This window comes from Phyllobates terribilis, unplaced genomic scaffold (genome assembly GCF_046119375.1).
Source record: "Phyllobates terribilis strain yellow unplaced genomic scaffold, ASM4611937v1 Scaffold_4__5_contigs__length_816908805, whole genome shotgun sequence".
NCBI classification, from domain to species: Eukaryota; Metazoa; Chordata; class Amphibia; order Anura; family Dendrobatidae; genus Phyllobates; species Phyllobates terribilis.
Window position 1 is genome coordinate 474,814,491 of NW_027362764.1, and position 144,179 is coordinate 474,958,669.

Sequence of the window (144,179 nt, forward strand, 5' to 3'; positions counted from 1 at the left end):
GCAGAAACGCCGGGCCCGACGAAACCCCCGTACGGCCCATGGTCCCCGTGCCACCGGGACCGTAATAAAGTTCCAGCTGGAGCATGGCTGGGGCTTTATCCGGGATCACCGAACCCCCGGCGACGTCTTTGTCACCCGCAGGGATGTCGAGAGCCACCTGCCGGAGGGACACCGCGGACGTGACCTCTACCCGGGTGATGTGGTCACCTTCACCCGGCATCAGTGTGCCAAAGGACCGTACGCCCTTCACGTACACCGGCTGACTGAGGAAGAGATACAGTATGAGGAAAGCCAAGAGGACCCGGACGGGTCTGAAAACTACCCTCAGGAAGGAGCACGAACAGGACACCATTATTAGAGAGTAGTAAAGAAGGACTGTATATAGTTACCCGTCGGGGTACAAGAACTGTCGTAAAATTGGTGTTTGTGTGAACTGTTACTTGTGTGCCCCTTCCTAAATTACCAGGCTGAGGACTGTGAGCAGCCACTCCCTTATCCCCACTGGCCGAGGACTGAGAGCGGCCACCCTGTAAATAGTTGCGCTTCCTAAGGCGCCCCCTACTGGTTTTATAGAAGAACTGCGTTTCTACTTTAGAACTAGAGACTGTTGCACTTTACCTGGTCACAAGTTGCACGGTGACCAGAGATCAAGAATGTGTTGGTCAAGAATGTTTTATATGAAAAAGTTTTTGCTAAAAAAAAAGTTGATGGTATTTTATAAGTGTGTGCAGAAAGGCTAATAATGTTTCCGTAATGTTTTATACCTGTAACGTTAAAAGAAGAAAAGTACCTCCCATAAAGGGATGATTGAAAGTTAATATATCTTACATGCAAGTGTACACTTTAAAATTTTTTGTATGTCTAAATTGTTTTACTCTTTTCCAGCCCGAGGACGTGCTGTGATTTACCAGGGGGGAATGTAGCACCCCGAGGACTCGGCTGCTACAGGGGTATTGCACCTCGAACCAGAGGTGTGGTATTCCACTCCCGGGTAAGGATGGAGAATGGAACAGAGCTCAGTTAGCTGCATGCACTACACGCACCCCATTTCCGGGGGACAGAACAACGGTACTCCCACCAGATAGTTGTGCAGGTACGACAGCGTCTGTCCCTGGCTGGAGTGGGGGGGGGGGGACATCCCAGTGGTGTAGGAGCAGACAGGGGAGGGACTCTGGGCATAGGTAGGAGCCCACTGGTTGCATTGTCACCAGGGCTCGGGTGTCAGAGGGAGTATAAAGGTGGGCACCATCTAGGAACAGGAGAGTTCGGTCTGAGGAGAAGCTGAGAGAGAGTTCAGCCAGAGAGGGCTGACAGGGAGCTGTGGCTCCGTCTGGGCCCAGCTCCAGAGCTAGGCCTGAAGCAGAGAGGAGAGAGAAGGAAGAGGAGAAACACAAAGAAAGGCCCAGAGACGCAAGCATAGAGGGAACCCTGAGATCCCACAAGAGAACGAAAACGGGTGAAGGGTTGGCAGAGAAGGGTGCCGGATCCCAAACTGGTGGAGGCCAATTATCCTTAGCCAGGAACCGGAGGTCGTGGTCAAGTTTTGGCACGACCCCTCGCCACATCCACCAGGAAGGCAAACCACGTATAGGGTCAGGGAAGCCGGGAAAGGTTTCACCACCAGAAGGCCCGAGGGAGCCGGACAAAGGTGGATCCCTGGTGGGGACGGCCAGTAGGAAGGAAGAGAGGGGAGCTCTGGACCACGCTCTGGAATTGCCTGGGAGTTGGCCGAGTCCCTGACCTGGTGAACGCAGCATGACTCGGGTGGTCCTACTGTGCACAAGCGACCTGATAAAGAACCGTGAGTAAAGCTTTTGAAACTGCACTACCAGACTCCGTGTTTCATCGTCGTACCTGCACCACCAGTACTGGGACATCCGCACCATCACCCCCATCATCAACTCTACAATAGCTGCCCTGAGGCAATACTCCTCCCGTGGGGAGTCGTTCCATTCTCAGCTGCACCAACAACACCAGCCTCGGCGGTCTGCCCTGCAGCGGCGGTCTCATGACCGCAATCCACGGGTGGCGTAGTCGAACATTCTAACATCTACTGCTACATACCGCCACTCAGTTTGACTCCCTGGGCACGGACCGGGTCACCGCCACGAGACTACTACCCCTATCTGATCCGGCTCCGGGTAAGCCCCCCCGTGCGCGCGATGCCGCACGACTCAGGCCCAGGGGCGCGTCACATGCATAGATTTTTACTATCTAGGTGGCTAAAAAAAATTCTGATCATTGTAAAAAAAAAAGAAAAACAATTTGATTTGTTTTGCCATTTTCTAAAACTTGTACGCTTGTTATTGTTCCATTGATGGATCTATGTGAGGAATGTTTTTTTGTACACTGAGTGGCAGGTTTTGTTTGTACAATTTTGGATTACATACACATTTTGATAATTTTTATTGTTTTTTTGTGGTTAGTGTGGGGACTAAAAACTCAAATTTTTTTTCTTTACGACCTTTTGCTTACAGGTTAAACTACTTTATAGAATTTAATTGATCAGATTTTTTTACAGACTCGGCAATACCAAATACGTATGTATTTTTTTTATTTTTTAAATGTCTTAATTTGTTTATCAACTATCTGCATTCATGTCCTAGCTCAGACAGAAAGGAAGAGAACTAGAACTCTAGTGCCACCTATTGGAAGTAGCAATCCTAAAAGTCAATATTGACCCTTTAAAGAGCATTGTCACATGACTTAGGATAAAAGCCAAGACCAGAAACTCAATTTGCAGGCAGTGTGTTTCGGGGTACTACCCCTCATCAGTGCAAAGAGTGAGATCTGGGTGAGAGGTGTCAGACCGGTATCTAAGAAGTAACGTTTCTCCTTGTGGAGAGCGACATGCTAAGCACGTCAAGGTGAGGAGACTTTTCAAGCCACAATGTTCCTCTGTGAAATATGCAAATTGTCTCTTCAGAGAGGAAGAGAACTAGAACTCTAGTGCCACCTATTGGAAGTAGCAATCCTAAAAGTCAATATTGACTCTTTAACTAGCCTCGTCACAAACCAGAATCTCGACTGATTGAGATTCTGGCTTAGCTTGTATCCTAAGTCATGTAGCAAGGCTCGTTAAAGGGTCGATATTGACTTTTAAGAATGCTACTTCCAATATGTGGCACTAGAGTTCTAGTTCTCTTCCTCTCTGAAGAGACAATTTGCATATTTCACAGAGGAGCATTACGGCTTGAAAAGTCTCCTCACCTTGACGTACTTAGCATGTCGCTTTCCGCAAGGAGAAACGTTATATCTTAGATACCTAGCTCAGATATAAAACTCTTCTCTACTAATACTTTTTCTGTTCACACAATTCCGATGCAACAGTGTATAATCTTTAAATTCTTAAAGGGATGGCCCATAAAAGTGTGAAACCGGCTACCAGCTGATTTTACCACAAGAAGCAGCATCCAGGCTGATATTTCCCCAGCAACATCCGCTCCAGTGCTACTATAGTATTATATATTTCTTTTACTTTCTATGAAGTGGAAGTCTGGGTTTGCTGCATGTTCCTTGTCTCTGTCTTCATGAATATTATCTTCTTGTATGAGTTGCAATAAATAAGAATATTATTACACCCATTTTTTTCTCTAATCACAATCTCAAAAATCTAGCAGATTAGCTTTTTCCAGTTGAAGTAAAAAAAAATTAAGAATAGTACATGACCCATTTAAAAGCATGCCATTTTCAATTATATCACAATTCACTTGATTTTTTAAGTTATTCTAAGTATATTTTCTCATCTGAAATTAAAAAAATCCAGTGACAGGTCCTCTTTATATTATTATTATTATTATTATTATTATTATTATTATTTTTAACCTGTTCATCCCTTTTCTAGATCATGAACTACAGTGAACAAGGCAAAGAAATATTATGTGTGATTCTGCCAGCTCCTATTCACTTGAATGGGAGCTGATCTGTAGTACCTGAGAATACTTCTCAGTGAACAGAGCTGTGCTGTTCTGGTTTTGTTCACTGTTTGCATCTGGCCTCCACTTGAGTTGAAACCAGATGTTGATCTGCAGAAGCGGCAAATGACGGACCTCCACCGATATGATATTGATAACATATCTATTTATCTATATCCACTTTTTATTTATTAAAGGAAATCTGTGAGTAGGATCACCCCTAATAAATCAGTGTATATGGGCATGTAGGTTGTAAATAGATGAATAAAATAATACCATGATATCTGTGATCTGATGTCTTATTCCACATTAATCCATATTTTTCTTATATGTACATGAGATGTTCAGGACTATGGGCTGGACACTAATCTGAATGCAAACCTGCCTTCAGAGTTTATTATAAATGAAATCTGGTGTTACCATTGTGAGACATGTAATGACTGACAGCCTGCTCTCCTAATCTACATGTCTTCCACAGCTAACTACCCGCTTTCATTCAAAATAAGCTCTAGAAACAGAATCTTGGGGAGATCTATGCCCAGCCCATAGATCTTAACAACTCATTTACATATGAAGAAAAATGTGGATTTCTCTGGAAAAAGAGATCACATTGCAGATATCAAGATAACATTTTATTCAGCTTCCTCTGGCCTACATGCCCATATAGATGGCTTAGGAGGGTTGATCGTACAGACAGATTCCCTTTAATATTACAATTGATTAGTTGCATTTATAGTTAGGTTAGCCTCATGCATTAAAACATTTACAGACACCTCTAAGATTGCCAACTAGCACTTCAGAGGTCTGTACTGATAAGTAACTGTGACTTAACAGTGAATAATTGATAAAATCATTTCATAAGTAATACATTATTTAGTGATGATAAGTGTGTTACACAGGAATATGTATTTTTTTTTAAATCTATGTCGACAGTATGCTGCTCAATAAATTGAATGAACACTTGTTCTCTGTCACAAACCTATCAGTTTTTCTTTTATCATTCCTCATAATGGATAACTATGTTGTAGTTTCGTATGCATACATAAAACACATACAACATCAAAAGTTTTTTAGATATTGTCAGCAGCAAGAGAACAAGGTATTTCTTTATGAAAATGTATATTGTTTTTTTTTTTAAACAAAGTTTAGAACCACTTCTATAATTTAACAGTAAAAATTATTTAACCCTGCCTCAATACTACATATTCTGGATGAAAAACATTCTGTGTTCCCAGACTATTAATGAAAGGAATAACAAAACTCCTGAAAAGGTGGTTTTACACCAATGGTATTTGCACTTTTTATGCAGTTTTTTGAGCCAAAGCAAGAAGTGGATTCAAAAGCAATACAGTAGAAGAAATTAATGAACGACTTACAATGGTGCTTGAAAGTTTGTGAACTCATTCAGAATTTTCCATATTTCTGCATAAATTTGATCTAAAACTATATCATACTTTCATATTAGTCGTAAAAATAGAAGAGGACCAAATAAGCCAAAAATATTAGAATGTAATTTTCTATTGAAGAAAATGAATCAATATCACGTTTCTAAGTGGCAAAAGTATGTGAACCTTTGTTCTCAGTGTCTTGTGCAGCAATAACTGCATCTAAATGTTTCTGGTAATTGTTAACTTTCTCACGACAAAACAGCTTCAGATCTGTTAAGTTGGTGGGTTTTCTCCCATGAGCTGCTTACTTCAGGTCCTTTCACAATATTTCAATAGGATTTAGGTCAGGACTTAGCCTTGGCCATTCAAAAACTTTAACATTATTCCTCTTTAACCATTCTTTTGTAGAACGACCTGTGTGCATGGGGAGGTCGCAGAAGTGAAGCCACCTGGGGGAATAGGGTGCGGTTGTCCTGGACCACGCACTCAGCAGGGCCCATTCGGAGCTACGTTACCCTTAACTATATCGGTGTATGCGTATATGTAAAGCAGGGAGACACAATCTCCCCGCACTAACGCTCTCCGTTCTGTAGACCACAAGTCGCTTTAAGCCTGCAGTCTACAGAACAGCCTAGGCGCCGATGCACGCACAGGACGTCAGAGTCCCGCGCCAGGACTCTGACATTCTGTACGTGCGTTGGTCTGCCCGGGCATTGCCGGTGGCCTTGTCAGGATCCCGGATTAGGTGCGTCTTTATGATTTTTTTATTTCAATTAATACTTGTGGGGGGGTATCAAAATAATGGGGGACCCTGAAAATTACAAAAATTGAATTGTCTTTTGTGAGTCCCTCCGAGACTTGAACCCACAACCTCTACCATTGCAGGCAGGAGCTAAAGCTATTGGACCACAGTCTCCGGTGATGTCACTAGGAGAATTTTGTATTGATCTGTATTGCAGCCACTAACCCCAAGAGCAGCTCATACTGATACGTAGAGATACATGGTATATAATAGTTTATTTCTATGTCCCCATATTCTAGAGGGAGAATAAAAGAAAAATTTTTTTTTTAGTTTAGAAAAGCTTTGATTCTGCGCTTAAAAATACAACAGTATTTTTTTTCCTTGCATTTTTTTCAAGCTTAGAGAAAAAAAAGCACCAAAACCGCAAAGTTCAACAGCATCTTTACATGCACCGAGGGCGAAGATTTCATGAAATCACATCCACTTTCCTTCGACATTTAGACTATGTTCACATGTAGAATAAATGCTGGATTTTTTCTGCTGCTTTTTTTGCATAGAAATTCTGCTGTGGATGGGATTTCATGAAAACCGCGCCCACTATGCGTTCAAAGACGCTGCTGAACTGTGCAGTTTTGGTGCTTTTTTTCTCTAGAAGCTTCTATGTGGAACCTAAAAGAAACGCATGTACAAAACCGCAGTTACTTTTTTAAGTGCAGAAGCAAAACTTTTCTATACTATAAAAAAAACACATTAGAAACACAGCTTCACATGTGCACCAGAAACGCATCAAATAAGGGGGAAAAGGCCTAAAGAAAATTAAGTAAGTATGCAATAACCACAGAAGATTGTTGTTGCGGACACCTGCAGAAAACAAAAAACACAGTGTAAATATTATGTGTGAACACGGCCTTACAGACACAAAAAAGCCAGATGTCATATAGTGAAGCTACATAAAGATGATAAAGTTCTGGTTGCTCCTACTGTGAATGAAGGAACAAAAAATAAATCCACAGATCCCAATTAGATATGAGAAATAGATATGAGCAGGATGCACAGATGACGTCACGCTGCTCTAGGTGATCAAAAGCCGAGCCGGGGATGCTGGAAGGTAAGAGATTCGGAGCCTCCCCTCCAACTGCTAGGTACCACTGACCTGCACGCTGAACCGGAGTCCCGTGAATCGATCTGCACATCTCAAGTCCAAACCATCCCGAATACAGTGGGACAGTCCCAGATTTGGGTCTACGTCCTGCAGTCTTGGGCTTCAGCTGAATGTCCCGCACTGCCACCGCCCCTCTGACATCTCCTCCTACCAGGGTAGAAATAAATAGTAAATGGGCATTAAGTGGGGTGTGGCCAGGGGCATAGCTAAAATTCTCTGCAGTGTGCTGCGTGCCTCATAATTTGTCCCTCTTTCTGTTTTTCAAAAGTTGGGAGGTATGTCTAACAATACCCATTTATGTGAAGAAACTAGGGAGCAAATTAGGTGATACCTGTCAAAAAAGGATATAAAACAGGGGGTGTTTGCTCACCTTGTTTTGCTGCAATTGCAACAATGGAAACACATGAACAGCTGCTGCAAACCGGGGGTCATGGACCAAAAGGAAAAGGATAGTGGAAGAAGATGGACGGTTTTCCTGCTCTACTCTTAATATCCCACAAAGGATTGCGGAGAATCAATAGGATAAAAACATTATTTACTCTGTAGTGTGGATCTACTGAATCCACAGAATGTGGTTGTATCCTGAAGAAGAGCTTGGAGAACCTCGAAACGCGTAGATCCACACCACGGAATAAATAATGTTTTTGTCCTATTGATTCTACAATCCTTTGTGGGATATTGACAGCATCGCAGGAAAGCCGCCTACGTCCTTCCACAATAACCATTTATGAAGACCAGAAGAACCCTTTAATAGCCAGGAAAGAGAGAGAAGGTGATTTCCTCTAGGCTGTATCTTCATCGCCATGGTGCAATATTGAATCAGTTAATGGCTTTTATTTTTAATGCCTGGGGTTTTGTCACTAAGAAACATGACACTTGGTGATAGTTGGAGCTTATTATTGAGCATAATATTAAGCACATCAAGAAAGTCGGCCCCAGTGTTATTTTACTGGCAGACAGGTAAACCAGAATTCATTTAAATATGGTTTCTTTTACCCTGTGTCTTTCCTTTAATGTATGACAAACTGTCTTTCTCAGTCAGGCTTATTTTCTCTAATTCTTTGTAGAAGTTCTTACCCTAAAATACAGCTTTGCTTGCCCATTAATGTTAGAACCTTGCTCTTAGTTTTTTTTTCCTTTGCTGGTCACATGACCTTGTTGGCCTATTTAATCCTGCTCCGCCCTTCTGGCTTTGCTGGACTTCATTGCATATCTACTTTCTAGCTAGCCTGTGCTCTGTGTCTTGCTCTCTTAGTTTGCTTGGTCTACTGACCTCTATGTTCTATATATTTTGTTTGTTCGTCTGTCTGCTACTATTTCTGTTAGGAGGTGTCCCATATTCCTCCCAGTCCTTAGTACTTGTAGGGATTCCTTCCCCACATCTATAGGTCTCCGTACAGACTAGCTTAGGACTTTAGCAGGTCTGATCGCAGGATCAGGTTCCCTGTTACATCGTAGGGATTAAGCTGAGTTCTATTGTAGGGACAGATCTCCTCTCTTTCCTTAGCTCTGGTAGCAGAACATAACAGTAAGTCCAGCCAGCAAATTCTCTAAGGAAAGATTTTTCTGTTCCATCATGGTGTCGGTTCAGGATTTGGTTCATCGCCTGCAGGGACTCTCTCTGGAGGTGGCCGAGCTCCGTCAGCACGTGAGTAACTGTCCTGGAGCACATTTCTTGGAGCCTAAGGTATGTTTGCCGGATTTATTTTTTGGTGAACACAGAGAATTTTTTTCATTCAAAAATGCTTGCTTATTGTATTTTCGTTTGAGACCTAAGTCCTCTGGGGATGAATCCCAGCGCGTAGGGTTCATAATGTCACTTTTGCGCAAAGAGCCTCAGGAGTGGGCCTTTTCTTTGCAACCTAGTGATACATGCTTCAGATCAGTGGATAGTTTTTTTTCTGCTTTGGGACTATTATATGATGATCCTGACCGTGTCGCATCAGCTGAGACTGAGTTGAGACGTTTAAAACAAGGATCAGGTAATGTGGAAAAATATTGTACTCATTTCCGTCGTTGGTCTACTCAAACAGGGTGGAACGATTCTGCTCTGAAAAGTCTATTTCTTGCTGGGCTCAGTGAAAGGGTTAAAGACCTGCTAATTGCTTATCCTACACCTGAAGATTTGCAACAGGCTATGCAATTAGCTATACGGGTGGATAGAAGACTGCGTGCAAGGGTTAATGAGAGCAAATCCTCTGCTATGTCAGTTTCTGGTTATGAGAATGTATGTACTAACAGTGGTGAACCGATGGAGATTGGATCGGTGGCACCTCGCTCTCAAGAAAAAGACCGTCGATTTTTTGAAGGCTTGTGTTTCTGTTGCGGAAAATCTGGTCATTTGATTAAAGGCTGTGAGCTTCGTATGAAGAAAGAAAAAAAAATGGTCAGTCATGCCCGTATTGCCTGTTTAAATTCCAAGGGTGTATTTTTAGCTGCTTTCACGATTGCTCAGGAAAAATTAATGGAATTTCGGGTGTTTGTCGATTGTGGGTCTACTCTGAATGTTATTGATGGGGGATTCGTGGAAAGACTCAATTTAAAACCTGAACCTTTATCATCCCCCATTGCTGTGGTTTCTGTGGATGGTTCCCCTTTGAAGAATATGACTCTCAAGGTCTGTGAATTTCCTCTCACTATTAATGGTGTTCACCATGAGAAATTGGATTTGGTAGTGTTGAATAACTTGCCTTCTCCAGTAATATTGGGATTGCCCTGGTTAAAATTTCACAATCCTGTACTGGATTGGTCTACCAGTGAAATTAAATCTTGGAGCCATAAATGTTATGACAAGTGTTGTAACGGGCGTATTGCAGCTTTGGATAGGGGAGAATTGCCTGTTCCTATTCAGGATTTTTGGAGAGTTTTTTCTGAGAAGGAATCGCAGGTTTTGCCTCCCCATAGAGACTATGATTGTTCTATTGAATTTGTCCCTGGAGCGACTCTTCCTAAAAGTCGTTTATTTAACCTTACTATTCCTGAGAGGAAGGCTTTGGAGGAATACATACAGACAAGTTTGGCCGCCGCTCACATTAGGCCCTCTAAGTCTCCTGTGGCGGTTGGATTTTTTTTTGTAAAAAAAAAGGACGGCGGTTTACGTCCTTGTCTGGATTTTCGTGAGATTAACAAAATTACTGTACACAATCCTTACCCACTGCCATTGATTCCTGATCTGTTTAACCAGTTAATGGGGGCCAAGTGGTTCTCTAAAATTGACCTTAAGGGGGCATACAATCTGTTGCGCATGAAGGAGGGTGACGAATGGAAGACTGCTTTTAACACTCCTGTGGGTCATTTTGAGAATCTGGTTATGCCTTTTGGTCTTACTAATGCTCCTGCATTTTTTCAGAATCTGATTAATGACATCCTTAGACCTTTGATCGGTAAAAATGTGGTTGTGTATTTGGATGACATTTTGATTTATTCGCCGGATCTGGAGTCTCATTGGCGGAGCGTGCGTGAGGTATTACAGTTATTAATGGACAATTCGCTTTTTGCTAAGCTGGAGAAATGTGAGTTCACTGTACAGAGAATTAGTTTTTTGGGCTACATTATCTCCAGCAAAGGTTTTGAGATGGATCCGGTTAAGGTTCAGGCTGTGCAGGAATGGCCTAGGCCTATTGGTTTGAAATCGATACAGAGGTTTTTGGGTTTCGCCAATTACTATAGAAAATTCATAAAAAAATTTTCTAGTATTGTCAAACCTCTGACTGATCTCACCAGGAAAGGTGCTGATGCGGTTCAGTGGTCTTCTGAGGCCATTGAAGCTTTTGTGTATCTCAAGGAGAAGTTCACCTCTGCTCCCATCCTTATGCAGCCTGATGTTACTAGGCCGTTTTTGGTTGAGGTTGATGCTTCCTCTGTGGGGGTTGGCGCAGTATTGTCTCAGGATAACGGGGATGGATTACATCCCTGTGCCTTTTTTTCAAAAAATTTTTCGGAGACTGAACTGAATTACGATATTGGTAATCGGGAATTATTGGCTATTAAACTCGCATTTGAACACTGGCGCCACTTCTTGGAAGGTGCGGAATTTCCCGTTCAGGTTCTTACGGATCATAAAAATCTGATATATCTTGATGCTGCCAAGCGCCTGAATGCCCGTCAGGCTAGGTGGGCACTGTTTTTCTCGCGGTTTAATTTCTCCGTTACTTACATCCCTGGTACTAAGAATGTTAAGACGGATGCCTTGTCTCGCAGTTTTTCTCCCATAGTCGGTGCTGAGAAAGAGGAGAACATTTTACAAGAAGGTGTTGTGATAGCTGCTTTGGACTCCGTTTTGGAAAATGAGATTCTTAAAGCACAGGAGAATGCCCCTTCTAATACTCCTCATGGGAGGTTGTTTGTGCCTGGGACCTTTAGGAGAGATTTGTTTGTTGAGTGTCACGAATCTCGGTTGGCAGGTCATCCCGGAATCTCTGAGACCAAGAGACTGGTGGGTTGCAGTTTTTGGTGGCCTGGATGGCAGAAGGAAGTCATTAAGTGGGTGCGTCAATGTACTATATGTGCTAGATCTAAGTCCTCACATACTCCTGCTGCGGGGTTGCTTTGTCCTTTGGAGGTTCCCAGTGCTCCTTGGACACATTTGGCTATGGACTTTATAACTGACCTTCCCCCCTCTGAGGGTTTTACTGTCATCTGGGTGGTCGTGGACCGTTTTAGCAAGATGTGTCACTTGGTTCCTTTCGTCAAACTGCCCTGCGCTAAAACTCTCGCTAAGGCCTTTGTCAAGGAAATTGTCAGACTTCATGGCGTTCCTACTGACATTGTTTCTGATAGGGGTCCTCAGTTCGTGGCTCGTTTTTGGCGTGCCTTTTGTGATAGGTTGGGAGTTCATTTGTCGTTCTCGTCCGGATATCATCCCGAATCTAATGGCCAGACAGAAAGGAAAAACCAGGATGTTGAGCAGTTCTTGCGTTGTTTTGTGGCAGACAATCAAGAGGGGTGGTCTGAGTTTCTGCCACTTGCTGAATTTGCTCTGAACAATCATACATCTTCTTCTGCTGGTTGTTCGCCTTTTTTTTGTTGTTCTGGGAGACATCCGTCGTTTGGGTCGTTCTCCAAGTTGGGATCTGCCGTGCCTGAGGAGGAGAATTTTTCCGGTGATTTGGAGAGAGTTTGGACGGATGTGCGTGGTAATCTTCAGGAGGCCAACAGAAAATCTAAAGACTACTTTGATAGGAAACGACAGGAGGTTTTGTTCGCTGTTGGTGACATGGTTTGGTTGTCCTCTAGGAATCTGCGGTTGAGGATTCCTTCAAAGAAATTGGGTCCCAAGTTTGTAGGGCCCTTTAAGGTGCTTCAGGTTGTCAACCAATCTGCTGTTAGGTTGGAGGTTCCTACCTCCTGGAGAATTAATCCGGTATTTCATGTCTCTCTGTTGAAAAAAGCTGTTGTATCGGATTGTGACGCCTCTGCCTCTGTTCCTCCGGTGGTGGAGGACGGGGAATATGAAATTTCTCGCATCCTTAACTCTAGACGGTATAGAGGTAGTTTGCAGTATCTTGTGGCCTGGAAAGGTTTCGGTCCCGAGGATAACTCTTGGGTGAGGTCGGATGATGTTTCCGCGTCCAGACTTATCAGAGCGTTTCACAGGAGATTTCCTGATAAGCCTGGTCCTAGGGGATCCGGAGGATCCTCTTAGAAGGGGGGGTACTGTTAGAACCTTGCTCTTAGTTTTTTTTTTCCTTTGCTGGTCACATGACCTTGTTGGCCTATTTAATCCTGCTCCGCCCTTCTGGCTTTGCTGGACTTCATTGTATATCTACTTTCTAGCTAGCCTGTGCTCTGTGTCTTGCTCTGTTAGTTTGCTTGGTCTACTGACCTCTATGTTCTATATATTTTGTTTGTTCGTCTGTCTGCTACTATTTCTGTTAGGAGGTGTCCCATATTCCTCCCAGTCCTTAGTACTTGTAGGGATTCCTTCCCCACATCTATAGGTCTCCGTACAGACTAGCTTAGGACTTTAGCAGGTCTGATCGCAGGATCAGGTTCCCTGTTACATCGTAGGGATTAAGCTGAGTTCTATTGTAGGGACAGATCTCCTCTCTTTCCTTAGCTCTGGTAGCAGAACATAACAATTAAAGCTTTAAAACTGCATTATGCTCCTGTTCTCACTACGTCTGACACAGGTCTGTATTTCATACTGCAAATGACGCCTATTCGTGTGTCCTAGAGGTGACTTCATTACATCTCAATGGTGACTAGAGCTGGGAGAGAAATTTCAAGGGAATGAAGAACAATGGTGCAAATTGGGAAACACTGAACTGTGTAATGCTCTATGAACCGATGTCGGAAAGAATACTGTTGAGATTCTTCTTTACATTGCGCTGAGTACCTAACCTCTAAAGGACGAGTTTTGTTACTTTTTTTTATAGTTCCCAATAACAGTAAACCGATTTTCAATTTCAGCGGAGAAAATCCTGACATATTCTCTGTGTTGTCAAGGCTACGTGCTAGCAATGCAATTCAAAGCAACTAAAGCATTTTTTTGTAGTTTTCTATTTTAGGTGCCGCGTCATCGGCAAACTCCTACTCACACAATTTTAGAGGTCAGCGCTCAGCACAGCTCAGCTGCTCATAAATTGAATATCTGATGGAGGCATCCTAACCTTTGTTAGACTAATTAAACATTATTTTCAAGGAATGGAAATGCAAACTATAGTGGGATAGAGGTGAGAAAATAAATTAAGGTTCCTACCAAAAGGTTCTTGACCTTGAAAATAATTAAAATGTGCTATCTGTCCAATCATATTATTCACAAAAATCATCAAGGATCATTCATTATCCTTCATATTTATATATAATTCACAATCAAAGAGATAAACAGCATCAGCCGACCTAAGAAAATGAATACAAATCTGCAGACGACTCTATAGAGGCTGCACACCTTAACCCCTTAGTGATAAAGCCAATTATGTCCTTAAAGCCAAATTTTACAATTCTGACCACTGTCACTTTATTAGGTAATTACTCTGGAACGCTTCAATGGATCCCACTGATTCTGAAACAGTTTTATCGTGATATATTGTATGTACTTCGTAATAGAGGTAAAATTTCTTCAATATGACTTGCGTTTATTTGTGAAAAAAATGGAAATTTGGCAAAAATTTAGCAGTTTTCAAACTTTGAATTTTTATGCCCTTAAACCAGAGAGATTTGTCACACAAAATAGTTAATAAATAACATTTCCAACATGTCTACTTTAAATCAGCACAATTTTTGCAACACATTTTTTTTTGTTAGGAAGTTGTAAGGACTAAAAGTTGACCAGCGATTTCTAATTTTTCCAACAAAATATACAAAACATTTTTTTTAGGGACCACATCACATTTGAAGTGACTTTGAGGGGTCTATATGACAGAAAATCCCCCAAAATGACGCTATTCTAAAAACTGAACCCCTTGAGGTGCTCAAAATCACATTCGAGAAGTTTATTAACTGAAGCAACGTGGAAGAAAAAAATGAACATTTAACTTTTTTCACACAAATTTTACTTCAGACCCCAATTTTTTTATTTTTGCAAAGGTAAAAAGAGAAAATGGACCACAAAATTTGTTGTGCAATTTCTTCTGAGTACGCCGATACCCCATATGTGGGGGAAAACCACTGTTTGGGTGCACGGCAGGGCTCCGAAGGGATGGAGCAACATTTGACGTTTTGAACGCAAAATTGGCTGGAATCTAGAGCGGACGACATGCTGCATTTATAGAGACCCTGATGTGCCCTTGAACTTATCTAGTTGTGAGGTACCTTGAACCCCCAGGTGCTTCACAGAAGTTTATAATGTAGAGCTGTGAAAATAAAAAATCAAACCTTTTCCACAAAAATTATCTTTTAGCCCCAAATTTTTTATTTTCACAAGGGTAATAGGAGAAAATGGACCCCAAGAATTGTTGTGTAATCTCTCCTAAGTACGCTGATACCCCATATATGTGGAAAAAAAATCACTGTTTGGGTGCACAGCAGGGCTTGGAAGGGAAGGAGCACTGTTTGACTTTTTGAATGTAAAATTTGCTGGACTAATTAGCGGACACCATGTCACGTTTAGAGAGCCCTTGATGTGCCTTAACAGTGAAAACCCTCCACAAATGACCCCATTTAAGAAACTACACCCCTCAAAGATTTTATCAAGATGTATAACGAACATTTTGAACCCAGAGGTGCGACACAGAATTTGAAAACATTAGGTTGTCATATTGAATATCTTGTCATTAGTGTTAAGCGCAAGTGCTCGCTACTTGAGTTTGCATCGGGTGATGGGTATGCACCGAGTATCATGGGTGCTCAAGTGAGATGCTCGAGTCCCCATCCCACATATTTTGTAGCTGTTAGACACCCAAAAAAAGATGCAGGGAGTGCCGTGTATGGCAGGCAATCCCTGCGTGTTTGTTTTTTTTGCTGTATAACATCCACGAAACATGTGGGGCGGGGACTCCAGCATGTCACTCGAGCACCCGCGATACTCAGTGCATACCCGAGCACCCGATGCAAACTCAAGTAGCAAGCACATGTGCTCAACACTAGTCATCATATCGTCATCATTTTTTTTCTTTACTTTTGAAAAATCCCAACCCCAACACAACTCTGTGACACAACCCTACTCCTAACCCCAACACAAACCTAACACCAACACAACCCTAATCCTAACCCCAACACTGTTAGAACCTTGCTCTTAGGTTTTTTCCTTTGCTGGTCACATGACCTTGTTGGCCTATTTAATCCTGCTCCGCCCTTCTGGCTTTGCTGGACTTCATTGTATATCTACTTTCTAGCTAGCCTGTGCTCTGTGTCTTGCTCTGTTAGTTTGCTTGGTTTACTGACCTCTATGTTCTTTATATTTTGTTTGTTCGTCTGTCTGCTACTATTTCTGTTAGGAGGTGTCCCATATTCCTCCCAGTCCTTAGTACTTGTAGGGATTCCTCCCCCACATCTATAGGTCTTCGTACAGACTAGCTTAGGACTTTAGCAGGTCTGATCGCAGGATCAGGTTCCCTGTTACATCGTAGGGATTCAGCTGAGTTCTATCGTAGGGACAGATCTCCTCTCTTTCCTTAGCTCTGGTAGCAGAACATAACAGTAAGTCCAGCCAGCAAATTCTCTAAGGAAAGATTTTTCTGTTCCATCATGGTGTCGGTTCAGGATTTGGCTCATCGCCTGCAGGGACTCTCTCTGGAAGTGGCCGAGCTCCGTCAGCACGTGAGTAACTGTTCTGGAGCACATTTCTTGGAGCCTAAGGTATGTTTGCCGGATTTATTTTTTGGTGAACATCGAGAATTTTTTTCATTTAAAAATGCTTGCTTATTGTATTTTCGTTTGAGACCCAAGTCCTCTGGGGATGAATCCCAGCGCGTAGGGTTCATAATGTCACTTTTGCGCAAAGAGCCTCAGGAGTGGGCCTTTTCTTTGCAACCTAGTGATACATGCTTCAGATCAGTGGATAGTTTTTTTTCTGCTTTAGGACTATTATATGATGATCCTGACCGTGTCGCATCAGCTGAAACTGAGTTGAGACGTTTAAAACAAGGATCAGGTAATGTCGAAAAATATTGTACACATTTTCGTCGTTGGTCCACTCAAACAGGGTGGAACGATTCTGCTCTGAAAAGTCTATTTCTTGCTGGGCTCAGTGAAAGGGTTAAAGACCTGCTAATTGCTTATCCTACACCTGAAGATTTGCAACAGGCTATGCAATTAGCTATACGGGTGGATAGAAGACTGCGTGCTAGGGTTAATGAGAGCAAATCCTCTGCTATGTCAGTTTCTGGTTATGATAATGTGTGTACTAACAGTGGTGAACCGATGGAGATTGGATCGGTGGCACCTCGCTCTCAAGAAAAAGACCGTCGTTTTTCGAAAGGCTTGTGTTTCTATTGCGGAAAATCTGGTCATTTGATTAAAGGCTGTGAGCTTCGTATGAAGAAAGAAAAAAAAATGGTCAGTCATGCCCGTACTGCCTGTTTAAATTCCAAGGGTGTATTTTTAGCTGCTTCCACGATTGCTCAGGAAAAATTAATGGAATTTCGGGTGTTTGTTGATTGCGGGTCTACACTGAATGTAATTGATGGGGGATTCGTGGAAAAACTCAATTTAAAACCTGAACCTTTATCATTCCCCATTGCTGTGGTTTCTGTGGATGGCTCCCCTTTGAAGAATATTACTCTCAAGGTCTGTGAATTTCCTCTCACTATTAATGGTGTTCACTATGAGAAATTGGATTTGGTAGTGTTGAATAACTTGCCTTCTCCAGTAATATTGGGATTGCCCTGGTTAAAATGTCACAATCCTGTACTGGATTGGTCTACCAGTGAAATTAAATCCTGGAGCCATAAATGTTATGACAAGTGTTGTAACGGGCGTATTGCAGCTTTGGATAGGGGAGAATTGCCTGTTCCTATTCAGGATTTTTGGAGAGTTTTTTCTGAGAAGGAATCGCAGGTTTTGCCTCCCCATAGAGACTATGATTGTTCTATTGAATTTGTCCCTGGAGCGACTCTTCCTAAAAGTCGTTTATTTAACCTTACTATTCCTGAGAGGAAGGCTTTGGAGGAATACATACAGACAAGTTTGGCCGCCGGTCACATTAGGCCCTCTAAGTCTCCTGTGGCGGTTGGATTTTTTTTTGTAAAAAAAAAAGGACGGCGGTTTACGTCCTTGTCTGGATTTTCGTGAGATTAACAAAATTACGGTACACAATCCTTACCCACTGCCATTGATTCCTGATCTGTTTAACCAGTTATTGGGGGCCAAGTGGTTCTCTAAAATTGACCTTAAGGGGGCATACAATCTGTTGCGCATGAAGGAGGGTGATGAATGGAAGACTGCTTTTAACACTCCTGTGGGTCATTTTGAGAATCTGGTTATGCCTTTTGGTCTTACTAATGCTCCTGCATTTTTTCAGAATCTGATTAATGACATCCTTAGACCTTTGATCGGTAAAAATGTGGTTGTGTATTTGGATGACATTTTGATTTATTCGCCAGATCTGGAGTCTCATTGGCGGAGCGTGCGTGAGGTATTACAGTTATTAATGGACAATTCGCTTTTTGCTAAGCTGGAGAAATGTGAGTTCGCTGTACAGAGAATTAGTTTTTTGGGCTACATTATCTCCAGCAAAGGTTTTGAGATGGATCCGGTTAAGGTTCAGGCTGTGCAGGAATGGCCTAGGCCTATTGGTTTGAAATCGATACAGAGGTTTTTGGGTTTCGCCAATTACTATAGAAAATTCATAAAAAATTTTTCTAGTATTGTCAAACCTCTGACTGATCTCACCAGGAAAGGTGCTGATGCGGTTCAGTGGTCTTCTGAGGCCATTGAAGCTTTTGTGTATCTCAAGGAGAGGTTCACCTCTGCTCCCATCCTTATGCAGCCTGATGTTACTAGGCCGTTTTTGGTTGAGGTTGATGCTTCCTCTGTGGGGGTTGGAGCAGTATTGTCTCAGGATAACGGGGATGGATTACATCCCTGTGCCTTTTTTTCAAAAAAATTTTCGGAGACTGAATTGAATTACGATATTGGTAATCGGGAATTATTGGCTATTAAACTCGCATTTGAACACTGGCGCCACTTCTTGGAAGGTGCGGAATTTCCCGTTCAGGTTCTTACAGATCATAAAAATCTGATATATCTTGACGCTGCCAAGCGCCTGAATGCCCGTCAGGCTAGGTGGGCACTGTTTTTCTCGCGGTTTAATTTCTCCGTTACTTACATCCCTGGTACTAAGAATGTTAAGGCGGATGCCTTGTCTCGCAGTTTTTCTCCCATAGTCGGTGCTGAGAAAGAGGAAAACATTTTACAAGAAGGTGTTGTGATAGCTGCTTTAGACTCCGTTTTGGAAGATGAGATTCTTAAAGCTCAGGAGAATGCCCCATCTAACACTCCTCATGGGAGGTTGTTTGTGCCTGGGACCTTTAGGAGAGATTTGTTTGTTGAGTGTCAAGAATCTCGGTTGGCAGGTCATCCCGGAATCTCTGAGACCAAGAGACTGGTGGGTCGCAGTTTTTGGTGGCCTGGATGGCAGAAGGAAGTCATTAAGTGGGTACGCCAATGTACTGTATGTGCTAGATCTAAGTCCTCACATACTCCTGCTGCGGGGTTGCTTTGTCCTTTGGAGGTCCCCAGTGCTCCTTGGACACATTTGGCTATGGACTTTATAACTGACCTTCCCCCCTCTGAGGGTTTTACTGTCATCTGGGTGGTCGTGGACCGTTTTAGTAAGATGTGTCACTTGGTTCCCTTCATCAAACTGCCCTGCGCTAAAACTCTCGCTAAGGCCTTTGTCAAGGAAATTGTCAGACTTCATGGCGTTCCTACTGACATTGTTTCTGATAGGGGTCCTCAGTTCGTGGCTCGTTTTTGGCGTGCCTTTTGTGACAGGTTGGGAATTCATTTGTCGTTTTCGTCCGGATATCATCCTGAATCTAATGGCCAGACAGAAAGGAAAAACCAGGATGTTGAGCAGTTCTTGCGTTGTTTTGTGGCAGACAATCAAGAGGGGTGGTCTGAGTTTCTGCCACTTGCCGAATTTGCTCTGAACAATCATACATCTTCTTCTGCTGGTTGTTCGCCTTTTTTTTGTTGTTCTGGGAGACATCCGTCGTTTGGGTCGTTCTCCAAGTTGGGATCTGCCGTGCCTGAGGAGGAGAATTTTTCCGGTGATTTGGAAAGAGTTTGGACGGATGTGCGTGGTAATCTTCAGGAGGCCAACAGAAAATCTAAAGACTACTTTGATAGGAAACGACAGGAGGTTTTGTTCGCTGTTGGTGACATGGTTTGGTTGTCCTCTAGGAATCTGCGGTTGAGGATTCCTTCAAAGAAATTGGGTCCCAAGTTTGTAGGGCCCTTTAAGGTGCTTCAGGTTGTCAACCAATCTGCTGTTAGGTTGGAGGTTCCTACCTCCTGGAGAATTAATCCGGTCTTTCATGTCTCTCTGTTAAAAAAAGCTGTTGTGTCGGATGGTGACGCCTCTGCCTCTGTTCCTCCGGTGGTGGAGGACGGGGAATATGAAATTTCTCGCATCCTTGACTCTAGACGGTATAGAGGTAGTTTGCAGTATCTTGTGGCCTGGAAAGGTTTCGGACCCGAGGATAACTCTTGGGTGAGGTCAGATGATGTCTCCACGTCCAGACTTATCAGAGCGTTTCACAGGAGATTTCCTGATAAGCCTGGTCCTAGGGGATCCGGAGGATCCTCTTAGAAGGGGGGGTACTGTTAGAACCTTGCTCTTAGGTTTTTTCCTTTGCTGGTCACATGACCTTGTTGGCCTATTTAATCCTGCTCCGCCCTTCTGGCTTTGCTGGACTTCATTGTATATCTACTTTCTAGCTAGCCTGTGCTCTGTGTCTTGCTCTGTTAGTTTGCTTGGTTTACTGACCTCTATGTTCTTTATATTTTGTTTGTTCGTCTGTCTGCTACTATTTCTGTTAGGAGGTGTCCCATATTCCTCCCAGTCCTTAGTACTTGTAGGGATTCCTCCCCCACATCTATTGGTCTTCGTACAGACTAGCTTAGGACTTTAGCAGGTCTGATCGCAGGATCAGGTTCCCTGTTACATCGTAGGGATTCAGCTGAGTTCTATCGTAGGGACAGATCTCCTCTCTTTCCTTAGCTCTGGTAGCAGAACATAACAAACACAACCATAATCCTAACCCTAATCCTGCCCCTAATCCTTCCCCTAACCCAAATTCTAACTCTAACCCTAATCCTACCTCTAACCCTTCCCCTAATCATAACTCTAACCCTACCCCTAATCATAACACAACCCTAATCCTAACCCTAATCTTAACCCTAATCCTAACACAACCCTAACCTTAATCCTAACCCCAACCCTACCCCTAATCCTAACCCTAATCTTAACCCTAATTCTAACCCTAAACCCTAACCCTAACTGCAAAGAATGGAAAAACATTTTTTATTTTATTTTATAATTTTATCTAACTAAGGGGGTGACAAAGGGGGATTTGATTTTTTTTTCTTGTTATCACTGTGATAGGGTTTATCATAGTGATCAAAAGGAGCCAATATGGAAAATTCCCTATTGTTGCCGGGCACCGGCCGGCAGATCTCGGTGGGCGCACTGCGCATGTGCCTGTCATCTTTTTGTCAGAAAAATGATGGAGGGTCGGCTGATGGTAGAGGTACCGGGAGGGCTTGGGGGGCTTCATTTCTCTCCCTTCTGAGGAGGAGAAAGAAATCATCGTAACCACGGGCACATTTTTTTTCCCTGATTGAGGCTATTCACTGAATAACGGTGATCACATGATCGGGGAACGGAAAAACCTGATCCGGATCCCGGAGATTTTTCGATACTGGGGGGCGCTAAACTGTTATTCCTCAGCACTGTGAAATAGCGTCGCTGAGGAATAAGTACCCATAACTGTGAAAATACGTTACGGCGGTCATTAAGGGGTTAAAGAGGATCATCACCAGGTCAAAACCTATTCTTCTGATAGGTCATCAGTGTCTGATTGGTGGGGGTGCGACCTCCGGAACCCTCGCCAATCAGCTGTTCTCAGTGTCAGCCGGAACTGACCAGTTATGGAACTGTACAGCGCAGCTCCATCTACTGTATAGATGGCCGCTGCCGGGTACTGAGCTGTGCAGCTCCATAACTTGTCAGTTCCGGCTGCCAGCCGACACAGAGAACAGCTGATCGGCAAGGATGCCAGGTAGTAGTGAACAATTTCTTTAAGATGTCCAAATTTTAGTATTTGGCTTTTTAAAATCTGCCATACGGTTCCTTCTTATTTAGTGATATGAAACAGGATCCACTCAAACGGAGTAAAATTCCAAGCTTTGTTCACATGCACCTAAAATCATGATGGCATAAGAAAAACCTCAGCATGTAGCACCTACGCGTTTCTGGACCCTTAGTCATGGTAAACAGGGTTAAGGATTAAGGCACCAGAAAGGCGTATGTTCTGCATGTTGATTTTTTTCTGATGTTATCGTGATTTTAAACTTGAATTAAATTTGTAATTTTACTCCATTTGAACTGGATCATACTTCAGATTTCTATTCGTTGGATGTCCATGACAGTGGCTACATTCCTGTCTCCAGTGGACTTTTTGCTGCCCATATCTGTAGAACTGTATGGCGGATTTTAAAAAAGACAGAAAGTGGAATACTCAGGGGAGCAGTTGTTGGAAACTAAGAGAAAAAACTGGACATTTTTGACCTGGTAACAGGTTCTCTTTAAATCTGCTCGCCGGCAGGAATTTTATACACAGATAGTTCAAAGTTATTCCCACAATGGCAATATTTTTTTACAAAAAAAATTGGCAAAAAATAGGCATGAATATTGTTAATATACAGAACAAGTCTTGATTCACTAAAAGTCTTGATTCACTAAGAGTGGTGTTTTTTTACACGTCAGGGTCTCCAGTATGTGTGGTGACAGTTTTCACAAGTACTGGAGACATTTACACACGTAGACCCTTTCAAGTGAATGGGTCTGCGGCGCACATGTCAGTGGGTCTCCACGGAATATGTGATCGCGTGCAAAACACGCTGACATGTCCGTTTTTTGCTGGCACCACGGGCTGCAAAACATCCTGCATACTGATGAACTTTGCGGTTTTGGTGCTTTTTTCCTCTACAAGCTTATATGTGGAACCTGAAAAAAATGCAAGAGAAAAAAAACGCAGTTGCATTTTTTAAGTACAGAATCAAAGCTTTTCTGTGGTATTAAAAACACGTATTCACATCTGCACCAAAACGCATCAAATATAGGTGAAAATGCATAAAAGAAACACAGCAAACATGCAATAATCAGAGAAGATTGTTATTCCGTCGTGTGGTGTGGACACCTGCAGAAAACGTGCAGAAAAAAAAGCAGTAGAAAAAACATAGCAATTTAAGCTATGTGGGAACACGGCCTGAGCATTACAATTTTATGGGTTTAATAGAGAAAAAATATCAAGGACGCCATGTTTTTATGCCATTTACCGATCCCTGTAAATAATCTGATTACTGTGTTGTGCGGGTCATTACGATTACAGGGACACCAAATAATGTTGTGTGATTTGCTGATTTGTGATGTTTATTATTTCTTAAAAAAAGCCAATTAAAAATGAAATTATTGTGTTTTTTATTCTTTTTTTAGTCATTTTATGGGAAGAAAAAAAATATATTTTATTCCCCCTCTAGAATATGGGGACATATCAGTATGATCTGCTTGTGGGTCACTGCCTGCAATATAGCTCAAGTATACAACATTCTCCTAGTGACATCACTGCAGCCTGTGGCTCAATAGCTTTAACTATTGTCTGCAATTATAGAGGTTATGGGTTAAAGTCTCAGGGAGATTCACAAAAAAAGAGAAAATTAAATTTTTGTTGTTTTTTATTATTTTTAGTAGTTTTATAGGAACAAAAAATGTTTTATTTTTTTCTTCACCTCTAGAATACAGGGACATGGAAATACACTGCTATGTACAGATGCACAGGTGTTTCTCACAAAATTAGAATATCATCAAAAAGTTAATTTATTTCAGTTCTTCAATACAAAAAGTGAAACTCATATTATATAGAGTCATTACAAACAGAGTGATCTATTACAAGTGTTTATTTCTGTTAATGTTGATGATTATGACTTGCAGCCAATGAAAACACGAAAGTCATTATCTCAGTAAATTAGAATAATTAACAAAAAACACCTGCAAAGGCTTCCTAATCGTTTATAAAGGTCCCTTAGTCTGTTTAAGTAGGCTCCACAATCATGGGGAAGACTGCTGACTTGACAGATGTCCAGAAGGCAGTCACTGACACACTCCACAAGGAGGGTAAGGCACAAAAGGTCATTGCTAAAGAAGCAGGCAGTTCACAGAGTGCTGTATCTAAGCATATTAATGGAAAGTTGAGTGGAAGGAAAAAGTGTGGTAGGAAAAGGTGCACAAGCAACCAGGATAACCGCAGCCTTGAAAGGATTGTTAAGAAAAGGCCATTCAAAAATTTGGGGGAGATTCACAAGGAGTGGACTGCTGCTGGAGTCATTGCTTCAAGAGCCACCACACACAGACGTATCCAGGACATGGGCTACAAGTGTTGCATTCCTTGTGTCAAGCCACTCATGTCAAGATTACCAAATTCTCCTATGTTTATTATTTTGGGCTGTGTCTAATAGCTAGAGCAGCTGCCTGCCAGCATGCGATCGTGGGTTTGAGTCTCGGGGAGACCAGAGTAGAAAATCTTTGCTTAATTTATGTCAGAGCAGAGAGATGTGGCCCAGCCCCCCGAGAAGGGGGAGCCATGTAGAGATGAGGACATTGGAGAGAAGTATTAGAAGTCGGGACAAAGCCCTGACATGCCGGGACAGTTCTGCTGAATCCGGAATGGTTGGGAGCTATGACTCCTGTACTATCTCCTCCCTGACTGGTTTCATCTTCTGTCATCCACATCAGTATAGCTACTTATGTGGTTTTACATAATTGTTAACAGATTTCTCTTAGAGCTCAACTTTCCAGCACTCCCCCACAATGGTGCATCTAATACCTAACTATCCTATAATGTCTATTTCCTAACTTGTGATCAGGGGCGGGTTGGACCAGTGGGGCAGGGGGACAAATGCCCGTCTCCCGAGATCTCAATCTGCGCATGCTCCAGCGGACATTTTCCCTAAGCCCACCGCAGGGCTATGTACGGGACAGGGAACCTCCACTCACCGCCGACTTCTTCTGAGGATGGGGCCCGCAACATCACCCCACTCCCGCCGCCATCACCACCGCCCAGGTCATCCTGAATCAGCGACCCTTCTTCTGAGGACGGGGCCCGCAGCATCACCCGACTCCTGCTGCAGCCGCCTCCGCCACCAATCTCCTGTAGCTTTGACCCCGCTCCACCACCGCCGCCCCCCAGGTAACATACCGTACCTTCACATTATAAGATGCACCCCCTTTTTCCTCCCAAATTTGGGGGGAAAAAAGTGAGTCTTATAATCCGACAAATACGGCAAGTACATTTACAATGTACAACTTAAATTCTCAATCAGCAGTTAAATCCATCAAAACTTCACGATTATCGAACAATATGTTTCAGATGTTTGCCATTTTAGCTGTCTGTTGGTGATGATATTTATGGAGAGGTAGTGAGTTTTGCAGCCCCTTACTTACAATCAACACATTACACTTCAGATATTAAATATATTTATTGTGAGTAATACTTCATTTCAATAAAATAGATTTTAAATGTACTGTAGAAAAGAATTAGCATTTTCAATAATTTACTAATATTTACATTACAATGTGCTCGCTGTTGGTACACAGAGCTGATAATAATATGTTTGCTTATGCAGCAAATGCATCTACACCCATCACAGGTAACTTCATACCAGCAAAGCCCTATACCAAAAAATGAATCCAAACATTGGAATGTAGACGCTAAGTGTGACACCACCGGCTGATGCCTGCTCCCATCTCACATACATTTAGCATAGTCTCAACATACTGATGTCTGCGGTATCACAATATACATAATGAACAAAGTGGTCTTCATTTTGACTCCCCACAGTACACATAAAAATATACCCCAAACAATCTAGCACATTTTCAGCTGTCAAGGAACATTTCTTCATCTTGATGTTCTAAGCAGTCATCACATTGTAATATTTGTGCTTTGGAGACCTCAATGTACTTCAAGGGCTGTGATACAAATGACACAATACAAATGAACTGCTGCTGGTGTCTAGATTCTTGCACCAAAGTGAATAGGCCCTAAATGATGAACATGCACTATACGTGTAGATCCTACGTTCATGCGGCAATAGGCTAGGTGAGTACTGTTACGTCGATATTAAGAACAAGCAACGTCCTTCTGCCTCCTGCTCCCATTAAGGCATCTTGTAAAGCTGCAGTAGTTCCATTTGCTGAGATCTGTGTGCTAGTAGCTTAAGAGCATTGCATTTAAGAGTTTGTAAAGGCCACAGGAATAGCAGCACTCAAGAGATATCACCATCATGGCAAATAAATCTTTGCAGGTTCTTGATAGCTTCAGTCTAAAATGTCTGTTTCAAATGGAACCAGATGGTAGTAGGACAAATTCGTAACATAAGCTGTAGGGTCATCAGTATCCTCGTCCTCTGGAGGAAAATCTGTTCCATTTCCAAATCTATAAGAAAGGACAAATGGAGAAGAGAATCAGACTGGAAAACTTCAATCAAACTTATGGATCTGTTACAGATGGAGCTTGGATGTTCTGACGTCACGATTTTCCGAGTACACTGCTGTACTTTGCTGTACTTCAGTATGGATCTCAGTAATGCCTGTTACATGTCTGTGTGGATAACATCATTTATCCATGATTTTATCTTTTTTTTCCCTAGATTATTTTGTTTATTGATTTTCATAACAATAAATTTAATAACTGTAAATGCTGAATTTAATACAGGGGTGTCAATAGAGCAATGTCAGAGACGCCTACCATGGTGGCAATAGGAGCTACAGACCCTCTTGTGGCACTGTAAATGTGGTGTAGTGGTGGTTAAATAAGCTTGAGAAAACCCCACAAGGCTAAAATATTATCTTGCCCATAAGGTTCAATAGAGAGTGGCATTATAAACCTGGGACCTGCACATTATATTCTTCCTTGTTTTCAGGTATTGATGGGGTATGGACTTGGTGGTGGAACATAAGTCCATAAAGTACAATCTGTACTCTGGACAAAAGTACTCAGGATCCATCGGTCTTCTGCTAAAAGTAAAATAATTTATAATGGTATTGAAAGGGGAACATTCATGAGGTATCAATAGAATAACTCATATATTTCTTTAAAATGTGGATCCTGCTTTCATCAAGATTAGGCACAGCCTTGCGAACCTCTTTCCATTTACTTTTATGGAAATTTGGAAATAGCCAAGCGAGCATAGAAATGGCATGAATGTCCAGAATGAAAATGCCCTTTTAATCTAGAACTCTGAGAATATAATCATTCAGCAGGTTATAATAATCAATCAGCAGACTAACAGCTACTATAAGATAGTTCTTTCTTTAACCTATTAGCGTAAATGGACGTACCTGTACATCTGCTCTGGGGTCTTCAATTTTGAAGGGCATTCAGGAGTTGAGTCTACTCCACATACAGCAGATGCTGGCTGTGCAATAAGGCCGACATCTGTCTTTAAGAGCAGCGACCATTGCTGCTTTTTTAAGGAGAACCTGTCAGCAGGTTTTTGCTATGTAATCTGAGGGCAGCATGAAGTAGGGGCCGAGACACTGATTTCAAGGATGTGTCACTTATTAGACTGTGTGCTGTTGTTTCAATACAAAGAGTATTTTATCAACAGAAGATTATCACTACAGTCACTGTCCCCGCATTCGGACAAATCGAACATGAAGAGGAAGTCCGGACTGCGGCTGCTCTCTCACTTCCTCTTCATGTTCAATTTGACAGGAGGCGGGGACAGTAACGCTGACACCAGCGCTGAATGGGCGCTGGTGTCAGGTGTCACAACAACAGCACGGGAGAATGGGAGGTGAGCATAAGCTTTTTTATTTTATCGGGGCCCAGCTTGAGGGATGACAAGGAGTTGTCCAAGTAGTGGACAACTTCTTTAAGCAATCGCCAGTGCAATCACAGGGTACCAATATATTACCACGGCAGTAGAGAGCCAGCAGAAGGCCCTCTTGGCTGCCATCTTGGTAAAAATGTGATTCATAGGAGACCATCATTTACATCAGTTGCAATACTGTGGTACTACTGTACAAAGAGCAAGCGATCAAAGGAGCACAGGTTCGGACCCCCACTGATCTGATATTGATGTCCTATCCTTTGGATGGATCATCAACATCTAAGTATTCCTACCTGTAATAGCTAAAGAAACAAGGCTTACCTGTTGAATACTAGGTGTGGATAGTGGCATCCATCATCTGAACCAGTAAATACCATAACTCACAAACTTTGTTGTCAGTAAAGTTTTATTTAATCACACACTTTACTGACATTAGATGTCTTTGTTTATAAAAAAAAAAATCATTAAAAAGTTCATTGCTGTTATACGTATCAAAGAAATAAGCCACTGACAAAGAGATGGAATTGTTTAGGTGATACATGTTTAGCAGAGGGAATCTGAATAAATGCTTAGTATATAAGTGCGGTGAATTAGCCATGGTAATCAAGGCATGATATCATGATGATGACTTGGACCTACACACTATAAATGAAGGATTTCTTTTGCATTCCCCTTATCCGCAGTGCATTATATTTGCATATTTTGCAATATTTCCATAAATTCATCATGCAGATACAAATAGCAGTGAAAATTCCTGGCTGACTTGGAAATACAAAGTTGGTTGTTAAGGGAAAACCCTATTTTCATCATTTAACTAAGACAGGGAATAAATATAGAACTATGTATACTAATCAGAAGAGAATCCATGTGGGCTGTGTTACAAAAAAAATTACATGTCTACACTGATAATAGGAGTTGTTATCAGCACGATCTGGAGAAGAATCAATGTGGCCTACCTGTCAGCCTGAAATTTAGATGGGATTACGTATAAGAAAGCTATGAAGGATACTCTGGTGCTAGATTTTTATCTAAAATGTGTCTCACATAAGAGGTAAATGATATAAAGCGGTATTATTTATGAACAAAATGGGCCACATTTATCAGCATACTGTATTTACACCAAATTTTAGTGTAAACTTTGAAAACAATTCTTACAAATTATCATGTGCCAAAATGTATTTTTTACACTAAAAGGGAAAACTGTGGGTATGGTCACAATGGAATGACAGTGGTCTTCATTTTGAAGATAAATGCAAATAGGACCAGTTTGATCATGTTAATCTATCTGCCTCCAACATGGAGTAGTGGCTGTGGAGATGAATAAAACATCATTTTTAATTTCTCCTCTCCATTGCAGAGATATTAGCTTGTAAAGTTAAGGTTATAATTTATGATAAGCACAAGGGGCCATTACTAGAGAATTTTACTTCGGTGCTTGTACTTCTTTCCGTGTATGACGTTGACCAATCAAAAGCAGCCAGCAACAGACTGGGATAAAAGAACACGCTCCTACAATAGCTTAAAACAGGTTTCTTAGTGTTAGACATGTAATGACAGACAGTTTGCTCTACACACTACAGAGCTGTGTGTGATTACAAAGTGCCGGGAGTAGAGCAGAGATGATTGTGATTACATACACCTTCAGCTTTTATCTCATAGCAGCTAGTATTGGGGGGTAGGTCAGTAAAGCATAGCTGAGCTTTGTCTAAGTACAAACATCTCTGCAGCTCTACTCTAAAGCCCCCGTCTCACATAGCGAGATCGCTGGCGAGATCGCTGCTGAGTCATGGTTTTGGTGACGCAACAGCGACCTCACCAGCGATGTCGCTATATGTGATACTTTGCAACGATCAGGCCCCTGCCGTGAGGTCGCTGATCGCTGCAAAATGTCCTGGACCATTTTTTTGTCTTTGCCCTCCCGCTGGTCAGCACACATCGCTGTGTGTGACCAGCGATCAGGCTGGTAACCATGATAAACAGCGGGTTACTAGGGGCACACGCGCCCTTAGTAACCCGCTGTTTAACATGGTTACCACTCTGCTACAGTGAGCGGTAACCTTCCGCTCACCGTAGCAGAGTGGTAACCATGATAAACAGCGGGTTACTAGGTGCGCGTGTGCCCCTAGTAACCCACTGTTTATCATGGTTACCAGCCTGCTCCTGCTTCAGCAGCAGGCTGGTAACCAGGAGCAGGACATCGTGGAAAGATTCTTTCCACGATGTCGCTGCTCCCCTGATCGTTGGTGAGCCTGCCTGTCTGACAGCTCACCAGCGACCCCATAGCGACGCAGCAACGATCCCTGACAGGTCGTATCATTGTCGGGATCGCTGCAGCGTCGCTAAGTGTGACGGGGCCTTAACTGTGCTGTCAGCTCAGCTGTATCCCCCTTCTGACAGCCAAGAGATGAAAGGTGTTAGTAATCACACATACTGTATGAAGAAAACAAAAGAGAAACAGAAACATCAGCTCATCAGGTAGGAAAATATCTCAAAGTAGGGTGCGGTGCATGGCAGCCTCAGGCCAGTTACTGAGTGTATGAAACATGAGAAAGAAGAAAAAATGCCAGCAACTGCAAAAATAAGTAAATTAAAACATTATAATTATTATAGTATGTAAAAATCCAAAGGTGAGATTAAAAATACTTACAAAAGATGATACAGCGGGTCTATGCATTTCAAGATATCTCTTAGTCCTGACAGTCAAGATTAACAGTCATCTTGAACATTACTGGTCTTCACAGTCGCCGGGTCTCACAGAGCGAAGCATGAGCTGGCGACTCTGATGAGTGGTGATGTTAGTAACGTTACTGCTCTTCACAGTCGCCGGGTCTCACAGAGCGAAGCATGAGCCGGCAACTCTGATGAGTGGTTATGTTAGTAAAGTTATTGCTCTTCACAGTCGCCGGGTCTCGCTGAGCGCAGCGTGAGCTGGATTTGGGGAACGTCGTGGGAAGCGTTGGACTACGTCAGACCAGCGTGAGAACTTTTTTTAAAATAAATTGGTGAACAAGGAATAGTGTCTCTTTTTATGTTTTTCAGGTTTCCATTTGTGGACTACGTCGAATTTCCTGGACTACATTGGACCTGCGCGGGATTTTTTTTTTAAAAGAAATTGGTGAAGGAAAAGGTTGGGGGGAGTTTTTTTAAAATAGAGTATTTTGTGTGAGTTTTTTTTCTTTTTATTTGGCGAATCTAATGTGATGTGCCACTTCTGGGGTGGCTGTGAGCTGGTATTTTTAGGCTGGGAAGGGCTCAATAACCATGGACCTTCCCAGCCTGATAATATAAGTCTGCAGCTGTCTGCTTTACCTTTACTAGTTACCAAAAATGGAGGAGGGACCCACGTCATATTTTTTTCATTTATTTATTAGGTTAATCCTTGTACAGTAGGCTTACACACGCAAGGCATTAATTATAAATCTCACAGATATCTATTTATCTATCTACCTCATATCTATCTATCTATCTACCTCTATCTTTGCAAATCTCTAACAAATAAAAATCTTTCATTTCTATTCTGCATTCTGGTATGTCTCACACGGATGTCACACCTATGTCATCTGTGTGCACGTGTTTGGTACGTGTTGTCATCCATGCTACCGGAAAAAAATGGACATGTCTACATGTGGGTCACACGAACACATGGTCCATGTGAAAGCATGGACATGTCCGCAGCTCAAAAGATTATATTGGGTGTTCGTGTGTACATGTCTGCGGTACGTGTGAAAATGGACGCCACAGGTACCAGAAACACTGCATGTAAAGGGGGCCTAAAAGTGATCATGGAAGGGACCTTCTCAAGCAAAATGTGCCATACCATAACAGTGCAACCTCTATTGTTTTTGACTAAATCTGACCCTTCTCTAGTCTTGATACATTAATAAGTCCCTAAACTGTCAATGTCCCTCTTCTTTACAATGATAATAAAATAAACCTATCCGCATTCCTTACAATTTTTGGGCAGAGCAGTAATCAATTCTCGGCAATCTGTTGCAAACCACTTTGACATTTACAGATGAAGCTTGCTAAGATATTTCTAAGCACGTCCGCAGATGATGCGCTTGGGATCAAAGCAGGAATCTGAACAAAGCTGAGGTTGCATGGTGCTGATAAGATTAGATTCTAATATTCCACCATGTCAAATTGTGTAGATCTCCTCTCTGGTACTTCAGAAAGCTTTGTATGGGTTTATTTCATTATGCTGAATTCTAGTTGCCCTCTAATAGGTCTGCTGTCAGCTATTCTGTATCGGAGCTATATACACATATGAGCCACAGAGTAAGATCTAAAATGACTGCTTACCCAGGGGAAAACATGCTTACGCATATTTATGAGTGAAGTGCATCATCTTTTCACACCTCTATAGACTAATATTTCAGTTCTTTGTGTTGTAGATGGATTTATTTTCTGCATGTAAAGCACGAGTAATGTTTTGAGATGTAGTATCTAAAGCTGGCCATACTCAGCCATTCCTCCAACCCCAGCTATTCACATGCAAGCTAAGCTCGCTCGCCCAACATTCAGCTACAGTGTATAGGTGTCTTTATGCTAAGGGCAGTTCCTTTGGTCACTACTTAACCAATGTGCATTCAATCAATTTAATTCTAAGATTGCATAGCAGCTGCAATGGGTCATATAGATGTCAAACGTTGGATGACAACACTTCAAAATCACAGAAGATGCCTTTTCTCCACTTTGCTATGACACAAAGTGTGTCCTGAATCCATAAAATTGTCTGTATGCTGATATATACCAGTGACATACTGTTGCCTATTGTCCAACTGTAAGAAAAACATAAACCCCGCAAGATACCCTTATGCATTGGCTTTTGATAGGACAATGAAGTCTGCAAAGTCTTCGTATAAAGTATAAATGTATATGCTGAAGGATACTTCTCCCAATGGAGAAGATAAAAAGAATACTGTTGGTCTCCATCTGATGAATGGAGATATACTGAAATATGTATGACGTATAAGCAACAAGCACCTCCTGGTCTATTGGAAAACATTAGTGCTTGAATGCAGTCTGCACAGAGCCTCATGGACACCATGTCCCAATATTGATAATATTGTGACATATAATGCAAATAAGCCACAACATTTAACCATGAGAATACCTCTTTTAAATGGAACCTGTCATCAAGTTTTCCCTATGTAAACTCATGCCACCAATACAGTTTGAATTGTCCCACACGGCATGATAATGTGCACCAGGTGGTCTGAAGGGTGTAGCTGGTACTTTGCTCAGAACACCATTTTTGCCTACTAATGCAGCTGTACGCCTCTGACAGATCCATCCAAATTTCACACTTGTGCCACTGATCAGAAGATCCATGCAAATGCAAAGGATTACTTTCCAGTGAACAAAAAGGAGATCCCATCAGCTCACCAGATCCGCTAATTGGATTATTCTTATAGGGCGGGGTGCACGGAGAAGACCATGGGCTGGTTCTAAGGCAGGAACAATTGTATAGAAGAGCAGAAGATTTCCAGCAACTGTAAGGAAATACATTTATAAAACCATCATTTATTACTTTGCTCTTAAAATTATAAAGATATGGAATAAAAAATAGAATCACTGGGTCTACGCGTTTTGAGCACTAATGGTTTTAGTTTTAGTCATAGCCACAGGTTATGACTGAGAGCCTTAGTGATCGAAACGTGTAGACCGACTGTTTCTATTTTTTATTCCATATCTTTATAATTTTAAGAGCAAAGCAATAAATGAAGGTTTTATACATTAATTTCCTTGTGGTTGCTGGAAATCTTCTACTCTTCTATACAATTACTTTCCAATGTCCTTAACAGGACTGAAACAAATTGCGTTGATCTTCTGCTCAAGCGTGATAGGTGCAGGTTTGACTGACACTGTGGTTGAAAGTGGAGACATCATCCATGTCAATGAGAGGCAGACGGGTTAGAGGGCAAAGACCATGGTCCGAAGACGCCCATTAGAGACAATTTCAAAGTGTTTTACAAGGTTTGTGAGGCATGTAAAAAAAAAAGGAACAAGGTTCTCCTTGTGTGAATCGGTAGGGTGGACTTCACAAACAATGGTAAGTGTCGCTCACCTCAGACAGTTGTGCTTGACAGGCACAACACTGGAAACAATGTAAAGAAGGGATCCCATTCAATCGCTGCCGCACCGACCACCGGCTCCACGAGCCTCCTGGGCAGGAGCTGGAAACATGAACTGGAAAGAGAAAAAAAGGGGCGGATATCGTCCACGCACTGCGAGATAAGATTCACAAAGGTGAAGAAGATGGATGACGTTTATCGGCACTACGTGCTTTCTATTTTTTATGTTTAAACCTACGTCACAGCTGATCTTTTTAAAATGCTATGAGTGGTTTCTATCTGTATGCACCTGAGGAAAGGGACGGACCGTGCCTAAAACGCGTGATGCCAATAAACATCATTTATCTCCTTCACCTGGCTGAATCAAATCTCGCAGTGTCCGGATGACATTCGCCCTTTTTTCTCCTTTGCAGTTTAAGGTATGTGGGGCGGCAGAGGTACAATAGTGGTTGTAGAGAAGTATAAAGAAGAGGTTAATAACATGATGGCTCTGTGAAATCCTGATGACAGGTTCCAGTTGCTACATAGAAGAACCTTTTAAAAAAAAAAAGGTATGCAGTACCTAAATCCCACAAATATTTTTCAATATGGGAGCTGCAACATTAGTGAGGTGTATTAGACATGTTGCCATGTTGACATCTCCTCTAGTTGAAAGATCAAATGTTTCCATTTTGCACATTGGCCAAGTAAACGAATTCAGTCCAATTTTTTTTCTCAATGCTGGAAACACAGCTCAAGTTCCCTCAGAGCAGAAATGCTGAGTATCAGGTTAAGGAGTTGCATAACATTCAAGGAATGTCCTGAGAGCATCAAAGAGGTGACCTGTTGTTGATCCAGTGCCACTGGCACATCGTGCGGCCATGTCTCATGCTGAGAGCGGCACATAACCCTGCTCTGTAGTAGCTCTACCCTGCACAGCGCAGAACGTAATTACTCCAATCAATCTGATACATTGTAATCAGACAGCCAGCAGGTGTAAGGAATAATATTACGCTAGTAATGTTGTATTTCACAGCTTGGAATGATGAGAGATCTTAGACACAAATCACTCGTACAGCGAAAGTGTCTGGCTTATATGATAATCTTCCCCTGTCTGCCACATAATGTTGGGTTCTGAACCAGAACATCTTGGGATCTGATCCCTGTCATACTTCTGTCCTATACTATGCAGCAGAAGACATAAGGTTATTCATGACGTACACTGTGAACACTGCTATGTATCCCAAGAGCAAGGACATGTATCTACTGTTAGAACCCTCCTGTTTGTTTTTTCCAGCTTGTGTTTTGCGGTCACGTGACCATCTGCCTTTATATTCCAGCTCCGCCCTTGTGGCTGTGCTGGACTTCAGTGTTTGACTGCTTCTCTAGCCGGGTGCTTCTGTGCCTTTCTCTGTCAAGTTCGCTTGGTCCTCTGGGACCTCTAGTACATTTTTGTCAGTTTGTCTTTTTTTGTTCTGCAACATCTCTGTTTAGGAGGTGTCCCATTTTTGTCCCAGTCCTTAGTTCTTTTAGGGACCCCTCCCTTAATTCTATAGGTCTTCGTTCAGACTAGCCGAGGACTAAGGCGGGTCTGTTCACTAGGAATAGGCAGCCCGCTACATCGCAGGGATTCAGCTTAGTCTTACTGTAGGAACAGCTTTCCCTAGTACATGTTGCAGGACATAAAAGTAAGTCCAGCCCAAAAAACTAAAAGGAAAGAAATTCGGGGATCAGTATGGTTTCCGTCCAGGATTTGGCTCAACGCCTGCATGGATTGTCTCTGGAGGTGGCCGAGCTTCAGCAACACGTCAGTATTATGTCACTTTTGCACAATGAACCACAGGGGTGGGCCTTTTCTCTCCAGCCTAATGATCCGTGTTTAAGGTGTGTTGAAGAATTTTTTTCTGCTATGGGGCTATTATATGACGATCCTGATCAAATCTCATCTGCTGAATTAGAACTCAGGCGTTTGAATCAGGGGTCAGGTGATGTTGAAAATTATTGCACACACTTTAGAAGATGGGCTTCAGAAGTGAAGTGGAATGATCCTGCGCTGAGATGTTTATTTCTTGCTGGTCTGAGTGAAAGGGTTAAGGATTTGCTAATTGCATTCCCTGCACCTGAGACTCTGCAGGATGCCATGCAGTTAGCTGTTCATATAGACAGGAGACTGAGGTGCAGGCTCAATGAGGTAAAGACTCCTGTAATGCCAGGTCCTTGTCCCCAGAAAATCTGCTCTGACGGCAGAGAGCCGATGGAGGTTGGGGCGATGTCACTCCGCTCTCAGGAAAGAGACCGGAGGTTTACCGAGGGATTGTGTCTTTATTGTGGTAAAGCTGACCATTTGATTAAGTATTGTGAGCGTCGTTTAAGTAAAGAAAAAAAAAAGGTCAGTTACGCCCGTATAGCTTGTTTACGCTCTGCAGGAGTATTTCTTTCTGGGAGTACTACTTTGCAGGGAGATTTGATTGAATTTCAAGTATTTGTGGATTGTGGTTCAACACTTAATGTGATTGATGAAGGGTTTTTGGAAAACCTTAAATTGAAATCCAAACCTTTGTTATCACTTATTTCTGTGATTGCAATTGATAACACTCCTTTAAAATGTATCAATGGTGTTCACCAAGAAATTTTGGACTTGGTTGTTTTAGATAATTTACCCTCTCCAGTTGTTCTAGGATTGCCTTGGTTAAAACTGCACAATCCTTTATTGGACTGGCCTACTAATGTGATTAAGTCTTGGAGTCCGAAGTGCTATGATAAATGTTGTAATGGTCGCATTGCGGCTGTGGAAAAAGGGGAATTACCGGTACCTATTGAAGATTTTTGGAGGTTTTTTTCGGAGGAGGAGTCGCAAGTTTTACCTCCTCATAGGGATTATGATTGCGCCATTGAGTTTGTTCCGGGAGCTACTTTTCCCAAGAGTCGCTTGTTTAATCTGACTATCCCTGAAAGAAAGGCCTTGGAGGAGTACATACAGACTAGCCTGGCTGCTGGTCACATTAGACCTTCTAAGTCGCCTGTGGCAGTTGGATTTTTCTTTGTTAAAAAAAAGGACGGTGGTTTTCGTCCATGTCTGGACTTTCGTGAAATTAATAAGATTACCGTACGCAATTCCTACCCATTGCCGTTAATTCCTGACTTGTTTAACCAGTTAGTGGGGGCCAAGTGGTTCTCCAAAATTGATCTCAGGGGGGCATACAATTTGTTACGAGTGAAGGAGGGTGATGAATGGAAAACTGCTTTTAACACTCCGGTAGGTCATTTTGAGAATCTGGTGATGCCTTTTGGTCTTACCAATGCACCTGCATTTTTTCAGAACCTTATTAATGACATCCTGAGACCTTTGATTGGTAAGAATGTGGTTGTGTATTTGGATGACATTTTGATTTTACTCACCAGATCTAGAGTCCCATTGGCAGAGTGTAGGTGAAGTTTTGCAGTCATTGAGTGATAATTCACTCTTTGCTAAGCTGGAGAAATGTGCAGAAAATTAGTTTTTTGGGCTACATTGTCTCCAGCGAGGGCTTTGAGATGGACCCTGTGAAGGTTCAGGCTGTGCAGGAATGGCCTAGGCCTATTGGTTTGAAATCTATACAGAGATTTTGGGGTTTTGCCAATTATTACAAGAAATTCATTAAGAATTTTTCTGTAATTGTTAAAACTCTCAAACTGATCTCACCAGGAAAGGTGCGAATACGGCCCAGTGGACTACTGAGGCCACTGAAGCGTTTGAGTATCTCAAAGAGAGGTTCAGTTCTGCCCCTATCCTTATGCAGCCTGATGAGACCAAGCCTTTTTAGGTCGAGGTCGATGCTTCATCGGTGGGGGTCGGAGCAGTTTTGTCTCAGGAGAACAAGGGTGGAGTACATCCTTGTGCCTTCTTTTTGAAAAAAATTTCGTAAACCGAACTGGATTATGATGTTGGAAATCGGGAGTTGCTGGCTATTAAACTTGCGTTTGAACATTGGCGTCATTTTTTGGAAGGCGCTAGATTTCCTATTCAGGTTTTCACAGATCATAAGAATTTGATCTATCTGGATGCTGTCAAGCGCTTGAATGCCCGTCAAGCTAGGTGGGCACTTTTTTTTCTCGGTTTCATTTTTCTGTTACCTATATCCCTGATACTAAGAATGTTAAAGCCGATGCTTTATCTCGCAGCTTCTCTCCTACGGTCGGTGCCGAGGAGGAGGAGAGCATTTTACAGAAAGGAGTTGTGGTGGCGGCATTGGGCTCCGTTTTGGAGAATGGGATTCTGAAAGCTCAAGATGATGCTCCATCTAATACTCCCCATGGGAGGTTGTTCGAGCCTAGAACCTTTAGGAGAGATTTGTTTGTGGAGTGTCATGAGTCTCGGTTAGCAGGTCATCCAGGAATTTCGCAGACTAAGAGACTTATCAGTCGCAGTTTTTGGTGGCCTGGATGGCAGAAGGAAGTCATCAAGTGGGTGCGTCAGTGTACTGTGTGTGCTAGGTCAAAGGCTTCACATACTCCTGCTGCGGAGTTGCTTTGCCCTCTGGAGGTTCCTAGTGCGCCTTGGACGCATCTCACAATGGATTTTATTACTGATCTTCCTGTGTCCGAGGGTTTTACTGTCATCTGGGTGGTCGTGGACCGTTTTAGTAAGATGTGTCATTTGGTTCCATTCATTAAGTTGCCCTGCGCCAAGACACTCGCTAAGGCGTTTGTTAAGGAGATTGTCAAGCTCCATGGCGTTCCCACGGATATTGTTTCTGATAGAGGACCTCAGTTTGTGGTTCGCTTTTGGCGTGCTTTTTGTGACAGGTTGGGAGTCCATTTGTCATTTTCGTCTGGTTATCATCCTGAGTCTAATGGACAGACTGAAAGAAAGAACCAGGATGTTGAACAGTTTTTGCGCTGTTTTGTGGTGGACAATCAAGAGGTGTGGTCTGAGTTTCTGCCTCTTGCAGAATTTGCTCTTAACAATCATACATCCTCCTCTGCTGGGTGTTCTCCTTTTTTGTTGTTGTACTGGGAGACATCATTCTTTTGGTTTGTTCTCCAAATTGGGATCGGCGGTGCCGGAGGGGGGAGAATTTTTCCGGTGATTTGGAGAAAATTTGGACTAATGTACATTGCAACCTTCAAGAGGCTAACAAAAAGTCCAAGAAGTATTTTGACAGGAAACGTAAGGAGGTTTTGTTTACTGTGGGTGACATGGTTTGGTTGTCCTCGAAGAACCTGCGGTTGAGGATTCCTTCTAAAAAAACTGGGTCCTAAGTTTGTGGGTCCATTTAAAGTGCTTCAGGTTGTTAACCCGTCTGCTGTTAGGTTGGATGTCCCTACTTCCTGGAAGATTAATCCTGTGTTTCATGTTTCCTTGTTGAAAAAGGCTGATGTATCTGATAGAGACGCCACTGTCACAGTCACTGTCACAGTTCCTCCTGTTGTGGAAGACGGCGAATATGAAATTTCTCATATCTTGAATTCTAAATGGCATAGAGGGAGAGTACAGTATCTTGTCTTCTGGAAGGGTTTCGGTCCCGAAGACAACTCCTGGGTAAGGACGGATGATGTCTCTGCTCCTAGGCTTGTTAAAGCTTTCCACAGGAGGTTTCCGGATAGGCCCGGGCCTGGAGGATCTGGAGGATCCTCATAAAAGAGGGGGTACTGTTAGAACCCTCCTGTTTGTTTTTTCCATCTTGTGTTTTGCGGTCATGTGACCATCTGCCTTTATATTCCAGCTCCGCCCTTCTGGCTGTGCTGTACTTCAGTGTTTGACTGTTTCTCTAGCCTGGTGCTTCGGTGGCTTCCTCTGTCAAGTTCGCTTGGTCCTCTGGGACCTCTAGTACATTTTTGTCAGTTTGTCTTTTTGTGTTCTGCAACATCTTCTCTGTTTAGGAGGTGTTCCATTTTTGTCCCAGTCCTTCTTTCTTTTAGGGACCCCTCCCTTAATTCTATAGGTCTTCGTTCAGACTAGCTGAGGACTAAGGCGGGTCTGTTCACTAGGAACAGGCAGCCTGCTACATCGTAGGGACTCAGCTTAGTCTTACTGTAGGGACAGTTTTCCCCTATCTTTCCTTAGTACATGTTGCAGATCATCACATCTACACAATGGTACAACGATGATTTTGGGGCTTCCTATGGAATAATCTAATTATGATACATATGGGTGACCTTCTATTGCTACCTATGATATGAAGATAAAGTAGGCTGTTATCAGACAGGCTCGTTACAGCGTCATTAGGATCCACCAATCAAAATAAGTGATTTCACACCTCCCGCTGCTCTCCCTCTCTTCACAATAACTATTGCATACACTCTTTAGAAGCTTCAATACAAAAAGATAGGCTCAGAGTCTGTTCATTGCTGTTAATGTACATGTATTGTTTCGTGAAACAGCAGGAAGTTAGTCCTCAATTCATCAAAGTGATTACTCTAGATTTGTAAAATGCTTTGGAGTGTTAAAAAACTTTTGTGCAAAACGTTTGTGACTTTTGGTGTTTTCATGCTAGTCCAGACCAGATCCGCCAAAGCTGGTGGAGCATTGGTGGGATGGGGTGTGATGAAGTTACCCCGACAAATTCTTCAAAAGTTTTGCCACTTTAGAGGCATAAATTATGGAGTAACATTTCTGGTAACATGCACGCCGGTGATAACATGCCCCAAATTTGTTAAATGGTTTGTGCCACCATAAAGAATACAGTTAACCAACCAGAAAAGGTGGAAATAAATAGTTTTGTAATTTATAGTGATTCAAAATTATGCTTCATTCAAAAGATACCAAGCATTTATTTTTTGAATTATGCTCTCTGGCGCCTCCAGGCGTTATGCCATTACGTCCTGGTAGTGGGTAATCAGCTTGTCGAGTTTGCGCAGTTCCTTTCATAAGATCTCCCCACCCGCAGCGTTCACAAGGTATTCTCTGTCACAAGGCTCCCTGCTGTAAGCATAGAGTGTCTGTGATTCACCCCCTCCCCCTGCACTCACAGCTGATCTCCGGGTGAGATACCCCCTCCACATGCGCTCACAGCTGATCTCCGGGTGAGATACCCCCTCCTGCGCTCACAGATGATCTCCAGGTGAGATACCCCCTCCCCATGTGCTCACAGCTAACCTCCGGGTGAGATCATCTGCTTCACAGACTTGTAAGCACGATAGCAGAGAGACGCTTCCCGCTTAGTCTGTGAAGCAGATGATCTCACCAGGAGGTGAGTTGCGAGCGCAGGAGGAGGGGGTATCTCACCTGGAGTTCAGCTGTGAGCTCAGGGGGAGGGGGTATTTCACCAGGAGATCAGCTGTGAGCTCAGGGGGAGGGGGTATCTCACCCGAAGATCAGCTGTGAGCGCAGAGGGAGGGGGTACTTCACCAGGAGATCACCTGTGAGAGCATGGGGAGAGGGTATCTCACCTGGAGATCAGCTGTGAGCTCAGGGAGAGGGGGTATCTCACCCGAAAATCAGCTGTGAGCGCAGGGGGAGGGGGTATTTCACCAGTAGATCAGCTGTGAGCGCAGGGGTAGGGGGTATCTCACCTGGAGATCAGTTGTGAGCTCAGGGGGAGGGGGTATCTCACCTGAAGATCAGCTGTGAGCACAGGGAGAGGGGGTATCTCACCAGGAGATCAGCTGTGAGCGCAGGGGGAGGGGGTATTTCACCAGCAGATCAGCTGTGAGCGCAGGGAGAGGGGGTATCTCGCCTGGAGATCAGCTGTGAGCGCAGGGAGAGGGGGTATCTCACCTGGAGATCAGCTGTGAGCGCAGAGGGAGGGGGTATTTCACCAGGAGATCAGCTGTGAGTGCAGGGGGAGGGGGTATCTCACCCAGAGATCAGCTGTGAGCATGGGGGGGGGGGGTGTGAATCACAGACAATCTGTGCTTACAGCAGGGAGCCTTGAGACAGAGAATACATTGTGCACACTGCGGGTGGGGAACACTTATGACAGGAACTGCGCAAACTCGAACAGCTAATCACCCACTACCAGGACGTAATGGAATAACGCCAGGGGGCGCTAGAGAGCATAATTCAAAAAATAAAAGCTTGGTATCTTTTGAATGAAGCATAATTTTGATTCACTATAAATTACAAAGGGATAGATTAGAAAAACTCCAGCACCTTCTCCATATCCATCACAAGAGATGTAAAGTTAAAATGTCCATTTTATTAGTTCCATTGAAAAAGCGCCATATATAAGGCAGACCTTTGAACCAAACAGAGGTTCTTAATCATAGGTTACATTGCTGTAGTTTTTCCCCATTAGCTAATTTATACGTAGCTTGGTGGGAATTATTTCATATTCACATCTTTGATAATCCTTTTTTGCCTTACATCAGGTGGTACGCCAGATACATTGATGATGTCATCAAGATCTGGCGTACCCCTGATGATGGGGCACTTTATATGCTATCCACGTTTCTACAGTTTTTAAATGACAATACATTTGATTTATAATTTACCATTAACATCTGTCAAAATGAGACCGCCTTTTTGGATGTATATTTAACTGGAGACAGCAGCAATAACTGCATTCACACATGTCTGTACAGAAAACCAACCAGCTGTCATCCAGCACATACTATTAAAAACTTACCACTATGTGAACACATTAGAGCCAGACGTCTATGCTCTACGGATGAGAGCTATATTCATGAATGTGACATACTGAAGTGCAGGTTTAAACATAGAGGTTATTCAAATACACATATTTGGAGAGCCTTTCACAAAACACAAGCATCTTTACTGGAGAATAACACAGTATGTAAGAGAAATAAACAACAAGTTACTTTCTCCACAGCTTATAGTACAGACTATCAGGCTATCACAGATTTAATTCAGAAATATGCTTGTATATTAAATCAGGACAAAGCACTTCAGATCATCCTTAAAGAAGGAATTAATTTTGTTGCCCACAAAATCCCCCAATATAGGAAATTTATTATCTCCAAGTTATTTGTCCACCAAAAGCCCAAGGTCAGACACATGGCTTCATATTGATGGATCCTATAAGTGTGGAGGCACCAAGTATATTTGCAAATTTATGTTTAAGACCCAGACATTTACTGACAGTGCAGGCAAAATATATAATATCAAGCACTTTATTAATTGCTCTAGTACATATGTCATTTAACAAGCACTGTGCAGATCCTGCAAAAATTTTTTATGTGGGTTGCACTAGCCGCATGCTCAAAAGACGCATCGCAGAGCATGTTGCTGGAGGACTCCGAATCCTAATGCACCTGCGGTGACGTCATTTAGTCAGTTGATGGTCACGCGACCATCACCTGACCGCTGACGTCAGCGGTCGCTTGACCATCAGCTGACTAAATGACGTCACCGCAGGTCCTGCAAGTACACCGTGGGACGCCGAGGAGAGAGGACGCAGCCGGACGGAGCAGACCGGGGGCCGCCGGAGAGGTGAATATACAGGTTTTTTTTTATTTTTAACTTTTTTATTTCTTTTTTTCACCGCGTGGTAGTCTCCTCTTCATCCCGGGTACCACACGCACTGTGATTACGCTGCAAATTCGCGGCCATTGAATTTAATTGAAACGCAGCAAATCCACATATACCTGCGGGTTTGCTACGTTTCAATGTTCCTCAATGGCCGCGAATTTGCAGCGTAATCGCGGTAGAAATGGTCATTCTGCGTTTTGCAACGCAATGTGAATTCGGCGCGCTAATTAGCGCATCATGTGCACAGTACATCCAAATTCACATTGCTTTGCATGGCAAACGGTTTTACAAGCGTTTTCGCGGCCGTAAAAATGCTGCAAAAACGCTACAAAAACGCTACGTGGGCACATAGCCTTAAGGTTATTGGTATAGACAAGGTGCAAAGACAAATATGTGGAGGAGATAGAGGCAAGCTGCTCTTAGCCAGAGAAGCCTCATGGATTCTTAAACTTAACTCTCGCATTCCCAATGGTCTCAATTTCACAATGATCTAATGTAAATTTTTTGATACTTTTTTCTATCGGTGTACTTAATTTGCCAGCATACCATGCACATAAGTTTAATTTATGCATATTACTGAGCAATTATCCTCAGGAGGATTTTCATTCACTAATGAACTTCCTGTTCTTTGTTGTCTCCACCCTATTTTCTCTTTTGTTTTCAGTCCATATGTATATATAATGTCTTTTAACTATAGCAATGTAACCTATGATTAAGAACCCCTGTTTGGTTCGAAACGCGTAAGGTCTGCCTTACATATGGCGCTTTTTTAATGGAACTAATAAAATGGACGTTTTAACTTTACATCTCTTGTGATGGATACGGAGAAGGTGCTGGAGTTTTTCTAATCTACTTCCTACTGCTTCTCATCCCTGGATTTGCCACCATGGATTTCCGTGCACCAGTGGACCCTTAGGGCATATGTATGGTAGGCTGAAATTTTCCTTTTTTTTTCCTTATACACCTATAAATTACAAAACTATTTATTTCCACCTTTTCTGGTTGGTTAACTGTATTCTTTATGGTGACACAACCCCTTTAACTGGCGTGCATCGCTTAATGCAGTAGGCGCATCTTAGTCCTATACGCCCATCAACGCTGCATTACAAAACGCCAGTCTAAAAAGCCCCAGTGGCTAGTGTGAAAATTGAAAAAAAAACATTGTTAAAATTAAAAGAAATAAAACATGCATTTGACACAAAAATGTAATTAAAACAATAGATCATTTTCTGATGACACATTCCTTTCAAGCCAGTGCTGCAGATACATGGAGAACAAATAGCCTCATATGCAAGGACATTGCAAGAAACACCACATATCTCATCTTCTTGCAACCCTGTGAGTATGACCGGAGAGAAAACCTCTTCCTTTTCCTATAAATTACTGACAGCAGGAAACTTTTCATGTTGGATTTTAATGCTAGGTAGTAAATAGACACTTTTCCTATGCTGTGAAATGAGTGGGCATGTCAAGGTAAGGTCACTGCTTATTGCTTGTAAAAGACACCCTGGCCAGGAGACAATGATAAGAATAGGTTTTATTGCTAAAACCAGTATGCAGCATACTCACAAATGATCTGTTGAGTCTACATCCAAGTCGGGATCCTTCACATGTGGAAGGTTGTGGTCAATGACTATTGTTTCTGTGTTTGCTAAGCAAAATCCATTGGAACGCATGATTTCTGAAACACAATAAAAAGAAACTTAATATGGATAAAAATGTTTGTTTTTCAAAAATTTTTCTTTACATTGTATTAGGTCGCATTCACATTCGGGTTTTATGTCTGCAAAAAAACAGATTCATGAAAAATGTATAGCACAGAGTTGGCTTCTGTAGTAGATCTTAGGTACTTCAGTGTGGATACACAATCTATGAGATACAGTGTAAGGTCCAGCCATCTTTGTAATAAATAAGGAGTTTCATGTAAAGCTGCATGAACCGGTCACCAGCCAGTATCTGTATATGTCCACATACAAAGTGCTACTAAGGGCATGAAACTGATGATTGTCCTGCACAAAATGGTATTTTTAGGACAGATTTAAAACTGTGGACACTGGAAATTTACCTGATTTGTTTGTGGTATTACACTGAAGAGAATAGGTGCAATACTCAAAATGTCTTGGAGATGGGAATGGGAGGTTCGGATTTTGGAGGACGTACATTTTTTTATCATTAGCTGAATGGAGATCATATGCAGAATGGTAAACAGAGATGTGGGAGGAGATGTAGGGTGGTGCGGAAGTTTAGAACTTTGCGGTTCAGAATCAGAAGTTTATGTTGTATTCTATAGTGGATGGGCAACCAGTGCAAAGACTGACACAGAGTGTAGGTATCAGTGTAGCAGCTGGACAGAAATATGTGCCTGGCTGCTGCTTCAGGACAGATTGGAGACGGGAAAGTTTAGTGAGAGGAGAACTGACTAGTAGGGAGGTCCAGTAGTCCAGAAGAGGAGGAATAAGAGAAACAATAAGAGTTTTTGCAGTATCACTGGAACGAAAAAATTAATTATGGAGATTTTTTGAAGTGCAGACGATAATGAGTCAGTGATTGGATATAGGGAATGAAGGAAACAAATGAGTCAAATACAATCCCCCAAAAATGGGTGTGCTGCTTGGGACATGTGGTTTTACCATTTTGTATTACTATGACTTGCTAAGGGTTACTTAATTTAAGACTGAATCCTCATCTAATCCACAAGACATCAAATTACTGTACACTTATAGTCTATTAGACCACTACAGGAACCAGTGTGCTTTTTGTAGCCAGGTATTAAAAGGATTGTTTTGTTAGCATACATTGATTACGTTTCATTGGCATAGATCGTCAATTTCAAATTGGTGAGGGTCAGACACCCGGTACCCCAACAGATTGGCTGTTACAAGCTGTGGTGGTGGCTGGATGTGAAGACATTATGGAGGTTGTCCACTACTTTTACATTAATGGCCTATCATTAGGATAAGTCATCAATGTCTGATCGGCCGGGGTCCAACACTCGGCACCCTCGTCGATCAGCTGTTATCGATGTCGGTGGCCGGAAGTACTTGCAGAGCTGGCCGTCTACTTGTAGTGGATGCCACAGGGTACTACACTTCCGCTTCCTATTGATTTAAATAGGAGGCAGATGTGTAGTACTCACTTCCCTGCCACTACAAGTAGCCAGCCAAGTAGCCGGCCAGCTCCGCAAGTAAGTACTTCCGGCCAGGGGCCGCTGAGACCGACAGCAGCTGATTGGCGGGGGTGCCAGATGTCGGACCCAGGCCGATCAGACATTGATGACCTATTCTAAGGATAGGCCATCAATGTAAAAGTAGTGGACAACCTCTTTAAATACACTGCAAACCTCCATTCAATGTGTAGTGGACATTGCCATTTACTGCAGAACAGGTGCTTTTCAAAACTATATGATCCGGTCAAAACAATAAGAGCTCTTATTCAGTACTTGGCAAACACCAGTACACATTGAATGGAGCTGCACAGTGTAGCTCTATTGAATATATTTACATCTCGCTGCGGCCGGAGCTTGTAACAGCTGATGGGCCATGTGTCGAATCCCCAACAATCTGATATAGATGACCTATCCTAAGGCACTAAGGATAGATCTGACGTCATCAATATATTGTGGTTGGACATCCTCTTTAAGAATGTCTATAACCAATAAGGCCCCAGCAGCAAAATTCTAGGTACATTGGCTACCTGGATTTTGTGCAGCCCTAAAGTAAATATATATAGAACAAATGGCAAACAGTGCACATTAAATGCTATGAAAGAATGCCTATGAGAAGGGCAGAAACACAAAAGATACAAGTGTTCTTTTTCCAGTATGATTACTATCTATAACCAACCTTCCTCATATTACCTCTGTTTTGAAAAATAGGAGTCATTTTCCTGTACTCGGGCGCAAAGCAATTTGTACATAAGTATTTCTACAAGATTGCTAGATCGTCAGAATGAAGGAAAATAGCTATGCTGAAAGAGCTCAGGCAGGTTTATTAAAGGTTGCCAATATGCATCCATTTCTAAATCAAGCGGGCGATACAGAAAGTTCTGGTCAGTGATAAGACTGAATGCTAACGCCACCCCATTTTAGGGGACAAAAGCACGTTTCTGTTACTGTATGACCAAACTAGTATTGTGCTTGAATTACAACTAGTAAGAGTATGTTCACACATGGCTGATTTGTTCCAAAAGATTTGACAAATGTTCTGTACATCTATATCTAGGAGTAATATTTCTCCTTGCAGAGAGTGACATGTTAAGCACGTCAGGTGAGGAGACTTTTAAAGTCTAGATACCGGTCTGACGCCTCTCATCCAGCCAAACCAGAACTCACAGTTTGCACTGACGAGGAGCAGTACCCCGAAACACAGTGTCTGCAAATTGAGTTTCTTGTCTTGGCTTTTCATCCTAAGTCATGTGATAAGGCTCATTAAAGGGTCACTATTGATTTTTAGAATTGCTATTTCCTATAGGTGGCACTAGAGTTCTAGTCCTCTTCCTCTCTGAAAAGACAATCTGTACACCTATAAAATCCATGAACTTGCTGCAGAAACAAACCCGAATGAGATGTACAGTACTACTAATATCAACTGCTAAAACTTATTTCTCATTCGTTCACAGCTTGAAATAAGGAATACAACTAATAGCATCATTTATCTGTTTTGAAAAGAACTGCTCATAATGGACAGAAGAGTTACTAAGGATATATTGTCTAACAATCCCAAGTTTTTTCAATGGGGTTATTATACATTATCATCATGCCCCTAGCAGCCATTCTTTACACCACCCAACTTCCAATGTCCACAGAATGAACACTAATAGATCGATCTGTGTGTATAGGCTGTGATTGTTCTCTGCAGCACATGTCCTGTTTGCACAGGAGGATGTGCTGTCGAGAACGATGATCTTTAAGTGAACTAAAAAATTTCACCAGACAAACAAACGTCTTTGTGTGATTGACAACTTGTTCACATTGCCCGATTATTGGGAAATGATAATCGTTCAGTGTAAATCCAGTTTGATTAAAATCAGTTTTTCAGCTTAAAGAATTACCCCAGAACAAAAGGTAGAGAAGTGGCCAAGAGGCTTGACAAGACTTAAAGAGTAACCGTTGACTTAATTTTTTTTTATATAACAATAGTTAATCAATTTTTTAAATAAATGAATTACGGTAATTAGAATACAGATTTTACCTGTGAATTAACAATATTAAGACTGACAGATCAGTCCAGGAGGAGAAAGAAGATTTCTCTAATAAAGACATATTATAAGTTTTCTTATTTTCATATGTATTATTCATTTACAAAATAAAAATTAAAACGATGGTTACTCTCTAAAGAGTATCTGTCAGTAGGATCAACCCTTCTAAGACGTCTATATGGGCATGAGGTCATAGGAAGCTTAATAAAATGAGACCTCGAAGTCTTATTCCAGAGAAATCCATTTTTTTCTTATATGTAAATGAGCTGTTAAGATCTATGGGCTGGGCATAGATCTCCCAAGAATTCGCCTGCAGAGCTTATTTAAAAGAAAGAGGCTGTTCCCAGTGTGATATGTAATGAGCGTCAGTCCGCTTTCCCGGTCTCACACTGATAACTCCTCCCTTTCATGTATAATAATCTCTGGATGCAGAGTCTCATACAGATCAGTGTCCGGCCCATAGTCCTGAACAGCTCATTTACATATAAGAAAAATATGGATTTCTCTGGAATAAGTCATCAGATCACAGATATCAAGCTATCATTTTATTCAGCCTCCAATGACCTACATGTCCATATAGACGGCTCAGGAGGGTTGATCCTACTGACAGATTCCCTTCAAAGAGAACCTGACTCATTGAACAAGCATTCCTAACCATGGGCAGGCTGTTGTAGAGAAGAAGCTGAACAGATTGATATGAAATGTTGTAGAAAGCTAAACTGTATAACTTGTTATTTTTTTAAGTCCCTTCTCTAATAGATCAGCGGGCTATCTCTGTATGCACTGTTATCAAAGGAAGTCTGAAAATCACAGATAAGACCTCATCCTGCTCTGGCATAAGCTGCCCACAGACGTGAAAGCCTGTGTAATAATAATAGTAATTTTATTTCTATAGCGCCAACATATTCCAACCAGAGGCAGCGAAGGGGCTGGGGAATCACAGACAGGGAGGAGAAGACCCCGTTTACAGTCCGGCCCCTGTGCACCCAAATCGAATTAACATAAAAACGTTAAATGGTGATTAAAGAAGAACCACAAAGTGGATTTCTTCACCAAAGGTATCAATGCAATCAGTATTACAGCGCCATTACAGCCAAGTCTTTACTGTACATTATAAAATTGTGCCGACAGGTTCTCTGTAATATATAATGCCCAATGTATATGTATCATAGAAGACATACTATAACATAAGAGTGCATTTACACAAGACTTTTTCTTTGCAGTTTTGTCACTTTGTCTATCAAGCTTGCATAAATATGTAAGGGAACCCACATCTATCTCCAGAATGAGAGAGATAGCGATCACTAGAGAGGTGGCCACATGTTTGCGGCTTCCTCAATTCACTTTTAGGCTATGTGCACACGTAGCGTTTTTGATTCGTTTTCGTGGAGGTTTTTCGCAGCGAAAACGCTATGTAATCCGTCTGCCAGGTATTGCAATGGTAATCCTGATGTGCTGTGCACATGATGCGGAAATTTCCGCTCAGGATTACCATTGCGGAAAAAAACGCAGAATGTCCATTGTGTGCGCTTCCACGGCGAATTCGCGCTAATTGACTTGAATTGAACCGCAGCAAATCCGCAGGTATAATATCTATTCCTGTGGATTTGCTGCGTTTCAATTAAAGCCAATGGGCGCGAATTCGCAGCAGAAAAGCGCTGCGGGTGGTAACCAGGTCAGCAGAGGAGGAGTACTACTCCCCTTATCCGACCGCCGCTCCCGCTGATAACAGCGAGAGCAGGGCGGCTAGGGGGAGCAGTAGTCTCCTCAGCCAACCCCGGAACCACGCAGTTAAAAAAAGAAAAAAAGAAGTAAAAAAAAAAACAAAACACTATACTCACTCCTCCTGGTCCACAGTCCCCGGCGATGTCTTCAGCCCGGCGGTACACTGCTGGGCGCGCTCACTCCCAGCAGTGTACTGCGCTGCCAGGACCTGAGGTCATGTGAGCGATCAGCTGATCGCTCACATGACCTCACCATGGGAACATTCTCAAGAATGTTCCCACCAGTACTGGTGGTGAGCTAACTGGGGCTGAGCAGCTGATCTTCATTGATTGTTGATGTCACTGCTGTAGAAGTGACCCAGATTGCCGAGAGACAATCATTGGCCGTAATCGTGGACTATGTTGTGGCGGCGGACAGGTGAGGGATATGGTTGTTTGTTATTTTACTTTTTTTTCAGAAGAGCGAAGGCTTCGGGAACTGACAGCGCAATAATAATTTTTTTTAAAACCGTGTGTTTTTTATTTCATTAAAATACTTTATTCTGGTCATATATTTATTGAAAAGGCGGCAATAACTTTACTACGCAGTTAGTAATGGAGGAGTCTTATAGATTACTAACCCCAACCCCATTACCCCACTCGCCATCGCTACAGGGCAGTGGTAAGAGCGGAGGCTAAGCGCCAGATTTGGCACATCTTATGGATGCGCCATTTCTGGGACTGCTGAGGGGTGATATTATTAGCTGTGGAGGGGGCTATTATCCATGGCCCCTTCCCTGGCTATTAATATCAGCCCACAGCTGTCTAGTTTAGCCTTTTCTGGTTAGATTTTATAGGAGGATCCACGTCAATTTTTTTCTGGTGTCCCCCTGTAAACTAGCCAGTAAAGTCTAAACAAACAGCTGTGGTCTGATATTAATAGCCAGGGAACATTGTTGGCTAATGGCCCCTTCCCCAGCTACTAATATCATCCCCCAGCGGTCGGCTTTCCCTCTGCTGGTTATAAAAATGACGCGCCATTTTTTTTTTTAATTTTAGGCTCTGTGACCACGATCTGGGCGTAGCAGAGCTTTGGACACATATTTTTTGCTGCGTCCAAAACGCTGCATTCTGTTGAATGCAGGTAAATCCACATGTGTTCACTGAACCATGCGTACTTACTGCATTCAATACATTCTAGTGGTCAAACTTCTGTTGCGGAGACTAGCGACTCCGCAAGAGAATTTGACATGTTGCGGTCCTGAAAGACGCGCCGCATGTCAGTGTCACGGGTGATCCACAGTCTCTGATGCATGCATAGTGGACATGGGATTTCTAGAGATCCCATCCACTATGCTGTAACATCTGGACGCTGCGGGTTTGACACTGTATAAACATGCAGCGTCAAACCTGCAGCGGCACCTGACCGTGGCCACGTATCCAAACTCACGCACAACATGACAATTTCGGTAGCGGACACGCTAGTCTCCACTGCAGATTTTGAACGATTGAAGTGTCATTATATGCGGTGGATTCACATGCACCGGCAACAAAAGTGCGGCATTAGAACACCGCGTTTTGGACGCAGTAAAAATATGCTGTGCCCAAAGCGCTGCTTGTTTGTGTTTGTGGGGACGTAGCGGCGAAACAATGTAACGAAACAGCTGTGAGCTGTTAATAATGGCCAGGGATCATGTTTGCCTAATGGCACCTTACTAGGCTAAAAATAGCAGATCACAGCTGCCCCAGAAATTACATGAATGGAAATGCTAATGACATTGGGCCAATGGGATTAGCTGACACCTAGCTCTTTTGTTGGTGATGACAAGGTGTCAATCAGACCCATTCATTACGAAACCTAATTAAAGTAAAGTAAAGAGTTAAATAAACACACAGACACAGAGCAAACACTTTATTTGAAATACAACAGACACATTATTTAATCATTTAAATTAACCAATATACTCACCCCAGTTCTGACGGTAGTCCAAGGGTTTAAGCAATGTCCCACCAAATAACTTTAGTTAGCTCAAAAAGCATTCATTGATGTACAAAAACACATCAAAAACCGCATTAAAAACCCCGTCAAAAACACACGGTTTTCCCACAGTGTTTTCCTGCCAAGGAGATGCAGAATCGCTCAGGAAATTTCTGCTTCAACGCAACATGACAATTATTTCAGCATTTTTTCTTCAGTTTTCCCCACCGAAATGAAAATTGTATCAAAAACGCATAAAAACACACACATAGTTTTAATTTTTCATGCAAAGAAAGTTACCTGTTCTCATGGAGTGGCCATGGCATTACCACAATTTTGCGAAAAACTGCAATGTTAGCAAATTCGAGCACAGATGTATTCACGTTATACAAATTCATGAAATGTGGATCGTGCTCAGATCTCAATCCCTGACCCAATCCAAGAGTCTTCTGCCTATGAACTTAGGTTTTACTGTAAATCAGGATGGTTTCCCCATTCACTGTAAATATCCATGCAGATTTGCAGTTATAACCCAACCTCAGCCGAAAAAAGATTTCCACCTTACAAAAATTTCCAGCCACCATCATGTTTTTAATAATGTATCAAATCATTTCTTAGTTGTATCTGTTTCTACTTTTGAAAATGTGATAATAGGAAATGGACGTCACTACAGGATCTTTTGCAGGTGTCAGGAAACATTTTAAGATCCTATTAAATTCCGGCAGTTATGCAGGTATATATGGACTACAGATGCCATAGAGCTATAGAGATTTATGTTGGAGGATCTGAGAAATCCAGATAACAATCCAGTCACCAAACATTCCCAGAAGTAGCTGAAAACTATTTTACTAACTTGAATTCATTATGAAATGATTTTAGGTAGAAAAACTAATTAAAGGGGTTGTCCAGAGAAAACAAGTTATCACCTATCCGCACGATAGATGATAATTTACTAATCGGTGGGGCACTCGCACCAATGGGCAGAATGGGGAATTTTCATCTCTGATACAAATTCCTTCTCTATGGAGCTGCCGGGAAGAAAAGAAACACAGCACTTGATAGCCCCATAGGGAAAGAATGTAACGGGTTGAGCATGCACACTGCATAGGGTTAAAAGAGGCCCATTCTGCCTAACAGTGCGATTCCCAGCAGTCAGACCCTCATGATCCCATGGATAGGTGATAAATTGTTTTCACCGGGACAACCCCTTTAACGCATAGTAATGATATATCTGCCAGCAGTTCTCTGAACATGTGCCTCTGTAGATGGCCTTAAAGGGGTATTCCCATCTCCAATATCCTATCCCAATATGTAGTAGCTGTAATAATAATATTAGCAAATAGCACCAATTAGAAATGTAGTATAGTTCTTCTGATTTGCTATATTGCTTATCTCATGTGCAGGCATTGCAGGACCATAGGTAACCATGCTTACGACTACTAATATAGTGACAGTTAGTTAGCTAGCTGTTAGTGGTAATAACCATAGATATCTAAACTATTGCAATGCCAATGCCCCGCACATGGGGTAAGCAATATAGTCAATCAGAAGAACTACACTACATTCCTAATTGGAGGTATTTGCTAATATTATTATTATTATTATTATTATTATTATTATTATTATTATTGCTACTACATACTGGGATAGGTTCTTGGAGATGGGAATACCCCTTTAAGGTTTTTTTTTCTTTATCACATAGTCTTGGGCCCAGAGTAAAATAGCAAACAAAGCTGAAGAGCTCAAGTTGCATTTTCTACATTTTAATTATTTCCAAACATATATTTTATTAAAACGTTGGCTGAATATTTGAGATGGAGCAGTGACAGCAGGATTTCAAGACAGATCTTTGTTTAATATTGACCTATTCCCTTGATGAAGTAAAGCTTTAATGACTCTGTAGTGCCATCTAGTGGTGAAGTTGAAAGCTACAGACATTCACATAGAAATTTGTAGTGACTAGATAGGCAACCAGTAGATTGGGGGTCTGCTAGTAGATTACAAAGCATCAAAGTCACTCTATGGTTCCCAACAAAAATGGCATAATGAATAGTATAATGCCCCCACACAGTATGATACCTCTACAGCCCCCACATTGTCTACAGCCCACAACACACTATAATGCCTTCACAGCCCCTCTCCCCAAAGCATGACGTCCACACAGCCACCCCACCCACACAGCGTAATGCCCCCACAGCCCAACACACAGTATGATGCCCCTATTCCACATACAGTATAAACTCTCCACAGCCCACTACACAGTATAATGCTCACTGCCCCCACACAGTATAATTCAGCCACAGCTTCCCACAGTACGATGCCCCCTCACTCCCCCACACATTGTCTGCAAATTGAGATTCTGGTTTGGCTTTTATCCTAAGTCACGTGAAAGGGTCGTTAAAGGCTCGATATGAACTTTTGGATTTCTACTTTCACTAGATGTCACTATAGGTCAAGTCCTCTTCCTCTCTGAAGAGGCAATTTGCATATTTAATAATCCAGAGCAGTATTGCATGGCCTATAAGTCTCCTTACATTGGCATGTCCGGCATGTCACTCTCCACAAGGAGAAACGTTACCCCTGAGATCGAAATATATGCTGAAAACCAAGACATATCACATGTTTTCCAAACCTCAGGATGCCTAATATGGAATAGTCACAGATTTCTGCTGCAAAATCCACCTGTAATGTTACGACCAGTGAGACTGAACTCATTCCTGTATTACTGGTTTTACTTCTAATTAATGACAACATAGGTTCAGCGTGTAATCTATAATAGACAACATTAATATTTTTCGCCTCTAGATGGCAGTACTTTACAACCTTTGCCTCAATTGTATAGAAAAGTGTGGTCCACTACGTTTTCCAATGGAATTCGTCACCAGAGGTACGCACCTCTATAGGAGTACATATCAGGGGAACATGTTCAGCAGACAGATATAAAGTCTCAGTGAAAGTAGAGGATAAGCATAAAAACCTACACTATGGCCCCCATTCATCACTTGTCTGGACTAATTTCCTCCTTTTTAGTAGTTTTAGCATTGCGCCTTATTCTCTATACAATTTCCATCACTTTTTCAGTCTTTTTTTATTTTCTTCCACAAGTTTGCTTATCTAGATGTTGTAGACAGATTCATGAAATGCATCTTTTACCCAATGCTGCATTTTTTTGGTGCATTTTGCCCTAACCCCTGCCTGTAGTAAGGATTCTGGCGTTCTGGAGTTTTCATTATGGTGCAGTTGAGTAACGTGCAGCATTTTAAAGGTGTATGCAACCTTTGCTCTAAAAAGTTGCAAAAACAGTTAACGAGAAATAAAGAGCATTTTGTGACATGTTCATTTTGATTTATTTGGCGCCAAAAAAATAAAACTTGTCAGCAAATACCACAAGACAAAAAAAAAGTGACTACCAAAAATTGCAAATGATGAACTGGACCCCACAAGTGTAACATAGTAAGGCTGTGTGCCCACGATGCGTTTTTTAAGTGTTTCCGCAGCGGCAAAAACGCTGCAGAAACGCTTAAAAAATGCATGGTAGAAGGCCTGCCATGTCCCCCAATGATAATCCGCATGTGCTGTGCACATGCTGCGGAAATTTCCGCTGCGGATTATCATTGCGAAAAAAAACGCAGCACTACCAATTATTTTGCGGAAGAGCTGTGTTTTCGCTGCCATTGACTTGCATTAGAACGCGCCAATTCCGCAAGACTGCATCTGTACTTGCGCAATTGGTGCGTTCTAATGTGCGGATGGTACCCGAGTGTAGAGGAGAGGAGAGTCTCATCCACACCCAGGTACCATTAAAAAATCTGTAAAAAAAGAATAAAATAAAAAATAAATGTATACTTACCTTCTGGCGGCCCGCGCTGCGCTCCTCCTTGCTTCCCGGCACTTCGCGATGGACTGGAGGACCTGCGCTGACGTCAGAGTCATGTGACGGGTCACACGACGCTGATGTCGGCAGGTCCTTCACTTTACCTCTGCCGGCAGCCGGGACCGAGCGAAGCAAGACACCGGGGGCCATCGGAGGGTAAGTATATATTTTTTTTTACATTCTCTCGGGTCACACTATATAAATCCATGCCGTTTGCATGGATTTATATAGTGTGACCTAGTTGTCACAAGCACTTTCCAAGTGATGCTAAAATCGCCTGGAAAGCGCTTGATAACCCACATGCGGAAATGCATGTGAAGAACGCTTCACATCCGCATGTCCCTGGCAGGAAAAACGCATGTACAATCCGCATGTACAATCCGCATGTACAATCCGCATGTACAATCCGCATGCGTTTTTTTCTGCCAGGGAGATGCAGAAATGCTCAGGAAAAAAACCTGAGCATTTCTGCATTGTGGGCACATAGCCTAACATAGTTTTTTTAGGTTGAAGGAAGACTAAGTCCATCTAGTTCAACCCATAGCCTAACATGTTGATCCAGAGGAAGGCAAAAAAAAACCCATGTAGCAAACACTAAGCTCCACATTGGGGAAAAAAATTCCTTCCTGACTCCACATACAACAATCAGACTAGTTCCCTGGATCAACGCCCTATGAAGGAATCTAGTATAAATAGTTTACAGTACACTCCTACCAATTCTGTCCTATGCCGTAGCTTTACAGGATGATACCTACACACAGCTTCCCCGAGGACACAATCAGACAGCGCACAAGTGATGAAGTGTTCTCTATGAGATATAAACAAAATTATATTTTATGTGTCCCCCATATAAATATGACTATACATTACAGCAGGCTTGGACTGGCCCACAGGAGAACAGGAGAATCCTCCGGTGGGCCACCACCCTCTTATACAGTACAGACCAAAAGTTTGGACACACCTTCTCATTGAAAGATTTTTCTGTATTTTCATGACTATGAAAATTGTACATTCACACTGAAGGCATCAAAACTATGAATTAACACATGTGGAATTATATACTTAACAAAAAAGTGTGAAACAACTGAAAATATGTCTTATATTCTAGGTTCTTCAAAGTAGCCACCTTTTGCTTTGATGACTGCTTTGCACACTCTTGACATTCTCTTGATGAGCTTCAAGAGGTAGTCACCGGAAATGGTCTTCCAACAATCTTGAAGGAGTTCCCAGAGACGCTTAGCACTTGTTGGCCCTTTTGCCTTCACTCTGCGGTCCAGCTCACCCCAAACCATCTCGATTGGGTTCAGGTCTGGTGACTGTGGAGGCCAGGTCATCTGGCATAGCACCCCATCACTCTCCTTCTTGGTCAAATAGCCCTTACACAGCCTGGAGGTGTGTTTGGGGTCATTGTCCTGTTGAAAAATAAATGATGGTCCAACTAAACGCAAACCGGATGGAATAGCATGCCGCTGCAAGATGCTGTGGTAGCCATGCTGGTTCAGTATGCCTTCAATTTTGAATAAATCCCCAACAGTGTCACCAGCAAAGCACCCCCACACCATCACACCTCCATGCTTCACGGTGGAGACCAGGCATGTAGAGTCCATCCGTTCACCTTTTCTGCGTCGCACAAAGACACGGTGGTTGGAACCAAAGATCTCAAATTTGGACTCATCAGACCAAAGCACAGATTTCCACTGGTCTAATGTCCATTCCTTGTGTTCTTTAGCCCAAACAAGTCTCTTCTGCTTGTTGCCTGTCCTTAGCAGTGGTTTCCTAGCAGCTATTTTACCATGAAGGCCTGCTGCACAAAGTCTCCTCTTAACAGTTGTTGAAGAGATGTGTCTGCTGCTAGAACTCTGTGTGGCATTGACCTGGTCTCTAATCTGAGCATCTGTTAACCTGTGATTTCTGAGGCTGGTGACTTGCATAAACTTATCCTCAGAAGCAGAGGTGACTCTTGGTCTTCCTTTCCTGGGGGGTCCTCATGTGAGCCAGTTTCTTTGTAGCGCTTGATGGTTTTTGCAACTGCACTTGGGTACACTTTCAAAGTTTGACCAATTTTTCGCACTGAGTGACCTTCATTTCTTAAAGTAATGATAGCCACTCGTTTTTCTTTACTTAGCTGCTTTTTTCTTGCCATAATACAAATTCTAACAGTCTATTCAGTAGAACTATCTGCTGCGTATCCGCCAGACTTCTGTACAACACAACTGATGGTCCCAACCCCATTTATAAGGCAAGAAATCCCACTTATTAAACCTGACAGGGCACACCTGTGAAGTGAAAACCATTTCCGGTGACTACCTCTTGAAGCTCATCAAGAGAATGCCAAGAGTGTGCAAAGCAGTCATCAAAGCAAAAGGTGGCTACTTTGAAGAACCTAGAATATAAGACATATTTTCAGTTGTTTCACACTTTTTTGTTAAGTATATAATTCCACATGTGTTAATTCATAGTTTTGATGCCTTCAGTGTGAATGTACAATTTTCAACGTCATGAAAATACAGAAAAATCTTTAAATGAGAAGGTGTGTCCAAACTTTTGGTCTGTACTGTATGAGCAGTGTTTGGCACTATATACTTGAATCACTATGTACAGACAAAGGCAGCATCTTATTCATTTACCAATCTGCCCAGCTCATTGTTATATCAATTTATGATTGAGGATAATGTCACATTTGCATGTAGCTGAAAAGTAGGCCCTAGCATTTGTTACTGGTGGGTCCTTGGCACCTCAGTCCGACACTATGAATAGAGTAATGTCACCATACCTACTATCTCTCTGGTCTGTCAGGTCTGTGCCGCTTTTATGCAACTCAGAAAATGGGGTGTAATGAGGAAAGTCACAACCACGACTCCCCTGCTTTTCTGTTGGTTTGAGAGGTGTGGTTCAGACTTTCCTCATGCCTTTGTAGCAACAATTTTTGAGATGAAAAAAATGGGGCACCAGTCTGACAAGCTGAATCAGGAGGCGTGATGACTATACGTTACAAATGGATAGTCACATTTAATATCTGGAGTGGAGGGTCACTTTAAGGAGAATGCTGACAATCCGATAAAATAAGACATCGATATTGTTTTCATCTTATCAAGCACACAGTGGTTTCTGATAGTTTCTCTGTATTTTAAGGTTTCACTGGTACATAGATAAGTACAGTTTTGTGCATGTGTTGGTGAACTGCTTGAAAAATTTTAGGGGACACTTAAAGAGGTTGTCCACTACTTTAGTACTGATGACCTACCCTTAGGATAGGTCATTAATGTCTGATCTGTCAGGGTCCGACACCCCTGCTGATCAGCTGTCACCGGTGGCGGCCGCAGGCCGGAAGTACTCCATCTTCTGATAGTGCCCAAGGCTTGGTACTGCACATAAGCCTGCTATTCAAATGAATAGGAAGCAGATGTGAAGTACTCTGCGGCCAGCCAGCTCCGCAAGTGAGTATTTCTGGCCAGCGGCTGCTGACGAAGACACCGATAGCGGCTAGTTGGCGGGGGGGCGCCGGGTGTCAGACCCTGACCAATTACACATTGATGACCTATCATAAGGATAGGTCATCAATGCTAAAGTAGTAGACAACCTCTTTAAAAGAGTTCCTGCCAATCTGGGGCCACCCTTTTTATTTAGTAAAAGAATGGGCAACCTCAGAAAGATGATTTTGTTAAATATTATATATTAAAAAAAAACACTCAGTAGGGTCCCTAACGTCGCCCTGAAAGGCCTGACTTTCTAGCAAAAATTGAACCCCAAATTCCTGGCTTTGGAATCCTGGGATGCAGAGCAGGATCCCACACCCCTCCAAGACGTCTCCCATAATGAAAGAGAGATTCAATTTTTACACTGACTGCTGCCGCGTACTTTACTACGCTGTTACCAAATGCTAACATTATTACAATGGTTACCGTTCAGTAACAGTGAAATAAAGTATGTGGGAACAATCAGTGTAAAAAGTGAATCTCGCTCTTTCATTATGAGAGCAGTCGTGGTGGGTTGTGGTGTCCTGTTTTGCATCCCAGGATACCAAAACCTGGCAGTTATGAAGGCTCTTGCTAACAAATTATATTTTAAAAATCACCAATCTTGTGCTGCCCACTCTTATTAAATAAAAAGGGCAACCTCAGACAGAAGATAGTACCTTTTAAATCACACATCTGATCTCGATGAATGAACGATTCCAGGTGGAAATCTTTACCCATATAATTTATTGAACACAAAATGTATCAAAGGTCAATGGAAACCAAACTCATCACCAATTGCAGGCTAGGTTACAAATCACACCACAAATCAAAGTAAGCAACTGAAATCACAAGAGAATCCGATTTGTGTAACAGCATACAGTGAATCAGTAGTGTTTATGGCTCCCATGTGCCCATATGCATCCTGACAATGTCTGGGCATGTTACTGATGACACGGTGGATGATGTCTTTTGGGTTCTCCTCTGAAAACTAGATCAGGGAATCAGTGAGCTCCTGGACAGTCTATGGCGCTACTTGGGAATGTCGGATGTACGGATCATAATGTCCTAGAAGATCTCAACTGGATTCAGGTCTGGGGAACATGAGGTCCAGTCAGTGATATCAATGACTTCATCATCCAGGAACTGCCTAGACTAGGGATGTCAAACTCAAACTTGCAGAGGGCCAAAATGGAAAAACTTGGACAAAGTCGAGGGCTTACCAGTATACAGTATAATGGGCCCCACAAAGTCCTCCATACAGAATAATGGCCCCACATAGGGGTGGTGGTTTTCGTGTCGCGGGCCAAATATAATCGCCCTGCGGGCCAGACTTTGCCCATGGGCCAGACTTTGCCCATGGGCCAGAGTTTGACATGTATGGCCTATACGCTCTGGCCACATGAGGCCAGGAATTGTCCTGCAGCAGGAGAAAATCAGGCCCATTGCATCAGCTTAAGGTCTGACATGGGTCTGAAGATTTCATCCCAGTTGTCAAGGTGCTGTTGACTATAATACATATGTCCCTGAAGTTTAATTGACTTGGGGTTATACTTCATTCATACATCTATGGGTCAGGTCAGTATACAGACCGTGATTCACAGACCAGCCAAGGGTCTCTTGGCAACTTCAGGGTGTGTTATGGAGTTGACTGAGATAGACATGACAGGAGGACTCACTATACTGCCAGTGACACGGCACATAAATCCTCTCAGCCCCTCTATATACAGTCCTATCCTGCAGTACATCCCTCCACTCATTTGCTCTATATACAGTTCCTTCCTCCAGGACATCCCTCCCCTCAGCCCCTCTATATACAGTCCTATCCTGCAGTACTTCCCTCCACTCATTCGCTCTATATAAAGTTCCTTCCTCCAGGATATCCCTTCTCTCAGCCCCTCTATATACAGTCTTATCCTGCAGTACATCCCTCCACTCATTCCCTCTATATACAGTTCCTTCCTCCAGGACATCCCTCCTCTCAGCCCCTCTATATACAGTCCTGTCCTGCAGTACATTCCTCCACTCTTTCCCTCTATATACAGTTCCTTCCTCCAGGACATCCCTCCTCTCAGGCCCTCTACATACAGTCCTATCCTCCAGTACAACTATACACAGTGGCTTGTCAGTTAATCAATATACAACTTCCTGCAGCACATTTTTCCTCAGCCTCATCTATATAGATCCAATCTGCAGCACATTTCTCCTCAGTCCTTCCATATACAGCCTCCTACAGAACATGACTCCTCTGGCCCTCTATATACAGCCTCTTGAAGCACATTGATCCTCAGCCCTTTTTATATACAGCCTCCTGCAGCACATCACTCGGTATCCCTTTCTATATACTGCCTCCTTACTTCTGAGCCCTCTCTATACACAGCCTCCTGGAGCACATCTCTCCTCAGCCATCTCTATACACAGCCTCCTGCAGCACATCTCTCCTCAGCCATCTCTATACACAGCCTCCTGCAGCACATTGTTCCTCAATCTTTCCTATATACAGCCTCCTGCAGCACACTCTCCTCAGCCATCTCTATATACAGCCACCTGCAGCACATTGCTTTTCACTCATCTCTATATACAGCCACCTGCAGCACATTGCTCCTCAGCCCTCTATACACAGCCTCCTGCAGCACATTGCTCCTCAGCCCTCACTATGCAGCCTCCTGCAGCACATTGCTCCTCAGCCCTCAATACACAGCCTCCTGCAGCACATTGCTCCTCAGCCCTCTCTATACACAGCCTCTTGCAGCACATTGCTCCTCAGCCCTCACTATACAGCCTCCTGCAGCACATTGCTCCTCAGCCCTCTCTATACACAGCCTCCTGCGGCACATTGCTCCTCAGCACTCTCTATACACTGCCTCCTGCAGCACATTGCTCCTCAGCCCTCACTATACAGCCTCCTGCAGCACATTGCTCCTCAGCCCTCTCTATACACAGCCTCCTGCAGCACATTGCTCCTCAGCCCTCAATACACAGCCTCCTGCAGCACATTGCTCCTCAGCCCTCTCTATACACAGCCTCTTGCAGCACATTGCTCCTCAGCCCTCACTATACAGCCTCCTGCAGCACATTGCTCCTCAGCCCTCTCTATACACTGCCTCCTGCAGCACATTGCTCCTCAGCCCTCTCTATACACTGCCTCCTGCAGCACATTGCTCCTCAGCCCTCACTATACAGCCTCCTGCAGCACATTGCTCCTCAGCCCTCTCTATACACTGCCTCCTGCAGCACATTGCTCCTCAGCCCTCACTATACAGCCTCCTGCAGCACATTGCTCCTCAGCCCTCTCTATACTCAGCCTCCTACAGCACATTGCTCCTCAGCCCTCTCTATACACTGCCTCCTGCAGCACATTGCTCCTCAGCCCTCTCTATACACTGCCTCCTGCAGCACATTGCTCCTCAGCCCTCTCTATACACTGCCTCCTGCAGCACATTGCTCCTCAGCCCTCTCTATACACTGCCTCCTGCAGCACATTGCTCCTCAGCCCTCTCTATACTCAGCCTCCTACAGCACATTGCTCCTCAAACTTGGCAAAAAAAGGCAGAGGGGAGACAGCGGGTCATTTGCGATCCTAGATCTTCAGCAATGCCCACACGCTAACGTCAGCATCAGGAACATTACATATACCGGACAGCCATGGGAGCTGTATACAGAATGTGATTAGAGTCACGTCACAGCCCACATGACATCCACTATTAAGGTACTTTTCTTTTTCCCTAGACAACGTTCTGCGTATGTACCAGGAGTGCGGCTGGGACCCCAGTCCTCAGCTGTAATCTGGGGAACCTGGCAGCAAGTATTCAGCTCCCCTACAGCGCCTATGTAGATTAAAGAAAGCATTATACTGTGCCCATTAAAATCCACAGGCTGTCACTGTAATGCAATGATGTGCTGAAAATCCTCGTAGACACCGTACACTTTAGAAAATTGATGTCGCTATTAAGTAGGGTATCAAAATGGTTTATAAAAAAAAGTTATTGTCTGGCATAGACAAAATAGGATGACTGCTGATTACTAAAGTCCATATGACAGCAATAAGACCTACCAGTCTGGTATAATTACTTACCGGAGATTTTGATGGGGCTTTGGAAGCTGGGCTGTATCTTGTGAACGTTATCATTTTTCAACACCTGGTCCAGTGGTGATCTCTCAAAGAAAGTGAGGACAACCTCCGACCTGGAATACTGGAAGATGATTAGGACAAGAGCTTAATAATATGTGGGAGACGACCATGTATAAGCATAGTATTGGTGGAATGTGTGCGCACTCTATGCGGCCAGAAACGCGTCAGAGTAAAATGACTACTTTCTTTTAATGTATGGATAGCCTTACCTGGTTTTTAAGAAAATGGAATAAAATCTAATTTTTTATTGATTCCACGCTACACGGATCCTTTCTTCATTTTTTGTGCGTACATCTGCTATGTATTACTACCTACTGCACAATAAGGCACGATCATTGCCAAGCTGTAAATACATACATTATACGAGGACGAGAACAGCTCAGGACAACCGTTAGAAGTAATCATTTCTAGGTCCATTAGCGGTCAGCCAAATATTAGGTGTAGGAATATCAGCAGCTTATCAATGGTGATTACCATGGCCATAGAGGAACACACTGGTGGAAAGAGTCAGGAGAGGGCTTCTGTGCAAGAACAGTGTATGGGCCCTTTGTAGCCCAATAGCTCATCATAATGCATAGTTCCAAGTTTTGGAGGTGGAAATGGGCCCCCTGACCTCTTGGGCCCCTGGTTGCACCAATGATATGTCCGCCCCTAGAGGAATGTATATATGTCTGCAGATGGAGTCAATGGGCTTTATTTCTCCAACCCTTCTGACAGCAAAGAGTCTTGTTGCTCACAGCTTTTATAACATCAGACAGCAACGACATGGAGTAGTAAAGGAACTACCTATAAATAACTAAATGTACTTTTATTCAACTATAATTCAAAATCCAGTTTAAAATGATGAGAGGTCAATAAGAAAAATACAAGGAAAAAGTGGGGGGGCAATTCTCATGGCAATGACATGATTAAGGTCCAATAAATCTCAAATAAACAAGACAGAAGTTCATAAAAAGTGATGTAACAGCGCCATGATTTATAATGAGCACATGATTAAACTTCATACCAGGACCAACATTATTAACGTGATCCTATAATCAGATTAAATAATAAATATTAATCAATAGCTTGATCCACTCAGAGAAAAAAAAGTAATGCTATATTAAAGTAATGTTAAGCTTTATTTCTGAGCCTGATTTAAAAAAAAATTGTAATTGTTTTTAGTAGTTGCTGTGTTCCATTTCTTGAAAATTTTTTTATGTAAAGAGACAATCCGTAGTACACCAAACCCTCAGGCCACGGCCCCACTATCAGTATTTGGTCAGTATTCGGTCAGTATTTTTTCTCAGGAGTTGGAGCCAAAACCAGGAGTGGGTGATAAATGCAGAATTGGTGACTTGTTTCTATTATACCTTTTCTCTGATTGTTCCTCACCTGGTTTTGGCTCCCACTCCTGAAAAAAAATACTGACCGAATACTGATAGTGGGGCCGTGGCCTAAGTCAATGCATTTGGAACTAGTTGCGCCTGTGTTTGCAACATGTCTTGGAGTCTGGATCTTATATCGGAGGTATTTATGGCAAAAGAAAATGTTTAGAATTGCCAAACAAAGATTAAGAATATTTCATCTGTATATGGTAACAGACGAAATATGAAATTGCTATTGAAATGGTCACCATGTGATCACATGACCATGAGTAGAAGTATGTCATGAATTTCCAGATAGGAAGGAACAACTAAATAAGATATTACTAGATAAATTATCAATAGTGAGTGACTAATGATACAATTAATTAAAAAAACAAAACTGGAATGCTATTTTAATTTTCAAGACTAGTGAGGCTCTACAGATCTACAGATCCACCTGAATCTGATCTTTGAATGGCGGGTCATTGCTTTGTCAGTGACCTGTCTCCCCTATTGTAATCTCAGCAGTGACCTGTCATTCACAGACCAGACACAAGCGAAGGGGCTGGGGAATCACAGACAGGGAGGAGAAGACCCCGTGTACAGTCCGGCCCCTGTGCACCGAAATCTAATTAGCAGAAAACTTCAAATGGCGATTAAAGGAGAAATAAGTGGATTTCTTCACCAAAGGTATCAATTTAATCAGTATTACAGTAGTGTCTTTATTTTACATTACAAAATCATGTCGACAGGTCCTCTTTAAAACCTGAACCCAGAAAGTAAATCGTATTGTATAAAACCCATGCAACTTTACCCAAACACAGCTCAAAAGACATCCCAAGACATCTAGAAATTTCCTGTGGGCATTTAACGTTTTATATTATTTTCTATTACTATCTAAGGAAGTACTTACTGGCTATTAAAAAATGAAGTCTGGACAATATACTTTACAGTTCCCTTACATATTCCAGTAGTTATCATTAATGCTATAGGATGAGCTATTTTTTCCACCTTATCCTTTTATGTCATGTTAGTTATTCTTTCATAACAAGTATTCCTAAAGTGGTGCCATACGTACTTTACAAGGCATGTTGATCACAGTCTTCAATAGTTTCTCCACTTCATTGAGTCTTGCTTCTATTTCATGCGAATCCTTAATTGTAATAAGCCCTAAAAGATAATATTGATACAATAATTAAGATATGGGTGCACCTTATGCAAAAACGTAATTTGTTAGGAAAGTATGAAATCATCTTTAACGTCTTACATATTTAAATTACCAAAATTTCTTCTAGAATGAAAAATACTAGAGTTCCTTTTCAGGGTATAAAATATATCTTATATGATAAGAATAGTGTAATAAAGGTTAGCTTAAAAGTATTATTTGTTTATGACAATTTTTCACCTTTTAGAATAGAAACTCTAATGTGCGCCACACACTAGGTTCAGCTGACAGGGTTTTAGTAAGTAATCCCAATTTTGTCCTTTTAAAGAAGATTACACAATTGTAGATCAGAACCCTTTTATTGCTTTTTGAAGCAGATATAAACTTTCAGCAGTTTGGAATCTGTATATATCTTTCAATCTGCCTTATTTTTTAGAAGAAAATTACATATTTAAAAATAATACAAGAATTTAGGGACATTCATCCACCCAATAGCAGAGTTACTGATTTTATACTTTTTACAATTAAAAGTGATTGAAAAGAAGAGTATGTAAAAGGTTTTGTGAACAAAGACTTCAGATTATAGCCATCATATTCTGAACATTTTTAATAATGTCCTTGAATATTGTTGACCTATCCATGCAAAAGATAATCCATATTAGATCAGTGGGGGTCCGACACCCAGCACCCCCATCAATCAGCTGAAATCTGCTTTGACATTCAAGTACATGGGAAATAAAGTGGTGTACTCGGCAGTGGCCATTAAACAATATACGGGGCTGTGGGGTTCTGCTCTGTATATTGATTATATCCGTCGGCCAGAACAGATGACCGGTGGAGGTGCCGTGTGTAGGACCCCAAACCAATCTAATATTGATGATCTGTCCTACAGATAAGACAATTCCTAAGTCTTGGACGTCCCTTTAACCTAGAAGTACATGAGAAAACATGAAAGTTTGTAATATATATTAGGGGAAAATACCAAGTTTTCCACTTTCCAATAACCTGATCTGCCATTTTTCTACCCATAAATATTCAAATTCAATGGTTCTCAACTTGTGGTCCCCTAGCTGTTGCAAAACTACAAAAAAATGACATCTGGCTGTGCATGCTGGGATTTGTAGTTTTTAAACAGCTGGAATGCAATAGGTTGGGGAACAAGGCTAGAGTAATACACTAAATAGATAACAGGTAGTCAAAGGCGAATAAAGGTACAATCTCTGAGATAAAAGTCAGCCAAACCTGACCGGATCTCATGTATATGGTTGTTTTCTGAGGCAGATGTTGGAGTAAAGAAGGATTGGACATTTTGAATTTCAACATGCCCATCCTACCTTTGGTTTCTAGCTGGAGGCTTCATGATCATGGTTGATCAAGTGCTTGACTGACAGCTATGTCAAGTGTATTACTGGCTTTGGCCTCTGTGAGACTCATGCTGGGACACAGGAGGAGATCTCAGAGACATTATGTTGGTCACAACACACAAGATTCTCCATCTTCTAATCAGAAATTTTCAGGAAGTTTCAGAAATGTAAAGATCCAAAATAGGCAAGTAACAGCAAACTGCTAGTGGTTCTAATGTAATCCACATTATCAGGAGCCTACCAGCCTGTCTATATTAGAGCCCCTATTCCCTAGTGAATTAAACATTACACGGCCCCCAAAAGATTTTTCATTGAAAGTCACAAATCAATCTTATTAAAAGCTAGGTTTCCTCCCTATTCATTTTCCTTGGCTTAGAAATATAAAACTGCTGATAAGTTGACTTTTAGTGAAAACATCCCACTCTCCTTTGTGTAAGAGTAGATTACTCCATGTAAATTATTCAGTAGCTTGGAAGTAAGTTATAAAGCAGGTTTAATTATCATACATTTGGCAATAGCCAAGACCTGCGGCTCTGTAAATCATGCATGGGCCTGCTGAAAGGAATACAAAAACAACCGCGCTGACACTAAATATACTATTTCTACATTTCCACTGACAGAAAGGACATCATGCTTCCAAAAATGGCATTGCATAACGTGTCATGGCTACATGGGGAGACTGAAGAAAGAAAATACCTAGTCTGTGATGCCAAGTAGGATCCAGATCTGCACAGATGTAAAAGGAATTTGTATAAATGCAGGATTGAGAGGGGAGACAAGAGACCCCAGCATCACAAACACCAGAACCTTGTCAGCAATATGTTCTAGAAGTGCTCCATGAGGCGTTCATGTGGTTTTAGGAGCCCACACACCCTCTTAGGGCTCTTTCACACGTCAGTGTCTCCAGTATGTGGGGTGACAGTTTCCACAAGTCCTGTAGACACTTACACACGCAGACCCATTCAAATCTATGGGTCTGCTCACATGTCAGTGTGTTTCCACGGACCGTGTGTCCGCGTGCTCTACACAGAGACAAGTGCGTTTTTTTTGCGGATTCACGGTCTGCAAAACGTACCACACAGTTGACATCTGTGTGACACGTACCGGCGCCTGGGAATCAGCGCTACAGTTAATGCTGTTCCCAAGCGCCAGTACTAAACGCTGCCCTCATCATGGTTCCCTGCCGGCGCTGTGATCAACACCAGCAGGGACATTGATGAGGGTAGTAGTAGTCTGCTCCCGCAGTGTCTCCACCTGTAAAAATAAGAATAAAATAATAAAATCCTTATACTCACCTGTCCTAGGTGTCCCCCACTGTAATCCATGCAACCACTGCTGCCGAGGAGCCGGGGAGAATGAGCCGCTCCGAAGCTGCACTCAGTGAGTTACAGGATACCGCTCCTGAGCGGCTCATTCTTCCCCGGCTCCCCGGCAGAAGTAGTCGCATGGATACAGCGGGGGACACCTAGGAGAGGTGAGTACATGAATTTTATTATTTTATACCTTTTTATACATGTGGGGACACCAGGAGCAGACACTACTACCCTCATCACTGTCCCTGCTGATGGTGATCACAGCATCGGCAGGGAACCATGATGAGGGCAGTGTTCAGCACCCGGCGCTTGGGAACAGCGCTGATTCCCAGGCGCCGTCCATGTGATCCTGATGCAGCACACAGATGCCGCACGTGTGACACACGGATATCCCCAGTACCGGTTTTTCCGGTACCGGAGATATGCGGACGTGTGAAACTGGCCTTAGGCCTCCTTCCCATGTCCGTGTTTGCAGTACGTGAGGCATCCATTTTTTTTCACTGATGCCACACGTACCCATTACAACCTATGCTGCTGTGCACATGTCCGTACTTTTACATGGACCGGGTGTGACTCACAAGGAGTCATGTCCGGTTTGCAGCACAGATAACAAGGATCAATACAAGTCAATGGGTCTGTGTAAAGCACGCACAGCACACTTATGACATACTGATGGCACACTGATGGCACATTGATGGCATACTGATGACACTGATGGCACACTGATGACACATTGATGGTACACTGATGGAACACTGATGGCATATTGATCGCACACTGATGGCACACTGATGGCACACAGATGGCACACTGATGACACATTGATGGCACACTGATGACACACTGATGGCATATTGATCGCACACTGATGACACACTGATGGCACATTGATGGCACACTGATGGCACACTGATGGCACATTGATGGTACACTGATGGCATATTGATGGCACACAGATGGCACACTGATGGCACACTTATGACACATTGATGGCACACTGATGACACACTGATGGCATATTGATCGCACACTGATGACACACTGATGGCACATTGATGGCACACTGATGACACACTGATGGCATATTGATCGCACATTGATGACACACTGATCCAAAACACTGATGACACCGGTACTGTTTTTTTCCGATCTCGCTTTTATACAGACGCATGAAGGGGGCTTTCGTGGCTGGTGGTCAAGCACACCACCGGTCAAAAAGTATTCCTCTTGCCCCTATGTACATTAGCTTAACCAAGAGTGAATGTGTTTTTAACGGGAGAGTGCTGCCAGATAGCTCTGAAGGCAGCTTGTCTCCTATGAGATCCTATGAGAACAGTGGATCAGGCATGCTGAGAGCCAACATGCACAAATCCTTTGTTCTCCCAAAACCTGCTCTTGGGAGAGGTTATCTTCATCTACTGGGTATGGGAACCTTTATCAACTGTAATGTATAACTGTGTCATCAATATCAAAGTCCTAAAAAATGGAAGGGATGCTGCAAACATCGTACCAAAACAATTATATATAGTAGAAAAGAAAAATGCCACATTAAATGCAGTCTGAGCACACCCAGAATATGACAATCAATAATAATGTTATTGAAATATATAGTGATATAAATAGGATCATAACCTCCTAATATGATAAGGAAATCCCTGCAGCCCATCCATATAATAATGAGAGCAATTTTCCTCCTAGCCTGTATAGCAATATCACTATGCACTAAATTAAATGTGAAAGGTATAAGAAAGAGTTGTAAATCAGTTAAAAAAAGAGAAAAGACTAAACATGATAAATGGCAAACACTTAAGTGCAAGTGGAGGCAATCAGAGGGCTGCTGGGAGAGAAGATCCGAAGCTTTGCGTTGCCACCAAGTGCCACTAGTATTTTTATTTGTACAAATAAAACTTTTCCCCCGTCTGTAAAAAAAAAATGTAGTGTGGCAAAGAGTTTCTTTTAAACTGGAGAAACTTGTACTATTATGACCGTAATTATCATAATTTTAGAGATGACAGTGAATGCAGTTAATGTGCTCATATCAGAATTATGGGCTGTAGACATATGTCACTTAAAATCTTAATATTTCATTATGGATTTCAAAGTGTCCATACAATATGTTGGCTGCCTGCAAATTTTTAATAAACTGTCCATAAAACATCAACTTAGCACCCCTCGTCATCTCCACTTCTGAATTAGTTATGACACCGGAGAAAACTTCATACTCCTCCCAATATCAATAATCTGCTTTCACATGGCTCTCTGTCTGCCTCATTTCAATAACTAAGCCAGCCCCCTTCTCCAGAACCCACCATAGTCTGTGCTGATATTTTGACATTGGGGCATCTTTCTTAAAAAGAACTTGTCACCAGGTGAAAAGTGGTCACATTTTGCTCTTATTTTATTTTTGCTACTCCCCTGAATATTTTTTTCTTTTTTATGATTCCTCCATATGGTTCTAGAGATATGGGCCTTTTCATTTAGTGCACCCAATGTGCTAACTTTATGGTATTTACCAGTACATGAATACAGCACCAGAAGCACCATCAGTAAATGAATGCAGCACAAGAACCACCACCAATACATGAATAATGCATCAGAACCTTCATCAGTATATGAATACATCACCAGAGACTCTATCACTACATGAATACATCACCAGAACCACCATCAATATATGTATAGATCAGAAAAAAACATATATACATCACCAGAACTACCATCAGCACATTAATACAGCACCAAAAGAATCTTCTGAACTTTATGGCCACATGATCCTCTAGGAGTGTGTCTTTAGTCTGCTCTGCATAATCACCCTGTAAGCAATGCCCTCTTGGTAAAAAAATAAATAAAAATTAGCATAGGAGCTAACACTGGCCACTTTGACCTGGTGATGGGTCCTATTTAATTCTAGGATACTAATTTTCTATCTTATCAACTCCTTTACATTTTCCTATTTTGGAAACAATCACTTCATCTACTTTACTAGATTTTGTTGCTCCAGATAGTGTCCGGGAGGTTATGGGATGCTGCATTATATGATGTCTTATTTGTTGCCTATGTCCATATTAGAGTCCATATACAGCCACTAGTGATGCGCGAATGTGCTCGGATAAGGTGTTATCCGAGCACGCTCAGGTCCTAACCGGGTAGCTTTGGCGTGCTCGAATGCTATGCTCGAGTCAGCGTGGCTGCATGTCTCGTGGCTGTTATTGTCTAACAAACAGGCAATCCCTGCATGTGTTGCGGCATGTCGAACAGCTGCGAGACTTGTAGCCGCGACATCTTGAACATAGCATTAGAGCATGTAGTAGACACTCAGTTAGGACCCGAGCATGTTCGGATAACATCTTATCTGATCACGTTCGCGCATCACTAAGCCACATGTTACCTCAGTAGTTGAAGTGCTAGCTCCTTAAAGGGATTATACCGCACCCCTCGCTTCCACATCTGGAGGCACTGCATGGCATCTGTCAGCTGCTTGATAAGTAACAAAAGACACTGTGCATTATACCTGCCCGTCATGTAAGACAGCTGTCAAATGCTCGATGGACTTCATTAAGCCACAACTCTCACCTCCTTAAGGAAAAGTGAAAGCTGCTGGCTAACCCCTTCCAAGCTTCATATCAGCATTTGGAACGTGCCTTGAAATGTGCCACTTTCTATTTGAGCTGATCCTCATGAATTCTAGGCAAGAATAACCCCCGTGTCATATTGTATGACAATGGAGCATACACAGAGATATCATTTCTTGCACATACTGAGACATTAACCCTAAATATGTCCCCCAAATATACCTAGCTTAGTGGAGAGGGATGAATAGATTTCAGCTCTGAAAAGACTTAGGAGCCAAAGTTGAAGTTAGGAGTAAAGAGCGCCCCCAGGCAAGCTGCAGGGTGCACACAGAGGTCCTCTGTCAGTAGCTGGCAACTTAGTGCCACTTCTGTGCCAAGTATACAATATCTCTTCCAAGGCGACAGAAAAGGGACAACACAAATTAGTAATGTGAGGCTAAAAAGAAACTGAGACAATCCAAAGTCCACAACAGAGGAAAAAAGTGAGAGAAGGGTTTTTTGGGCATATAAAGAAGTGAGCTGCATGTCATTACTACTTACGAGCATTATTTGCATGTATTTTCCCATCATAGGATATGGCCACCCCTTTATAAGACCACTTTTAGTGCCATGTTGCTCCATCACCTATGCAGACTTTGTGCCCTTGTGCAGGGACTGAGATAGTTCAGTAGCTAGGTCAATCCTATTCACAGGGCCAGTGTCACCAGCTGGCGCACCCAGGCAAGTGTCAGGGCCCTGAGCAAGTAGGGGGGCCCACTTGCCGTCGGGGACACCCGTGAGTCGGGGGGGCCAAGTGCCAGCATGGGCTCTGGCACTGGGCCCCCCCTCCGTGCTTTAAACTGTTTCAAATACTTACCTCTCCTCGTTCCCCGCTGCTCCAGTCTCTTCCGCGTGGGGCATATTCTGTATGGAGCATTATATGGGGCCCATTCTGTATGTAGCAATATATGGGGCCCATTCTGTATGTAGCAATATATGGGGCCCATTCAGTATGGAGCATTATAGGCGGTCCATTCTATATGGAGAATTATATGGGGCCCATTCTATAAGAGCATTATATGGGGCCCATTCGGTATGGAGCATTATATGTGGTCCATTCTGTATGGAGCATTATATGGGGCCCATTCTGTATGGAGCATTATATGGGGCCCATTCTGTATGGAGCACTATATGGGGCCCATTCTGTATGGAGCACTATATGGGGCCCATTATTCTGTATGGAGCAATATATGGTGCCCATTATTCGGTATGGAGAATTAAATGGGGCCCATTATTCTGTATGAAGCTATATTGGTCCCATTATTCTGTATACAGCATTATATGGGGCCCATTCTGTATGGAACACTATATGGGGCCCATTCTGTATGTAGCAATATATGGGGCCCATAATACTGTATGGAGGACTATGTGGTACCCAAAATACTGAATGTAGGACTATGTGGTGCCCATCATATTGTATGGAGAACTATGTGGTGCCCATAATACTGTATGGAGAACTATGTAGTGCCCATAATACTGTATGAAGAACTATGTGGTGCCCATAATACTGTATGGAGGACTATGTGGTGCCCATAATACTGAATGTAGGACTATGTGGTGCCCATAATAATGTATGAAGGACTATGTGGGGCCCATTATACTGTATGGAGCACTATATGGGGCCCATAATACTGTATGGAAGACTATGTGGTGCCCATAATACTGTATGGAGGACTATGTGGCGCCCATAATACTGTATGGAGGACTATGTGGTGCCCATAATACTGTATGGAGAACTATGTGGTGCCCATAACACTGTATGGGGGACTATGTGGGGCCCATTATACTGTATGGAGGACTATATGGGGCCCATAATACTGTATGGAAGACTATGTGGTGCCCATAATACTGTATGGAGGACTATGTGGTGCCCATAACACTGTATGGGGGACTATGTGGGGCCCATTATACTGTATGGAGGACTATATTGTCCGGTCTGCACTGTGCGCTGCGGGGATTCGCCGGTTTCTGAGATGTTGTAGAATTTACAATAGATTTCGCTCATGTAATGTAAGAAGTAAGTGAAATCTTTGACATTGTACTGTACCTATATTTCTTATCTGTGCATCATGAATCATGGTATGTGTTAAAGGGGCCCACTGAGACTCTTTCGACCGGGCCCCACAAAAACCTGGAGCCGGCCCTGCCTGTTCAGCAACGCCACATAACCATGGGTCCAAACATAGAAAGGGGGTGGAATGTCACACTGCTAGATGTTGCTTCTCTTTAAACAGGATCTGTCACCAGATTTTTTGCCAACCCATCTGAGAGAAACATGATGTAGGGGCAGAGACCCTGATTTCCGTGATGTGTCACTTACTGAGCTGCTTGCTGCCGTTTTGGTAAAATCCCTGTTTAATTTACTGCAGATCTACCAATTCTCTAAATACTGAGCTCTGTATAACTCCATCCACACCACTGATTAATCGCTTTCCGTGTAAACTGTGCATAGGCAAAAAGCAGTCAATCAATGGTGTGAGCAGGGATATACAGAGATCATGAATATGGAGGACAACATGGAAGCAGGATTACTAGTCCTCTAGTGATAATCTCCTGCTGATAAACCAGTAATTTTATCAAAACTACTGCAAGCAGCCCAGTAAGTGACATCACTGGAATCAGGTTCTCTGTCTCTACATTATGCTGCTCTCAGATTAGGTGACAGATTTCCTTTAAGGACTTTTGTACAATGTAAATTGGCTGCATTTTAGGGGTACATCTTTTTTTGAGTATGGACATATGCGGTGCACAGGTACTATACTACTTTTCACTGTGAATATTTGATTCTGGGCAGATTACGTCAATTGTGTTCAATTCTTATTTCCTTTTATTTTGTTTTTCAACATTTTGGAAAACAGGAAGCCATAAACTACAAGTCAGACCTAGAAATAGGAAGGGCAAGAACACGTGTGAACTATCCTTCCATTGCCTAGAGTATCTAGAGTGCTTGTAGTTATAGCTACATTACTACTACTAAGCATACAACTTCAGATCGGTCCCAAGGGGGCAGCCTTGGCATTAGTTATAGGGGGTGCCAAGGACTGGTGACATCACGGGCTGCATATGTAGTAAATATGGGAACGCACCATGAGAACATAGCCATTACCAGTATATATCTTAATGCCAAGGGGAAGTATTTTCACAGAAATATGGTCCTTCCTGTAATTTCCTATCTCCAGTATATGAAGAGGGGGTAGCATTTAATGAAAAGGCTTGAGACCATCCCAAGTAAAGATGTCAAGCAGTGGAAAATTGGGCAGCTTTTATCATTAAATGTGTAGTCCAAAAACAGGGATACCTTACCAACAGTAGGAAATGTGCTAATATTAAAAAATCAACCCCCATGACTCCCCTGTTACATTCCCTTCTCCTATAGCACCAATGCTCTGGTGATCCTCGCTGGTCCTATATCACTTTGTGCAGTCCATCAATCAATGGCTGCGGCAGACACATGGCATACATTACCTGCATGAACAGGGACCACCAAGCCATTGTCTTTGGAGCATGGAAAGTTATGCATATTTTTTATTTTAGAACATTTCCAATAGTTCAATTATTTCACAGATGTAACTACACGTCCGCTATAGTCTTTGTTAGCTGTTATTAGCGAAATGGCACAGTATTTTTCTGTGCTGTTTAGCCAGATGGTAAAATCAATATGTCCCTGGATGTATTAAAAGGAATCTGTCACCAGGTTTTTGTCACCTAATGTGAGAGTGGTATAAATTAGAGACAGAGACCCTGATTCCAGCGATGTGTCACTTACTGAACTGCTTACTTAGCAGGAGATTATCACTAGAGGGCTAGTAAACCTGCTGCCATGTAGTCCTCCATATTCATGAGCCCTGAATAACCCCACCACTGATTGGCAGCTTTCTGTCTATGGACAGTGTTCGCTGAAAGCTGTCAATCAGTGGTGTGGGTGAAGTTACAGAATTCAGAGAACTGCTAGATCTGAAGTAAATAAACAGAAATGTTATCAAAACTGCCAGCAGCTCAGTAAGTGACACATCACTGGAATCAGTGTCTCCGCTCCAATATACCTGGTGACAGATTCCCTTTAAAGAGCTCTCAGCTAAGGCTAATAGCTGGTGTCCTTCTATTATTATTATACCGAAAAGGATTATGCGCACACACAACCCTTTTAAACCCAATTCCAAACCCCAAAATGATTTCAGAACACTTTTCGTCAAAAATTGCACAAATCTCAGCTGCTGGCCGTGAAAATACAGGTGTAGCAATGTACAAGAACAGTATTGCCAACTGAGGAAGAAATGTCCAAATGTTTCCAAATATCTGTGCAGGTATGCTAATTTCCAGAGGAAAGTACAGATGTTACTGGGGAGACGTCAAATTAAATTCCAAGGGGGCATGGCTTATAAGAAATCATCCTATATCAGATGGATCTTTGCAAGGAGCGGTACCGCCTGTGGGAAAGCATTCATTAGAAAGATGTGACTGCAGATTTCTGAACCCTTGCAGTGCGTGCACCGCACACTGTCAGCATTCTCCAGTGTTGCCAGCAAGAGTGAGCGGTCGCGTAAGTATACAATTTGCATACTTCTGGCCACATTCTGACTAGACGTGGTCGGGCCTCGCTCAATAAAAGTGAAGTGAGAAAGGCCGAGAAGGACTAGTCGACATGTGACTGTAAGTATGCACATCGCATACTTACAGTCACGTGACCGCCGTTCTCACTGGCAACACCGGAGAATCCTGACAGCATTCAGTGCACACACTGCAAGGATTCAGAAGTCTGCAGTCACATAAAGTGACTCCAGACTTTCAGAAGATCGGAAAACCTCTTTAAGGCCCCCTTCACGTTTGATAACTGACGGCCGAACAATTGTTTAGGAGACAAATATGTCCGTCCCCCCCAACTCCCTCATACACACACGAAAACTCTGAGCAGCCGAGTGCTACTGTGCTCTCTATTACAGAGGCGCTGCCAAACTAATCTGGTGGCGTTTTATCTCTCGTAGAATAAAAAGAATCGGCAGTTGGAGATCTAACAGGCTGGATCCTTCTCTCCCCTGACATCATCTGTTGGGGGCTGAGCTGGGAGGTCTCCATACACATTAGACTATTGGACAATCCTGTCAATATTATCGTTTTTAGGCCAACTTTAGTCTAACGTGTATGGGGGCCTTTACTGTCTATGGCCACCTAACAAGATGATTGTTCTGCACAACCCAGAAAATCATGCTTTACTTTTTAACTCTTCATTGCCTTTGCTGTTTCAGAAACGGAAATAAATCCACTGATGATTACCATTGTATTCTCCATGTCAGTTCAGCAGGGACAGCTAAAATAAAGGGGTTTTCTGGGACTCTGATAATAACAACCGACCTTTAGGATTAGGTCATCAATATCAGATTGCTGGGAGTCTGACACATGGCACTCCCGCCGATCACAGCTATCACCTCCGGACATATCATAGTGGTGGAAAAACCTTTTAATATCTCACAACAAATGATTTCGGGGATATTGCTTTACAAATTCTGATCCATTTGGGCAACTGGATTTCCTCCGATTACTCCGGTTTCCTCCCACACTCCAAAGACATACTGATAGATTATGCAGATTGTGAGCCCCAATGACAGTGATGATGATTTGTGTAAAGCGCTGTGGACATATAAGTGAGTAAAATAAATAAAATGTGTTTCCCCTGGAGAAAGAGGTGACTGGCAGCATTTTATCCGCTCTCCCAAGTCTCATCTGAATTGAGCACGCAGACATATGGGGGAACTGAAAAAGACAGCTGTCAGCCAATAGCTATCTAAGCAGTAGGGCCACTTTTAGGGAAGAAAGCTCTGCTTATAGTCCTATATGTGAATTTTACAACTAGGGGATCCACTAAAACGAAACTTTATATAACATATAAAGAAGTCCATAATAAGACAGAACACATTCTTCACTATTTGGGACTATGCCGCTTTTCAGTGTAGAAACTTCTCCCACCATGAGCACATCATCCACCCCCAGCTCTGATGACTGTTTCCTCCTCATCGGTATATGGGGGAAGGGTAGTGACAGCTTTAGCACTGTTAACTTAGGCTCTTGAGTAATTCCAGTGTCCTTTACCTATGTACCCTGCAAGTTAGATCACGTAGTATTTAACGATACGTGGAAACATCCAACCTATGGTCAACAGGAAAAATAGCCTACTTCAAATCACTACTATAAAAGCCTGGGTTCACACAAAGATTGTGGCCCTAAATCAGACGGGGAAAGAAATATCACCATTTCATCCAGCCCTTTGCATGCACAGCAACATGGATTCCTGATTTCCTTAACCCTTTCTAGCTCATCCTGTCCAGTGAGTAGACCTTTACAGTGGCATTACCATTACCTACCTTTACTGAGTAATGTAATTATGATAATTCTCATGCTTCCCAGATATACAAGCAACACTGACTATAGGATCAGATCCCACAGATGTGTGACACCCCAGGGGTCTGGTTGCCACAGTGATAGAGATGTTATGTCTGAGAGAAGGTGGGAGGTCCTTTGGTCAGGGATCCTGTGCATGCCACACCTCCTGCCCAGTCTTGGGAGGGGAAGAACTTCCCCTGTATAAACCCGGGGCTGAAGCAGGGTTAGGAGTCAAGGAGAGTAGAGACAAGAAACAGTCATAGGAAGAAACAGCAGAAGCTCAGTGGGAGCAATACTACTACGAGTCAGGGGCTGGCAGCTGCAGAGCTCGCCCTGACTGAGAAGCTTTCTTACCGGACCCGGCGTCCGAGGCTGTGGGGACTAACTCTTACCCAGCAGCAGAAGCCGACCGGCAGGGGATTTCAGGTCCTCAGGCCCAGAAACCCGAAGGCACGGTCACACGTGTGGGACCAGCACCGCCATCGTGGAGCGGAAGCCATTAGAAGGCCCCGAGTCACCGGCCATACGGGTGAGCACCACACGGTACACTCAGGGACGTGGGCTACTTATACCCGCTTCTAGCAAGGTAGCCAGAAGAGTACAGTCAGTTTGGGAGGCCTACAACTCCGCCTGGCCAGGGGAGATCCCATCTGCTCAAGGACTGACCAGGCCCCGTTCGCTAGCAAGTACTCCGGTAGGGTCTATCGTTGTTACCAGTAAAGACCCTGAATTACACCACACCGTCTCTGAGTGGTTCCTGCTACCCCCATCTTCCATGTTGGCTGCCCTGAGGCCATACCCCTCCCGTTGGGGGTTATACTATCACGCTGCACAATTCTACACCGGCCTCAGCGGTCTGCCCTGCAGCGGCAGCTCCATAGCTGCAAATCAACGGGTGGCGTAGTCGACACTCAAATAACATCTATCAAGACTGCCACACACTGAGTTTGACTCCCTGGGCACGGACCGGGTCCCCGCCACTCGGAGACTACAACCCTCATCTGATCCGGTTCCGGTAAGCCCTCGTGCGCGAGACGCTGCGCGACACAGCAGGCCCAGGGGCGCGTCAACTTTGGCGTAGTCGGCAGGATTTCGTGCCCGCAACCACCGGGTACTGCGTGCCTGAAAAAGAGACTTTTAAAACTTACCATCCGTGAAGTTTTCCCGCCATCGGTGAAGATTCCCGCCATCCGGCGCGATCTTCAGCCTTCTTCCCGCCATCCGTGAAGATTCCCGCCATCCGGCGCCATCTTCGGCCTTCTTCCCGCCATCCGTGGAGTTTTCCCGCCATTGGACGCCATCTTGAGGACGCCGCGCGGGAAGAAGAGGGGCGTGGACTTCGAAAGCGCGCGAGAACTGAAGCCCCGCCTCACGTCCGGACGTTGCGTAAGGTCCTGGAAGGAGCCCAGCAGACGCCGACATCACCGGAGCGCGACGGAAGGTCCTCAACCCTGACGATCTACTGCGGAGCCGCGGCCTACGGAACAGGATCATCGCAAGGTAGGCCACGGTCCACTAGGGGGGAGGAAGATGTCGGATACGGAGGAGAGCTTCACTGCCTCAACCCCCGCCAGCGCCACCGCTGCTGCAGTTATGCCCTTCACCATGCCCTATATCCCGGGAGCAGCTTGGCTACCCCAGTACTCAGGGGAGTCACATACCCTGCATGACTTTAGAGAAAAGCTGGATAGCCTCTTCCAGGTGTACCCCCTCACAGAAGAGCAAAAAGTGAGCATCCTGGTGGCCCAACTAACCGGGGCAGCTAAAAGGGAAGTAAAATCCTGGCCACCTGGGAGGAAGACTGTCGCAGGGATACTAACCCGGCTGAAGGATACCTTTGATACCCGCACCTCAGCCGAGATTAAGCTTAGATTCTACGGGCGCAAGCAGCGAGCGCATGAGAGTATAAGGGACTATGCACTAAACCTACAAGAGGCCCTGAGGGCCATTAAGCAGACCGACCCTGATGGAGTGGGAAACGAGGACAGGCTGTTGACTGAACAATTTATAGAGGAACTGTATTGTAATGCCCACCGAACCCAGTTGCGGGCGATGGCCTTACAGGATCCCCATCTGGGCTTTGCACAGTTCAAGGACAGAGCCATCCGGGTGCTCCGAGAACCGGCACCGGGTGGCGTTATGACCCACAGGCGCCCAGCTATTACTTACCACCAGGAGGCGGCGCCCTTGTCGGCAGGGCCTGTGGGAGCTGATGCGCAGGCTTTGGACAATGACCCGGCTCCAGACCTACACCATCAGGTCCAAGAGCTAGCTAAGAGCGTTGCTGCGATAACCCGAACTGTGCAGTCTTTACAGGTTTCCACCCCAGGGAAGATCCAGCTGGCATCCGGACCGGAGGACATCCCGTGGCGTCGACCAAGGAGGACCCCACCGGCCAGAGGAAGACCCAGTGACCGATACAGCGAGGACGGACGACCCATCTGCCGCCGCTGCAATCAACCCGGACATATGGCAAGGTACTGTTCTTTAAACGGGCACAACCTGGGGTAGAGGGCCAACCCCCAGGAAAAAGATCACCAGGCCCATCGAACTGGCGCGACAGATATGTGGGAGGACGTCCAGTCTTGCCTGTGGTACTGGATGGCATTCCCATGAGTGCCCTACTGGACACCGGGTCACAGGTCACCACCATCCCGTACGTGCTCTTTAAGCAGTACTGGAATGACTCGGATATTACCCGCTACCCTGACGACGACTTGAGTATCATCGCCAGCAATGGCCAGCCCGTGCCACAGATCGGATTTAAAGAGGTGACCATCAAAATCGGTAGAGTCGAACTGGCAGCACAGGGACTGATCATTGTAGATATTGACAAACATGAGAGTCACCCAAAAATAACTCTAGGAACTAATGTAATTGAAAATTGTCTTGCAGAGGTGATTTTCCTTTTACAGCAGGTTGCCAAGAACGCCAGCTCTGGCGAGCAGTGGGTGCTCCAGAAAGAGATCCGGGCACTGATGCGACGGCAACAGGTGGAACTCTCCGGCGGTGAGATTGGTAGCGTAAGAATGTGTGACCCTTTTCCTATTGCCATGCCCCCAAAAAGTGAAATGATGATTTGGTGCCGGGCAGCTATTGGTCTGAGAGGTAGGGATTACCAGGCAATGGTAGAACCAGTTTACTCAGACAGTAGGCCCACCATTTTGACAGCACGGGGGGTGGTTGATGTACGCCATGGGAGGGTGCCCGTTCGCATAATAAATATCGGGGAGAGGGAAGTGTACCTGCCCCGGTATGCCACGCTAGCCAAATTATATACCATTAACCAAAATTCTATACAATCTGTGGAACCCTTGCCTCCATCTCACCCGGAGGAAGGTAACGGCTCTAAGAAAAACATGGAGGACTGGTGTCAGCAACTACATCTGGGTACTGACTCCACTCCCTCACACCAGAAACAAGGAGTCTATCGGGTGGTTCAGGAGTACGAGAGAGTGTTCAGTAAACACCCGTTAGACTTCGGGCGAGTCAAGGGGGTAGAACACCACATCCCCACGGGAGACCATCCTCCTATAAAAGAGAGGTATCGACCCGTACCCCCTGCCCACTACCAACACGCCAAGGGGATGCTTAGAGACATGAAGGAGGCTGGGGTGATCAGGGATAGCTGTAGCCCCTGGGCAGCTCCACTAGTCTTAGTCAGAAAAAAAGACAACACCATGAGGATGTGTGTAGATTACCGGAAAATCAACCGTATCACACACAAGGATGCGTACCCCTTACCAAGGATAGAGGAGTCATTGGCTGCTTTAAGATCTGCTAACTTCTTCTCTACCTTGGATCTCACTAGCGGGTACTGGCAGGTTCCTGTAGCAGAGGCGGACCGGGAGAAGACCGCATTCACCACCCCGATGGGACTTAGCGAGTTCACCTGCATGCCGTTCGGACTCTGCAACGCACCAGGAACCTTCCAACGACTAATGGAGTGTTGTCTGGGCCACAGAAACTTCGAGACGGTCCTGTTGTACCTGGACGATGTCATCGTATATTCCAAGACGTATGAGGACCACCTGAAACACCTGGCGGAAGTGTTCGAAGCTCTGGCGAGTTACGGCCTAAAGGTGAAACCCTCCAAGTGTCACCTCCTGAAACCAAAGGTGCAGTACCTGGGACACGTGGTGAGCGCTGACGGAGTGGCTCCCGACCCTGATAAGATCACCGCAATTAAGGAATGGCCAAGCCCCTCCAGCGTAAAAGAAGTGCGGCAGTTCCTCGGGTTGGTAGGCTACTACCGAAGGTTTATTCCCGGTTTCACCAAAAAGGCAGCACCTATGCAGGACCTCCTGATAGGCCAGTCCCGGAAGGCCAAGAACCAGAAGCCGCCCTTCAAATGGAAGGAGCTGGAAGAAGAGTCCTTCCGCCAGCTGAAGATGGCCCTCACGGGGGACGAAATCCTGGCGTACCCGGATTATAGCCAGCCCTTTATCCTCTACACCGACGCCAGTAACATCGGGCTAGGAGCCGTACTGTCCCAGATCCAGCAGGGGAAGGAACGAGTAATCGCCTACGCCAGCCGAAAACTGTGACCCACCGAAAGGAACCCCGAGAATTACAGCTCATTTAAGCTAGAGTTCCTGGCCGTAGTATGGGCAGTCACCGAGCGCTTTAAGCATTACCTCGCTTCTTCCCGGTTCACCGTGTACACGGATAACAACCCGTTGACACACCTGGACACGGCAAGACTCGGTGCTCTGGAGCAGAGGTGGATGGCCCGTCTGTCCAACTACGAGTTCACAATCAAATACCGGGCCGGACGCTCCAATACCAACGCGGATGCCCTGTCCAGGATGCCCAACCTGCCGGACGAAGGAGAAGATCCGGAGGGACTGGAAGAAGTTGAACTCCCTGCGTTCCACCGTCATGGGACTATCCAGTATTCCCACCGGGTAAGGAGTAAGCAGGCTGCTACGTTGAACCCCTTACCTCACTACAACTGGGCGGAAACGCAAGACAGCGACCCTGCCGTCCGACTGGTGAAGGAGATGCTGACTCGCCCGGAGGCTTGCCTTGAACCAGACGCTCCGGAGGAAGCCAAACAACTATGGGCAGAGAAGAGTCGACTGTTCCTTTACAAGGGGAAGTTGTGCCGCAGAATGGTTAACTCCCGGACGCATGAACTACTCTGGCAAGTAGTGGTGCCACGAAGAGACGCAGCCATGGTGATGGAGGCATACCACGACAGAGCTGGACACTTCGGGTGGAAGAAGCTGGAGTTCCTGCTGCGCGAGCGATTCCACTGGGTAGGCATGAGGGGAACCATTGAGAAGTGGTGCAGAGACTGTGGCCCGTGCAACCTGAGGAGGAAGGACCGTGCCAGCCAGAAGACTCCCCTGCAGTCCATCGTCACCCGGCAACCGTTGGAACTGGTAGCCTTGGATCATGTAAAACTGACCCCAAGCAGAAGTGGCTACGTCTACGCGTTAACCATCGTGGATCATTACTCCCGGTTCTTGGTTGTCGTCCCCGTCAAGGACTTAACGGCTCAAACAGCAGCTAGAGCCTTCCAGCAGCACTTTTGCCGTCCACACGGGTACCCGGACCAAGTGCTGACGGACCAGGGACCTGCCTTTGAAGCGGAGGTCTTCCAGGAATTCTGCAATCTGTATGGCTGCCGGAAGATAAGGACGACACCCTACCATCCGCAAACTAATGGACTTTGTGAGAAAATGAACCAGGTGGTAATGGATCTTTTAAAAACGTTGCCCCTGGAAGAACGCAGTCTGTGGCCTGAGAAGTTGCCCGATCTGGTGGACCTATACAACCACATCCCGGTAGGTTCCACCAACTGTACCCCGGCTTACCTAATGAGGGCAAGACCTAGTAAGTTACCTGTTGACCTGGAAATGGGAGTCCTGACACCCGAGGACACTTCACCAGAAACAGACTGGGACACAGAGAGGCAGCAGCTGTACCGGAGAGTACAGGAGAGCGTGGAGCGAAGTCTCTGTCAGGCTAGGGAAAGACAAGAGAAAACTTACAACCAGTATGCTCCCGCTGTTCCCCTGGTACCCGGAGAGCAGGTCTTGAAGAGGAAGAGACGGCTCCACAAGTTGGACGACCAGTGGGAAAAGGACCCGTACACCGTACTGCCCTCAAGCCACGAGAACCCGAAGGTTTGTACCATCAGTAAAAACGGAGGGGAAACCACAGCTATTGTATCCCGGGACCACCTGAAGAAGTGTCCCGAACAACTGAGGAACCCTGAAGAGGAACAAGAAGACCATCGACCCGTAGAGGAAAGGGAAGATATGGTTAGTACTGTGCTCGGGGACTTCCCTCGGTCTTGGACTCAAGTCAATGGTGCAGTTGTGGTACCCGTACTCACCTTCCTCCAACCAGCATCCCAAGCACCTACGGAGCAACAGGTAGAGCTGGAAGAACAGCCGGTCCAGGAGGCAGAAGACCCCACACCCGCAGACCAGGAGGATCAACCCTCTGCTTGCAGTGAGCCTGCCATATCCCTAGTGAGCCAAAGAGCCGGTAGACAGCTGCCCAGTTTACCCTTGACAGCTCCTACACCCTGTAGTTCAGGGCTAGGCAGTCAGCTCCGTAGGTCCACTAGGGCCACTAGAGGCCAGTTACCCGCACGGTGGAGGATTTGAAGTGTATAAATTGTTTTATTTATGTTTACCTGTGTATTGTTGCTTGTGTATAATTTTGTGTTTCTAGTTATTTGTAGGAGTCCTTGGCGGATTTACCGGGAATCCTTGTACATAGTTGGAGCGTAACCCAGGACGGACTAAAGACTGTTAAGGACTCGGGGTAGGACAAACCCCTACCTGGTTACGTCTCCCTGTTTTGGTGAAATGGACACCTTGCTTTTCTTCAAAGACTGCACCCGGTTACGGACATGCCGTAACCATCTTTATATGTTTTTCTTATTGTATTATTATTGTTTTTATCTTGTTATGTTTTTCTAAAATATGTTTAGTCCCGGAGTACTAAATTTCACTAGGGGGGAATGTGACACCCCAGGGGTCTGGTTGCCACAGTGATAGAGATGTTATGTCTGAGAGAAGGTGGGAGGTCCTTTGGTCAGGGATCCTGTGCATGCCACACCTCCTGCCCAGTCTTGGGAGGGGAAGAACTTCCCCTATATAAACCCGGGGCTGAAGCAGGGTTAGGAGTCAAGGAGAGTAGAGACAAGAAACAGTCATAGGAAGAAACAGCAGAAGCTCAGTGGGAGCAATACTACTACGAGTCAGGGGCTGGCAGCTGCAGAGCTCGCCCTGACTGAGAAGCTTTCTTACCGGACCCGGCGTCCGAGGCTGTGGGGACTAACTCTTACCCAGCAGCAGAAGCCGACCGGCAGGGGATTTCAGGTCCTCAGGCCCAGAAACCCGAAGGCACGGTCACACGTGTGGGACCAGCACCGCCATCGTGGAGCGGAAGCCATTAGAAGGCCCCGAGTCACCGGCCATACGGGTGAGCACCACACGGTACACTCAGGGACGTGGGCTACTTATACCCGCTTCTAGCAAGGTAGCCAGAAGAGTACAGTCAGTTTGGGAGGCCTACAACTCCGCCTGGCCAGGGGAGATCCCATCTGCTCAAGGACTGACCAGGCCCCGTTCGCTAGCAAGTACTCCGGGAGGGTCTATCGTTGTTACCAGTAAAGACCCTGAATTACACCGCACCGTCTCTGAGTGGTTCCTGCTACCCCCATCTTCCACGTTGGCTGCCCTGAGGCCATACCCCTCCCGTTGGGGGTTATACTATCACGCTGCACAATTCTACACCGGCCTCAGCGGTCTGCCCTGCAGCGGCAGCTCCATAGCTGCAAATCAACGGGTGGCGTAGTCGACACTCAAATAACATCTATCAAGACTGCCACACACTGAGTTTGACTCCCTGGGCACGGACCGGGTCCCCGCCACTCGGAGACTACAACCCTCATCTGATCCGGTTCCGGTAAGCCCTCGTGCGCGAGACGCTGCGCGACACAGCAGGCCCAGGGGCGCGTCAGATGCATCAGGGAGAACATAGGGTAGGAGCGTAAAAGGAGTAGTCTGGAATCTCAAATAAGGCTGGGGCTTTATGGTGATTTGTGACTGCGCAACATAACACTGCCAAGTCACAGGTAATGATCCTAAATGGGGTTACACAGCAACCCACAAGTGACTGCGACACACAAGTGACTGTGACACACAAGTAACCGTGACCCACAAGTGACTGTGATACACAAGTGACTGTGATACACAAGTGACTGTGACCCTCAAGTGACTGTGACCCTCAAGTGATTGTGATACACAAGTGACTGTGATACACAAGTGACTGTGACCCTCAAGTGATTGTGACACACAAGTAACCGTGACCCACAAGTGATTGTGATACACAAGTGACTATGATACACAAGTGACTGTGATACACAAGTGACTGTGACCCTCAAGTGACTGTGACCCTCAAGTGATTGTGATACACAAGTGACTGTGATACCCACGTAACTGTGATCCTCAAGTGATTGTGACACACAAGTAACCGTGACCCACAAGTGACTGTGATTGCAACCCACAAGTGACTATGACACACAAGTGACTATGATACACAAGTGACTGATCCACAAGTGACTGTAAGCCACAAATAACTATGACCCACAAGTGACTTCAACCCACAAGTGACTGTGCCTGAAACCCACAAGTGACTGTGACACAAAGCAACTGTGACTACAACCCACAAGTGACTGCGACACGCAAGTGACTGTGACACATAAGTGACTGTGACTGCAACCCACAAGTGATTGTGACACAAAGCAACTGTTACTACAACCCACAAGTGACTGTGACACAAAGCAACTGTGACTACAACACACAAGTGACTGTGACACACAAGTGACTGTGACTGCAACCCACAAGTGACTGTGACACAAAGCAACTGTGATTACAACCCACAAGTGACTGTGCCTGCAACCCACAAGTGACTGTGACACAAAGCAACTGTGACTACAACCCACAAGTGACTGCGACACGCAAGTGACTGTGACACATAAGTGACTGTGACTGCAACCCACAAGTGACTGTGACACAAAGCAACTGTTACTACAACCCACAAGTGACTGTGACACAAAGCAACTGTGACTGTGACACACAAGTGACTGTGACTGCATCCCACAAGTGACTGTGACACAAAGCAACTGTGATTACAACCCACAAGTGACTGCAACACACAAGTGACTGTGACTCACAAGTGACTGTGACAAACAAGTGACTGTGACTGCAACCCACAAGTGACTGTGACACAAAGCAACTGTGACTACAACCTTCAAGTGACTGTAACCCAAAAGTGAATGTGACTGCAACCCACAAGTAACTGTTACCCACATGTAACTGTGACTACAACCCCCAAGTGACTGTGACCCCCAAGTGACTGTGACCCCCAAGTGACTGTGACCCACAAGCGACTGTGACCCACAAGTGTCTGCGACCGGAACCCACAAGTGTCTGTGACTGGAACCCACAAATGTCTGCGACCGTGACCCACAAGTGTCTGCGACTGGAACCCACAAGTGTCTGTGACCGGCACCCACAAGTGTCTGCGACCGTGACCCACAAGTGTCTGCGACTGGAACCCACTAGTGTCTGCGACCGGAACCAACAAGTGTCTGCGACTGGAACCCTCAAATGTCTGAGACTCATGTTAGCGCTCACCTTTTCTTCTATGGATAATTATCCTTACAGATGATCTGAAAAGTCTGGAGGAGGTTCAGAAGAGAAAATACCTTTACCCCAGCCCTCTGCAGTCCAATCCCAGTACTCCTTGTAAAGCTATTTTCTCTGATGAAGCCCCCTTTAGACTGGGACTCTGGAAAAATGATTGTCCGGAAAGGAAATGATGAGCACTACCATGGGTCCTGTGTCATGCCAGCAGTAAAGTGTCACATGTAGGGTTGTTTTTCATCTAAGGCATTGGTGCCCAGTTTTGCCTAAGAACATCATCATCCAAGAGAAATCATCCAGGAGCAAGTTGGTGATGAACATTGCTTCTTCCAGCGTTAGGTCACAAGCAAAAGTGATAAATAAGTGATAACTAAGTGGCTCAGTGAACAAAACATTGACATTTTGGGTCCATGACCAGGAAACTCCTCAGATCTCAATGCCATTGAGAACCTGTGGTCAATCCTCATAAAGAGGGTGGACGAATAAAAACACAGAAATTGTGATAAGCACCAAGCACTGATTAGACCAGAAGGTGTTGTCATCAGTGAGGATTTGGCCCAGAAGCTGATATCCAGCTGTCAGGGCGGATTGTGGAAGTCTTTAAAAATAAGGGTCAACGCTGTAAATATTGAGCTGCTGTATAAACGTGATGCATTTGTCAACAAAAGTGTAAAAACATATGAATTCTTATAATTGTATTCAGAGACCATATAAACATCAGACTAAAAGATCTAAAAGCACTGAAGCAGCAAACTTTGTGAAAACCAAAATTTGTGTCAGTTTCAAAACTTTTGGCCACAACAGTAAGTAGATTGAATTCTAGACAGTGCAAATTGGTTCGCATGGTCCGATCCATCAGTGGCATCAGTGATCTCAGGCTGCTATATGGGAGCCCTAACACCGATCCCACCTTACGTCATTCGCGACTCTTCTTCAGGTTGGCAGGTCCTGGTGCAACATTAAATGTGCGTCATGTCACAACGATGAGGTTGCACCAGACAGGCTCATGAAAAGAGTTGTGGATGACGGGAGGTAAGAGGCGGTTCCCAGGCCTCCTGTCCGATGGCCACTCACTAGGCTGAGGGAGCCGGCCCAGTGAATCGATTCGCACCATCTCTACTGGATGCCATTGTAGCAAACACTCAGCTGCGATCAGTTAGTTCAATACCGTCTATGTAAACAAGGATGGACAAGGATGAGCCCCTCATTTGCATGCAATGCACAATACATTAAATCAGGTTTTTGACACATGTCACCCTATTCATGCTTAGTAATGGAACCAGGTGAAATGTTCCGCAATGTGTGAACATGGCCCTGAGGTCCATCACTCTGCCCAGCCACTGCCCACACATCCTAGGTATACATGGCCATGAGGTCCATCACTCTGCCCAGCTGGTGCCCACACATCCTAGGTATACATGGCCATGAGGTCCATCACTCTGCCCAGCTGGTGCCCACACATCCTAGGTATACATGGCCCTGAGGTCCATCACTCTGACAAGCCAATGCCCTCACATCCTGGGTATACATGGCCCTGAGGTCCATCACTCTGCCCAGCCAATGCCCACACATCCTGGGTATACATGGCCCTCAGGTCCATCACTCTGCGCAGCCAATGCCCACACATCCTGGGTATACATGGCCCTGAGGTCCATCACTCTGCGCAGCCGATGCCCACACATCATAGGTATACATGGCCCTGAGGTCCATCACTCTGCCCAGCCAATGCCCACACATCCTGGGTATACATGGCCCTGAGGTCCATCACTCTGCCCAGCCAATGCCCACACATCCTGGGTATACATGGCCCTGAGGTCCATCACTCTGCCCAGCCAATGCCCACACATCCTGGGTCTACATGGCCCTGAGGTCCATCACGCTGCGCAGCCGATGACCACACATCATAGGTATACATGGCCCTGAGGTCCATCACTCTGCCCAGCCAATGCCCACACATCCTAGGTATACATGGCCATGAGGTCCATCACTCTGCCCAGCCAATGCCCACACATCCTGGGTATACATGGCTCTGAGGTCCATCACTCTGCCCAGTCAATGCCCACACATCCTGGATATACATGGCCCTGAGATCCATCACTCTGCGCAGCCGATGCCCACACATCATAGGTATACATGGCCCTGAGATCCATCACTCTGCCCAGCCAATGCCCACACATCCTGGGTATACATGGCCCTGAGGTCCATCACTCTGCCCAGCCAATGCCCACACATCCTGGGTATACATGGCCCTGAGGTCCATCACTCTGCCCACCCAATGCCCACACATCCTGGGTATACATGGCCCTGAGGTCCATCACTCTGCGCAGCCGATGCCCACACATCATAGGTATACATGGCCCTGAGGTCCATCACTCTGCCCAGCTGGTACCCACAGATCATAGGTATACATGGCCCTGAGGTCCATCACTCTGCCCAGCTGGTGCCCACTCATCCTAGGTATACATGGCCCTGAGGTCCATCACTCTGCCCAGCCAGTGCCCACACATCATAGGTATACATGGCCCTTAGGGCCATCACTCTGCCCAGCTGGTGCCCACACATCCTAGGTATACATGGCCCTGAGGTCCATCACTCTGCCCAGCCAGTACCCACAGATCATAGGAATACATGACCCTGAGGTCCAGCATTCTGCCCAGTCGGTGCCCACTATTCCTAGGTATACATGGCCCTGAGGTCCATCACTCTGTCCAGCCGCTGCCCACACATCATAGGCATACATGGCCCTGAGGTACATCACTCTGTACAGCCGATGCCCACACATCCTAGGTATACATGGCCCTGAGGTCCAGCACTCTGCCCAGCCAATGCCCAGACATCCTGGGTATACAGGGCCATGAGGTCCATCACTCTGACCAGCCAATGCCCACAGATCCTGGGTATACATGGCCCTGAGGTCCATCACTCTGCCCAGCCAATGCCCACACATCATAGGTATACATGGCCCTGAGGTCCATCAATCTGCCCAGCCGGTGCCCACTCATCATAGGTATACATGGCCCTGAGGTCCATCACTCTGCCCAGCCGGTGCCCAATCATCCTAGGCATACATGGCTCTGAGGTCCATCACTCTGCCCAGCCGGTGTCCACACATCATAGGTATACATGGCCCTGAGGTCCATCACTCTGCCCAGCCGATGCCCACTCATCCTAGGTATACATGGCCCTGGGGTCAACACTCTGCCCAGCCGGTGCCCACACATCATAGGTATTCACGGCTCTGAGGTCCATCACTCTGCCCAGCCGATGCCCACACATCCTAGGTATACATGGCCCTGAGGTCCATCACTCTGCCCAGCCAATGCCCACACATCCTGGGTATACATGGACCTGAGGTCCATCACTCTGCCCAGCCGATGCCAACACATCCTAGGTATACATGGCTCTGAGGTCCATCACTCTGCCCAGCCGGTGCCTACACATCCTAGGTATACATGGCCCTGAGGTCCATCACTCTGCCCAGCCAATGCCCACACATCCTGGCTATACATGGCCCCGAGGTCCATCACTCTGCCCAGCCGATGCCCACACATCCTAGGTATACATGGCCCTCAGGTCCATCACTCTGCCCAGTCGGTGCCCACACATCCTAGGTATACATGGGCCTGAGGTCCTTCACTCTGCCCAGCCGGTGCCCACACATCCTAGGTATACATGGCCCCGAGGTCCATCACTCTGCCCAGCTGGTACCTACAGATCATAGGTATACATGGCCCTGAGGTCCATCACTCTGCCCAGCTGGTGCCCACTCATCCTAGGTATACATGGCCCTGAGGTCCATCACTCTGCCCAGCCGGTGCCCACACATCCTAGGTATACATGGCCCTGAGGTTCATCACTCGGCCCAGCCGGTGCCCACACATCTTAGGTATACATGGCCCTGAGGTCCATCACTCTGCCCAGCCGGTGCTCACACATCCTAGGTATACATGGGCCTGAGGTCCATCACTCTGCCCAGCCAATGCCCACACATCCTGGGTATACATGGCCCTGAGGTCCATCACTCTGCCCAGCCAGTACCCACAGATCATAGGTATACATGGCCCTGAGGTCCATCACTCTGCCCAGCCGGTGCTCACACATCCTAGGTATACATGGGCCTGAGGTCCATCACTCTGCCCAGCCAATGCCCACACATCCTGGGTATACATGGCCCTGAGGTCCATCACTCTTCCCAGCCAGTACCCACAGATCATAGGTATACATGGCCCTGAGGTCCATCACTCTGCCCAGCTGGTGCCCACTCATCCTAGGTATACATGGCCCTGAGGTCCATCACTCTGCCCAGCCAGTGTCCAAACATCATAGGTATACATGGCCCTTAGGGCCATCACTCTGACCAGCTGGTGCCCACACATCCTAGGTATACATGGCCCTGAGGTCCATCACTCTGCCCAGCCGGTACCCACAGATCATAGGTATACATGACCCTGAGGTCCAGAATTCTGCCCAGTCGGTGCCCACTATTCCTAGGTATACATGGCCCTGAGGTCCATCACTCTGTCCAGCCGCTGCCCACACATCATAGGCATACATGGCCCTGAGGTCCATCACTCTGTACAGCCGATGCCCACACATCCTAGGTATACATGGCCCTGAGGTCCAGCACTCTGCCCAGCCAATGCCCAGACATCCTGGGTATACAGGGCCATGAGGTCCATCACTCTGACCAGCCAATTCCCACACATCCTGGGTATACATGGCCCTGAGGTCCATCACTCTGCCCAGCCAATGCCCACACATCATAGGTATACATGGCCCTGAGGTCCATCAATCTGCCCAGCCGGTGCCCACTCATCATAGGTATACATGGCCCTGAGGTCCATCACTCTGCCCAACCGGTGCCCAATCATCCTAGGCATACATGGCTCTGAGGTCCATCACTCTGCCCAGCCGGTGTCCACACATCATAGGTATACATGGTCCTGAGGTCCATCACTCTGCCCAGCCGATGCCCACTCATCCTAGGTATACATGGCCCTGGGGTCAACACTCTGCCCAGCCGGTGCCCACACATCATAGGTATTCACGGCTCTGAGGTCCATCACTCTGCCCAGCCGGTGCCCACACATCCTAGGTACACATGGCCCTGAGGTCCATCACTCTGCCCAGCCGATGCCCACACATCCTAGGTATACATGGCCCTGAGGTCCATCACTCTGCCCAGCCAATGCCCACACATCCTGGGTATACATGGCCCTGAGGTCCATCACTCTGCCCAGCCGATGCCAACACATCCTAGGTATACATGGCCCTGAGGTCCATCACTCTGCCCAGCCGGTGCCCACACATCCTAGGTATACATGGCCCTGAGGTCCATCACTCTGCCCAGCCAATGCCCACACATCCTGGCTATACATGGCCCCGAGGTCCATCACTCTGCCCAGCCGGTGCCCACACATCCTAGGTATACATGGCCCTCAGGTCCATCACTCTGCCCAGTCGGTGCCCACACATCCTAGGTATACATGGGCCTGAGGTCCATCACTCTGCCCAGCCGGTGCCCACACATCCTAGGTATACATGGCCCCGAGGTCCATCACTCTGCCCAGCTGCTACCTACAGATCATAGGTATACATGGCCCTGAGGTCCATCACTCTGCCCAGCTCGTGCCCACTCATCCTAGGTATACATGGCCCTGAGGTCCATCACTCTGCCCAGCCGGTGCCCACAAATCCTAGGTATACATGGCCCTAAGGTTCATCACTCGGCCCAGCCGGTGCCCACACATCTTAGGTATACATGGCCCTGAGGTCCATCACTCTGCCCAGCCGGTGCTCACACATCCTAGGTATACATGGGCCTGAGGTCCATCACTCTGCCCAGCCAATGCCCACACATCCTGGGTATACATGGCCCTGAGGTCCATCACTCTGCCCAGCCGGTGCCCACACATCATAGGCATACATGGCCCTGAGGTCCATCACTCTGCCCAGCCGCTGCCCACACATCATAGGTATACATGGCCCTGAGGTCCATTACTCTGCCAAGCCGGTGCCCACACATTCTAGGTATACATGGCCCTGAGGTCCATCACTCTGACCAGCCGATGCCCACTCATCCTAGGTACACATGGCACTGAGGTCCATCACTCTGCCCAGCCGGTGCCCACACATCCTAGGTATACATGGGCCTGAGGTCCATCACTCTGCCCAGCCAATGCCCACACATCCTGGGTATACATGGCCCTGAGGTCCATCAAGCTGCCCAGCCGATGCCCACACATCATAGCTATACATGGCCCTGAGGTCTATCACTCTGCCCAACCGGTGCCCACACATCCTAGGTATACATGGCCCTGAGGTCCATCACTCTGCCCAGCCAATGCCCACACATCCTAGGTATACATGGCCCTGAGGTCCGTCATTCTGCCCAGCCGATGCCCACACATCATGGGTATACATGGCCCTCAGGTCCAGCACTCTGCCCAGCCAATGACCACAAATCATAGGTATACATGGCCCTCAGGTCCAGCATTCTGCCCAGCCGATGCACACACAGCCTAGGTATACATGGCCCTGAGGTCGATCATTCTGCCCAGCCGGTGCCCACACATCATAGGTATACATGGACCTGTGGTCCATCACTCTGCCCAGCAAGTGCCCACACATCAGAGATATACATGGCCCCGAGGTCCATCACTCTGCCCAGCTGGTACCTACAGATCATAGGTATACATGGCCCTGAGGTCCATCACTCTGCCCAGTCGGTGCCCACTCATCCTAGGTATAAATGGCCCTGAGGTCCATCAATCTGCCCAGCCGGTGCCCACACATCCTAGGTATCCATGGCCCTGAGGTCCATCACTCTGCCCAGCCGGTGCCACACATTTTAGGTATACATGGCCCTGAGGTCCATCACTCTGCCCAGACGGTGCCCACACATCCTAGGTATACATGGGCTTGAGGTCCATCACTCTGCCCAGCCAATGCCCACACATCCTGAGTATACATGGCCCTGAGGTCCATCACTCTACCCAGCCGGTACCCACAGATCATAGGTATACATGGCCCTGAGGTCAATCACTCTGCCCAGCCGGTGCCCACACATCATAGGTATACATGGCCCTGAGGTCCATCACTCTGCCCAGCCGGTACCCACAGATCATAGGTATACAAGGCCCTGAGGTCCATCACTCTGCCCAGCCGCTGCCCACACATCATAGGTATACATGGCCCTGAGGTCCATCACTCTGCCCAGCCGGTGCCCACACATTCTAGGTATACATGGCCGTGAGGTCCATCACTCTGCCCAGCCAATGCCCACACATCCTGGGTATACATGGCCCTGAGGTCCATCACTCTGCCCAGCCGATGCCCACACATCATAGGTATACATGGCCCTGAGGTTCATCACTCTGCCCAGCCGGTGCCCACACATCCTAGGTATACATGGCCCTGAGGTCCATCACTCTGCCCAGCCGGTGCCCACACATCCTAGGTATACATGGCCCTGAGATCCATCACTCTGCCCAGCCGGTGCCCACTCATCATAGGTATACATGGCCCTGAGGTCCATCACTCTGCCCAGCCGGTACCCACAGATCATAGGTATACAAGGCCCTGAGGTCCATCACTTTGCCCAGCCGCTGCCCACACATCATAGGTATACATGGCCCTGAGGTCCATCACTCTGCCAAGCCGGTGCCCACACATCCTAGGTATACATGGCCGTGAGGTCCATCACTCTGCCCAGCCAATGACCACACATCCTGGGTATACATGGCCCTGAGGTCCATCACTCTGCCCAGCCGATGCCCACACATCATAGGTATACATGGCCCTGAGGTCCATCACTCTGCCTAGCCGGTGCCCACACATCCTAGGTATACATGGCCCTGAGGTCCATCACTCTGCCCAGCCGGTGCCCACACATCCTAGGTATACATGGCCCTGAGATCCATCACTCTGCCCAGCCGGTGCCCACTCATCATAGGTATACATGGCCCTGAGGTCCATCACTCTGCCCAGCCGGTACCCACAGATCATAGGTATACAAGGCCCTGAGGTCCATCACTCTGCCCAGCCACTGCCCACACATCATAGGTATACATGGCCCTGAGGTCCATCACTCTGCCCAGCCGGTGCCCACACATTCTAGGTATACATGGCCGTGAGGTCCATCACTCTGCCCAGCCAATGCCCACACATCCTGGGTATACATGGCCCTAAGGTCCATCACTCTGCCCAGCCGATGCCCACACATCCTAGGTATACATGGCCCTGAGGTCCATCACTCTGCCCAGCCGGTGCCCACACATCCTAGGTATACATGGCCCTGAGGTCCATCACTCTGCCCAGTCGGTGCCCACTCTTCCTAGGTATACATGGCCCTGAGGTCCATCACTCTGACCAGCCGGTGCCCACACATCCTAGGTATCCATGGCCCTGAGGTCCATCACTCTGCCCAGCCGGTGCCACACATCATAGGTATACATGGCCCTGAGGTCCATCACTCTGCCCAGCCGGTGCCCACACATCCTAGGTATACATGGGCTTGAGGTCCATCACTCTGCCCAGCCAATGCCCACACATCCTGGGTATACATGGCCCTGGGGTCCATCACTCTGCCCAGCCGGTACCCACAGATCATAGGTATACAGGGCCCTGAGGTCCATCACTCTGCCCAGCCGGTGCCCACACATCCTAGGTATACATGGCCCTGAGGTCCATCACTCTGCCCAGCCGGTGACCACACATCCTAGGTATACATGGCCCTGAGATCCATCACTCTGCCCAGCCGGTGCCCACTCATCATAGGTATACATGGCCCTGAGGTCCATCACTCTGCCCAGCCGGTACCCACTCCTCATAGGTATACATGGCCCTGAGGTCCATCAAGCTACCGAGCCGATGCCCACACATCATAGGTATACATGGCCCTGAGGTCCATCACTCTGCCCAGCCGGTACCCACAGATCATAGGTATACAAGGCCCTGAGGTGCATCACTCTGCCCAGCCGCTGCCCACACATCATAGGTATACATGGCCCTGAGGTCCATCACTCTGCCCAGCCGGTGCCCACACATCCTAGGTATACATGGCCCTGAGGTCCATCACTCTGCCCAGCCGGTGCCCACACATCCTAGGTATACATGGCCCTGAGATCCATCACTCTGCCCAGCCGGTGCCCACTCATCATAGGTATGCATGGCCCTGAGGTCCATCACTCTGCACAGCCGGTACCTACTCATCATAGGTATACATGGCCCTGAGGTCCATCAAGCTGCCGAGCCGATGCCCACACATCATAGGTATACATGGCCCTGAGGTCCATCACTCTGCCCAGTCGGTGTCCACTCTTCCTAGGTATACATGGCCCTGAGGTCCATCACTCTGACCAGCCGGTGCCCACAAATCCTAGGTATCCATGGCCCTGAGGTCCATCACTCTGCCCAGCCGGTGCCACACATCTTAGGTATACATGGCCCTGAGGTCCATCACTCTGCCCAGCCGGTGCCCACACATCCTAGGTATACATGGGCTTGAGGTCCATCACTCTGCCCAGCCAATGCCCACACATCCTGGGTATACATGGCCCTGAGGTCCATCACTCTGCCCAGCCGGTACCCACAGATCATAGGTATACAGGGCCCTGAGGTCCATCACTCTGCCCAGCCGGTACCCACAGATCATAGGTATACAGGGCCCTGAGGTCAATCATTCTGCCCAGCCGGTGCCCACTCATCAGGTATACATGGCCCTGAGGTCCGTCACTCTGCCCAGCCGGTGCCCACACATCATAGGTATACATGGCCCTGAGGTCCATCACTCAGCCCAGCCGGTACCCACAGATCATAGGTATACAAGGCCCTGAGGTCCATCACTCTGCCCAGCCGCTGCCCACACATCATAGGTATACATGGCCCCGAGGTCCATCACTCTGCCAAGCCGGTGCCCACACATTCTAGGTATACATGGCCGTGAGGTCCATCACTCTGCCCAGCCAATGCCCACACATCCTGCGTATACATGGCCCTGAGGTCCATCACTCTGCCCAGCCGATGCCCACACATCATAGGTATACATGGCCCTGAGGTCCATCACTCTGCCCAGTCGGTGCCCACTCTTCCTAGGTATACATGGCCCTGAGGTCCATCACTCTGACCAGCCGATGCCCACACATCCTAGGTATCCATGGCCCTGAGGTCCATCACTCTGCCCAGCCGGTGCCACACATCTTAGGTATACATGGCCCTGAGGTCCATCTCTCTGCCCAGCCGGTGCCCACACATCCTAGGTATACATGGGCTTCAGGTCCATCACTCTGCCCAGCCAATGCCCACACATCCTGGGTATACATGGCCCTGAGGTCCATCACTCTGCCCAGCCGGCACCCACAGATCATAGGTATACAGGGCCCTGAGGTCCATCACTCTGCCCAGCCGGTGCCCACACATCCTAGGTATACATGGCCCTGAGGTGCATCACTCTGCCCAGCCGATGCCCACACATCCTAGGTATACATGGCCCTGAGATCCATTACTCTGCCCAGCCGGTGCCCACTCATCATAGGTATACATGGCCCTGAGGTCCATCACTCTGCCCAGCCGGTACCCACTCATCATAGGTATACATGGCCCTGAGGTCCATCAAGCTGCCGAGCCGATGCCCACACATCATAGGTATACATGGCCCTGAGGTCCATCACTCTGCCCAGCCGGTACCCACAGATCATAGGTATACAAGGCCCTGAGGTCCATCACTCTGCCCAGCCGCTGCCCACACATCATAGGTATACATGGCCCTGAGGTCCATCACTCTGCCCAGCCGGTGCCCACACATCCTAGGTATACATGGCCCTGAGGTCCATCACTCTGCCCAGCCGGTGCCCACACATCCTAGGTATACATGGCCCTGAGATCCATCACTCTGCCCAGCCGGTGCCCACTCATCATAGGTATACATGGCCCTGATGTCCATCACTCTGCACAGCCGGTACCTACTCATCATAGGTATACATGGCCCTGAGGTCCATCAAGCTGCCGAGCCGATGCCCACACATCATAGGTATACATGGCCCTGAGGTCCATCACTCTGCCCAGTCGGTGCCCACTCTTCCTAGGTATACATGGCCCTGAGGTCCATCACTCTGACCAGCCGGTGCCCACACATCCTAGGTATCCATGGCCCTGAGGTCCATCACTCTGCCCAGCCGGTGCCACACATCTTAGGTATACATGGCCCTGAGGTCCATCACTCTGCCCAGCCGGTGCCCACACATCCTAGGTATACATGGGCTTGAGGTCCATCACTCTGCCCAGCCAATGCCCACACATCCTGGGTATACATGGCCCTGAGGTCCATCACTCTGCCGAGCCAGTACCGACAGATCATAGGTATACAGGGCCCTGAGGTCCATCACTCTGCCCAGCCGGTGCCCACACATCCTAGGTATACATGGCCCTGAGGTCTATCACTCTGCCCAGCCGGTGCCCACACATCCTAGGTATACATGGCCCTGAGATCCATCACTCTGCCCAGCCGGTGCCCACTCATCATAGGTATACATGGCCCTGAGGTCCATCCCTCTGCCCAGCCGGTACCCACTCATCATAGGTATACATGGCCCTGAGGTCCATCAAGCTGCCGAGCCGATGCCCACACATCATAGGTATACATGGCCCTGAGATCCATCACTCTGCCCAGCCGTTGCCCACTCATCATAGGTATACATGGCCCTGAGGTCCATCACTCTGCACAGCCGGTACCTACTCATCATAGGTATACATGGCCCTGAGGTCCATCAAGCTGCCGAGCCGATGCCCACACATCATAGGTATACATGGCCCTGAGGTCCATCACTCTGCCCAGTCGGTGTCCACTCTTCCTAGGTATACATGGCCCTGAGGTCCATCACTCTGACCAGCCGGTGCCCACACATCCTAGGTATCCATGGCCCTGAGGTCCATCACTCTGCCCAGCCGGTGCCACACATCTTAGGTATACATGGCCCTGAGGTCCATCACTCTGCCCAGCCGGTGCCCACACATCCTAGGTATACATGGGCTTGAGGTCCATCACTCTGCCCAGCCAATGCCCACACATCCTGGGTATACATGGCCCTGAGGTCCATCACTCTGCCCAGCCGATGCCCACACATCATAGGTATACATGGCCCTGAGGTCCATCACTCTGCCCAGCCGGTGCCCACACATCCTAGGTATACATGGCCCTGAGGTCCATCACTCTGCCCAGCCGGTGCCCACACATCCTAGGTATACATGGCCCTGAGATCCATCACTCTGCCCAGCCGGTGCCCACTCATCATAGGTATACATGGCCCTGAGGTCCATCACTCTGCCCAGCCGGTACCCACTCATCATAGGTATACATGGCCCTGAGGTCCATCAAGCTGCCGAGCTGATGCCCACACATCCTAGGTATACATGGCCCTGAGGTCAATCACTCTGCCCAGCCGGTGCCCACACATCCTAGGTATACATGGCCCTGAGATCCATCACTCTGCCCAGCCGGTGCCCACTCATCATAGGTATACATGGCCCTGAGGTCCATCACTCTGCCCAGCCGGTACCCACTCATCATAGGTATACATGGCCCTGAGGTCCATCAAGCTGCCGAGCCGATGCCCACACATCATAGGTATACATGGCCCTGAGGTCCATCACTCTGCCCAGCCGGTGCCCACACATCTTAGGTATACAAGGCCCTGAGGTCCATCACTCTGCCCAGCCGGTGCCCACACATCCTAGGTATACATGGGCATGAGGTCAATCACTCTGCCCAGCCAATGCCCACACATCCTGGGTATACATGGCGCTGAGGTCCATCACTCTGCCCAGCCGGTACCCACAGATCATAGGTATACATGGCCCTGAGGTCCATCACTCTGCCCAGCCGGTGCCCACTCATCTGGTATACATGGCCCTGAGGTCCATCACTCTGGCCAGCCGGTGCCCACACATCATAGGTATACATGGCCCTGAGGTCCATCTCTCTGCCCAGCCGGTACCCACAGATCATAGGTATACATGGCCCTGAGGTCCATCACTCTGCCCAGCCGCTGCCCACACATCATAGGTATACATGGCCCTGAGGTCCATCACTCTGCCCAGCCGGTGCCCACACATTCTAGGTATACATGGCCCTGAGGTCCATCACTCTGCGCAGCCAATGCCCACACATCCTGGGTATACATGGCCCTGAGGTCCATCACTCTGCCCAGCCGATGCCCACACATCATAGGTATACATGGCCCTGAGGTCCATCACTCTGCCCAGCCGGTGCCCACACATCCTAGGTATACATGGCCCTGAGGTCCATCACTCTGCCCAGCCGCTGCCCACACATCCTAGGTATACATGGCCCTGAGATCCATCACTCTGCCCAGCCGGTGCCCACTCATCATAGGTATACATGGCCCTGAGGTCATTCACTCTGCCCAGCCGGTGCCCACTCATCATAGGTATACATGGCCCTGAGGTCCATCACTCTGCCCAGCCGGTACCCACTCATCATAGGTATACATGGCCCTGAGGTCCATCAAGCTGCCCAGCCGATGCCCACACATCCTAGGTATACATGGCCCTGAGGTCCATCACTCTGCCCAGCCAGTGCCCACACATCATAGGTATACATGGCCCTGAGGTCCATCACTCTGCCCAGTCGGTGCCCACTCTTCCTAGGTATACATGGCCCTGAGGTCCATCACTCTGACCAGCCGGTGCCCACACATCCTAGGTATCCATGGCCCTGAGGTCCATCAAGCTGTCGAGCCGATGCCCACACATCATAGGTATACATGGCCCTGAGGTCCATCACTCTGCACAGCCAGAACCTACTCATCATAGGTATACATGGCCCTGAGGTCCATCAAGCTGCCGAGCCGATGCCCACACATCATAGGTATACATGGCCCTGAGGTCCATCACTCTGCCCAGTCGGTGCCCACTCTTCCTAGGTATACATGGCCCTGAGGTCCATCACTCTGACCAGCCGGTGCCCACACATCCTAGGTATCCATGGCCCTGAGGTCCATCACTCTGCCCAGCCGGTGCCACACATCTTAGGTATACATGGCCCTGAGGTCCATCACTCTGCCCAGCCAGTGCCCACACATCCTAGGTATACATGGGCTTGAGGTCCATCACTCTGCCCAGCCAATGCCCACACATCCTGGGTATACATGGCCGTGAGGTCCATCACTCTGCCCAGCCGGTACCGACAGATCATAGGTATACAGGACCCTGAGGTCCATCACTCTGCCCAGCCGGTGCCCACACATCCTAGGTATACATGGCCCTGAGGTCCATCACTCTGCCCAGCCGGTGCCCACACATCCTAGGTATACATGGCCCTGAGATCCATCACTCTGCCCAGCCGGTGCCCACTCATTATAGGTATACATGGCCCTGAGGTCCATCACTCTGCCCAGCCGGTACCCACTCATCATAGGTATACATGGCCCTGAGGTCCATCAAGCTGCCGAGCCGATGCCCACACATCCTAGGTATACATGGCCCTGAGGTCCATCACTCTGCCCAGCCGGTGCCCACACATCCTAGGTATCCATGGCCCTGAGGTCCATCACTCTGCCCAGCCGGTGCCACACATCTTAGGTATACATGGCCCTGAGGTCCATCACTCTGCCCAGCCGGTGCCCACACATCCTAGGTATACATGGGCTTGAGGTCCATCACTCTGCCCAGCCAATGCCCACACATCCTGGGTATACATGGCCCTGAGGTCCATCACTCTGCCCAGCCGGTACCCACAGATCATAGGTATACAGGGCCCTGAGGTCCATCACTCTGCCCAGCCGGTACCCACAGATCATAGGTATACAGGGCCCTGAGGTCAATCATTCTGCCCAGCCGGTGCCCACTCATCAGGTATACATGGCCCTGAGGTCCGTCACTCTGCCCAGCCGGTGCCCACACATCATAGGTATACATGGCCCTGAGGTCCATCACTCAGCCCAGCCGGTACCCACAGATCATAGGTATACAAGGCCCTGAGGTCCATCACTCTGCCCAGCCGCTGCCCACACATCATAGGTATACATGGCCCCGAGGTCCATCACTCTGCCAAGCCGGTGCCCACACATTCTAGGTATACATGGCCGTGAGGTCCATCACTCTGCCCAGCCAATGCCCACACATCCTGCGTATACATGGCCCTGAGGTCCATCACTCTGCCCAGCCGATGCCCACACATCATAGGTATACATGGCCCTGAGGTCCATCACTCTGCCCAGTCGGTGCCCACTCTTCCTAGGTATACATGGCCCTGAGGTCCATCACTCTGACCAGCCGATGCCCACACATCCTAGGTATCCATGGCCCTGAGGTCCATCACTCTGCCCAGCCGGTGCCACACATCTTAGGTATACATGGCCCTGAGGTCCATCTCTCTGCCCAGCCGATGCCCACACATCCTAGGTATACATGGGCTTCAGGTCCATCACTCTGCCCAGCCAATGCCCACACATCCTGGGTATACATGGCCCTGAGGTCCATCACTCTGCCCAGCCGGCACCCACAGATCATAGGTATACAGGGCCCTGAGGTCTATCACTCTGCCCAGCCGGTGCCCACACATCCTAGGTATACATGGCCCTGAGATCCATTACTCTGCCCAGCCGGTGCCCACTCATCATAGGTATACATGGCCCTGAGGTCCATCACTCTGCCCAGCCGGTACCCACTCATCATAGGTATACATGGCCCTGAGGTCCATCAAGCTGCCGAGCCGATGCCCACACATCATAGGTATACATGGCCCTGAGGTCCATCACTCTGCCCAGCCGGTACCCACAGATCATAGGTATACAAGGCCCTGAGGTCCATCACTCTGCCCAGCCGCTGCCCACACATCATAGGTATACATGGCCCTGAGGTCCATCACTCTGCCCAGCCGGTGCCCACACATCCTAGGTATACATGGCCCTGAGGTCCATCACTCTGCCCAGCCGGTGCCCACACATCCTAGGTATACATGGCCCTGAGATCCATCACTCTGCCCAGCCGGTGCCCACTCATCATAGGTATACATGGCCCTGAGGTCCATCACTCTGCACAGCCGGTACCTACTCATCATAGGTATACATGGCCCTGAGGTCCATCAAGCTGCCGAGCCGATGCCCACACATCATAGGTATACATGGCCCTGAGGTCCATCACTCTGCCCAGTCGGTGCCCACTCTTCCTAGGTATACATGGCCCTGAGGTCCATCACTCTGACCAGCCGGTGCCCACACATCCTAGGTATCCATGGCCCTGAGGTCCATCACTCTGCCCAGCCGGTGCCACACATCTTAGGTATACATGGCCCTGAGGTCCATCACTCTGCCCAGCCGGTGCCCACACATCCTAGGTATACATGGGCTTGAGGTCCATCACTCTGCCCAGCCAATGCCCACACATCCTGGGTATACATGGCCCTGAGGTCCATCACTCTGCCGAGCCAGTACCGACAGATCATAGGTATACAGGGCCCTGAGGTCCATCACTCTGCCCAGCCGGTGCCCACACATCCTAGGTATACATGGCCCTGAGGTCTATCACTCTGCCCAGCCGGTGCCCACACATCCTAGGTATACATGGCCCTGAGATCCATCACTCTGCCCAGCCGGTGCCCACTCATCATAGGTATACATGGCCCTGAGGTCCATCCCTCTGCCCAGCCGGTACCCACTCATCATAGGTATACATGGCCCTGAGGTCCATCAAGCTGCCGAGCCGATGCCCACACATCATAGGTATACATGGCCCTGAGGTCCATCACTCTGCCCAGTCGGTGTCCACTCTTCCTAGGTATACATGGCCCTGAGGTCCATCACTCTGACCAGCCGGTGCCCACACATCCTAGGTATCCATGGCCCTGAGGTCCATCACTCTGCCCAGCCGGTGCCACACATCTTAGGTATACATGGCCCTGAGGTCCATCACTCTGCCCAGCCGGTGCCCACACATCCTAGGTATACATGGGCTTGAGGTCCATCACTCTGCCCAGCCAATGCCCACACATCCTGGGTATACATGGCCCTGAGGTCCATCACTCTGCCCAGCCGATGCCCACACATCATAGGTATACATGGCCCTGAGGTCCATCACTCTGCCCAGCCGGTGCCCACACATCCTAGGTATACATGGCCCTGAGGTCCATCACTCTGCCCAGCCGGTGCCCACACATCCTAGGTATACATGGCCCTGAGATCCATCACTCTGCCCAGCCGGTGCCCACTCATCATAGGTATACATGGCCCTGAGGTCCATCACTCTGCCCAGCCGGTACCCACTCATCATAGGTATACATGGCCCTGAGGTCCATCAAGCTGCCGAGCTGATGCCCACACATCCTAGGTATACATGGCCCTGAGGTCAATCACTCTGCCCAGCCGGTGCCCACACATCCTAGGTATACATGGCCCTGAGATCCATCACTCTGCCCAGCCGGTGCCCACTCATCATAGGTATACATGGCCCTGAGGTCCATCACTCTGCCCAGCCGGTACCCACTCATCATAGGTATACATGGCCCTGAGGTCCATCAAGCTGCCGAGCCGATGCCCACACATCATAGGTATACATGGCCCTGAGGTCCATCACTCTGCCCAGCCGGTGCCCACACATCTTAGGTATACAAGGCCCTGAGGTCCATCACTCTGCCCAGCCGGTGCCCACACATCCTAGGTATACATGGGCATGAGGTCCATCACTCTGCCCAGCCAATGCCCACACATCCTGGGTATACATGGCGCTGAGGTCCATCACTCTGCCCAGCCGGTACCCACAGATCATAGGTATACATGGCCCTGAGGTCCATCACTCTGCCCAGCCGGTGCCCACTCATCTGGTATACATGGCCCTGAGGTCCATCACTCTGGCCAGCCGGTGCCCACACATCATAGGTATACATGGTCCTGAGGTCCATCTCTCTGCCCAGCCGGTACCCACAGATCATAGGTATACATGGCCCTGAGGTCCATCACTCTGCCCAGCCGCTGCCCACACATCATAGGTATACATGGCCCTGAGGTCCATCACTCTGCCCAGCCGGTGCCCACACATTCTAGGTATACATGGCCCTGAGGTCCATCACTCTGCGCAGCCAATGCCCACACATCCTGGGTATACATGGCCCTGAGGTCCATCACTCTGCCCAGCCGATGCCCACACATCATAGGTATACATGGCCCTGAGGTCCATCACTCTGCCCAGCCGGTGCCCACACATCCTAGGTATACATGGCCCTGAGGTCCATCACTCTGCCCAGCCGCTGCCCACACATCCTAGGTATACATGGCCCTGAGATCCATCACTCTGCCCAGCCGGTGCCCACTCATCATAGGTATACATGGCCCTGAGGTCATTCACTCTGCCCAGCCGGTGCCCACTCATCATAGGTATACATGGCCCTGAGGTCCATCACTCTGCCCAGCCGGTACCCACTCATCATAGGTATACATGGCCCTGAGGTCCATCAAGCTGCCCAGCCGATGCCCACACATCCTAGGTATACATGGCCCTGAGGTCCATCACTCTGCCCAGCCAGTGCCCACACATCATAGGTATACATGGCCCTGAGGTCCATCACTCTGCCCAGTCGGTGCCCACTCTTCCTAGGTATACATGGCCCTGAGGTCCATCACTCTGACCAGCCGGTGCCCACACATCCTAGGTATCCATGGCCCTGAGGTCCATCAAGCTGTCGAGCCGATGCCCACACATCATAGGTATACATGGCCCTGAGGTCCATCACTCTGCACAGCCAGAACCTACTCATCATAGGTATACATGGCCCTGAGGTCCATCAAGCTGCCGAGCCGATGCCCACACATCATAGGTATACATGGCCCTGAGGTCCATCACTCTGCCCAGTCGGTGCCCACTCTTCCTAGGTATACATGGCCCTGAGGTCCATCACTCTGACCAGCCGGTGCCCACACATCCTAGGTATCCATGGCCCTGAGGTCCATCACTCTGCCCAGCCGGTGCCACACATCTTAGGTATACATGGCCCTGAGGTCCATCACTCTGCCCAGCCAGTGCCCACACATCCTAGGTATACATGGGCTTGAGGTCCATCACTCTGCCCAGCCAATGCCCACACATCCTGGGTATACATGGCCGTGAGGTCCATCACTCTGCCCAGCCGGTACCGACAGATCATAGGTATACAGGACCCTGAGGTCCATCACTCTGCCCAGCCGGTGCCCACACATCCTAGGTATACATGGCCCTGAGGTCCATCACTCTGCCCAGCCGGTGCCCACACATCCTAGGTATACATGGCCCTGAGATCCATCACTCTGCCCAGCCGGTGCCCACTCATCATAGGTATACATGGCCCTGAGGTCCATCACTCTGCCCAGCCGGTACCCACTCATCATAGGTATACATGGCCCTGAGGTCCATCAAGCTGCCGAGCCGATGCCCACACATCCTAGGTATACATGGCCCTGAGGTCCATCACTCTGCCCAGCCTGTGCCCACACATCCTAGGTATACATGGCCCTGAGATCCATCACTCTGCCCAGCCGGTGCCCACTCATCATAGGTATACATGGCCCTGAGGTCCATCACTCTGCCCAGCCGGTACCCACTCATCATAGGTATACATGGCCCTGAGGTCCATCAAGCTGCCGAGCCGATGCCCACACATCATAGGTATACATGGCCCTGAGGTCCATCACTCTGCCCAGTCGGTGCCCACTCTTCCTAGGTATCCATGGCCCTGAGGTCCATCACTCTGCCCAGCCGGTGCCACACATCTTAGGTATACATGGCCCTGAGGTCCATCACTCTGCCCAGCCGGTGCCCACACATCCTAGGTATACATGGGCTTGAGGTCCATCACTCTGCCCAGCCAATGCCCACACATCCTGGGTATACATGGCCCTGAGGTCCATCACTCTGCCCAGCCGGTACCCACAGATCATAGGTATACAGGGCCCTGAGGTCAATCACTCTGCCCAGCCGGTGCCCACACATCATAGGTATACATGGCCCTGAGGTCCATCACTCAGCCCAGCCGGTACCCACAGATCATAGGTATACAAGGCCCTGAGGTCCATCACTCTGCCCAGCCGCTGCCCACACATCATAGGTATACATGGCCCCGAGGTCCATCACTCTGCCCAGCCGGTGCCCACACATTCTAGGTATACATGGCCGTGAGGTCCATCACTCTGCCCAGCCAATGCCCACACATCCTGGGTATACATGGCCCTGAGGTCCATCACTCTGCCCAGCCGATGCCCACACATCATAGGTATACATGGCCCTGAGGTCCATCACTCTGCCCAGCCGGTGCCCACACATCCTAGGTATACATGGCCCTGAGGTCCATCACTCTGCCCAGCCGGTGCCCACACATCCTAGGTATACATGGCCCTGAGATCCATCACTCTGCCCAGCCGGTGCCCACTCATCATAGGTATACATGGCCCTGAGGTCCATCACTCTGCCCAGCCGGTACCCACTCATCATAGGTATACATGGCCCTGAGGTCCATCAAGCTGCCGAGCCGATGCCCACACATCCTAGGAATACATGGTCCTGAGGTCCATCACTCTGCCCAGCCGGTGCCCACACATCCTAGGTATACATGGCCCTGAGATCCATCACTCTGCCCAGCCGGTGCCCACTCATCATAGGTATACATGGCCCTGAGGTCCATCACTCTGCCCAGCCGGTACCCACTCATCATAGGTATACATGGCCCTGAGGTCCATCAAGCTGCCGAGCCGATGCCCACACATCATAGGTATACATGGCCCTGAGGTCCATCACTCTGCCCAGCCGGTGCCCACACATCTTAGGTATACAAGGCCCTGAGGTCCATCACTCTGCCCAGCCGGTGCCCACACATCCTAGGTATACATGGGCATGAGGTCCATCACTCTGCCCAGCCAATGCCCACACATCCTGGGTATACATGGCCCTGAGGTCCATCACTCTGCCCAGCCGGTACCCACAGATCATAGGTATACATGGCCCTGAGGTCCATCACTCTGCCCAGCCGGTGCCCACTCATCTGGTATACATGGCCCTGAGGTCCATCACTCTGGCCAGCCGGTGCCCACACATCATAGGTATACATGGCCCTGAGGTCCATCTCTCTGCCCAGCCGGTACCCACAGATCATAGGTATACATGGCCCTGAGGTCCATCACTCTGCCCAGCCGCTGCCCACACATCATAGGTATACATGGCCCTGAGGTCCATCACTCTGCCCAGCCGGTGCCCACACATTCTAGGTATACATGGCCCTGAGGTCCATCACTCTGCCCAGCCAATGCCCACACATCCTGGGTATACATGGCCCTGAGGTCCATCACTCTGCCCAGCCGATGCCCACACATCATAGGTATACATGGCCCTGAGGTCCATCACTCTGCCCAGCCGGTGCCCACACATCCTAGGTATACATGGCCCTGAGGTCCATCACTCTGCCCAGCCGCTGCCCACACATCCTAGGTATACATGGTCCTGAGATCCATCACTCTGCCCAGCCGGTGCCCACTCATCATAGGTATACATGGCCCTGAGGTCCATCACTCTGCCCAGCCGGTGCCCACTCATCATAGGTATACATGGCCCTGAGGTCCATCACTCTGCCCAGCCGGTACCCACTCATCATAGGTATACATGGCCCTGAGGTCCATCAAGCTGCCCAGCCGATGCCCACACATCCTAGGTATACATGGCCCTGAGGTCCATCACTCTGCCCAGCCAGTGCCCACACATCATAGGTATACATGGCCCTGAGGTCCATCACTCTGCTCAGCCGGTGCCCACACATCCTAGGTATACATGGCCCTCAGGTCCATCACTCTGCCCAGCCGGTGCCCACACATCCTAGGTATACATGGCCCTGAGGTCCATCACTCTGCCCAGCCGATGCCCACACATCATAGGTATACATGGCCCTGAGGTCCATCACTCTGCCCAGCCGATGCCCACACATCATAGGTATACATGGCCCTGAGGTCCATCACTCTGCCCAGCTGGTGCCCACACATCATAGGTATACATGACCCTGAGGTCCATCACTCTGCTCAGCCGGTGCCCACTCATCCTAGATATACATGGCACGCCTGGCAGCCAGCACCCACCTTCCAGCAGAGATGACTGCGCCAGCTCCCCCCGGTCCTCCGGGAAGGACTCCAGCAGCCTCCTGAAGAGCCTACCCAGGTCGGAGTAACTCCTATGGAGGTAGAGGATGTTCCTATCAGACCACTCGGTCCGGATCTCGAAGAATTCCTCCTCGTCCCCTTTGCGGTTAATGATGAGTCTCCTGATGCCGTTCACCCAGCAATCCTTCACAAACATGTTCACCAGGGAGGTGCCCTCAAACACAGCCGATGCCATCCTCAGCCCGCTGCGCACCCTGACACCCACATCCCCACCCGAGGGCAGACGTGGCAGCGCTGCTGTGCCCAGATGTGGCGGCCGATCAGTAACTAGATCCCAGCGCTCTGTCCCCGGATCAGTTGCACACAGGACATTGTTATCTGAGCAGCTCCCGGACCCTGCGCCAAGTCTGCCAACTTCTCTAGCACATCCCGGCAGATCCGCGGTGCGGGGGCGCCGTCCTGCCTGTGCCGCTATGTCCCGACATTCCGGTCAGTCGTCACAGGGATGCCGGCGCTGCTGTCAGGGCAGGGGCGATGGCAGCTACGTGTAACTTGTTGTCTCCCACCCCCGGCTGTGCGCTGCTGTCACCGGACCTCCCTCCGCCCTCAGTGCAGCGCTGCCAGGAAGACGCAGGATGAGGAACCTTGTGTGGAGAGAGGGCTGAGCACTGTGAGGAGGAATGCCGGCTCTGAGCACTGTGAGGAGGAATGCCGGCTCTGAGCACTGTGAGGAGGAATGCCGGCTCTGAGCACTGTGAGGAGGAATGCCGGCTCTGATCACTGTGAGGAGGAATGCCGGCTCTGATCACTGTGAGGAGTAATGCCAGCTCTGCACTGTGAGGAGGAATGCCGGCTCCAAGCACTGTGAGGAGGAATGCCGGCTCTGAGCACTGTGAGGAGGAATGCCGGCTCTGATCACTGTGAGGAGGAATGCCGGCTCCAAGCACTGTGAGGAGGAATGCCGGCTCTGAGCACTGTGAGGAGGAATGCCGGCTCTGATCACTGTGAGGAGGAATGCCGGCTCCAAGCACTGTGAGGAGGAATGCCGGCTCCGAGCACTGTGAGGAGGAATGCCGGCTCCGAGCACTGTGAGGAGGAATTCCGGCTCCGAGCACTGTGAGGAGGAATGCCGGCTCCGAGCACTGTGAGGAGGAATGCCGGCTCCGAGCACTGTGAGGAGGAATGCCGGCTCCGAGCACTGTGAGGAGGAATGCCGGCTCCGAGCACTGTGAGGAGGAATGCCGGCTCCGAGCACTGTGAGGAGGAATGCCGGCTCCGAGCACCGTGAGGAGGAATGCCGGCTCCGAGCACTGTGAGGAGGAATGCCGGCTCTGAGCACTGTGAGGAGGAATGCCGGCTCTGAGCACTGTGAGGAGGAATGCCGGCTCTGAGCACTGTGAGGAGGAATGCCAACTCTGCACTGTGAGGAGAAATGCCGGCTCTGATCACTGTGAGGAGGAATGCCGGCTCTGAGCACTGTGAGGAGGAATGCCGGCTCTGAGCACTGTGAGGAGGAATGCCGGCTCTGCACTGTGAGGAGGAATGCCGGCTCAGAGCACTGTGAGGAGGAATGCCGGCTCTGAGCACTGTGAGGAGGAATACTGGCTCTGCACTGTGAGGAGGAATGCCAGCTCTGCACTGTGAGGAAGAATGCCGGCTCTGCACTATGAGGAGGCATTCCTCCTCACAGTGTGCAGAGTCGGCATTCCTCCTCACGGTGCTCAGAGCCGGAATTCCTCCTCACAGTGTGCAGAGCCGGCATTCCTCCTCACAGTGCAGAGCTGGCATTCCTCCTCACAGTGCAGAGCCAGCATTCCTCCTCACAGTGCAGAGCCGGCATTCCTCCTCACAGTGCTGAGAGCCGGCATTCCTCCTCACAGTGCAGAGCCGGCATTGCTCCTCACAGTGCAGAGCCAGCATTCCTCCTCACAGTGCAGAGCCGGCATTCCTCCTCACAGTGCTCAGAGCCGGCCTTCCTCCTCACAGTGCTCAGAGCCGGTATTCCTCCTCACAGTGCAGAGCCGGCATTCCTCCTCGCAGTGCAGAGCCGGCATTCCTCCTCACAGTGCTCAGAGCCGGCATTCCTCCTCACAGTGCAGAGCTGGCATTCCTCCTCACAGTGCAGAGCCGGCATTCCTCCTCATAGTGCTCAGAGCCGGCATTCCACCTCACAGTGCAGAGCCAGCATTCCTCCTCACAGTGCAGAGCCGGCATTCCTCCTCACAGTGCTCAGAGCCGGCATTCCTCCTCACAGTGCTCAGAGCCGGCATTCCTCCTCACAGTGCAGAGCCGGCATTCCTCTTCACAGTGCAGAGCCGGCATTCCTCCTCACAGTGCTCAGAGTCGGCATTCCTCCTCACAGTGCAGAGCCGGCATTCCTCCTCAGTGCTCAGAGCCGGCTTTCCTCCTCACAGTGCAGAGCCAGCATTCCTCCTCACAATGCAGAGCCGGCATTCCTCTTCATAGTGCAGAGCCGGCATTCCTCCTCACAGTGCAGAGCCGGCATTCTTCCTCACGGTACTCAGAGCCGGCATTCCTCCTCACAGTGCAGAGCCGGCATTCCTCCTCACGGTGCTCAGAGCCGGAATTCCTCCTCACAGTGTGCAGAGCCGGCATTCCTCCTCACAGTGCTCAGAGCCGGCATTCCTCCTCACAGTGCAGAGCCGGCATTCCTCCTCGAGGTGCAGAGCCGGCATTCCTCCTCACAGTGTACAGAGCCGGCATTCCTCCTCACAGTGCAGAGCCGGCATTCCTCTTCACAGTGCAGAGCCAGCATTCCTCCTCACAGTGCTCAGAGCCGGCATTCCTCCTCAAAGTGCAGAGCTGGCATTCCTCCTCACAGTGCAGAGCCGGCATTCCACCTCACAGTGCTCAGAGCCGGCATTCCTCCTCACAGTGCAGAGCCAGCATTCCTCCTCACAGTGCAAAGCCAGCATTCCTCCTCACAGTGCAGAGCCGGCATTCCTCCTCGCGGTGCAGAGCCGGCATTCCTCCTCACAGTGTACAGAGCCGGCATTCCTCCTCACAGTGCAGAGCTGGCATTTCTCCTCACAGTGCAGAGCCAGCATTCCTCCTCACAGTGCAGAGCCGGCATTCCTCCTCACAGTGCTCAGAGCCGGCATTCCTCCTCACAGTGCAGAGCCAGCATTCCTCCTCGCGGTGCAGAGCCGGCATTCCTCCTCACATTGCAGAGCCGGCATTCCTCCTCACAGTGCAGAGCCGGCATTCCTCCTCACAGTGCAGAGCCGGCATTCCTCCTTACAATGCAGAGCCGGCATTCCTCCTCGCGGTGCAGAGCCGGCATTCCTCCTCACAGTGCAGAGCCGGCATTCTTCTTCACAGTGCAGAGCCAGCATTCCTCCTCACAGTGCAGAGCCGGCATTCTTCCTCAAAGTGCAGAGCCGGCATTCCTCCTCACAGTGCAGAGTCGGCATTCCTCCTCACAGTGCTCAGAGCCGGCATTCCTCCTCACAGTGCAGAGCCGGCATTACTCCTCGCGGTGCAGAGCAGGCATTCCTCCTCACAGTGCAGAGCCGGCATTCCTCTTCACAGTGCAGAGCCAGCATTCCTCCTCACAGTGCTCAGAGCCGGCATTCCTCCTCACAGTGCAGAGCTGGCATTCCTCCTCACAGTGCAGAGCCGGCATTCCACCTCACAGTGCTCAGAGCCGGCATTCCTCCTCACAGTGCAGAGCCGGCATTCCTCCTCACAGTGCAGAGCCGGCATTCCTCCTCACAGTGCTCAGAGCCGGCATTCCTCTTCACAGTGCAGAGCTGGCATTCCTCCTCACAGTGCATAAAAGCCGGCATTCCTCCTCACAGTGCAGAGCCGGCATTCCTCCTCACAGTGCTCAGAGTCGGCATTCCTCCTCACAGTGCAGAGCCAGCATTCCTCCTCGCGATGCAGAGCCGGCATTCCTCCTCACAGTGCAGAGCCGGCATTCATCCTCACAGTGCAGAGCCGGCATTCCTCCTCACAGTGCAGAGCAGGCATTCCTCCTTGCGGTGCAGAGCCGGCATTCCTCCTCACAGTGCAGAGCCGGCATTCCTCTTCACAGTGCAGAGCCAGCATTCCTCCTCACAGTGCAGAGCCGGCATTCCTCCTCACAGTGCAGAGCCGGCATTCCTCCTCACAGTGCTCAGAGCCAGCATTCCTCCTCACAGTGCAGAGCCGGCATTCCTCCTCGCGATGCAGAGCCGGCATTCCTCCTCGCGATGCAGAGCCAGCATTCGTCCTCACAGTGCTCAGAGCCGGCATTCCATCTCACAGTGCAGAGCCAGCATTCCTCCTTGTGGTGCAGAGCCGGCATTCCTCCTCGTGGTGCAGAGCCGGCATTCCTCCTCACAGTGCAGAGCCGACATTCCTCCTCACAGTACAGAGCCGGTATTCCTCCTCACAGTGCAGAGCCGGCATTCCTCCTCGCGGTGCAGAGCCGGCATTCCTCCTCACAGTGTGCAGAGCCGGCATTCCTCCTCACAGTGCAGAGCTGGCATTTCTCCTCACAGTGCAGAGCTGGCATTCCTCCTCACAGTGCAGAGCTGGCATTTCTCCTCATAGTGCAGAGCCGGCATTCCTCCTCACAGTGCTCAGAGCCAGCATTCCTCCTCACAGTGCAGAGCCGGCATTCCTCTTCACAGTGCAGAGCCAGCATTCCTCCTCACAGTGCAGAGCCGGCATTCCTCCTCACAGTGCTCAGAGCCAGCATTCCTCCTCACAGTGCAGAGCCAGCATTCCTCCTCACGGTGCTCAGAGCCGGCATTCCTCCTCACAGTGTGCAGAGCCAGCATTCCTCCTCACAGTGCAGAGCTGGCATTCCTCCTCACAGTGCTCAGAGCCGGCATTCCTCCTCACAGTGCTCAGAGCCAGCATTCCCCCTCACAGTGCAGAGCCGGCATTCCTCCTCGCGATGCAGAGCCGGCATTCCTCCTCGCGATGCAGAGCCAGCATTCGTCCTCACAGTGCTCAGAGCCGGCATTCCATCTCACAGTGCAGAGCCAGCATTCCTCCTCGTGGTGCAGAGCCGGCATTCCTCCTCGTGGTGCAGAGCCGGCATTCCTCCTCACAGTGCAGAGCCGACATTCCTCCTCACAGTGCAGAGCCGGTATTCCTCCTCACAGTGCAGAGCCGGCATTCCTCCTCGCGGTGCAGAGCCGGCATTCCTCCTCACAGTGTACAGAGCCGGCATTCCTCCTCACAGTGCAGAGCTGGCATTTCTCCTCACAGTGCAGAGCCAGCATTCCTCCTCACAGTGCAGAGCCGGCATTCCTCCTCACAGTGCTCAGAGCCAGCATTCCTCCTCACAGTGCAGAGCCGGCATTCCTCCTAGCGGTGCAGAGACGGCATTCCTCCTCACAGTGTACAGAGCCGGCATTCCTCCTCACAGTGCAGAGCTGGCATTCCTCCTCACAGTGCAGAGCTGGCAATTCTCCTCACAGTGCAGAGCCAGGATTCCTCCTCACAGTGCAGAGCCGGCATTCCTCCTCACAGTGCTCAGAGCCGGCATTCCTCCTCACAGTGCAGAGCCAGCATTCCTCCTCGCGGTGCAGAGCCGGCATTCCTCCTCACATTGCAGAGCCGGCATTACTCCTCACAGTGCAGAGCCGGCATTCCTCCTCACAGTGCAGAGCCGGCATTCCTCCTCGCGGTGTAGAGCTGGCATTCCTCCTCACAGTGCAGAGCCGGCATTCATCTTCACAGTGCAGAGCCAGCATTCCTCCTCACAGTGCAGAGCCGACATTCTTCCTCAAAGTGCAGAGTCGGCATTCCTCCTCGCGGTGCAAAGCCGGAATTCCTCCTCACGGTGAACAGCCGGCATTCCTCCTCGCGATGCAGAGCCAGCATTCGTCCTCACAGTGCTCAGAGCCGGCATTCCATCTCACAGTGCAGAGCCAGCATTCCTCCTCGTGGTGCAGAGCCGGCATTCCTCCTCGTGGTGCAGAGCCGGCATTCCTCCTCACAATGCAGAGCCGACATTCCTCCTTACAGTGCAGAGCCGGTTTTCCTCCTCACAGTGCAGAGCCGGCATTCCTCCTCGCGGTGCAGAGCCGGCATTCCTCCTCACAGTGTACAGAGCCGGCATTCCTCCTCACAGTGCAGAGCTGGCATTTCTCCTCACAGTGCAGAGCCAGCATTCCTCCTCACAGTGCAGAGCCGGCATTCCTCCTCACAGTGCTCAGAGCCAGCATTCCTCCTCACAGTGCAGAGCCGGCATTCCTCCTAGCGGTGCAGAGACGGCATTCCTCCTCACAGTGTACAGAGCCGGCATTCCTCCTCACAGTGCAGAGCTGGCATTCCTCCTCACAGTGCAGAGCTGGCAATTCTCCTCACAGTGCAGAGCCAGGATTCCTCCTCACAGTGCAGAGCCGGCATTCCTCCTCACAGTGCTCAGAGCCGGCATTCCTCCTCACAGTGCAGAGCCAGCATTCCTCCTCGCGGTGCAGAGCCGGCATTCCTCCTCACATTGCAGAGCCGGCATTACTCCTCACAGTGCAGAGCCGGCATTCCTCCTCACAGTGCAGAGCCGGCATTCCTCCTCGCGGTGTAGAGCTGGCATTCCTCCTCACAGTGCAGAGCCGGCATTCATCTTCACAGTGCAGAGCCAGCATTCCTCCTCACAGTGCAGAGCCGACATTCTTCCTCAAAGTGCAGAGTCGGCATTCCTCCTCGCGGTGCAAAGCCGGCATTCCTCCTCACGGTGAACAGCCGGCATTCCTCCTCACGGTGCAGAGCCAGCATTCCTCTTCACAGTGCAGAGCCGGCATTCCTCCTCACAGTGTAGAGCTGGCATTCCTCCTCACAGTGCAGAGCCGGCATTCCTCCTCACGGTGCTCAGAGCCGGCATTCCTCCTCACAGTGTGTAGAGCCGGCATTCCTCCTCACAGTGCAGAGCTGGCATTCCTCCTCACAGTGCAGAGCCAGCATTCCTCCTCACAGTGCAGAGTTGGCATTCCTCCTCACAGTGCTGAGCCGGCTTTCCTCCTCACAGTGCAGAGCCAGCATTCCTCCTCACAGTGCTCAGAGCCGGCATTCCTCCTCACAGTGCAGAGCCGGGATTCCTCCTCGCGGTGCAGAGCCGGCATTCCTCCTCACAGTGCAGAGCCGGCATTCCTCTTCACAGTGCAGAGCCAGCATTCCTCCTCACAGTGCAGACCTGGCATTCTTCCTCACAGTGCAGAGCCAGCATTCCTCCTCACAGTGCAGAGCCGGCATTCCTCCTCACAGTGCTCAGAGCCGGCATTCCTCCTTACAGTGCAGAGCCAGTATTCCTCTTCACAGTGCAGAGCCGGCATTCCTCCTCACAGTGCATAAAAGCCGGCATTCCTCCTTACAGTGCAGAGCCGGCATTCCTCCTCACAGTGCTCAGAGCCAGCATTCCTCCTCACAGTGCAGAGCCAGCATTCCTCCTCGCTGTGCAGAGCCAGCATTCCTCCTCACAGTGCAGAGCCGGCATTCCTCCTCACAGTGCTCATAGCCGGCCTTCCTCCTCACAGTGCTCAGAGCCGGCATTCCTCCTCACAGTGCAGAGCCGGCATTCCTCCTCGCGGTGCAGAGCCGGCATTCCTCCTCACAGTGCTCAGAGCCGGCATTCCTCCTCACAGTGCAGAGCCAGCATTCCTCCTCACAGTGCAGAGCCGGCATTCCTCCTCACAGTACTCAGGGCCGGCATTCCTCCTCACAGTGCTCAGAGCCGGCATTCCTCCTCACAGTGCAGAGCCGGCATTCCTCTTCACAGTGCAGAGCCGGCATTCCTCCTCACTGTGCTCAGAGTCGGCATTCCTCCTCACAGTGCAGAGCCGGCATTCCTCCTCACAGTGCTCAGAGCCGGCATTCCTCCTCACAGTGCAGAGCCAGCATTCCTCCTCACAATGCAGAGCAGGCATTCCTCTTCATAGTGCAGAGCCGGCATTCCTCCTCACAGTGCTCAGAGCCGGCATTCCTCCTCACAGTGCAGAGCCGGCATTCTTCCTCACAGTACTCAGAGCCGGCATTCCTCCTCACAGTGCAGAGCCGGCATTCCTCCTCACGGTGCTCAGAGCCGGCATTCCTCCTCACAGTGTGCAGAGCCGGGATTCCTCCTCACAGTGTGCAGAGCCGGCATTCCTCCTCACAGTGCAGAGCTGGCATTACTCCTCACAGTGCAGAGTCAGCATTCCTCCTCACAGTGCAGAGCCGGCATTCCTCCTCACGGTGTGCAGAGCCGGCATTCCTCCTCACAGTGCAGAGCTGGCATTACTCCTCACAGTGCAGAGCCAGCATTCCTCCTCACAGTGCAGAGCCGGCATTCCTCCTCACAGTGCAGAGCCGGCATTACTCCTCACAGTGTACAGAGCCGGCATTCCTCCTCACAGTGCAGAGCTGGCATTTCTCCTCACAGTGCAGAGCCAGCATTCCTCCTCACAGTGCAGAGCCGGCATTCCTCCTCACAGTGCTCAGAGCCGGCATTCCTCCTCACAGTGCAGAGCTGGCATTTCTCCTCACAGTGCAGAGCCGGCATTCCTCTTCACAGTGCAGAGCCAGCATTCCTCCTCACAGTGCTCAGAGCCGGCATTCCTCCTCACAGTGCAGAGCTGGCATTCCTCCTCACAGTGCAGAGCCGGCATTCCACCTCACACTGCTCAGAGCCGGCATTCCTCCTCACAGTGCAGAGCCAGCATTCCTCCTCACAGTGCAGAGCCAGCATTCCTCCTCACAGTGCAGAGCCGGCATTCCTCCTCGCGGTGCAGAGCCGGCATTCCTCCTCACAGTGTACAGAGCCGGCATTCCTCCTCACAGTGCAGAGCTGGCATTTCTCCTCACAGTGCAGAGCCAGCATTCCTCCTCACAGTGCAGAGCCGGCATTCCTCCTCACAGTGCTCAGAGCCGGCATTCCTCCTCACAGTGCAGAGCCAGCATTCCTCCTCGCGGTACAGAGCCGGCATTCCTCCTCACAGTGCAGAGCCGGCATTCCTCCTCACAGTGCAGAGCCGGCATTCCTCCTCACAGTGCAGAGCCGGCATTCCTCCTCACAGTGCAGAGCCGGCTTTCCTCCTCGCGGTGCAGAGCCGGCTTTCCTCCTCGCGGTGCAGAGCCGGCATTCCTCCTCACAGTGCCGAGCCGGCATTCCTCTTCACAGTGCAGAGCCGACATTCCTCCTCACAGTGCAGAGCCGGCATTCTTCCTCAAAGTGCAGAGCCGGCATTTCTCCTCGCGGTGCAGAGCCGGCATTCCTCCTCACAGTGCAGAGCAGGCATTCCTCCTTGCGGTGCAGAGCCGGCATTCCTCCTCACAGTGCAGAGCCGGCATTCCTCTTCACAGTGCAGAGCCAGCATTCCTCCTCACAGTGCAGAGCCGGCATTCCTCCTCACAGTGCTCAGAGCCAGCATTCCTCCTCACAGTGCAGAGCCGGCATTCCTCCTCACGGTGCTCAGAGCCGGCATTCCTCCTCACAGTGTGCAGAGCCGGCATTCCTCCTCACAGTGCAGAGCTGGCATTCCTCCTCACAGTGCCGAGCCGGCATTCCTCTTCACAGTGCAGAGCCGGCATTCCTCCTCACAGTGCAGAGCCGGCATTCTTCCTCAAAGTGCAGAGCCGGCATTTCTCCTCGCGGTGCAGAGCCGGCATTCCTCCTCACAGTGCTCAGAGCCGGCATTCCTCCTCACAGTGCAGAGCCGGCATTACTCCTCGCGGTGCAGAGCCGGCATTCCTCTTCACAGTGCAGAGCCAGCATTCCTCCTCACAGTGCTCAGAGCCGGCATTCCTCCTCACAGTGCAGAGCTGGCATTTCTCCTCACAGTGCAGAGCCGGCATTCCACCTCACAGTGCTCAGAGCCGGCATTCCTCCTCACAGTGCAGAGCCGGCATTCCTCCTCACATTGCAGAGCCGGCATTCCTCCTCACAGTGCTCAGAGCCGGAATTCCTCTTCACAGTGCAGAGCTGGCATTCCTCCTCACAGTGCATAAAAGCCGGCATTCCTCCTCACAGTGCAGAGCCGGCATTCCTCCTCACAGTGCTCAGAGTCGGCATTCCTCCTCACAGTGCAGAGCCAGCAATCCTCCTCGCGATGCAGAGCCGGCATTCCTCCTCACAGTGCAGAGCCGGCATTCATCCTCACAGTGCAGAGCCGGCATTCCTCCTCACAGTGCAGAGCCGGCATTCCTCCTCACAGTGCAGAGCTGGCATTCCTCCTCACAGTGCAGAGCTGGCAATTCTCCTCACAGTGCAGAGCCAGGATTCCTCCTCACAGTGCAAAGCCGGCATTCCTCCTCACAGTGCTCAGAGTCGGCATTCCTCCTCACAGTGCAGAGCAGGCATTCCTCCTTGCGGTGCAGAGCCGGCATTCCTCCTCACAGTGCAGAGCCGGCATTCCTCTTCACAGTGCAGAGCCAGCATTCCTCCTCACAGTGCAGAGCCGGCATTCCTCCTCACAGTGCTCAGAGCCAGCATTCCTCCTCACAGTGCAGAGCCGGCATTCCTCCTCACGGTGCTCAGAGCCGGCATTCCTCCTCACAGTGTGCAGAGCCGGCATTCCTCCTCACAGTGCAGAGCTGGCATTCCTCCTCACAGTGCCGAGCCGGCATTCCTCTTCACAGTGCAGAGCCGGCATTCCTCCTCACAGTGCAGAGCCGGCATTCTTCCTCAAAGTGCAGAGCCGGCATTTCTCATCGCGGTGCAGAGCCGGCATTCCTCCTCACAGTGCTCAGACCCGGCATTCCTCCTCACAGTGCAGAGCCGGCATTACTCCTCGCGGTGCAGAGCCGGCATTCCTCTTCACAGTGCAGAGCCAGCATTCCTCCTCACAGTGCTCAGAGCCGGCATTCCTCCTCACAGTGCAGAGCTGGCATTCCTCCTCACAGTGCAGAGCCGGCATTCCACCTCACAGTGCTCAGAGCCGGCATTCCTCCTCACAGTGCAGAGCCGGCATTCCTCCTCACATTGCAGAGCCGGCATTCCTCCTCACAGTGCTCAGAGCCGGAATTCCTCTTCACAGTGCAGAGCTGGCATTCCTCCTCACAGTGCATAAAAGCCGGCATTCCTCCTCACAGTGCAGAGCCGGCATTCCTCCTCACAGTGCTCAGAGTCGGCATTCCTCCTCACAGTGCAGAGCCAGCAATCCTCCTCGCGATGCAGAGCCGGCATTCCTCCTCACAGTGCAGAGCCGGCATTCATCCTCACAGTGCAGAGCCGGCATTCCTCCTCACAGTGCAGAGCCGGCATTCCTCCTCACAGTGCAGAGCTGGCATTCCTCCTCACAGTGCAGAGCTGGCAATTCTCCTCACAGTGCAGAGCCAGGATTCCTCCTCACAGTGCAGAGCCGGCATTCCTCCTCACAGTGCTCAGAGCCGGCATTCCTCCTCACAGTGCAGAGCCAGCATTCCTCCTCGCGGTGCAGAGCCGGCATTCCTCCTCACATTGCAGAGCCGGCATTACTCCTCACAGTGCAGAGCCGGCATTCCTCCTCACAGTGCAGAGCCGGCATTCCTCCTCGCGGTGTAGAGCTGGCATTCCTCCTCACAGTGCAGAGCCGGCATTCATCTTCACAGTGCAGAGCCAGCATTCCTCCTCACAGTGCAGAGCCGACATTCTTCCTCAAAGTGCAGAGTCGGCATTCCTCCTCGCGGTGCAAAGCCGGCATTCCTCCTCACGGTGAACAGCCGGCATTCCTCCTCGCGATGCAGAGCCAGCATTCGTCCTCACAGTGCTCAGAGCCGGCATTCCATCTCACAGTGCAGAGCCAGCATTCCTCCTCGTGGTGCAGAGCCGGCATTTCTCCTCGTGGTGCAGAGCCGGCATTCCTCCTCACAGTGCAGAGCCGACATTCCTCCTCACAGTGCAGAGCCGGTATTCCTCCTCACAGTGCAGAGCCGGCATTCCTCCTCGCGCTGCAGAGCCGGCATTCCTCCTCACAGTGTACAGAGCCGGCATTCCTCCTCACAGTGCAGAGCTGGCATTTCTCCTCACAGTGCAGAGCCAGCATTCCTCCTCACAGTGCAGAGCCGGCATTCCTCCTCACAGTGCTCAGAGCCAGCATTCCTCCTCACAGTGCAGAGCCGGCATTCCTCCTAGCGGTGCAGAAACGGCATTCCTCCTCACAGTGTACAGAGCCGGCATTCCTCCTCACAGTGCAGAGCTGGCATTCCTCCTCACAGTGCAGAGCTGGCAATTCTCCTCACAGTGCAGAGCCAGGATTCCTCCTCACAGTGCAGAGCCGGCATTCCTCCTCACAGTGCTCAGAGCCGGCATTCCTCCTCACAGTGCAGAGCCAGCATTCCTCCTCGCGGTGCAGAGCCGGCATTCCTCCTCACATTGCAGAGCCGGCATTACTCCTCACAGTGCAGAGCCGGCATTCCTCCTCACAGTGCAGAGCCGGCATTCCTCCTCGCGGTGTAGAGCTGGCATTCCTCCTCACAGTGCAGAGCCGGCATTCATCTTCACAGTGCAGAGCCAGCATTCCTCCTCACAGTGCAGAGCCGACATTCTTCCTCAAAGTGCAGAGTCGGCATTCCTCCTCGCGGTGCAAAGCCGGCATTCCTCCTCACGGTGAACAGCCGGCATTCCTCCTCACGGTGCAGAGCCAGCATTCCTCTTCACAGTGCAGAGCCGGCATTCCTCCTCACAGTGTAGAGCTGGCATTCCTCCTCACAGTGCAGAGCCGGCATTCCTCCTCACGGTGCTCAGAGCCGGCATTCCTCCTCACAGTGTGTAGAGCCGGCATTCCTCCTCACAGTGCAGAGCTGGCATTCCTCCTCACAGTGCAGAGCCAGCATTCCTCCTCACAGTGCAGAGTCGGCATTCCTCCTCACAGTGCTGAGCCGGCTTTCCTCCTCACAGTGCAGAGCCAGCATTCCTCCTCACAGTGCTCAGAGCCGGCATTCCTCCTCACAGTGCAGAGCCGGGATTCCTCCTCGCGGTGCAGAGCCGGCATTCCTCCTCACAGTGCAGAGTCGGCATTCCTCTTCACAGTGCAGAGCCAGCATTCCTCCTCACAGTGCAGACCTGACATTCTTCCTCACAGTGCAGAGCCAGCATTCCTCCTCACAGTGCAGAGCCGGCATTCCTCCTCACAGTGCTCAGAGCCGGCATTCCTCCTTACAGTGCAGAGCCAGTATTCCTCTTCACAGTGCAGAGCCGGCATTCCTCCTCACAGTGCATAAAAGCCGGCATTCCTCCTCACAGTGCAGAGCCGGCATTCCTCCTCACAGTGCTCAGAGCCGGCATTCCTCCTCACAGTGCAGAGCCAGCATTCCTCCTCGCTGTGCAGAGCCAGCATTCCTCCTCACAGTGCAGAGCCGGCATTCCTCCTCACAGTGCTCATAGCCGGCATTCCTCCTCACAGTGCTCAGAGCCGGCATTCCTCCTCACAGTGCAGAGCCGGCATTCCTCCTCGCGGTGCAGAGCCGGCATTCCTCCTCACAGTGCTCAGAGCCGGCATTCCTCCTCACAGTGCAGAGCCAGCATTCCTCCTCACAGTGCAGAGCCGGCATTCCTCCTCACAGTACTCAGAGCCGGCATTCCTCCTCACAGTGCTCAGAGCCGGCATTCCTCCTCACAGTGCAGAGCCGGCATTCCTCTTCACAGTGCAGAGCCGGCATTCCTCCTCACTGTGCTCAGAGTCGGCATTCCTCCTCACAGTGCAGAGCCAGCATTCCTCCTCACAATGCAGAGCCGGCATTCCTCCTCACAGTGCTCAGAGCCGGCATTCCTCCTCACAGTGCAGAGCCAGCATTCCTCCTCACAATGCAGAGCAGGCATTCCTCTTCATAGTGCAGAGCCGGCATTCCTCCTCACAGTGCTCAGAGCCGGCATTCCTCCTCACAGTGCAGAGCCGGCATTCTTCCTCACAGTACTCAGAGCCGGCATTCCTCCTCACAGTGCAGAGCCGGCATTCCTCCTCACGGTGCTCAGAGCCGGCATTCCTCCTCACAGTGTGCAGAGCCGGCATTCCTCCTCACAGTGTGCAGAGCCGGCATTCCTCCTCACAGTGCAGAGCTGGCATTACTCCTCACAGTGCAGAGCCAGCATTCCTCCTCACAGTGCAGAGCCGGCATTCCTCCTCACAGTGCAGAGCCGGCATTCCTCCTCACAGTGCAGAGCCGGCATTCCTCCTCACAGTGCAGAGCCGGCATTACTCCTCACAGTGTACAGAGCCGGCATTCCTCCTCACAGTGCAGAGCTGGCATTTCTCCTCACAGTGCAGAGCCAGCATTCCTCCTCACAGTGCAGAGCCGGCATTCCTCCTCACAGTGCTCAGAGCCGGCATTCCTCCTCACAGTGCAGAGCTGGCATTTCTCCTCACAGTGCAGAGCCGGCATTCCTCTTCACAGTGCAGAGCCAGCATTCCTCCTCACAGTGCTCAGAGCCGGCATTCCTCCTCACAGTGCAGAGCTGGCATTCCTCCTCACAGTGCAGAGCCGGCATTCCACCTCACACTGCTCAGAGCCGGCATTCCTCCTCACAGTGCAGAGCCAGCATTCCTCCTCACAGTGCAGAGCCAGCATTCCTCCTCACAGTGCAGAGCCGGCATTCCTCCTCGCGGTGCAGAGCCGGCATTCCTCCTCACAGTGTACAGAGCCGGCATTCCTCCTCACAGTGCAGAGCTGGCATTTCTCCTCACAGTGCAGAGCCAGCATTCCTCCTCACAGTGCAGAGCCGGCATTCCTCCTCACAGTGCTCAGAGCCGGCATTCCTCCTCACAGTGCAGAGCCAGCATTCCTCCTCGCGGTACAGAGCCGGCATTCCTCCTCACAGTGCAGAGCCGGCATTCCTCCTCACAGTGCAGAGCCGGCATTCCTCCTCACAGTGCAGAGCCGGCATTCCTCCTCACAGTGCAGAGCCGGCTTTCCTCCTCGCGGTGCAGAGCCGGCTTTCCTCCTCGCGGTGCAGAGCCGGCATTCCTCCTCACAGTGCCGAGCCGGCATTCCTCTTCACAGTGCAGAGCCGACATTCCTCCTCACAGTGCAGAGCCGGCATTCTTCCTCAAAGTGCAGAGCCGGCATTTCTCCTCGCGGTGCAGAGCCGGCATTCCTCCTCACGGTGCAGAGTCGGCATTCCTCCTCACAGTGCTCAGAGCCGGCATTCCTCCTCACAGTGCAGAGCCGGCATTACTCCTCGCGGTGCAGAGCGGGCATTCCTCTTCACAGTGCAGAGCCAGCATTCCTCCTCACAGTGCTCAGAGCCGGCATTCCTCCTCACAGTGCAGAGCTGGCATTCCTCCTCACAGTGCAGAGCCGGCATTCCACCTCACAGTGCTCAGAGCCGGCATTCCTCCTCACAGTGCAAAGCCGGCATTCCTCCTCACAGTGCAGAGCCGGCATTCCTCCTCACAGTGCTCAGAGCCGGCATTCCTCTTCACAGTGCAGAGCTGGCATTCCTCCTCACAGTGCATAAAAGCCGGCATTCCTCCTCACAGTGCAGAGCCGGCATTCCTCCTCACAGTGCTCAGAGTCGGCATTCCTCCTCACAGTGCAGAGCCAGCAATCCTCCTCGCGATGCAGAGCCAGCATTCCTCCTCACAGTGCAGAGCCGGCATTCATCCTCACAGTGCAGAGCCGGCATTCCTCCTCACAGTGCAGAGCAGGTATTCCTCCTTGCGGTGCAGAGCCGGCATTCCTACTCACAGTGCAGAGCCGGCATTCCTCCTCACAGTGCTCAAAGCCGGCATTCCTCTTCACAGTGCAGAGCTGGCATTACTCCTCACAGTGCATAAAAGCCGGCATTCCTCCTCACAGTGCAGAGCCGGCATTCCTCCTCACAGTGCTCAGAGTCGGCATTCCTCCTCACAGTGCAGAGCCAGCATTCCTCCTCGCGATGCAGAGCCAGCATTCCTCCTCACAGTGCAGAGCCGGCATTCATCCTCACAGTGCAGAGCCGGCATTCCTCCTCACAGTGCAGAGCAGGCATTCCTCTTTGCGGTGCAGAGCCGGCATTCCTCCTCACAGTGCAGAGCCGGCATTCCTCTTCACAGTGCAGAACCAGCATTCCTCCTCACAGTGCAGAGCCGGCATTCCTCCTCACAGTGCTCAGAGCCAGCATTCCTCCTCACAGTGCAGAGCCGGCATTCCTCCTCACGGTGCTCAGAGCCGGCATTCCTCCTCACAGTGTGCAGAGCCGGCATTCCTCCTCAAAGTGCAGAGCTGGCATTCCTCCTCACAGTGCCGAGCCGGCATTCCTCTTCACAGTGCAGAGCCGGCATTGCTCCTCACAGTGCAGAGCCGGCATTCTTCCTCAAAGTGCAGAGCCGGCATTTCTCCTCGCAGTGCAGAGCCGGCATTCCTCCTCACGGTGCAGAGTCGGCATTCCTCCTCACAGTGCTCAGAGCCGGCATTCCTCCTCATAGTGCAGAGCCGGCATTACTCCTCGCGGTGCAGAGCGGGCATTCCTCCTCACGGTGCAGAGCCGGCATTCCTCTTCACAGTGCAGAGCCAGCATTCCTCCTCACAGTGCTCAGAGCCGGCATTCCTCCTCACAGTGCAGAGCTGGCATTCCTCCTCACAGTGCAGAGCCGGCATTCCACCTCACAGTGCTCAGAGCCGGCATTCCTCCTCACAGTGCAGAGCCGGCATTCCTCCTCACATTGCAGAGCCGGCATTCCTCCTCACAGTGCTCAGAGCCGGAATTCCTCTTCACAGTGCAGAGCTGGCATTCCTCCTCACAGTGCATAAAAGCCGGCATTCCTCCTCACAGTGCAGAGCCGGCATTCCTCCTCACAGTGCTCAGAGTCGGCATTCCTCCTCACAGTGCAGAGCCAGCAATCCTCCTCGCGATGCAGAGCCGGCATTCCTCCTCACAGTGCAGAGCCGGCATTCATCCTCACAGTGCAGAGCCGGCATTCCTCCTCACAGTGCAGAGCAGGCATTCCTCCTTGCGGTGCAGAGCCGGCATTCCTACTCACAGTGCAGAGCCGGCATTCCTCCTCACAGTGCTCAGAGCCGGCATTCCTCTTCACAGTGCAGAGCTGGCATTCCTCCTCACAGTGCATAAAAGCCGGCATTCCTCCACACAGTGCAGAGCCGGCATTCCTCCTCACAGTGCTCAGAGTCGGCATTCCTCCTCACAGTGCAGAGTCAGCATTCCTCCTCGCGATGCAGAGCCAGCATTCCTCCTCACAGTGCAGAGCCGGCATTCATCCTCACAGTGCAGAGCCGGCATTCCTCCTCACAGTGCAGAGCAGGCATTCCTCCTTGCGGTGCAGAGCCGGCATTCCTCCTCACAGTGCAGAGCCGGCATTCCTCTTCACAGTGCAGAGCCAGCATTCCTCCTCACAGTGCAGAGCCGGCATTCCTCCTCACAGTGCTCAGAGCCAGCATTCCTCCTCACAGTGCAGAGCCGGCATTCCTCCTCACGGTGCTCAGAGCCGGCATTCCTCCTCACAGTGTGCAGAGCCGGCATTCCTCCTCACAGTGCAGAGCTGGCATTCCTCCTCACAGTGCAGAGCCGGCATTCCTCCTCACAGTGCTCAGAGCCAGCATTCCTCCTCACAGTGCAGAGCCGGCATTCCTCCTCGCGATGCAGAGCCAGCATTCGTCCTCACAGTGCTCAGAGCCGGCATTCCATCTCACAGTGCAGAGCCAGCATTCCTCCTCGTGGTGCAGAGCCGGCATTCCTCCTCGTGGTGCAGAGCCGGCATTCCTCCTCACAGTGCAGAGCCGGCATTCCTCCTCACAGTGCAGAGCCGACATTCCTCCTCACAGTCCAGAGCCGGTATTCCTCCTCGCGGTGCAGAGCCGGCATTCCTCCTCACAGTGTGCAGAGCCGGCATTCCTCCTCACAGTGCAGAGCTGGCATTTCTCCTCACAGTGCAGAGCCAGCATTCCTCCTCACAGTGCAGAGCCGGCATTCCTCCTCACAGTGCTCAGAGCCAGCATTCCTCCTCACAGTGCAGAGCCGGCATTCCTCCTAGCGGTGCAGAGACGGCATTCCTCCTCAAAGTGTACAGAGCCGGCATTTCTCCTCACAGTGCAGAGCTGGCATTCCTCCTCACAGTGCAGAGCTGGCACTTCTCCTCACAGTGCAGAGCCAGCATTCCTCCTCACAGTGCAGAGCCGGCATTCCTCCTCACAGTGCTCAGAGCCGGCATTCCTCCTCACAGTGTAGAGCCAGCATTCCTCCTCGCGGTGCAGAGCCGGCATTCCTCCTCACATTGCAGAGCCGGCATTACTCCTCACAGTGCAGATCCGGCATTCCTCCTCACAGTGCAAAGCCGGCATTCCTCCTCGCGGTGTAGAGCCGGCATTCCTCCTCACAGTGCAGAGCCGGCATTCCTCCTCACAGTGCAGAGCCAGCATTCCTCCTCACAGTGCAGAGCCGACATTCTTCCTCAAAGTGCAGAGTCGGCATTCCTCCTCGCGGTGCAAAGCCGGCATTCCTCCTCACGGTGAACAGACGGCATTCCTCCTCACGGTGCAGAGCCAGCATTCCTCTTCACAGTGCAGAGCCGGCATTCCTCCTCACAGTGTAGAGCTGGCATTCCTCCTCACAGTGCAGAGCCGGTATTCCTCCTCACGGTGCTCAGAGCCGGCATTCCTCCTCACAGTGTGTAGAGCCGGCATTCCTCCTCACAGTGCAGAGCTGGCATTCCTCCTCACAGTGCAGAGCCAGCATTCCTCCTCACAGTGCAGAGTCGGCATTCCTCCTCACAGTGCAGAGCCGGAATTCCTCCTCACAGTGCAGAGCCAGCATTCCTCCTCAAAGTGCTCAGAGCCGGCATTCCTCCTCACAGTGCAGAGCCGGCATTCCTCCTCGCGGTGCAGAGCCGGCATTCCTCCTCACAGTGCAGAGCCGGCATTCCTCCTCACAGTGCTCAGAGCCGGCATTCCTCCTTCCAGTTCAGAGCCAGTATTCCTCTTCACAGTGCAGAGCCGGCATTCCTCCTCACAGTGCATAAAAGCCGGCATTCCTCCTCACAGTGCAGAGCCGGCATTCCTCCTCACAGTGCTCAGAGCCGGCATTCCTCCTCACAGTGCAGAGCCAGCATTCCTCCTCGCTGTGCAGAGCCGGCATTCCATCTCACAGTGCAGAGCCGGCATTCCTCCTCACAGTGATCAGAGCCAGCATTCCTCCTCACAGTGCAGAGCCGGCATTCCTCCTCACAGTGCTCAGAGCCAGCATTCCTCCTCACAGTGCTCAGAGCCGGCATTCCATTTCACAGTGCAGAGCCAGCATTCCTCCTCATGGTGCAGAGCCGGCATTCCTCCTCACAGTGCAGAACCGGCATCCCTCCTCACAGTGCAGAGCCCACATTCTTCCTCACAGTGCAGAGCCGGCATTCCTCCTCACAGTGCAGAGCCGGCATTCCTCCTCGCGGTGAGGAGGAATGCCGGCAGTGTGAGGAGGAATGCTGGCTCTGCACTGTGAGGAGGAATGCCGGCTCTGCACTGTGAGGAGGAATGCCGGCTCTGCACTGAGAGGAGGAATGCCGGCTCTGCACCGCGAGGAGGAATGCCGGCTCTGCACCGTGAGGAGGAATGCCGGCTCTGCACCGCGAGGAGGAATGTCGGTTCTGCACCGTGAGGAGGAATGCCGGCTCTGCACCAGGGAGGAATGCCGGCTCTGCACCGCGAAGAGGAATGCCGGCGCTGAGCACCGTGAGGAGGAATGTCGACTCTGCACTGCAAGGAGGAATGCCGGCTCTGATCACCGTGTGGAGGAATGTCGGCTCTGCACTGTGAGGAGGAATGCCGGCTCTGCACCGTGAGGAGGAATGCCGGCTCTGCACCGCGAGGAGGAATGTCGGTTCTGCACCGTGAGGAGGAATGCCGGCTCTGCACCAGGGAGGAATACCGGCTCTGCACCGCGAAGAGGAATGCCGGCTCTGAGCACCGTGAGGAGGAATGTCGGCTCTCCACTGTGAGGAGGAATGCTGGCCATGCATACTGGGGTCGGCTCCTCATGTCACATGCCAGGGAGCCCTCACACAGTGCCGCCCTCTGCACCCTCCCAAATCCACAGCCCTGGAGATGTGACTATAGCTGCCATCACAGAGAGCTCATGTCCATCTTCTCAGACTGTGTTCTCCCTGTCAGACATAACTGTGCTCTCCCTGTCAGACATAACCGTGCTCACCCTGTCAGCCGTAACTGTGCTCACCCTGTCAGTTGTAACTGTGCTCACCCTGTCAGAGGTAACTGTGCTCACCCTGTCAGACGTAACTGTGCTCACCCTGTCAGACGTAACTGTGCTCACCCTGTCAGAGGTAACTGTGCTCACCCTGTCAGACGTAACTGTGCTCACCCTGTCAGACATAATTGTGCTCTCACTGTCAGTCGTAACTGTGCTCATCCTGTCAGACATAATTGTGCTCTCACTGTCAGAGGTAACTGTGCTCACCCTGTCAGAGGTAACTGTGCTCACCCTGTCAGACGTAACTGTGCTCACCCTGTCAGAGGTAACTGTGCTCAGTGTTAGAACCTTGCTGTTAGGTTTTTTTTCCTTTGCTGGTCACATGACCTTGTTGGCCTATTTAATCCTGCTCCGCCCTTCTGGCTTTGCTGGACTTCATTGTATATCTACTTTCTAGCCAGCCTGTGCTCTGTTTCTAACTCTGTTAGTTTGCTTGGTCTACGGACCTCTATGTTCTATCTATTTTGTTTGTTCGTCTGTCTGCTACTATTTCTGTTAGGAGGTGTCCCATATTCCTCCCAGTCCTTAGTACTTGTAGGGATTCCCTCCTCACATCTATAGGTCTCCGTACAGACTAGATTAGGACTTTAGCAGGTCTGATCGCAGGATCAGGTTCCCTGTTAAATCGTAGGGATTCAGCTGAGTCTTATAGTAGGGACAGATCTCCTCTCTTTCCTTAGCTTTGGTAGCAGAACATAACAGTAAGTCCAGCCTGCAAATTCTCTAAGGAAAGATTTTTTTTTTTTTTTTTGTTCCATCATGGTGTCGGTTCAGGATTTGGCTAAACACCTGCAGGGACTCTCTCTGGAAGTGGCCGAGCTCCGTCAGCACGTGAGTAACTGTCCTGGAGCATATTTCTTGGAGCCTAAGGTATGTTTGCCGGATTTATTTTTTGGTGAACATCGAGAATTTTTTTCATTTAAAAATGCTTGCTTATTGTATTTTCGTTTGAGACCCAAGTCCTCTGGGGATGAATCCCAGCGCGTAGGGTTCATAATGTCACTTTTGCGCAAAGAGCCTCAGGAGTGGGCCTTTCCTTTGCAACCTAGTGATACATGCTTCAGATCAGTGGATAGTTTTTTTTCTGCTTTAGGACTATTATATGATGATCCTGACCGTGTGGCATCAGCTGAGACTGAGTTGAGACGTTTAAAACAAGGATCAGGTAATGTCGAAAAATATTGTACTCATTTTCGTCGTTGGTCCACTCAAACAGGGTGGAACGATTCTGCTCTGAAAAGTCTATTTCTTGCTGGGCTCAGTGAAAGGGTTAAAGACCTGCTAATTGCTTATCCTACACCTGAGGATTTGCAACAGGCTATGCAATTAGCTATACGGGTGGATAGAAGACTGCGTGCTAGGGTTAATGAGAGCAAATCCTCTGCTATGTCAGTTTCTGGTTATGATAATGTGTGTACTAACAGTGGTGAACCGATGGAGATTGGATCGGTGGCACCTCGCTCTCAAGAAAAAGACCGTCGTTTTTCAGAAGGCTTGTGTTTCTATTGCGGAAAATCTGGTCATTTGATTAAAGGCTGTGAGCTTCGTATGAAGAAAGAAAAAAAAATGGTCAGTCACGCCCGTATTGCCTGTTTAAATTCCAAGGGTATATTTTTAGCTGCTTCCACGATTGCTCAGGAAAAATTAATGGAATTTCGGGTGTTTGTTGATTGCGGGTCTACACTGAATGTAATTGATGGGGGATTCGTGGAAAAACTCAATTTAAAACCTGAACCTTTATCATCCCCCATTGCTGTGGTTTCTGTGGATGGCTCCCCTTTGAAGAATATTACTCTCAAGGTCCGTGAATTTCCTCTCACTATTAATGGTGTTCACCATGAGAAATTGGATTTGGTAGTGTTGAATAACTTGCCTTCTCCAGTAATATTGGGTTTGCCCTGGTTAAAATTTCACAATCCTGTACTGGATTGGTCTACCAGTGAAATTAAATCCTGGAGCCATAAATGTTATGACAAGTGTTGTAACGGGCGTATTGCAGCTTTGGATAGGGGAGAATTGCCTGTTCCTATTCAGGATTTTTGGAGAGTTTTTTCTGAGAAGGAATTGCAGGTTTTGCCTCCCCATAGAGACTATGATTGTTCTATTGAATTTGTCCCTGGAGCGACTCTTCCTAAAAGTCGTTTATTTAACCTTACCATTCCTGAGAGGAAGGCTTTGGAGGAATACATACAGACAAGTTTGGCCGCCGGTCACATTAGGCCCTCTAAGTCTCCTGTGGCGGTTGGATTTTTTTTTGTAAAAAAAAAGGACGGCGGTTTACGTCCTTGTCTGGATTTTCGTGAGATTAACAAAATTACGGTACGCAATCCTTACCCACTGCCATTGATTCCTGATCTGTTTAACCAGTTATTGGGGGCCAAGTGGTTCTCTAAAATTGACCTTAAGGGGGCATACAATCTGTTGCGCATGAAGGAGGTTGATGCTTCCTCTGTGGGGGTTGGCGCAGTATTGTCTCAGGATAACGGGGATGGATTACATCCCTGTGCCTTTTTTTCAAAAAAATTTTCGGAGACTGAACTGAATTACGATATTGGTAATCGGGAATTATTGGCTATTAAACTCGCATTTGAACACTGGCGCCACTTCTTGGAAGGTGCGGAATTTCCAGTTCAGGTTCTTACGGATCATAAAAATCTGATATATCTTGATGCTGCCAAGCGCCTGAATGCCCGTCAGGCTAGGTGGGCACTGTTTTTCTCGCGGTTTAATTTCTCCGTTACTTACATCCCTGGTACTAAGAATGTTAAGGCGGATGCCTTGTCTCGCAGTTTTTCTCCCATAGTCGGTGCTGAGAAAGAGGAAAACATTTTACAAGAAGGTGTTGTGATAGCTGCTTTAGACTCCGTTTTGGAAGATGAGATTCTTAAAGCACAGGAGAATGCCCCATCTAACACTCCTCATGGGAGGTTGTTTGTGCCTCGGACCTTTAGGAGAGATTTGTTTGAGTGTCACGAATCTCGGTTGGCAGGTCATCCCGGAATCTCTGAGACCAAGAGACTGGTGGGTCGCAGTTTTTGGTGGCCTGGATGGCAGAAGGAAGTCATTAAGTGGGTGCGCCAATGTACTATATGTGCTAGATCTAAGTCCTCACATACTCCTGCTGCGGGGTTGCTTTGTCCTTTGGAGGTCCCCAGTGTTCCTTGGACACATTTGGCTATGGACTTTATAACTGACCTTCCCTCCTCTGAGGGTTTTACTGTCATCTGGGTGGTCGTGGACCGTTTTAGCAAGATGTGTCACTTGGTTCCCTTCGTCAAACTGCCCTGCGCTAAAACTCTCGCTAAGGCCTTTGTCAAGGAAATTGTCAGACTTCATGGCGTTCCTACTGACATTGTTTCTGATAGGGGTCCTCAGTTCGTGGCTCGTTTTTGGCGTGCCTTTTGTGACAGGTTGGGAATTCATTTGTCGTTTTCGTCCGGATATCATCCTGAATCTAATGGCCAGACAGAAAGGAAAAACCAGGATGTTGAGCAGTTCTTGCGTTGTTTTGTGGCAGACAATCAAGAGGGGTGGTCTGAGTTTCTGCCACTTGCCGAATTTGCTCTGAACAATCATACATCTTCTTCTGCTGGTTGTTCGCCTTTTTTTTGTTGTTCTGGGAGACATCCGTCGTTTGGGTCGTTCTCCAAGTTGGGATCTGCCGTGCCTGAGGAGGAGAATTTTTCCGGTGATTTGGAAAGAGTTTGGACGGATGTGCGTGGTAATCTTCAGGAGGCCAACAGAAAATCTAAAGACTACTTTGATAGGAAACGACAGGAGGTTTTGTTCGCTGTTGGTGATATGGTTTGGTTGTCCTCTAGGAATCTGCGGTTGAGGATTCCTTCTAAGAAATTGGGTCCCAAGTTTGTAGGGCCCTTTAAGGTGCTTCAGGTTGTCAACCAATCTGCTGTTAGGTTGGAGGTTCCTACCTCCTGGAGAATTAATCCGGTCTTTCATGTCTCTCTGTTAAAAAAAGCTGTTGTGTCGGATGGTGACGCCTCTGCCTCTGTTCCTCCGGTGGTGGAGGACGGGGAATATGAAATTTCTCGCATCCTTGACTCTAGACGGTATAGAGGTAGTTTGCAGTATCTTGTGGCCTGGAAAGGTTTCGGACCCGAGGATAACTCTTGGGTGAGGTCAGATGATGTTTCCGCGTCCAGACTTATCAGAGCGTTTCACAGGAGATTTCCTGATAAGCCTGGTCCTAGGGGATCCGGAGGATCCTCTTAGAAGGGGGGGTACTGTTAGAACCTTGCTGTTAGGTTTTTTTTCCTTTGCTGGTCACATGACCTTGTTGGCCTATTTAATCCTGCTCCGCCCTTCTGGCTTTGCTGGACTTCATTGTATATCTACTTTCTAGCTAGCCTGTGCTCTGTATCTAACTCTGTTAGTTTGCTTGGTCTACGGACCTCTATGTTCTATCTATTTTGTTTGTTCGTCTGTCTGCTACTATTTCTGTTAGGAGGTGTCCCATATTCCTCCCAGTCCTTAGTACTTGTAGGGATTCCCTCCTCACATCTATAGGTCTCCGTACAGACTAGATTAGGACTTTAGCAGGTCTGATCGCACGATCAGGTTCCCTGTTACATCGTAGGGATTCAGCTGAGTCTTATAGTAGGGACAGATCTCCTCTCTTTCCTTAGCTTTGGTAGCAGAACATAACACTCACCCTGTCAGAGGTAACTGTGCTCACCCTGTCAGAGGTAACTGTGCTCACCCTGTCAGAGGTAACTGTGCTCACCCTGTCAGAGGTAACTGTGCTCACCCTGTCAGAGGTAACTGTGCTCACCCTGTCAGAGGTAACTGTGCTCACCCTGTCAGAGGTAACTGTGCTCACCCTGTCAGAGGTAACTGTGCTCTCCCTGTCAGACGTAACTGTGCTCACCCTGTCAGACGTAACTGTGCTCACCCTGTCAGACATAATTGTGCTCTCACTGTCAGCCGTAACTGTGCTCACCCTGTCAGACGTAACTGTGCTCACCCTGTCAGACGTAACTGTGCTCACCCTGTCAGACGTAACTGTGCTCACCCTGTCAGACGTAACTGTGCTCACCCTGTCAGAGGTAACTGTGCTCACCCTGTCAGACGTAACTGTGCTCACCCTGTCAGACGTAACTGTGCTCACCCTGTCAGACGTAACTGTGCTCACCCTGTCAGACGTAACTGTGCTCACCCTGTCAGACGTAACTGTGCTCACCCTGTCAGACGTAACTGTGCTCACCCTGTCAGACGTAACTGTGCTCACCCTGTCAGACGTAACTGTGCTCACCCTGTCAGACGTAACTGTGCTCACCCTGTCAGACGTAACTGTGCTCACCCTGTCAGACGTAACTGTGCTCACACTGTCAGACATAATTGTGCTCTCACTGTCAGTCGTAACTGTGCTCACCCTGTCAGACATAATTGTGCTCTCACTGTCAGCCGTAACTGTGCTCACCCTGTCAGACATAACTGTGCTCACCCTGTCAGAGGTAACTGTGCTCACCCTGTCAGAGGTAACTGTGCTCACCTTGTCAGAGGTAACTGTGCTCACCCTGTCAGAGGTAACTGTGCTCACCCTGTCAGACGTAACTGTGCTCACCCTGTCAGACGTAACTGTGCTCTCACTGTCAGCCGTAACTGTGCTCTCCCTGTGAGACGTAACTGTGCTCACCCTGTCAGACGTAACTGTGCTCACCCTGTCAGACGTAACTGTGCTCACCCTGTCAGACGTAACTGTGCTCACCCTGTCAGACGTAACTGTGCTCACCCTGTCAGACGTAACTGTGCTCACCCTGTCAGAGGTAACTGTGCTCACCCTGTCAGAGGTAACTGTGCTCACCCTGTCAGAGGTAACTGTGCTCACCCTGTCAGAGGTAACTGTGCTCACCCTGTCAGACGTAACTGTGCTCTCACTGTTAGCCGTAACTGTGCTCACCCTGTCAGACGTGCTCTCCCTGTCAGACGTAACTGTGCTCACCCTGTCAGATGTAGCTGTGCTCACCCTGTCAAATGTAACTGTGCTCTTCCTGTCAGACGTAACTGTGCTCACTCTGTCAGGCATAACTATGCTCACCCTGTCAGCCGTAACTGTGCTCACCGTCAGACATAATTGTGCTCTCCCTGTCAGACATAACTGTGCTCTCCCTGTCAGACATAACTGTGCTCTCCCTGTCAGACATAACTGTGCTCTTCCTGTCAGACATAACTGTGCTCTCCCTGTCAGACATAACTGTGCTCTCCCTATCAGACATAACTGTGCTCTCCCTATCAGACATAACTGTGCTCTCCCTGTCAGACATAACTGTGCTCTCCCTGTCAGACATAGCTGTGCTCTCCCTGTCAGACATAGCTGTGCTCACCATGTCAGACATAACTGTGCTCACCCTGACTAGCCACAGGAGCTCCACGTCTAATGGAGGGCCTCCCCACTGCCAGTCATGTCTTCTTCACATGTGTTGTAATTATTACCCACATGATATGAATAACTAGACTTGATAAAAGTACAGTAAATTACAGCTCCATGCACGTTAGACTAATCGGGGTCCCCAGCAGATGAGATCAGGGCAGTAAAAAGATACACTCAAGTTTGGAAGTTATAGCTTATTCATGAGATAGGGGATAACTTCACCATCGCTGGATGTCCAGCCGCTGGGACCCTCACCGATCCCAAGACTCGGGGCTCTGAAGAGTGCCACGTGAATGGCGCAGTGGTTGACAATACGCTTCTCCGCTCCATACATTTATATGAGGGTGCTGAAGACCAGCCAAGCGTACAGCAATTTCCGGTTGTATCATTAAGAATAATCTATCGTTCCATCCATACGAGCTTTTCAGAGCATCAGTTCTCGTGGTTGGTGGTTTCAGCGGACGGACCCCCAGCAATCAGGAAGTTATCCCCTATTGCATAGCCATGGGACAACTTCCAAACTTCAGAATACTGCCCTGACATCATCTGCCAGAGTCCACCATACGCTTTAGACTGTTGTTTTTTAAAACCCGTCTATATCGGTGGGTTCTGTAGACGTTATTCTAATATGTATGGTTGTTTTTGTATACTATACTTTTAATATCAATTAATACCCTTCTTAAGGGTCCAGCAAGTCCGATTTCCTTCCGGAGTATGGGAGAGTTGAGAGAGATAGCTATCGGTCGAACCATCGTTTAGCCACACAGATAATTAATGTGTATGAGGGGATGAAATGGTTGTTCCTTTCCAGTAAATCAATGTCCTGGCTGCAGGTTAATATAAAGAAACAAACAGCAATGTACTCACCTTCCGCGAGTCGACCAGCGAGTCTCCACCATTGCTCCCAGTGTTTGACTTTGGCTTCGGTGCTGACAACATGTCAACAACTCAGCAGCTAATCAGTGAACTCAGTAACTCTGCCAGTGTACGCGACACTGCCCCTTCAGAGCCATTGAGTGCACTGATTGGTTGCCATGCTGTCGACGTAACGTTAGCACCGAAGCCAGTGCCAATCACCGGGAGCAGCGGTGGAGGCTCTCGAGTGGACCCAAGGAAGCTGAGTACAGCACAGTTTGTTTCTTTTTAATAATTTGCAGACGGGGACTTTCATTTACTGAAAGAGATCAACCCATTTAAGGGTCTGTTCACATGTCCTTTCAGACATTCCGTTTTAGGAATAATCAAACTGTTGGAAACCGTCAACAAGCTTGTTGGCAGCCATACAGCTCATCTCAGCTCCTAAAATATGTAGTCAGTTTTTCCTACATCAGCTGACTCTGTAAAGACCCTCATACACATTAGATTAAAGCATGTTGCAGATGAACTAGTGTAATGCTGACATACACATTGTATTCCAGTGTTCAGTGTGTTATGGGTCCGGGTGGTGGAACATCTGTGCTTCGGTGCAAGGAGGGACCAGAGGGGCGTGACTAAGTGCCTATTCGACTTGACCAAGGTCGGACAGGGGCTCAATCGACTCCGTGAACCAGTTAGGGACCCAGCAGGAGGACCAGGTGCCACTCTGGGACCGACCTTGTGTGAGAGCAGGTGACTCCCACGGGTCAGATAGCAGGAACTGACCGGTACAGCGGATGAGCACGGCAGGAAGGCTGGCAGGTGTTCTGGGTAGATAAGCAGGCTGGTTCGGCAGATAGCCAGATGGGTGCTCCGGGTAAGCAAGCTGGTGGGCACGACAGGTAACAGACAGGTGCTTCCGGGTAAGCAGGCTGGCGGGCACGGCAGGTAACTGGCAGGTGCTTCCAGGCAAGCAGGCTGGCGGGCATGGCAGGTAACAGGCAGGTGCTTCCAGGTAGGCAGGCAGGTGAGCACGGCAGGTAACTGGCAGGCAGATTGGCGAGAAGGATTGACAGGCAGACTGGCGGGCAGGACTGACAAGCAGACTGGCGGGCAGGACTGACAGGCAGCGGGACCTGAGGGCTGAAGCAAGTGTTAGCACATGGAACAACAACCTTGCACAGGCACCTCCATATTGGAGAAAGTGCTTTAAATAGGGAAAGTCCTCTGGCCATTGGCCCGGGACTTTTTAGGATGGCGCGCATGCTGACTTTTAAGAGGGAGGGAGTGCGCGCCCTAGGCACAGTGCCCGGGAAGCTGCGCGCAGTGCGCACCACAGTAGCTGCAAGACGGGAGCCAGAAGACGCCGTACCAGGGCCGTAGCGGTGAGGGGAACGGCGTCTCTGCCCGGCAGGAGGCAGAGCTGTTTTATGCTACACAGTGACACTAGGCGATGAAATGATCTTTAGGATATTATTTCAACAAAAGATCTTTAATCTGACTTTCAGCTGAAAAGGTCAGATGTGGCCTACCTCGTTTCAATTGATGACAGTCTGTATTTAATTCTTAAGTTTTTACTCAACAAATGATGGTTTTGGTTGATATTGTTCCTTTTCATTAGCTTTAATCCATTGTGTATGGGGGGCTTAAAGGGGTTATTCGATTTTTTTGTGTTCGGTGGCGCATCTCTTACCAGCCTTTCATCTCCCTCCATATGATTGGAGTGCTCCTGATTAATTGACAGCTCGGACCAGTGACATGGTTGCCTGACTGGCCCATACTGTGCCGTCTCCGGTGCGGCAAGCTGAGTCAGCACTGACACTGCAGAATGGGAGGAGCACAGGGGATCTGAAGCTGCTCGGATCCAGCCAGCTTCAAGGCAACATTTACAAGCTCTATAGCCAAGAGCTTGTAAGTGCTGCACTCCTTGCAAAGAGAGACCGGCCACCACTGATAGACTGGAGAGGTAAAAATAAAATTAAAAATCTCTTCATTTTTGATAGCAAAAAGGATTTTTAATATCAAGAGAATTGCAAAGTTTCTTTTCTTACAAGCACTTTGCAGTTTTAACCAATTAAGATGATGAAACAATCCCTTTAAGATTTAGTTCACAAATATTCTGCCATTCGTTGTTTTTTTTCCCTCCAGAGTGGTAGTGAAATGCTAAATATTAATTGATGGCAGAGCTGATCCCAACGAACACTGGAGCAGTGTACAACATTGTCATCAGTTATGTCTGACTCGGACATAAAACAGCTCGTCAGCCACAACTGACTTCTGGTAACTCAGCCTACGGCCTCATTGTGACTTCCGTGAATCACATACGTGCGGATTGTGTAGTCGCTAAAAAATAAACAGAAATGAAAGTTTTTGCTCACGATCACGGATGAAAATCATCCATGCAAGTCAATGGGTCCAAAAAATCATTGGCAACACACATTATCATCCATGTGCATAGGTAAGAGTAGATTTGCAATTTATTTTTCCAAGAAAAAAAAATCTCTGATGGTAAAAACTGACACGAAAACCAAGTAGTGATGAAAATCTGATCCAAAACACTGATAAAATTTGGCCTTATAGTTACACAATTTGTAACCCACGATTAGTTTGTGGTCACACGACAGTATAAAGTAGGTACGATTTTCATCCAGAAAAGGGTCTTACATGACCTCAGCTTTCTCAACTCTGTATCTAAACTGAAAAATGGTGCTTAATATTTCACTATTAAAAAGGACAGACATGAAACTCCATCGCACACTTGTGACAACAGCCGGATCCTCTGCTTGTGCCAGGATGGCCATGCTTTTATACATCACACTTCTGCATCTGTAAGCAATATGGTTGGAGTAGATCTGCACCCCACGTGTTCTGCAGTTGTACTTTCTGTCCATGAATGAACCCAGCTCAAAAGGGCAGAAACACTCTATGGCCTCAGGGAGCACATAGGAGGTGAACATCTGGAAGTGCTTTTTCCTTTTCTTTTTATGACAGATAGGTGCCGGAAACCAATCTTCTCAGCCAAGCGTGGAGAAAGAGGGAGGCACGTATGAGAGTCAGAGCGTCCTTCTTGAAAGTTTTGCATTCATTGATGGCTTATATAATTAGACTATACAATAAATGTAGGACCACCTTATGTTTCTGCTGCGGATCCTCTGACACTTGAGAACATAAAGGGCGACTGTCTGATATGACTGCGGTTTATTAGATGATGAGTGCTCATGATTTACCCACACATAATAATTACATGTGCTGTGCCGATACAAGGACTATTGATTATATTGTATATGCTTTCATCTATTTTGCGCATTATTTAATGCATAGTAGATTTATTGCATATTTGCCTTAATTATATACGGTTACTGTGGCTAATCATAAACCCCCATTTCCCCCCCAGTATATGATTTTTTTTTTAATATCTACTCACAATATATTTTTATCTTCATTATATTAACTGTGATAACATTGTGATTTTTACAAAAAAAATCAGTTTGCTGATTGTGAAGACCCGGGGTCTTCCGTGGGCGTAACGCTACTCAGACAACACAAGGTGAGGGTAAAACAGCGTGGTAATACTTTATTGAACCACAAAGCGGACAATAAACACATAAAACAGTCCCAGCAAATGCTCAAGATGGTACAACATTACACAGTCTCACCCTTCCTTCTCCGCCCGCCTGGGACAGAAAAGCTGCGACTTTGGAGATTTCCAGAGCCGACTACCTCAACCAGTGGCCCGTCGCTTCTGGCGTATCACCACAGAGAGGAGGTAGCGGCGAGCTTAGGATATAGCAGTCCATCGAGGTACAAGGCCTGGAGACACGAGGGCCACATCCTGGCCTCCCCGAGTGTCCATGGAGCCAAGCAACCAGTGGGTCCCTCCTGGCAACTCCATATGTCTCCATGGGTTCTAGGCGACCGGTGGGTCCCTCCTAGCAGCCCCAAACAACATATACATGGGTCCAGGTGACTTCTTCGTCCTCTCCTGGACTCCCCAAAATGTATCCATGTCTCTCTGATGGTTAATGGAGCAGATCTGAATCTTTCCAGTCAGGGCCGGTACCCTTAAGCTAGAATCATATAGAATTCAAATCTGTGTCTCTTTGGGTAATGCCATGCAATCCATCTGCTGTCTTGAAGGATGTCTTTCATTCTCCTAGTAAAGTCTTTCTGATGTTCCTTGATTCTCTGTCCCAAGTCTCACTGCAACAGAAGCACATCTCATTTCTGCTTCTCTGGGCTCAGCCCCCTAAATGGCAGGACTGCTCTCACCCTCCTTCCCCAAAGCTAAGTGTGCATTAGTGGAAGTATTTTTCTCAGGTCGACTGCATCACCTGGATCTACATGTGAGACACCCTGTGGTGAAGGCTCAGCTGGAACTTTTTTCAACACTTACACAATGGGCCTAGACGATTTCTGAACAATGGTTAGAGGCTCCTGAGATGCTAATGAGATTAGTGGAATGCTGGACACTTTACAAGTTAAATTAGTGTACATAAACTGAGGAGAAAGCAGAACATTAATAAAACACAGCCAGCAATCTCTAATAAAACACAATAAGGTATTTCTCTTGGATTAGCATATCTAAATGTCTGGTTTATTAAGATTTTACTCTGATCAATTGCAGCCTTAAAGGGAACCTGTCACCAAGTTTGCCCCACATGAGATACGGCCACCACCTTTCAGCCCTCATATACAGCATTCTATAATGCTGTATATCTGCCTCTATCCCGACCTGCGAGACAAGAAAAAGAGCTTTGATTATACTTACCTGGGGAGCGGTCATGGTCCCGCGCCTCCCTTCTTGTGATGCCATCCTCCTTCTTGCTTCGCATGGATGACGCGTCCCTATGTCATCCACACAGTATCCCCGGTATTGCGCTCCTGCGCAGGCATACTTCTCTGACCTGAAAAGGGCAGAGTAAAGTACTGCAGTGCGCAGGTGCTGAGGCTCTTTGACCTTTCTCGGCGCCTGCGCACTGCCCCACAGGTGACTATAATAAAAGATCTTTTTCTTGTCTTGCAGGTCGGGTTGGGGGCATAAACATAGCAAACTAGTATGCTGTATATGAGGGCCGAAAGATGGTGGGCTTATCTCATATCGGTCAAATTTGGTGACAGGTTCCCTTTAACATTCCATCAGAAGAAACAATGTTTCAGTGGTCATGTGCCCCCCATTTGGAAGAGTAGGTCAGGAGCCAGAAGCAAAATGGAAAGAGAGGTACTGATCCGTTTTTTTTTTTACTTTTGCACCACCCATTGGTTACCCTTCAGGAGCCTTCAAGAGAAAACATGTAGCCTTCATTTTAGGTTATGGCTCCACTATCAGTATTTGGTCAGTATTCGGTCAGTATTTTTTCTCAGAAGTGGGAGCCAAAACCAGGTGAGGAACAATCAGAGAAAAGGTATAATAGAAACAAGTCACCATTTCTGCATTTATCGCCCACTCCTGGTTTTGACTCCCACTCCCGAGAAAAAATACTGACCAAATACTGACCAAATACTGATAGTGGGGCCGTGGCCTTAATGTGAGGATAGGCATCTTGTCAATTTTTCGTATTGTGATTGTGCTGACAGTTTCTGTGAGCAATTACTTCCTCACAGGCCTGCAGGGTGAAGCTTTACTCACTTTTGTTGATGCCAATTCATAAAACATGGCTTCAACGATCAAAAAGCATGCTGCGCTATTTCTTGTACTAAAATGAGGGACACCATATTGGAATTCCGATGGACCCATTGTTGGTCATGGGGATCAGTTGAGCATCATTGGTGTCCGTCTTATAACCAATGCAGCTGTCAGTCAACTTCATTGAACAACATAATTAGTTGGCATGAACTTAGGCTGGGTTCACATTGTGTTTTAACCTCATATCAGTGGCTCCATCGGGACTTATGTTTTAAATCATTATCGTCTGTATCCGCAGTCGAACATGCCTGGGAACCCTCCTCAAATAGGCGGATACTACCACAAGTCATGTCCAACAGAGTATATAGTGATTCTGTGTGCATCATTACATTACATGCCCATCAGCATATACGCCCGATCCCGGTTTCCAGGGCTTCAGATGTATGCCCCAGTGGAGCCACTAACATTATGTGAACACAGCCTAAGCCTTAGACCAAGTGCACACGTTCAGTATTTGGTCAGTATTTTACCTCAGTATTTGTAAGCCAAAACCAGGAGTGGGTGATAAATACAGAAGTGGTGACGTGTTTCTATTATACTTTTCCACTGATTGTTCCACTACTATTCTTCTATTGCTCCTCTGTGCCATATATTACAATGGATAATTGCACAAGAATAAAATATTAATAACAGGTAAGGGCACACGCTCTCACCTATTCCCTAATAAACCAGCACAAA

At 48.2% G+C, this 144,179-nt stretch overlaps 1 protein-coding gene across 1 annotated transcript; it reads right to left on the bottom strand.

The window, feature by feature from the left end:
- Positions 1 to 23,776: 23,776 nt before the first annotated feature.
- On the bottom strand, positions 23,777 to 111,156 carry PXDC1 (PX domain containing 1). Its single transcript, XM_073678706.1, has 5 exons — positions 110,460 to 111,156; positions 65,936 to 66,027; positions 63,455 to 63,572; positions 44,743 to 44,854; positions 23,777 to 26,306 (listed from the first exon to the last, which is right to left on the bottom strand). The coding sequence occupies exons 1-5, from the start codon at positions 110,713 to 110,715 to the stop codon at positions 26,189 to 26,191; spliced, it is 696 nt and encodes a 231-aa protein (XP_073534807.1). The 5' UTR covers positions 110,716 to 111,156; the 3' UTR covers positions 23,777 to 26,188.
- Positions 111,157 to 144,179: the final 33,023 nt, after the last annotated feature.

Excerpts from the sequence above, each read along its gene's own strand:
- PXDC1 (XM_073678706.1), bottom strand. The coding sequence starts at position 110,715 with ATGGCATCGGCTGTGTTTGAGGGCACCTCCCTGGTGAACATGTTTGTG. Across the intron at positions 44,855-63,454 it reads AAGCCCCATCAAAATCTCCG|AAATCATGCGTTCCAATGGA; the intron begins GTAAGTAATTAT and ends ATTGTGTTTCAG. Across the intron at positions 26,307-44,742 it reads GTAGACTCAACAGATCATTT|ATTTGGAAATGGAACAGATT; the intron begins GTGAGTATGCTG and ends CCTTTCTTATAG.